The sequence below is a fragment of the Phyllostomus hastatus genome, unplaced genomic scaffold (assembly GCF_019186645.2).
Source record: "Phyllostomus hastatus isolate PE091 unplaced genomic scaffold, TTU_PhHast_1.1 phas_contig_1162, whole genome shotgun sequence".
Taxonomy (NCBI): domain Eukaryota; kingdom Metazoa; phylum Chordata; class Mammalia; order Chiroptera; family Phyllostomidae; genus Phyllostomus; species Phyllostomus hastatus.
The window spans coordinates 11,927,508-12,049,161 of NW_025333537.1; the positions used below are offsets into that span (position 1 = coordinate 11,927,508).

The 121,654-nt window shown below is 61.6% G+C and overlaps 3 protein-coding genes, 1 long non-coding RNA gene and 7 other non-coding genes across 15 annotated transcripts; 2 read left to right on the forward strand and 9 right to left on the reverse strand.

Moving 5' to 3' along the window:
- Positions 1-3,898: 3,898 nt before the first annotated feature.
- Positions 3,899-56,239, reverse strand: SCARB1 (scavenger receptor class B member 1). 2 transcript variants are annotated; one of them, XM_045843816.1, is made up of 13 exons: positions 55,855-56,238; positions 30,361-30,518; positions 29,890-30,031; positions 28,345-28,548; positions 25,534-25,629; positions 23,711-23,826; positions 23,009-23,175; positions 18,871-18,989; positions 15,785-15,858; positions 12,395-12,446; positions 11,421-11,567; positions 7,772-7,900; positions 4,664-4,800 (listed from the first exon to the last, which is right to left on the reverse strand). In XM_045843816.1, exons 1-12 carry the CDS (start codon positions 55,978-55,980, stop codon positions 7,772-7,774), a joined length of 1,530 nt encoding a protein of 509 aa, XP_045699772.1. In that variant the 5' UTR covers positions 55,981-56,238; the 3' UTR covers positions 4,664-4,800. The 2 variants fall into 2 exon arrangements, with proteins under 2 accessions (XP_045699765.1, XP_045699772.1); XM_045843809.1 differs by lacking the exon at positions 7,772-7,900 and having other exon boundaries at positions 3,899-4,800; positions 55,855-56,239.
- A 5,768-nt stretch (positions 56,240-62,007) lies between these two features.
- Positions 62,008-64,731, reverse strand: LOC123822261. Its single transcript, XR_006786244.1, has 3 exons — positions 64,667-64,731; positions 63,416-63,510; positions 62,008-62,541 (listed from the first exon to the last, which is right to left on the reverse strand). It is a non-coding gene; the product is annotated as an uncharacterized LOC123822261 (long non-coding RNA).
- Positions 64,732-81,401: 16,670 nt separating this feature from the next.
- Positions 81,402-81,506, reverse strand: LOC123823736. Its single transcript, XR_006786584.1, has one exon. It is a non-coding gene; the product is annotated as a U6 spliceosomal RNA (small nuclear RNA).
- A 1,997-nt stretch (positions 81,507-83,503) lies between these two features.
- On the reverse strand, positions 83,504-86,287 carry UBC (ubiquitin C). Its single transcript, XM_045842847.1, is given in 5 exon segments — positions 83,504-84,493; positions 84,495-84,551; positions 84,553-84,723; positions 84,725-85,177; positions 86,135-86,287. Coding segments are annotated over 4 exon segments (1,602 nt in total). The 5' UTR covers positions 85,175-85,177; positions 86,135-86,287; the 3' UTR covers positions 83,504-83,569.
- A 5,956-nt stretch (positions 86,288-92,243) lies between these two features.
- Positions 92,244-92,315, reverse strand: TRNAA-UGC. Its single transcript has one exon. It is a non-coding gene; the product is annotated as a tRNA-Ala (tRNA).
- Positions 92,316-95,846: 3,531 nt separating this feature from the next.
- TRNAD-GUC lies at positions 95,847-95,918 on the reverse strand. The gene has a single exon. It is a non-coding gene; the product is annotated as a tRNA-Asp (tRNA).
- Positions 95,919-96,142: 224 nt separating this feature from the next.
- TRNAA-UGC lies at positions 96,143-96,214 on the forward strand. The gene has a single exon. It is a non-coding gene; the product is annotated as a tRNA-Ala (tRNA).
- A 475-nt stretch (positions 96,215-96,689) lies between these two features.
- On the reverse strand, positions 96,690-96,762 carry TRNAF-GAA. The gene has a single exon. It is a non-coding gene; the product is annotated as a tRNA-Phe (tRNA).
- Positions 96,763-98,718: 1,956 nt separating this feature from the next.
- Positions 98,719-98,790, reverse strand: TRNAD-GUC. The gene has a single exon. It is a non-coding gene; the product is annotated as a tRNA-Asp (tRNA).
- A 225-nt stretch (positions 98,791-99,015) lies between these two features.
- On the forward strand, positions 99,016-99,087 carry TRNAA-UGC. Its single transcript has one exon. It is a non-coding gene; the product is annotated as a tRNA-Ala (tRNA).
- Positions 99,088-100,191: 1,104 nt separating this feature from the next.
- DHX37 (DEAH-box helicase 37) lies at positions 100,192-119,352 on the reverse strand. Of its 4 annotated transcripts, none has more exons than XM_045844772.1 (27): positions 119,154-119,352; positions 117,749-117,915; positions 116,942-117,054; positions 115,338-115,692; positions 114,840-114,988; positions 113,757-113,849; positions 113,021-113,117; positions 112,111-112,224; positions 111,274-111,375; positions 110,982-111,096; positions 110,077-110,172; positions 109,813-109,895; positions 109,050-109,194; positions 108,351-108,427; positions 107,893-108,125; positions 106,930-107,041; positions 105,772-105,878; positions 105,485-105,673; positions 104,565-104,689; positions 104,358-104,474; positions 103,465-103,637; positions 102,743-102,857; positions 102,462-102,599; positions 102,179-102,273; positions 102,013-102,086; positions 100,841-100,938; positions 100,192-100,682 (listed from the first exon to the last, which is right to left on the reverse strand). In XM_045844772.1, exons 1-27 carry the CDS (start codon positions 119,257-119,259, stop codon positions 100,597-100,599), a joined length of 3,474 nt encoding a protein of 1,157 aa, XP_045700728.1. In that variant the 5' UTR covers positions 119,260-119,352; the 3' UTR covers positions 100,192-100,596. The 4 variants fall into 4 exon arrangements, 2 of the variants coding, with proteins under 2 accessions (XP_045700728.1, XP_045700727.1); XM_045844771.1 differs by having other exon boundaries at positions 102,179-102,241; positions 102,696-102,857; XR_006786401.1 differs by lacking the exon at positions 100,192-100,682 and having other exon boundaries at positions 100,871-100,938; positions 102,179-102,241.
- Between the last annotated feature and the right edge of the window lie 2,302 nt (positions 119,353-121,654).

The following is a 121,654-nucleotide window of genomic DNA, read 5'->3' on the forward strand; positions in this document are numbered from 1 at the left end:
GGCGAGGAGAGGAAGACTCATTCATCTCATTACGAGATATGTTTCCATGCAAATAAAACTGCCACGGGATGCAACAAGTGACTACAAGTTTTAAGCACAGAACACCGAGGTGCCGGCGAGCACGTGGCACAGCTGAGCAATCAGACCCCGCGGGCGGGAGCCGGACCGGCTCCGCTGCAGGGAGGGTTGTCTGGCAGAGCCTGGGGAGGCTGGGCCCCGAGTCCCACCCCTCTCCCCCCCCAGACCTGGCCATCCTGTTCTCGGCCATCCTGTTCCCGGGGTTTTACTTAAGACAAAGGAAACTCTATGTTTCCACCAAAACCAGTACGGTCATGTTTAAACCAGCTTTATTTTTTTTTGTAATGAGCCAACACTGGAAACATTTTAAACTCCAGCTTGTGAAGAGCTGAAAACCTGGGGCACAGGCACACGGTGGAATTCTACTCAGCGATAAAGAGAAACCAAGTGTTGATAGTCTGTGACAACACGGATGAATCTCAAGTCATCATGGCGGGTGACGGACGCCAGTCTCAGAGGCCGTGCACTGTATGACTGCATCTCTGTGACGCTCTGGGGAAGGCGAAGCTATCTGGGTGCCGAGGGTTGGGTCTTCCTGGGGGCTTTTCCTAGAGAAGTGAAACAGAAGGAAGAGGGGGCGGCGAGACGGTTCCGGACCCGGACTGCGGTGGACTGCTTGTTTCTGCACGTGCGTTAAAGCTCCTAGACCCGGGCGCACACAGCACGTCCGCCTGGCCAGTTTTAAGACGCGTGTGAAAGGAAGATGCATTCCAGTGACGTTTGCTTCTTTTCCCAACACAGAACAAAATGTGGAATGCACCGGTATTGTTCTGAACGGTGGGATGCCTACAGTTGAATGACAATACGGATCAAAAAAAAAAAAAAAAAAAAACCCAACAACCCTTTATGGTCACAAGAAAGACAATTAAATGTCCGTTTCAGTCTGTACAGACGTCTCTGTTGCAGAGAAGTCACTGAAGGATTAATGAGACTTGAAGGCATACATTATATAACATTTAGTTAAAGTTCTAGGGGGAAGGAAGAAGGAAATACACACTCAAGGGGGAAAGCTACGATTTCTGGCTGCAAGAGTCTGCATCGTGTTTCAACGGCATACACTCTCAAATTTAGACCGCTCTGGGCCCACGAAGTGTTTGATCTAAAACATCCACGAGGACGGACACTGAGTGGGAAAGTTTACCCCCGTAACTATCTGAATTTAGGATGAAGACGTCCCCACGTGAACTTCAGTCGCGGAGTTGTCATGCAGGGCAGAGGGGCGGGCGCCGGCGAATTTGGGAGCCGCGAGCCCACATCCCAGGAGGTTCTGCGCCCAAACCCAGCGCCCGAGGACCTGCCCGGGGTCTGTGGCGTCATCACAGCGCCCCTTCAAGTAATCACAGTTCTCTGACGTCACCGCAGCGCCTCTTCCATCATCGTCACGCCCGATTTGTCAAGGCCTCTCCGTATTCTGGGGCGGCTTACGTCACCACAGCAAGGGAACATCATCAGCATCGCGACGCATGCGGCGTGTTGGACTATGTCACGTCATCACGTCAACGCTGCGTCACCACAGCTACCTAGTCACCAGGGGGCCGCTAAACCACTAGGGCTGGCGACGTCTACGTCACCACAGCATCGCCTACGTCATCGTGGCTGGCTATGCTACGTCATCACGTGAACACGTACACAAGGGGACGCTACGTCCCCACGGCGACGCCGCTCGCTTCCTGGCAGCCGGCACCAGCCCGGGGCAGGGCTGCACGGCGACCTCCTCCCTTAGCAGTGTTAAAGTTACCCTCCACGGCAGCGCTGGTGTGAGGGTGAATGCATTCAGTTTTTAAACACCTTTTCAGCCCTGGCTGGAGTAGCTCAGTGGATTGAGCGCGGGCTGCGAGCCAAAGCATCCCAGGTTCGATTCCCAGTTAGGGCACATGCCTGGGTTGCAGGCCACGACCCCCAGCAACCGCACATTGATGTTTCTCTCTCTCTCTCTTTCTCCCTCCCTTCCCTCTCTAAAAATAAATAAGTCTTAAAAAAAAACCAAAAACGTTTTTTCAGCATGAAAGTTAGGGGTCTGTCTTGTGTTTTTTAAACAAATGAAGATACTTTTGCGGGCCCCTGAACGACCCGCCGTGCCCTGCGGAGGAGGGGCCCCGCCCGGCTCAGGGTGCGGAGACGCGTCGACTGGCCACCAGGGGGAGCCCGTCCTGCCTGTGCAAGAGGCGAGCCAACGTGTAGAGAAGTTTGGGTCGGTTTGAGCCGAACTGACCATTGCCAGGAGCCATCTCAGGGACTCCAGAAAATGCCCCCGAGAAGGGCCGTTTTACAGCTTATTTTGTACATCAAAACCAGAGGGGAAGATGTAGGGGGGCATATGAAATCCTCGGGCGGTAGGTTAAGGGAGCCAGAGAAAGCACAGGAGGGGGGTGGGGGGCGGTCTGGGGTTGGGTAAAAGGAAAACGGGGAGACAGACCCTGCTGTTCCGCGGGTGGGCGCTGGGTGGTTCGTTAACGTTCACGGCGCACACGGAGGGCCTTCGCACCAGACACCGCTGCGGTGGGAGGTCGTGCCCGGGCAGGGTGGGGCGGTGTCTAGAAAAGATCACTCTGACATTTCTCAAAGGTATGTTTAGATGCAAAAACACAGCAGTCTCCCTGCGGGTAAAGATTGACCTTTGCCAGGGAAGGTTCCTGCCCAGGACGTGCCTGCCTGCCGTGACCTGCTTTCGGCCGGCAGCGCTGGTGTGCAGACCGTCCTGGGAGTTGACTGTCAAGGCCGCTGAGTCTGTGAGACCTGGCGTGCGGGCCTGCCCTGAGCTCGTCCGGGTTGGTCTGCGGCCCCTTTTTCGGTCCGCGCTGCCGACGCCAGCAGCGGCGTCAGGAGGTGGAGAGGGGGCCCTCGCCGCCGCAGGGTTGCAAATGGTGCCCCACCTCCACGTGACCCCGAGTCCTGAGAGAAACTGGTCCAACCGCGTCGAGGTCCCCGACACGCCCCCACTCCCGGCGCAGTGCCTAGCGTGGCGCAGCAGAGGAAGGAAGAAGAGAATGGCGTGTGTGCGCAATGGGGGAAAACGGGAGACCGCCGCCATGCCGTGGGGAGGGCGGGTGTGAGCGGCTGTGCCTGGGAGGCCGTGCAGCCGGCGCACAGGACCAGGTGACTGGTGGAGGAGCCAGGGGCCATGTCCAAGACAGGGACCGGCGAACAGTGTCCAACGTGCATGGAAAAAGACGAGGATGAGTAATCCTCAGAGATCTGAATAATGGTGGCAAGCTTGTATGGCCTCTCCCGTGCACCCACTCTAAGTCCCTGAGTGTGCTCGCACATGAGCTCCCCGAGTCTCACCGGACCCCGCTAAGAGGTGGGTGCGGTTACCTCCCCTTTGCAGGCGGAGGAACTGAGGCACCGAGCGGTCAGGCGAGTTTGCCTGAAATCACAGAACCAGGAAGAGGCAGAGCTTAGATTCAAGCCCAGGCCCGCGGGCTCCCACCCACTCTCTTAACCGGTGCTTTTCTGCCATTTGTGTGACAAAAGAAGGCAGGAGCCCAGAAGGACACCCCACAGGCCCCTCAGTTGGCATAGAAACACACGGAAAACAGGGCCCAGCGGGGTCTGCGCCACAGCGGCAAAATCCCTGAGTGGTGGTTGCAGTGGCCTCGGATCCCACGCTTTCTGCACTGGAGCCGCAATCACGCAGCACGGACGGACGGTGTGAAGCCAGGCTGCACTGACGCTGTGAAACCGAGAGGCCGGTCAGCCGCCCAGCCCGTGCGAGACGCGCGGCCGCTTCCAGAAAGGGGCCACTGACTCCAGAGAGCCCGACACGGGAAGCTGCCCCCCACCCGCCCCCCCAACAAAGAGGCTGCCCCAGACTCCACTGTTTGCTTTTAAAAAAGTTTATTACTTACATAGTGACTTATTTTTAAAAGATGATAAAACTCATGTTACTTCCAGTAGAAAAGAGACAGAGGCTTGCCCCGGAGACCGGACGCTCACACTGGACCAGACCTCCGGGCCGGCGGGGCCCAGAACTCCCCGCCTCTGGCCCGGCACTTCGGAGAGGGGGGCCCTGGTCAGGGGCTGCTCCGGGCAGAGCCTCCCGCCACCCCAGCCAGGGAGTGGCCGGCTCAGCAGACGGGCAGATGTCAGTTTGGCCGCAGGGAAGGGGTCCCAGAGTCCCGCAGGGGCTGGAGAGACCACCAGGGCGTCCCCTCCCTCACGCTGGTTTCTGGGGCCCGAGGAAGGGGCTGTGCCCCAGCCCGGGGGGCTGCAGAGAGGCCCAAGCTCTGGGTCCGGCCGGGCCCTGAACCTGCAGCCCCTGCCCACTGGCTCTGGCACGAGAAGCCTGTGCTCCTGGCTGGCCTTCGGCCTGGCCCGCCCTGCCAGGGGCCGCAGTGTCTCCAGACCGATGGCGTGGCCGCTGGGGAGGGGGGGTCCCAGGGCTGAACAGGCTCACCCCAGAGGGAGGACCCAAGGCCCACGGGCCTGTGGGTGCCTGGGACAGAAGGTTCCGGAACACAGTCCCGTTGGTGAGTCTCTTTCGTTGATTCCCCTCGGCAGCATCTCCATCCCTGAGTGTGTGTGTACACCTGCGCACGCGTGTGCTTACACGTGCCGGGGGCGTGTGCAGCGTGCGGACGCGCGTGTGAGGCAACCCAGAGGCTCAGGCGGTGGGGCAGGCGGGCTGCCCACTGGGGGGTCCTGAAGAAGCGGGGTGTAGGGGCTGGGGAGCCAGCTTGGCGGGGCAGCAGGGCTGGGCGGGATCTCGGCATCTTCCGGACCCTGTGGAGAAAGGGGCGCTGGGTGACCACGCCATGCTGCTGGGCCTCCCCGACCCCAGCCCCACGCTGCTCCCTGCCCCCGCGGCCTCCGGAAAGCCCCGGGCTCTCCGCGCCTGTCCGGCGCGAGGCAAGACGAGCCAGAGTGACCTCCAGACCCCGCAGGGCGGCTCCGGAGGGGCTCTGGAGGCCGCCCTGTGGGGTCTGCCTCTCACCAGCACCATCTCCCCCTGCCTTCATCTTATGTCAGAGACGGGGAGACTGGGGCCAAAGGGACCTGCCTGATCCCACGAGAGGGGCAGCGCCAGGCGCAGGCTTGGGCGCAATACCGCCAACGCAGCGCGGCCGGGACCCCCTGCGTGCCCTCAGCGGGAGGAAGCGTTTCTAAAACAGCCACAAGATGGTCCCCGGCCCAGACGGCTGTCCCAGACGGGACACTGCGGCGGGGGAGGCCAGCCGCAGGGTGACACCCGTGCGGCGACACCACTGAGACAGGCTAGCACGGGACACAAGACGAGCCTTCCCGTCACCGTTAGAAGTGTCGGCAGTGCTGCCGAGTCAGGTGAGGGGGACTCGGGGGCTGCAGTTTGCCTAGTTTCCATTTAAAAACATGTCTTTCTCGACTTAAAAAAAAATAAAGATAAGGATTGGGGACAACTCCTCATGCCCTAAGCCCACGGCCCTCCTTCCCTGGAAGAACGCAGAGGCCTCTGGGCCCAGCGGCTGTGCTGGAAGGAAACCCCTAAATGCCCCTCCCTGGTGCCTCCTCACAAGGGCCCCCGCACCCACCCCACCCCACCCTGCCCCCGCCCCCGCCGTGGGCAGGACAGAGGGGGGTCAGGACTCCCGGCCCCCTGCCTCTGGGACGCACCCCGGCTTCCCTGACTGCGCCACGTCCAGCCCGGGCAGGGCGGGGGGGCGTGGCGCACGCCGCCCCCCAGAGGCAGCACGGGACACCCGGGGGTGGCCAGCCCCTCAGTCCCGTGGGCCCGAGGAGCCAGGACTTGAGAAAGCCTCCCTCAGAAGTAGAAAGGGGGCCCTGTTCTCCCCAGCAGCCCACTGGCAAACCCTCAGGGAGCTGGGACCTGCGGCGGCCCCTCCGCTTGCCCCCTTCCGCTTGTGTTGGGGGGTGGGGACCAGGGCTGGGAACGGGACGGAGGCGAGGGGGCCGGCGAGCAGGGGGCAGGGGCCTGCGCCGAGGGCTGGCCCGAGCCGGAGGGGCCGCAGGCAGGCCGGGCTGCACTGTCTGCCCCCAGCCACCCCCCCGCCCGGAGCCGCTGCGTCCACCCAGACCAGCTGTCCTCTCATTCACGTGAAACGGCCCCACTGGGCTGGTGCAGGTGCACCTCCTGGCTTGTCCCAGGCACGGAAGCCGGGCAGACCACCCCCACGCCCGGGGGCGGGGCCTCCCCAGCGACCTGACCAGCCAGTACTCAAAGCCGCCCTGCAGAGACTACAGGTCCCCCAAAGCACTGGCCACTCCCAGGTGCCTGTCCCCCCAAACCAAAGCCCCCAAGCACACGTGACTGGGGGGACCGGGCACCATCTGCAGGGAGGCTGAGCCACCCTCCAGAAGGCAGGGCAGTGAAATCTCTGCAAGCCCAAACCTTCCCCAGGAACTTGAAAATGGGGTTCTGCCGGCCGAAGAAAGAGGAGACCCCGGTAGAGTTTTCACTTGGGAAGGGAGGGGCTGGCAGACAACCGGGCTCTGTCCAGGGGGGTGCAGCGTGAGGCTCTGGCCTCCTGGCCCCCAGCTCCACCTGCGGTCAAGTCAGCAGCCCCTCACCTCAGCCTGATGCCCCTGCCCCTGCGCCCCAAGAACTGTAAGCAAGTTTCTGCAAGTGGGAATTGTAGCAGGTGGGAAGGGGTCGGGGGTGCCACTGCAGCCACACTGCCCACACAAGGTGTCCCAGAGGACTCCTCGGGAGAGGGAGGAAGGGGGGCGTGTTGTGTCTCCGGCTGGGATGTGGCTGGGCCCCGCCCTCTCACTCCCAGATTGCAAGAGGAGCCCCCAGCAGGGGGGTGGGAGGGCACAGGCGTCCCCCGCCATCCCCCCTGTTCCCCTTGCTCCCCAGCCCCTTGCACGACCCGCAGCTCCTGCCCACACAAATGCCCCACGCCCACCACTTGGCATTTTCTGTCTCATTTCTTCCTCCAGCCCTGGCAGACCAGTGCCCTGGAGGCCGCCAGCGGGCCCCGAGGACCAGGGTGTCGCCTGGCCCCTGCTCCATGCTCCGCCCTCCTGAGACCTCAGACCCGGTGGCCCGTGGCCCAGGAAGAGGGCTCCCGCAGCGCAGGCTGCCGCTCCCCCGCCAGGGGGCCAGGTGAAACCGGGTTGCCCAGCTCGGTTTCATGTTCAGGTTCACGCTACGGAGCAGGCTCTCGGGGCGAGCGCATCTCGTCAACCACGCGGGACACACTTGTCCTAAAAACCACCACCGTTGACCGGAGATTCAGATGTAACTGGGCGACCTCTCGTGGCTGCGTCTTCATTTCTGTGTGCATATGTGACTATTTCGCTCAGTCCACCGGTCCTCCCTCAGGCTGAGTCCTGGCCATGCGCCGGCACTCAGGTGAGGCCCCCGGTCTCATGCGGACCCCTCTCACTCAGCCCCCCCCAGGGGTCCGTGGAAATGGAGGCCCCTGGGCCCCTTCTGGATTCTACACCAGGAGGTCTGGAAGGAGCTGCCCGATTAGCAAACATCCCCAGAGCTGGGAGCGGCAGCTGGCCTGCTCTGCCCGGCGACCCTACAGCCTTGCAGGTCCGACACCAGCCCCCAGGACCCCGGGCGTCCCGGGGGCGAAGACGCTGTCCTGGGAACCAAAGGCACAAACAAGCGTATCTCCGTCTTCGGTCCGTCTGTCGACGGTCCGGGGACGCTCAGGCTGCAGAAGCACGTGTGTTCCGGGCGGTCCGGGTTTTTTCTACTCGCTAGGGGAGGGTGGGGGGAGGGGCGGCGTTACCTGGTACCCACCTACAGCCTTGCTTCTTGCAGCACCGTGCCCTTGGCGGCGGGGGTCATCAGGGATTCAGAGTAGGCCTGCATGGCCTCCTTATCCTTGGGGCCCTTTTTATCACTACTCCAAAATAAATAGCATCTCTCCTAGAAGACAACCAAGCTAATTTGTAGTTGACGTTGCAGCCACACGGAAAATGTCGGACGCAGTTCTCGGATTTCCCAGAGCACCGGGGAGGGCGCGGGATCCTAGAGCCCGCCACCACTAACCACCGCGGGAGCGGGCTGCGAAGGGGGGGCTGAAGCTGCCCGTCACCAGAGACAGAAACGCCGGCGTCTTCAGGACACGCGCCTGGCCGGATGGGCAGGCCGGGCTGAAAGAAGTTCGCCCACTGGAAAATTTAGGCATGGAGGTGGGCGGATTGGCCAGGAATCAGAGGGTCCAGTGGGGGCTCATTTTAAATCAACCAGAAACAGATTTTTCTGTTAAAAAAACACAAAAAACAAAAAACTGCCCTGGCTGGCGTAGCTCAGTGGATTGAGCACGGGCTGCAAATCAAAGTGTCACAGGTTCGATTCCCAGCCAGGGTACATGCCTAGGTTGCAGGCCGTGACCCCCAGCAACCGCACATTGATGTTTCTCTCTCTCTCTCTATCACCCTCCCTTCCCTCTCTAAAAATAAATAAATAAAATCTGAAAAAAAAGAAAAGAAAAAAAAAAGACCAGTTCATTAAAAAAAAAAAAAAACGACAAAAACCTATTGATTCTTTGCAAAGCAGGACCTGAGAAGCAACACTTCTCGGAAGGGAAATTAAAATACGTGAGTTCTCCAGCATGAGACTTTCTTTTTTTTCCAATCAGGACAAACAGTGCCTGGAGTTTAAGGCCTCACCCCACCGAAGCGGAAACTTACAAAATGGGATACATTTCAATTAAGGGGCCGCCAGTGAAACCTGCAATGGGCGGGGCGGAGCCTCAGCTGGCTAGTCATTGGGAAAATAAGTAAGAACAACAGTTTCTGCGTGGGCTGGGGGGTGAGGCCGGGAAGGGGCCCAAGCCAGCATTTCACGCGGTGTCCTCGCTCTCCTCCTGGCCCCCTTATGATGGGCGATTAGGGGAGAGACAGAGGGACTGAGGGGACCGCAGGCGGAGGCTGCCTTGGCCTCCTCCCTGCACCCAGCCGCTCACCAGCCGGCAGCCCTTGTGGGTGGCCCTGTGCTGGCCGTGTGCGTCTTCACCAGTGGAAACCCACCCAGGAGGCAGCCGCCTCTGGTCCCTCCCACCCTCTCAGCGTGATTTAAGTCGAGAAACTGCAGGGAATTCCCTTCTGCTCTGCTAAGCCTGGCTGTCACCGGGGCGTGACAGAGCACAAACCGCCCCGCCCCCACCCCACCCCCGAAGTCTCATTACACCCATCGTTCATCGGGGCTGGGACACCAGAGGCCACGAGGACATGGCGAGGTCCGGCAGCCTGTCCCCCGGGGGAGGGGAGTTTGAAGGCCACCGGTCGGCGAAGGGCCTGAGGACTCAGGTGCAACGCCTGGGATGGGAAGGCTCCTCCCAGTGAGTGAGCAAGCGAGCGAGGGGCCCCCAGAGACGGAGGAAGAAAGGGCTGTTGCAAAGCCGAGGCAGAAAGCAGGCGTGGCAGAGGGCGGGGGTGTGGGGCAGCAGGGAGCCGGGGCTGAGTGGGCAGCATCCCACCCCCAAGGCCTCGGCCTGGGGCCCCAGGACAAGGTGGGGGCCACCGGGGTGGCTTCTGGTGCGTGGGTCCCTAATGGCTGCTCGGGACTCCCTGTGACTGAGCAGTGTCCCTGCAGCTCCCCCCGCACCTGCCGCTGCCATGTCCCCGGAGCCCCGCGGTCACGGGCCTGTTACCGTGTGACTGCGGGAACTGCTTCCCGTCGGCCTTGCCCGTGACCGTGGGGCTCCAGGTTCACGTTCTGGGCACTGCTGAACCCCCAGCCCGTGCACGGTGCCTGGGGGCCAGGGCAGCCGCTCAGCCCCAGCCGGTGTGGCTCCGTGGGTCGGTGCCCCCCGCAAAGGGGAGGATCTCGGGCTCGATTCCCAGTCGGGGCACAGGCCTGGGTTGCAGGTTCGGTCCCCGGTTGGGACGTGTCCGATAGACAACCGATCAGTGTTTCTCTCTCCCACTGATGTTTTTCTTCCTCTCTTTCTCCCTCCCTTCCCCTGTCTCCGAAAATAACATTTGAAACCGTCACGAAGGGGAGGATGCCCGGCATCAAGTCAAGACCGCCTACTGTCATTGCCTTTCTTCTTCCCGCCCCTAGCGGGCGGCTGCCCTCTTCTCCAGCTACGCTCCCTTCGAAAAACAAGCTGTGCCCACTGCTCCCAGCCGCCCCCCTCGCTCACCTGGGGCTCCTCGCTGGCCCCTGCTTCTGCCCCTCACACAGCAGCTGACCAGGCCTCCAGTAGCTTCCTGTCCCCCAGGAATCGGTTCCAAGCTGCTCGCCCTGTGTGACCTGCCCCGGCCCCTCCCCCGCCTCGGACGCCTCCCACTCCCGTCCAGCCACCCTGGCCCTGCGGGGTCACTTCTGAACACCCCACCGTCCCTGCCTCGGGGCGCTGGCCCTGGCCCTTCCTTCCTGTCGGGAATGTGTTCCGTGACCGTATGCCGAGGGCCTCCTCGGCCTCTGCGTTTAAGCTCAGATTCTGGCTTTGCCCACACTCTCTCCACGGTTGTCCCCAGCCCCCCGGACACTGTGCTGGCCGTCTGGGAGCCCCAGACGGCCATCGGGGGCCTTCGAAATGCAGCAAGCCCAAATCGGGACCCACGGCAGGAGTAAAATGATTTACTCGGTCAAAGACCGATTTCAAAGACTTGACACGGAAAAAAAGTTACAAAAATCAGTCATTCTATTTTTATAGTGATTGCACTTTAGAATGGTCATATTTGGGGTATGTTCAGGTGGAATAAAACATAATTAAAATGGATTTTTTTACTTAACGTGGCTGTTAAGAAAACTTAAATTCAGCCCTGGCTGCCGTAGCTCAGTGGATTGAACGTGGGCTGCAAACCAAAGCATCGCAGGTTCGATTCCCAGTCAGGGCACATGCCTGGGTTGCAGGCCACGGCCCCCAGCAACCACAGATTGATGTTTCTCTCTCTCTTTCTCCCTCCCTTTCCTCTCTAAAAATAAATAAATAAAATCTTAAAAAAAAGAAAACTTAAATTTACAGTCACGCACTGGATCAGGCTTGTTCCCACTGGACAGCCCCTCACGTTTTCTATCGTCAGTGACGCTGTTTTTTGTGTGTTTACCTGGTCTTCGTCTCCCCGCCTAGAACGCAAGCCCCGCCCCCTGCCGCTGGGTGCCCTGCCCGTGACAGAGCCCGGCACCCGCAGGTGCTAACTCCATGAACAAGCCACTCGAGCACCAGGTCTCATCACCGAAGCCCACCAGCAGCTCCTCTGGGGGAGGGTCCCCGGGCCTCCCAGGACAGGCAGAGATGTAGCCATGCAGGACGCAGGAGGAGCGAGGACCCAGCGACAGCTCCCCAGGTCCGGCAGAGACCCGGACGCTGCCCGAGGCGGGCTCCAGGCTGCGGGCGTCTGCCGGGACCGGGCCATCCCACCCAAGCCCCTCTCTCCCCCAGCAGGCAAGCAGTGGGCCGCCCGGCCTGGGCCACGCTGCGGCCACCACTTACTTGGCTCCGGATCTGGTAGATGACAGGCACCAGCAGCAGGACGCCCCCCAGGGCGAGAAGGACGTACTGGGCGTAGTGCAGCACCTTGGGCATCAGCACCAGCTGGGTGTAGAACGCCCGGAGCGTGTCGCCCTCCATGGCTCCTCTCTGGGGGGGAGAACGACAGGCACCTGGGCTGGGGCCACACACAGTGGCCCCCGCACCCTTCCCCACCCACAAGCCTGCAGGCGGTATCCATTTCCTCCAGGGCCACACCAAGAGACTACATTTCCCAGACTCCCTCGCGGCTGGCAGGGTCATGTGATCGCGTTCTGGCCAATGGGACGCAGGCACAGTGATACCACAACCTCCACACCTGGCTGGTAAAAACCTGCCGGTGAGATTCTCTCCACTGCTTCCCCCACCCACTGAACGGGAGTGGTTCTGAGGGTCTCCAGTGGGGCAGGCGCCCAGGGTGGAAGGAGCGGGGCGACCCCGAGTGGCTGCCTGAAGCAGAGCCCAGCCTCCCACCAGCCCAGACCAGACTGCGCGGAGCATTTGACTTTCCGAGGCTGCCTGCTCCGCGCCCCACCCCACGCACCCCCCCTCCCTTTAAAATGCGGAAGTAACCCTGCAAAGCCAGGAACAGAGAGAAATTTCACGGGAAAAGCTGACACCCAGAAAATCGACTTCCCTAGTCTTGGGAGAAGTGGTCACGCTACCATAAAAAAACTACCCCCCAGGGTGGCGCCGTCCCAGATCCAGGACCCACTGAATCCGGTCCTTCCCGCTAAGGGAGGGAGGGGAGTGGGTGACAACGTGGTTGCAGAGTGGAAAGCTCCCCCTGGATTGTTCCAGGTCGCACGGTCCGGCTCCCCGGCCCAGCCCCCGCCTCCAGGGAGGGCCCAGCCTCAGAGGCCGCAGCAGGCTCCCGGCGGAGGTACCGCAGGCCACGCCCAGGGGAGCTCAGTGCAGGGACAGCGAGGTGGCCTTACCTCCTCAAACCACATCAGTGGCAAGACCACTGGCGCAATCCTCCCGGTTTGCCTGGAAAAAAGGGAGACAAAGCCCGTGAGAGGTCTGGCCAGGGACTTCTCCCGCAGGCGGGCTTGGCCACACGGTCCCAGGCTCCAGGGGCAGGCGGGCTCTGACAGCAAGGGCGCCATCGGCCCAGGCTGGAGGGACGGGTATTTCCTGGCGGGGAACAAGAAGACAACCAGACGAGACCTTTTCCAGGTGAAGACTCCCCCCTCACCTGGGGGAGGGCTGCATGCGGGGGGGAGGGCTGCATGCGGCCTGGCTGACAGCCCCTCGTTCCTGTCGGAGGCGGAACAGCCGCGCACCCAGCTGATGAACAGCGTGGGTTAAGCTGACACCTGCTGTCCTTGGGGCGCTGGGGTTCAGGGGGGCCTGCCGGGCAGAGGGGGCCTAGGTGACGAGCCCCCGATAAACACCCTGGTGCTGAGTCTCTCGTGGGCTTCCCTGGGGACAGCACTTCACACGCGTTGTCTCAACGCGCTGCTGCGGGTGTGGTGGGGCCCGCGTGGCTCCCCGGGGGAGTCCGGGCCTGGTTCTCCCAGCCTCCCCACCCCAGGGGTCTCCTCCTGTGCCGATTTTGCTTTGGATCTGTTCACTGGAATGAATCACAGCAGGGAGCACGACCCCGTGCTGGGCCCTGTGACCTTCCCAGCCAGTCCTCGAGCCTGAGCTCGGTTTCAGGGACCAGACGGAGCCCCTCGCTAGCTCGCTGTGTGACCTCGGGCGGCTGCCTGCCCTCTCTGTGCCTCCTCCTCACAGGGCTCGAGCGAGGCCTGAACAACATGAACAACGTGCTGAGAGAAATGCCCAGCACGTGAACAGCGCCCCGAGTTCGTCACGGCCGTCGTCAGGAAATGCCGCAGTGGGCACGGCTGTTCCAAGCTTCCTCGCTCCGGACCTGCTGGCGGGCACCCCTGCCCAGAGAGGGGTGGCACTCGCCCGGGGGCCGGGGGCTGGGGGCCAGACACAGCGCGGAGAGCCAAATCCTCGCCACCACTCTCCGGCCACCCGCTAAGGAGAAGTTCGTGCTGTGCCGTGAACTCACGGGGCTGGTGTCAGCCACAGGGAGAGCTCTGGAAACAGACTTTGGCCTCTTTTATCCGCATTTGTAAAGCTGCTGGGAGTTCAATGCAAGTGGCGTCTTATTGCCAGGCAGAGCTCCTGGGAGCCAACAGCACAGAAGTTCCTGGCAACCTGGGACAGCCCTGCTTCTGGGCGGCTGGGTCCCCAGACCTTCCCCGCGCCTGTTCCTCATCTGCCCTCCAGGTGGCGACAAGCACTGCAGTGGAGGCCGGCTCCCTTGAAACCAGGGCTCTGGCCGGCTGCAGGGACAGTCCAGGACACAGAAGCCCAGGAAGGTCCTTGGAGCAGCCAGAGGCCCCCAACAGGCAGAATCCAGCTGCCCAGGGGTCCTGCTGTCCTGAGCAGCATTTGTCAAGAATTCGAATCCACTCCTGACGCGTGAAAACGGAAAGCACTCATGCTGAAAAATCCCAATTTTGGAAAATGCAGTTGAAACTGCACAGGATGGGACGCCACTGGGCCCCTTGCCCTGGTGCTGGGCAGGGCTGGTCCTCGGTCCCGTCCCCACCTGGGCCGCCCTCTGCTCTGTCACCTGGCCGCCCGGGCACACTGAGCTACCAGACAGGGCGACGGGCCGGTGGTTCCCTCCACAGCCCACACACCCCGCCAGCACCAACCCTCTGAGCAGCCTCTGGAGGCGCGGGAAGGGCCAGGCAGCGGGGAGGAGGTGGGTCCCTGCCATCCCCGCCTCCGCTGCTCTTGGGCCCCATGCTCTGCCCCCCCCACCCGCCCCCACGGCGGCCCGGAAGCCCGCATTGCTGCAGCCCAGGAATCTCTCCAGAGGATATCTTTTCAGCGAGACTGTTCCAAATACGCTGACTAGGACAGACGCTGACACGGCGATGACCCCGTGTGTGCTCCCACATTCGGCTCAGTCCAAACACAGTGTTCTCTCTAACCCACGGCGGCCAGGACATGGGGCTGGGACCTCCTCCGTGACCGAGGGGCCGCGCGGGAGAGAGCCTGGCTGGCAGGTCCTTGGCCGTTAAACTCGGGGTGGCCGTCTGATGCGGCAGTTCTGCTCCCGAGGGACCGACCCGGGGAAATGGGGACACGTGCCGCAGGGAAACCGATCTGTGAACAGTCGGTCGGAGCAGCATGCTTCACAGTGGCCAGAAACCAGACACAGCCCCAACGTCCGGGCCTCCCTGGCTGGCGTAGCTCAGTGGATTGAGCGCGGGCTGCGAACCAAAGTGTCACAGGTTCGATTCCCAGTCAGGGCACACGCCTGGGTTGCAGGCCACGGCCCCCAGCAACCGCACATTGATGTTTGTCTCTCTCTCTCTCTCTCTCTCTCCCTCCCTTCCCTCTCTAAAAATAAATAGATCTTTAAAAAAATGTGGTCTGCCCGGACCACAGAGTGTAACTCAGCCAGGAGACACAGGGCCCTGGTGCCAGCTGCGACGTGGATGGCCTTTGGGAACGGGACGCTGGGTGACAGGCACCAGACACAAAAGGCCACGTGTTGTCGGATTCCATTTGCAGGAAATGTGAGAAGAGACTATTCTATAGAGACAGGAAGCAGATGGGTGGTCGTCTGGGGCTGCAGGAAATGGACAGTGGCTGCTAATGTGTGTGTGTGGGGGGGGGGTTTGTGGGGTGGGGGAGGTTGATGAAAGTGTTCTAAGATCATGATGGGCCCTGGCTGGTGTGGCTCAGGGGACTGAGCTCCGGCCTGAGAACCACAAGGTCGCCAGTTCGATTCCCAGTCAGGGCACATGCCTGGGTTGCAGGCCAGGTCCCCAGTAGGGGGGTGTGAGAGGCAACCACACATTGATGTTTCTCTCCCTCTCTTTCTCCGCCCCCTTCTTCTCTTTCTAAAGGTAAATAAATAACACCTTTTAAAAAATAAATAAAATAAAATTGTGGCGATGGCTGTACAGTTCTGTGAATATACTATAGTTACTGAATTGTACACTCTTAAAGGGTGGGCTTTATAATACATGAATTAAAGCTTGATAAAGGTACTATCCCCCCCCCCAAATTTTTTTTAAATCAGTGCTTAAAAAAGACCTCCCATCACGTGAATCGTCTCAGTGAAGACGGCTGTCTGGTGAGTTTCCACTGTCAAACGCTTGTTTGGCCGGGGTTTAGTCGTTGCCACCCCGTTGAGTGGCAAGCAGCCCGGAGGGGCCGTTCTGCCTGACCCGGGGGACCCACGGCGAGAGAACAGGGGGTTTGGGGGGCAGCGCTGCCAGGACGCAGGTGGCGCTGAGACCCCCACCGCAGCCGGGAGGGCCGGCCCCCGCCCCGGCCCCACTCACCCGATGCCTTTGACGGCCTTGATGTAGAGGCTGAGCTGCAGCTTCACGGAGCAGTTCATGGGGATCCCCGTGACCTGCGGCGACACACACGGTGAGGGCCGGCCTCCCTGGTCCCGCCCCCCTGGGTGGGGGGGGCGCGTCCCAGCTCCAGCGCCTCCGCTCTCGGGGAGGCGGGGGCCCTCCCCTCACTCTGAACCCTGAAAGGTAAACGCATGCTTCCCAGCGGCCTCCAGGGGCCCTCCAGGGAGCAAGCCTCTGCCGGGACGGAAAACCCCGAATCCCTCCGCCTGCCCTCCAGGGCGCTCCTTCCCCGAACTCGGAAAGACATCCTCCCCCGCACCCCGCCCACCGCCCACCCCCCGCCCTCCCTGCGGAACAGAGGAGACCCGCGGGCGCAGGCAGCCCGGCCCCTCTGGACCCCACGCCCCCCCGTCCGCCGCGGCCCGGGCGCTCGGCTCCCTCGTGTTTATCTGTGCGGGGCGCCTCCTTGTTTGGGGAAGTTTTTAAATTCCTGATCGCGGCGGCGATAGGGCGCCGCCTTTGTGCAGAACCCATTTTGCTTCAATGGGAAGACGTGTTTTAAAAACAACAAGTAAGCGGTGACAACGCGTCCGTGGCACGCACGCACGCAGGGCCCCAGTCAGGGGAGGCTCCGGGAACGGCGCCGGGAAAGTGCGGTGGGAAGGACGCGGGGCTTGGGTCAGGGGTCGTGACTGGGCTTCTCAGCTCAGACTGCTGGGGGGAGACGCCCTGCCCACCGCCCGGGGGGTCTGCAAGAGCCACCCCGGGGCCTTGAATGTCTGTGTTATTGTCACCTGTCCCGGGGGGTTGGGGGGGCAAGCCCGGTGTTCTGACCACCGCCAGGGGCCCGGGTGGCGCAGAGGAGCAGGTCAAAGGTCGGGCTGCCCTGACCCAGGAGCGTTTGACCTTAAGAACCTGGTGGGACAGGAGGGGGACCACCCTGTGCGGAGGAGTCAGCTCAGCAGGCCGGGCTGCTCTCCCTGCAGGGGGCGCTGGCACGCCGGTCCAGGACCGGCGTCCTGGGCCTGGGTTTTGGGAGGGCTGCCGTCCCCTGTCCCCGTGGATAAGGGGGCCTGCCTGTGGGAGAGCGTTTAGGCTGGCACCTGCTGTCCTTTGGGGGAGCTGGAGTTTGGGGACCTGCGGGCAGAGGGGGCCTCGGTGACTGGGCTCCGTGTCTTCCTGCCGGACCCGAGTGCGGCCCTGACTCTGGCGGCTCGCCCAGTCCTGGGAGCCCTCCCAGCCCGTCGCTGAATGGGGGTGGCCTCGGGGGCCACCCTCCTGTGCCCACTCTCTACCACAGACTCTGCGTCCTGGGTGTCCGCTCAGGCCCTCCCTCCTGTCCTCGGCGGGGCCCTGCAGCTCCCGCACCGCAGGGGAGAGGAACTTGGACCGGCAGCCGGGTGCCGCCCGCCCCCATTCCCGACCCAGACTCAGGAGAAGCTTCCAGAAGCTCAGCAGAACCTTCCTTGTGGGAGTGCTAATGCCTAACAGGCAGTACACTGACCCCACAATACCCTCCCAAAGAGTCCCCGACAACAGAAGGGGAAAGGACACTTCCTCCCCACGCCTGCCCCTCTGACCTGCAGGGAGAGGAGAGGACAGCCGGGCGGCGGCTGCCGGCAGCTGTGAGCCTCTCAGGCCGCCCTCACTGCCGGTTTCCCAGCGTGGGAGGGGTGCGCGGAGAAGCCACACACTGAAGTGAAAGTCCCTGGTGAGGAAGGACGAGAGATCCGGCTCTCGCTGGAGCTCCCCAGGGGCAGCGCAGACCGGCTGCGCGGTAACGAGCCGAAGAGAGAGAAGGCGGGCAGCCCCTGTCGGCTCCTCGGAGCCGGTCCCAACTGGGGGCGGGGGCTGGGCGGAAGGGGGAGGGGTGGAGGAGTCCGAATGGCAGCTACAGAACAGTCCCGGGGGACATAGAGTCCGGCCTAGGGGACCTAGTCGATGATGCCGCACTAACCGCCAATGTCACCCCCAGGAACTAACAGTGACCGAGGCCACACGAGGCCAGAAGAACGCAGGACGCCGTGGTGGGGCGTTGGAAGAGCCGTGTTCGAATCGGCTCTGCCCCTCGCCGGCCCCCATCGGCACCAAAACCACGCTCCCCGAGGCCCCAGGGCTGCCCCCATGCTGACTGCGAGAGCTCTCCCGACGCACAGGAGCCCCCTCCCGAGCCCAGGACCCACCCACTGGTCCTACCGCTCGGCCTACCCGGAGGGCAGTCCCCGCCCCGCCCCCCGGGACTTGGGGGTGGCTGTGCGCGCCTCACGCGCCTCCCAGAGCGAGTTGATGCACGTGGGAGCATCCAGCCAGCCCCGGGGTCACAGCGGGCTGCAACACACACTGTGTGCCCAGTGAGCAGTGTCTGCAGCCACAGCTGACTTCACGAGCCTGGGCTTTGGCGAGAGAGACAGAGAGAGACGGGGAGAGGACTGCCAGGGGCCAGCGGGCCGAGTCAGGGGCCGAGACGCCCCAGGAAAATGGTGCGGAACAGCACCGGGCAGGAGAGCTTCAGAGAAGGCCTGTGGGGGTGACCGCAAGTCCACTTGGGAGACAGAGACCCCCCGAATTTTTACAGCAGACGCCTCCAGGTCCAGACGGGCACATTCCACCGGGGGCAGAGACGCTGAGAGGCGAGGCAGTGGCTCGGGACACAGCCACGGGAGGGCCACGGCGCAGGCCTGTCCCCTCCTGTCCCCACCCCTCCCCCTTTATCTGCAAGGCATTCCAGAATCTTCTTGGTGCCGCATGATCTTTATGGTAGGCTGGCGTAACCAGAAGGCCGCCCTAGGTAATTGGTGAGCTGATAACGCCTAATTAATTTACTGTCTCATGGTCCTTTTATGGACGCGAGTCCCTAATAAGGAGACAATAAACCCTTGAACTATGGAATCAGAGCAAAGGAGGGACCCGTGGTGGTCTGAGGTTCTAGAAGCTCTCAAAGCCCAAGAGAGCCAGGCCTCCCGCCACTCTCCCCCCATGATGGGCGGTGGGAGGGGGGAGCAGGGGCAGCCGTGTGCGCCGGCCGGAACGCCCCGCCGCCCCCCCGGGCTGACGGGCAGGCTCACCGGGTGGACGTCCAGGAACAAGGAGTGCTCTCTCTCGTCGGGGTGCAGGCCGGTCACCGCGTCGGCCAGGACCGGGTCGGCGTTGTAGAAGTGCGGGTGGGAGAGGAACAAGGGCGCATCTGCAAGGCAGAGGGCAGAGACGGGGACGGGGTCAGGCCAGTGGGGCGCACTGGCCCGTCCGGAGGCTTCAGGCCGGGCCCGGAGCCACACACGAGGGCGGGCGGGCGGACGGACGGACGGACGGTGAGACAGAGCCACCGCCTGCAGAGCACCCCCGGGCGACGGCGAGACGCAAGCGACAGGGAGGGTCTGTCCCTTCGTTCGGTCTGAAAAGCACCCAACAGGCACCGGGCATGGGAACCCACCCAGCAGGGGACAAGCTCTGTGCCGCGGGGATGGCCAGGCGGGAGCCGCTGGCTCTGGCAGGGGAAGGACGGGGGAAGGGAGAGGAGACAGCCTCTGGGTCCAGGCCAAGGTCAGGGCGCGTGGCATTCCAGGAGGAGGGGGCGGCAGAAGCGAACGCAGGGGGTGGGGGGTGCCTGCGGAGGGGACGGCGTGAGGAGGGCAGTCTGGGGAGTGGAGGACACACAGGCGGGTCAAGGCCGGACTGGAGCTCGGGCGGGAGAAGGAGAGCTTGACCCTCAAGCCAAGCAGCCCAGGCCGGCGTCCGCAGGCCCCGCAGCAGCCGCCCGACAGGCTCCGGCGTGCACGCCTGCAGCTGGGCCCCCCTGCCGTGCCCGGGAGGGGAGAAGACGCACCTGCCGCGCTCTCGCCTGCCAGCCGGTCTGAGGGACGGACGCCAGCGTGGGGGGCCGGGGACGGACGCGGGCCCCTGAGCGAGAAATCCGCACCCAGAAACCTGAGGCAGGGCCTCTCCACCAACCCACCGAGGGGGCAGACAGTGGCGCATCCTCAGTCAGGAGCTCCGGACACGGACAGCCGGCCGAGCCACAGCCAGTCGGCGAGGAGGGGGAGGGGCCTCTCGGACCCCCGGGGCCGGAACCCACACGCGGTAGACGGGGCGCAGAATGGGGGGCGGCCAGGGCCGCGGCCGGGAGAGGGCGGTGGCTGCTCCCCGGGACGGGTTCTCATTTTGGGGCGTTGAGAACGTTCTGGAACCAGACAGAGGCGGTGGCTGCACTAAATGCCACGGAACCGTACACTTCCCCGTGGTTAATTTGAGGTGACGTGAACGTCACCTCAATGAGAAAAAAGAATGCACTAGAGAAACAAACGCCCCCGAGGCCTCAATCCCGAGCACCCAGCTCGCTCGGAGGCTGCCGGGCCGGCGTCCAGTTTGGCGGCCTCACAGGCCTGGACTCCCCTCTGCTTTCCTTGGCAGAGCCGAGCGCCGGCGGGAAGCAAAAGCCGGGAACGTAGCGGTAGCTGACTTCGCTTTTCCCAGATCCTGCCACTTCTGTCGCCTGAGCGTTTCTCGGCGTTAATGACCCTTCCACGTGGCCATAAACTCCAGATAACCCCCCCCACACACACACACGCGCACACACACTTATGTAATTAGCTTCTTTGAAGCAACAGCCAGGGCCTGACTTAAACAGCTGCATTTTAAGGGGGGGGGGGCTTCACACCAGAGCCGTAACGGGCCAGCACCCCCCCCCCGCCATAGTTGGAGAGTCAACATGGGCATGAGGACGACGGAGGCCCATAGACACTGGACGTGCTAACCAGACACTGTGACCTGCAGGAGGCTCTGACCTTGGACCTGCTGTCTCTCTGTTGAAGAGACAGGCGAGGGTTGGAGAGGTATCTGAGCCCCCCTGGCCCCCCCCCCACAAGCACCAACCGAGGCTCCCTCCTGGAGGTCATCGGAAAGGCGGAAAGGGGACGGAAGATGGAAGTCCTCCCTCGCCATGGAGGTCACTGTCGTTTAAAGCCAGCTCCTCGCGCCTTTGCTGTCATCTCCAGTGCCCCGAGGGATGATGTCCCAAGATGCGGAAAAACCCCGTTTCCCATCTTCCCGTCCCCACCGAGAAAGAAGGCCGTCAGAGCCAACTCGAGGACCCGGTCACCACAGGTGGCGACACTCTGGGGTCCTCGGTTCGGGAGGCGCTCGCCCAGCCAGGCCCTTGAAGAGGGCGCACCCCCACCAGGGCCCGCGGCCACGCCCCCACGGCCAGGGGTCGGGGAGACAGGAGGGGCCGGACGGACCTGCCATCGCCTGCCCTGGCTCCAGACATTGAGTCCACATGGCTCTTTAGTAGCGTTTCTTCTTATCTGATTTCCAAACAGACCGGGAGGACCCCGCCCAGGTTAAAAGTGCTAATTAATTTATCGCTCTGTGGCATAATTAACCAGCTCCATATCGATCACGATTAAGAGGCAGTGTTGCGAAAGTCTCGAACCTCCCTGACCCAGCAGGAAGGTTCGAGGAGCGGGGGTTCTCTGGGCCCAAGACATTCTCAGGACCCGGGAGGGGAATCTGGGGGTGCTCCTCCAGAGAAAGCGCCACAGAGATGCAGAGCCGGCCGCACCAGAAGTCACACGCACACACACACACACACGAGTATTCCCAGCAGCACTGCGATCACGTTCAAAAAACTGGGAACTCGGATGCCGGGGGACAGCGAAAGGGGCAAGGACACGGAGGTGTGCCCCCAGGGTGGAACGCTCACTCCACGGCACCGAAGAGGCCGCCCACAGCACCCACGACGGCGGGGGTGGGCCGCACCCGCGTGGCCGTGGACGAAGGGGCGGGGGCCGCAGAGAAAGGGAGGACACGGGCTCTGGCTCCTGTCACAGAGAGGGCACCGGCGGCCGGGAGGGCACGCGGGGCGTCTGGGGCTGCGCCTGCTCTGCGTGTCGGCCAGGATGCTGTCTGGGATTTCAAGCTGCTCGTGCGGTGCGGGCACCTGTCCGTGCAGGTGTTTGTTCGAACACGACAGGGAAAAACTTCACGGGAAGGGCTTTAAATTCCGTCGTGCTTTCGAAGTCCCTTCGGCAGACGGGCTCAGGCGGGGTGGTGCGGGTCTGAGGGGCGGTCCGTGGGGGGTGGGGGCGGGTACGGGCGGGGAGGCCCCGGGAGCAGGGGCTTGGACGGCAACCCCGAGTCTGGACGGTCCCCCGGGCTGCCCCCAGGAACGGGGTCCCCCAGAGCTCCCCACGGCGGCGAAATGCTCCCTCTCTGAGCCCCCCGGCGAGGCCAGTGCGGCCCGGGAAATACGGCCCTTGCCGTTTTATTCTATTGAAGCCGGTTCCCGTGTAAGCAGCCACGCGAGGCCAGTGGTGACCGCACTGGACAGGCCGGAGGGCGGGTCGCACTCAGGAGGCTGCAGTAGAACAGGGAGGCCAACTGGACAGGCCGGGGCCAGGGCTCAGAGGCCACGGCGGCCCAGCCACGGGGGCGGGGGAGGGGGCAGCAGCGCCCACGGGGCTTGCTGGAACTGCCTGCGGGCGAGGAGAGGGGCGCGGGGCGGATGGCCAAGTGTCAAAGCGAGTGACAGGCCGGCGCCTCGGGGACCAGCGTGGGAAAGCACCGAGGAGGCCGGAGGACCATGTGGTGCCGGCTGGACGGTGGCGCCCGGCCTAGGAGGACCCGCTTCTCCTCCCGCCCAGCTGGGGTGGAGGGCCTTTGCCCCGCCGCGTGTACTCTGGCCACGTGCCGTGGTGCGGGGGGGGGGGGGGAGGCAGGAAAGTGCCCTTCCCGAAAGCGTCCGTGTCCTGTCCCTGGAGCCCGTGTGACTGTGCAAGGTGACACGCAGCCCAGAGCGACAGGGCTGCCCCTCGGCGGGGCTGCCCGCGGAGGGCGTGGCCCAGAGGGCCCGTGCATGCGGGCCCGGCGTGGCCTCCCCAGCCCTTGCGCCCCAGAGGGCCGGAGAAGGGGACGGGCGTGACCTCGGGGGCGGGGTCCCGGGCCTGATGTCAGACTCCTGAGCCACAGCGCTGTCTGGGGCCGTGGCGCTGGGTCTAGGCCCCTGTGTTTGGGAGGGTTTACTACTGATCCATGCAGCTTATCTTTCCGCACGTTATCTGTCCGCGGCCCTCGTTGTCCGAGGCCCGGCGGGGTCGCCCAGGATGAAGCTGGCAGCAGACGCGCCTGTGCCCAGTCCCCAGTCCCCAGTCCCACCCTCCTGTCCTCCCCCCACCCCCACCCCCGTCGCCGAGGCCGGGTGACACGCACTGAACCTGCAGGTGCTGACGTTCTGGATCCCCGACTGCAGGCACGGGCAGAAGCCCTCGTTGGGCGGGTAGACGGACCCGTTGGCGAACAGGGTGTCCGGGGCCTTGAAGCGGTAGATGGGGATGCCTGAGAACACCCCCGCCTCCTGGTAGACGAGCTTCATGGACCTGCGGGGGGCGGGCAGGGGGCGGGCTGGCACTCGGAACTCAGTGGCTGTCACCAGGTCCCGCCGAGGGCCACCCACATGGGGCCGCTCTCCCCCACGGGCACTGCCGCCCCTCGGGCCCCAGCAAACTCGGCCACCGCTGGCGTCCCATCTGTGTATGGTCCGGTGTCCTCGTGGTGGCCCACAGGCCCCTACAGGGTCCAGCCCCCGCCTGTCCTTTTCCTCGCCCCTCCGCCCCCTTGCGCTTCCTCCAGCGTGCTCCCTCCTGCCCCCGGGCCTCTGCACCTGCTGCCCCGGAACTCCTCCCCTCCAGCCCTCACACACCGGACGCCAGTTCCCGGGGTTCGGCCGTCACCCCCTCGGGGGACGGCAGCGGCGGGAGGCTAGCTCTTCGCCGTGGGACCAGAGAGCACTGTGGGGGCGCCGAGGGCTGGGGAGGACAGGAGGAGCCGAAGCTCCTCCCAAGTGACGGCAGAGCCACCAGTGTAGGCTGCGAAGCGGACCTCCGCGCCCAGGCCGCCCGGGGCGCCGCTTACCGGCAGGCCTCGGGGCTGTAGAACTCCAGCGAGGACTCGGGGGTCATGAACGGCGCCCACATCTGCCCGGACGTCCCGTTGATCATGTTGCACTGGTCCGAGTGCCAGAAATTGACCTGCGGGGTTGGGGGGGGTGCGTGCGGACGCGGCAATGAGGGCAGCCCGGCCACGGGAGCGGCGACGTCCCCGGCCGTGTGCCCTGGGGTACGCGGCACCCCTCAATTCCCGGTACCGTCCTTGGATAGAAGCCAGGCCCCTCGGAGAGACGGCCTGGCACGGCGGCAGGAGGGACCCTGGAAGGGGCAACTTGGCTGGGGCCTCAGTTACCTCGTCTGTAAAATGGGCCCATCACCCACACCCCCAAGGACACAGCGAGCGGGCGAGGTGGCAGGTGGGACACCGACACACCGTCTCAGAGAGGAAGCCGCCGGGCACTCCCTAAAACCGGAGCAGCTGAGCAGGTGGCACGCTAAGGGGACGTATTTAGACTCACAATGGCGGCCCCCCGGGGAGAGTCGCAAACAGTGGCGGCCCCCCTGGGCAGTGCAGCCTGCAGGAGGAACCCAGCCGACTCCCTTCCGGCCCCTCCGTGCCGGCGGAACGCGTGTGGTCCCATGTGCATGCGTGTTTCTAGGCCGGGCAAACAAGCCAGAGGGGACTTAAACATCACCCTCACTGAGAGCCACCGGCTAGGAGGGGCCTCCCACTGCTGGGGCTCAGGCAGGGGCGGAGTCGTCTGTCCCCGGCCCGCAGGTCTCGCCCCGGCGACCAAGTGAACGTTTGGCAGGTGGGAGTGACAGTCACATCTGTGCATGATGAGGAAAGCCACCCCGGGGTAAAAGGCGAGATGCCGCAGCACGTGCGCAGTATGATTTCACCGGTTCAAAGTGGGGGAGAAAGCCCGCCCATGTTCTACGAAAATGGACACAGAGCGGGAGGAGGAGGAGCACCCTCCGGCCGGGAACTGGGGGCTCGCTCTGTGCATGGGGGGGGGGGCGGCAGAAAGCGGGCGTTATAGCCTCCTCTAGCATTCCATTTTTAATGTCTTCTCGTGTTTCCCATGTAATTCTATTCATTTTTTTACTCAAAACCTCTTCCGATGCCATGGAGGGCTATAGCATCAGTGCAATCTTTTCAAAACGCTTTTGTGAATGAAGAACCACGGGAAACGGAGTGAGATCGTAACCATCTGCCCTCACAGGGGTGGGCCTAGACGGTCCCGCGCTGCGAGAGGGGAGCCAGATGGGGGAGCGCACACGCCGTGTGGTCTCGCTGGTGTGTGCGATCTAGGGAACAGAATGGGTGAGCGGCCCAGATGGACTCGGCGGCACAGAGGACAGACAGCTGGTGGCCAGGGGGCCGGGCCGGGGGCTGGGAGACTCGGGTGAAAGGGATGAGGTTCAAACTGCCCGTCCCAAAACAGTCACGGGGACGCACGGTCCGGCACAGGGAACAGAGGCGGTCACCGTGCCGTCACTACGTACGGGGCCAGGTGGGGATGGGAGCTATCGGGGGAGACACTTTGGAAAGTGTGTGGTCGGCTAAGCACCTTGAAACTAACACAAAATGATGTTGAATGGCAGCTGTCATCGAAAACAACCCCATAAGAAAGGACCTTGGTCCCTGGTATACACTTGGTGCTAAATACCTAGGGTTGCTCTGCCGCCCCCACCCGCCTGCCGGAACGCAGAGCTCTGAGCCACAACCCCAGGGGAGCTCCCCCTCGCAGATGCGGCCGCCCTCCAGGTTTTAGGAGGATGGTGTGGCAGGCGGTGGTCCAGGCGGCCCCGCCCCCCCCCCGCCACCCCCCACCGGGCTCTCACCTTGCTGAGCCCGTTCCACTTGTCCACGAGGTGGATGCGGCTGAAGTTGCGGATCCCCGTGAACACGGTGAAGAGCCCGGAATCGGAGTTGTTGAGCTGTGGGCGCGGCAGAGAGCAGCGTCTGTGAGCCTCAGGAGAGGGGGGTGGGGCAGAGGGGCCCTCGCGCCTGCCCCCTGTAGTTGCAGGCTGTCCCTGCATCCCCAGCGCCTGGGGATCAGGAGGAGGGGGACTCGGGGGCGTCTCTCAGAAAGGGACACTCCTGAGTACGGCGTCCCTCCTGGAAAGTGTCCGCCTCCCTTCTCTTCCCAGCTCAAGGAGGGTCTGGCTCTCCCTCGAGGGGAGTGGGAGGGTCACCTCCCCCCGATGCACACTGGAAACAAAGCACGGTCACATCACCTCCCCCAGCAACAGAGGAGAACCAAAGTGGCGTGTCACTCCCAGGGCGCAGCTTCACGGGCCGGTGCACGCGTGTTTTAGCCGCATTCCACGGTGGAAGTGTCAAGCTGCAACCTCCCCGCCGCCCCGGGACGGGCAGAGGGCGGAGACCCCGGGTCACCCAGGCCGGATACAAACAGGAAGTCAATCTTCACGGCGTGAAGCCCCTGAGACTCCGGGGCTGCTTGTTACGCAGCAGAGCTGGAGGACAGACGCGGGACCCGAGGCTGGTCAGGGAGCAACCTTTCTAGACAGGGAGCCCCGGCTCCGGAGCTCCGAGGGCGTTTTCTACAATCGGACTTCTAACTCAGCGCAGAGACACGCGAAGGGTGCAGGGAAAGGAGTGGCGGCCGGGTGACACCTCAAAGCACCGCTTCACCCCCGAGGAGGCCACAGAGTGCGGGGGGTATACAGCACGTGCCAGGGACCCAGCCAGGGTCGTGTGCTGGCGGCCGAAGGGCTACAGCGATGGCCGACGGGTTCGGCACACGGGCTCCACCCAGAGCGGGGCCGGTTCCAAGCCCCGCTCTGGCGTCCGAACCCCTGTATGTCCCGTCGGCTGACCGTTCAGAGCTCCCCGAGCTCCTGCTTCAGCCGTTAGGAGAGGAGGCTGAAGGAGACACTACAAAGAGGCATTGGGACTGTTAAAAACACAGTTTTAGCCCTGGCTGGCGTAGCTGAGTGGATTGAGCGCGGGCTGCGAACCAAAGCATCGCAGGTTTGATTCCCAGTCAGGGCACAGGCCTGGGTTGTGGGCCAGGTCCCCAGTGGGGGCCACATGAGAGGCAACCACACATTGATGTTTCTCTCTCTCTCTTTCTCCCTCCCTTCACCTCTCTAAAAATAAATAAATAAAATCTTAAAAACAAAACAAAACAAAACACAGTTTTAAGCCCTGGTTGGTGTGGCTCAGTGGATCGAGCACAGGCTTCGAACCAAAGGGACGTCAGTTTGATTCCCAGTCTGGGCACGTGCCTGGGTTGGGGGCCAGATCCCCAGTGGGGGCCACACGAGAGGCACCAGACCTATATTTCTCTCCCTCCCTTTCTCCTTTCTCTAAAAATAAAATCTTTTAAAAATACAGTTGTAATGTATAAAAACTGCTGAGCACAGTCCTGGGACATAGTAAGAGCTCAAAATGCCCTTGCCTTCATTATCAGTGTTATTACATTAACACATGCTAATGCAAAAAGATGGTTAACTAATAAGTATAACAGAGAAAGGGTGTCAGAGACCGCTAGTTACTACCCGAAGTCCATCCTCCCCTTTCTCCTTCATAACGAAACCCAAAGCTCACTTAGCATCGACTCACCCTCTAAAAGGCTACATTTCTTAGCTTCCCTTGCAGCTAGGTGTGGCCATGTGACTGAGTTCTGGCCCTAGAAAAGTAAGTGGAGATTGATTTTTCTCCCTCCCAAAGAGGGAGACAGCTGGGACGTGCTGTTTGGTCCTCAACTTCCCTACCTGCCCCCCACCGCCCATGCTTCCTGGGATGTGGACGAGATAGCTGGTGATCTGGCAGCCCTGTTGGACCGTGTTGTAAAATCTTGAGCATGGAAACCACGCCCTGAGAATGGCAGAGCACAGCAGTAGGACCCTGGATCGTTGAAGAGACAAAGCCACCACTCCAGCATGGAACTGGCTGTTATTTGGGGGTTTCCACGGCACACGGTCAAATAGAGATGATAGGCATGCTCGTGGCTTCGTAACAACTCCCACTTGTTTGCAAGTTTACGAGGTGCTTTCACGGAATCACGTCGCCCCACGCCGGCCAAGGCGCCCACACACCCAGAACCAGTCAAAACGTGTGGAGCACCTGCCACGCATCAGGGGCGGCGTCACGACGTCTCCCTCCCTCTCCCCCCAACGACGCATCAGCAGAGCACAGAGAGGAGGGCAAAGCTGGAGCAGCCCCAGGGGCTCACTAAAACCTGTTGCTGAGGGAGCCAAGGTCAGGGTCAGAGGTCAGGAGTCCGACTCCGCGACAGATCACGGCTCAGGAAACCGATCACTGACCCTACCAGGTTACCAGAGGTCAAGTTTAGGAAACAATCAGGCAGCTCGGAGCAAGGCGACAGTCAACATTGCCGACCTGCCTCCCCCGTGCCCACTCCCCCTTCTTCCAGCAGAGACGCCCGTCGTCCGAATCCAGCCCAACCACAGCGCATGAGCCTGGGTCAAACCGCACCTGAATGCATCCTTAGAGTGTTCAGTTGTATACTTAAGCCAGTATAGATGAGCTAGGTTTTCTGCCATTCACACCCGCAGCCCCCAGGGCTCCCAGCCAGCTCCGAAAGCCAGCCGGTAACTGGTGTCCAGGAGGTGCCGGCGGAGGATGGGACACAGGCCCTGAACTCCTCACTGGGCCACACTCACCTCAGCAAACAGCCCGAACTTGCCATTCACAGGCAGCATGCCTGGTAAGTACTTATTGATCAGGTTAATGAGGGGGTCGTCGTAGCCCCACATGATCTCGCCCACCGTGCGGTTCATGAAGGCGCGCTGGCCGAGGGTCGAGAACGCCAAGGTCATGAACAGCTTCAGGCTCATGTGCTTATGCTCCAGCATCATCGCGGCACTCTGCAGAGCGAGGGGACAGCACGGGTCAGGGGCTGGACATGGCTAGTGCGCCCCCCCGGACCTGAAGCCGGGCCTCCAGGCGAACAGCCCACCCAGGGACACGTTTGGGCGAAGGAAGGGCCCCCTATTGGCTTTGAACCTGGGAGGTACAAGGCGGTAGCCACCCAGATGAGCTGATCTTCCGGAGCATAACATCAGTTTCAGGTGTGGCTTGATCCAGGGTGCAGCACTGTTGCCCAGAAGTGTCAACCCCTGCCCTTTTTGCCCAGTTAACATGAGCCTACAAATTCCCTTTTTGGGTATGCAAGTTCAAAGTGCCTTTTACTGTCACCTTGTAAAAAAAATTCCTTAATGAAAACTACCCCACTCCCTTATCAGCTCTCTCCCGGGCAATAGGAGTCCCCAGTGTCTTCTCTCCCCCAATGTCCAGGTACTTAAAACACAGGCGATCTCCTCATTTTTGTTTCCCTCTGAAGACACCACCTTGGCGCTCGGTGTCTCTTCTTAACGGGACCCCACCCCAAAGCCAGTCTCCCTGCGGAGGAGTGAGCAGAGCCGGTCCCCCGAAACACGGGCTGTCTGCCGCGTCTGGTTCTCCGGGACCTCCCCAGGGTCTCCTTCACGCTGAACACTCGTTCACGGTCACAGACGCACCGTGGTTTCCACATCACCAAGGGACAGAACGAAATAGAAGGCCCTGGGTGCGGAGTCTGCAATGGGGGCTTCCCCGGTAGATGACGCGTCACCTGTGTTACCACGTGTGTCCACGGATTGTCACAGCTCACTGCTGGGGAGTGAGGCGTGTCCTGGGCAACTCGCCTAGGTGCTGGGCCGGGGGTCCAGCCCTGGGCCCGCCCCTTCCTGGGTCTCGCCGGGCACTGTACCCGCCCTCTGTAATGGGCTGCAGCCGTGAGCAGGACCTTAGGCTGAGCCCCGGGAGCCCCCTGGTCAGTCGGTGACCCTGGGGTGGTCTCGGGGGGTCCCAACACACAGGACAAGCAGTCAGCCCATGCAACTGTTGCTGTGACTGTCCCCTGCACAGAACGGAGGCCCTGCCCACACCCTCCCTCCAAGTGCCGCTGACGGTGATGTGGGCCGGGGGTGCCCCGTGCAGCCCCCCACGGGGACCTGCTTCTGGAGGTTGCGGATCTGCAGGTTGAAAAGGGCAGGACAATGACTCTGGCCAGTACCCTCGGACCAGAGACCGGTAGATGTGCCCGGGGACACTCATGGGGCTGAGAGCGTGGCCCATGAGCCGCCAGCTGCCTGGCCGAGGGGCCGCCCGGGGGGGGGGTGGGGGGCCCCGAGGATGGGGGGCGGGGCCAAGGACGGCAGCCTCACCAGAACCAGGATGTTGGGCATGACGATGTAGTCGCTCTCCAGGCCGCTGGACTTGTCGGGCTGGAACTTGAAGTTGCGGAACTCGAGGAAGGACACCGTGTCGTTGTCGTTGAAGGTGATATTGGTCTTGTGCCGGTACTCCCTGCGGACAGCAGGGCTGCGGTCAGCGCCCGCCGGGAGGTGCAGTGACCCCAGGCTTCCCCGGGGCCCTCGGTGTCTCTGTGCCTCTCCAGCGCCCCCGGCGCCACCGCCAAGCCCGGCCACGCCCCACACCTGTCCCACCGCCAGCTGCCCACCGCAGGACACGGCGCCAAAGCCTCCGCAAGGCTCACCAGCCACCCCCGGGAGCACTCCAGGGCCCAACATGTCCCCCCCTCCCCGCCTGGCCGAGCTGCCTCCATCAGGTCTCTGCTCACACGGCACCTTCTCAGAGACCCCCACCCCCGTGGCCGGGGCCACCGCCATCCTCACCTGTACACGTAGGGCCCGCGCTCCCGCACCTGCGGCTTCTGGCCCTTGAGGATGGCGCTGGGGTTGACGATGTCGAAGAAGTAGACGGACATGTAGAAGGGCACGGGGATGTCCTTCCACATGTTGAAGGACAGGCTGCTGGGGTCGATGCGCACGTTCTGGGGGGGGGGTGAGACAGGCACGCCGGTGAGGAGGGCGACCGGGGGCCCCACGCCCACTCGCCCGCCACTCGGCTCCAGAACAGCTGCCCAGCGCCGGCCCTCAATCCTGGCGCCCTCACCCCACCGCACGTCGGGAAGGCAGGTTTACACCATTAAAGTCAGTAGGTGATCTAGTCGTGCTGGTTTCTCGCGTGTTTTAACCACAACAGCCTGAGCAGGGGACCCCGGCAAACGGGGGCCCTGCGCCCCATGGAGAGGCGGTGGCCGCCGCTCTACGGCACCTGCGACCAGACGTGTCATTCACTCATCCCTTCGCTCCGCAAACACGCGCTGAGCGCCCGCCACCTGCCAGGCACTCGTCGGAGAGCTGGGGGCAGGAGAGTGAGCCGGACAGGCCCCGAGCCCCAGCTCCTCGGGCCCTCACTCCCCGGGGTGGGGAGGGTGGGGGCTGAACCGGCGCGGGTGTGGACAGAGCTGTGAGTGAGAGGCACGCACCAGACGGCCGGCCGGAGGCGGGGCAGGGCCCACGCGGCAGCAACAGCCAGTGCAAAGGCCCCGAGGCGGGCGGGGAGGTGCTGCGCCAGAGTGTCTGGGGACAGCGGGGGGACCTGTGTGGCTGCAGCACAGCCTATGTGTTGGGGGGGGGGCCGCAGGAGCGGGCAATGAGGGCTGGGTTCCTTGAAAAGCCAGACATACGGACATCTGTGAAAAAATGATCTGATGGATGGAGCGTGACAAACACTTGATTTTTCTAAAAGGCCAAAGAAAACGGGCCTGGAACCCACGCGGCAAGTTCCGCAGGCGGATCCACCAGCTTCTGGTCTCCGCTTCGCCCCCTCAGCTCTGCAGCCCCGTGCCCGGTGTCCCAGGAGGGTCCCCCCAGCCCCACCAGTGCCCCCCAGCAGGCGCGCGTCCCCTCCGAGCCCGAGCCAAGAGGAGCGAGCAGCCCCCACACACACGGCAGAGCCAGGCACCGGGGAGGCCAGGACCGCCCCTCCCGACTTCCCTTGAATGTGGCCTTCCAGGGCCAGGACAGCCGCCCCCGCTGTGCCCACACGGCCGGCCCCAACAGGCAGAGGCTCCGGGGGAGGCAGAGGCTGAAGCTGGCCACTCAGGCCCGGCCCCCTGGCCCCCTGGCCCCCACCAGCAAACTCCGGGGAGAAGCCAGAGACCAGGGCCCTTGGGGCAGGTCGGTCACCCGAGCCTCAGTTTCCCCCTCTGCACCGTGGGCCAGCGACTCTGCAGTCTCAGCCATGGCTGGTCCGGCCTACACGGCATTTCAACGGAGCGAAGTTGAAGTCCTGGCCAAGAATAAAAACCTTGGGTGGGGGTGGGGGGTTACTATAAAACAGAGCTTTCAGAGTCGTCTTGAAAATGTCAGACTCGCCTTCCGGAGTGATGACCACTGGTCGACATACGCCAGTCCCGACCGGCCGCGGCAGCTGGGGGAGCAAGGGTGGTGACCAACACCCGGATGGAGCGGAGCCTCGGAGCCAGCCTGGCTGCGGGCCGCCGCCACACCGGGCCTGTCCCCAGCTCGGCACCACACTGTCCCCTCCCTGCCGGGGCCACAAGCCCCCCAGGGGCCACTGCCAGCATTGTTTTTGTGCGTGTTTCCTTGTCACTTTTCTTGGGGACCTGAGTGAGCGAGCGGCCCCATCCCCGGGCAGGTCCTGCTTCGGTGGAGGGGGTGGGGCCGGGGTCTGCCCCTCGGGCGTGAGGCCGAGGCCACAGCGCTCAGGGGTGGGGGTGGGGGCAAGGTGGTCTGTATGCCGCCGTGGGGAGCAGAGGGCCTGTCCCCAGCTCCGTCCCGACGCAAAGGAGGACCAGGAGGACAACGCGGGCATGCACTGGGGACCCCTCCTGCCCTCTGCCCTGGCCCCTCGCTCTTGGAAAACACCTGCGCGAGGCCGGTAACCTGGGCCCCCGCCTGTCCTGGCCGCCCGGGGCCCTCTCTGCGGGGAGGCGGGGCGGGGAGGCAGCAAGCCCAGGCTCCTTCTTCCTGTGGATGTGCGTGTGCGTGTGCGTGTGGGGGGGAAATAAGAACACACCTGTCACATCCACCCTCTTATCAAGCGTCTGCACGCACATCCCGGGGCCGTGAACCACGGGCGCTCTGCTGCCCAGGGCGTCCCTGGGACCGACCCAAGACATGATCAAAACACGTGGCAATCGTAAACACAGAGTGAGAGCCACGCCAGCCGTAGCTCGGCTGCCTGGAGCTTTGCTCCGTAAACCCAAAGGTCTCGGGTTCGATCCCTGCTCAGGGCACGCGTCTGGGCTGCAGGTTGGTGCGTATGAGAGGCAACTGACCAGCATTTCTCTCCCTCTCCCTCCCTTCCTCTCTAAGCATGTCCTCGGGTGAGGATTAAAAATAAATAAAAATACACCCTGGCTGGTGTGGCTCAGTGGAGTGAGCGCAGGCTGCAAACCAAAGCATCGCAGGTTCGATTCCCAGTCAGGGCACATGCCTGGGTTGCAGGCCACAGCCCCCAGCAACTGCACATTGATGTTTCTCTCTCTCTGTCTCTCTCCCTCCCTTCCCTCTCTGAAAATAAATAAAATTCTTTAAAAAATGAAAAATGGATAGACAAAATCTTAATAAGTAAATAAAATAAATAAAAACACGATGGGTTTTCCCAATGAGGTTTAATGAGAAAATAGGGCGTGGAAGCGGGCATGAGTGGCGGGGGCGGGCGGGAGCCTTCGAAGGCTGCGGCGGACACAGGGCACCCGCGGCTCCTCTGCGGGCCGAGGTGTCGCCGTGACATGGGTTTGAGGAAACAGCTCCCGGTTCCCGGACACATTTCTTGGCAAAGGGAGTCGGGCCCGGAGAAGCCTCTGGAAGCCCGGAATCCTGTTGTTTTACTCGCCCGCTGGGCTGCTTTTTGGATGAACTGGTCAAACCAGTAAATCGCCAGATACAGCCCCGGGGTCTGGGTGTCTGTCTCTCTCTCCAACGAAAGGGAATTCGGGCTCCGGGGTCCCGGCCCCTCCCATGGCTCTCACCCACGGGGAGCGGCGGGCGGCCTTCGGGCCGGGTGATGGCGAACAGGTCGCCGATCCCCTGTGCACCTCAGTTTTCTTGTCCATGAAATGGGCGTGGCGGCAGCATCCGCCTCCTAGGGCCGGTGCGAGGTCTGAACGCGTTCACGACGGTCAGGTGCTGAGAGCAGAGCCGGCGGGACTCTGGACAGAGGGTCAGCCGGGCCGTCCCCAGGCACCGAGTGACCGGCCCCTCCCGCTCCCCTGCTGCTGCCCCACCCACCTCCAGTGGGGACTGGACTTGGCAATGCTTTTGATTTGCAGGCTGGCTTTCTTTCGGCCGCAGGAGAGCAGAGGCACCTGGACCAGGCAGCTGATCAGATCCCAGTGATTAGGAACACGATGGCCGGCCAGCTGGCCGGGATCCCAGCCTTTGGCCCAGGTATCTGATTCTGTCCCCACCCCCTCCCCAGAGGTTAGAGATCACAACCCAGAACGCACACCCTGGGGGAGAGGGACAAAGGGATCCCTTGTTGGGCGCCCCTCCCTCTTCTCCAGCCCGTTCCTAGAGAGTCAGGAGGCCTTCCTGGAAGAGGGGCCCTGGGAGCTGGGAGCAGAACAGAGGAGCGGCGCCTTGCCAGGAGGAGACGGCAGGAAGGGCGTGCTTGGCCGCGGACGCAGGCGGAGCAAAGGCTGGGAAGGAAGCCGGCAGGCGAGCGACTAGATGTCTGCCAGCGACAACGGTGTTTAAAAAACACTCCTCAAAATAGCCCGAGCCTCCTCCGGCGAGCGGCGAGCGGCCACGCCCCCCAGCGATGGAACCCCACGCCGGAGGGGGAGGGCGCTGAGCGCCGACAGGCGCCACCGCCGCACGCTGCACCTCGGCAGCTCGCGGGGAAGGCTTTTACGGGGCCGGGCGGCAGCGACGGCGTGCTCCACGGCTTCGCTTGCACGACTTTCCGGAAAGGGGACAACCGCGGGGGGCAGGCACCGGGCAGACACCACCCCCGAGTTCCGAAACAAAACCCCGCCCCCCCCCCCCCCCGGCCCCGCCCCCGAGGATCTGCTCGCTGCCGCTCTGGATTGGCCTTTTTCAGACACACAGGAACACGCGCGTCTTCAGACGTGTCCACAACACTGTGCTTCTCGGAAACAAGCGGGGATGCTCAGGCTCTCAAGGTCAATGCCACGCCTCCACGCTGCGCGCAGGGCGCAGTACACCTGCCCGATCGGCCGGAGAACCCAAACCAGCAGATGCGGCGCCTTCATTGCGCCTGTCGGAAGGGACATGCAGGAGCCCGCCCGTGTTTACCGTGGGTCTGTTCCGGGCAGCCCAGCGGTGGAGGCGGCCCACGTGTCCGTCAGCGGGGGAGCGATCACGCTCCGGCACCCGAGTTCAGTGCTGTCGGAGGCGGGCCTGGACCGCAGCAGCCCCTGGCACCGGCAGTGACTTGGGTCGGCCCTGAAACCACGCGGCCCAGGGGCCGGACACCGGAGGACAAAGGCTGCGTGGCTCCTCTTGGGCCAGGGGCCCAGGACAGGCTGGTCTGGGGACGGGAAGTGGGCGGGTGGTTGCCGGGGAGCGTGGGGAGCCGCTGGTGAGTGGGCCCCGGCTTCCTCCTGGGGCGACGGAGACACTACTGGGTCACCTGGCATTGGCGACGGTGGCGCCGCCCTCGTCTCCGCACTAAATGCCACTGACCTGTACACTTGTAAGTGGTTTAAATGGACGGTTTTATGGTAAGTAAATCTACCCCAAGTTTAAAAAGACGATTAACTGCAACTCAAAGTGAGATGTCTCCCAAGAGATGGACACACACTGAGTCTCCCGGGGAAACCTCGGGCGGCCAAGTCCTGGGGAACTGGACACCCGGGCGGCGGCAGTCAGCACCCTGGAGAGCGGCGGGCGCGGCCACAGGGGTCACGGCCAAGGTAACTAACGCCGAGGTCCCCAGCTCTCAGCACCGGGCACAGACGCTGCCCGCTCCCCCCCTCCCTGGGGGACTGTGACCCGCACAGCTGGGGTGACTGACACGGGAGCTTCCCAGGAGCCGGTTCCCCTTCCCAGCGTGACGCCACGGACACTCGGACGCCACGAGTCGCCACTCTGACATCCCGTCCTGTCCCATCCTGGTTCTCGGACGCGGGCGCCGCCCGCCCCGGTCACCCTCACAGCCCACTGTGGGATCCGCACCCCACAGCCCGAGGCGCTGCCCAGGGAAATACCCACGTGCAAGGGAAACCTGTGTGATCCTGTCGACCCGGGTCACCCCAGTACACCGAATTAAAAAACATTTTTTTCTAATTGTCTGAGCTTGAAAAACAACCACCGCAGAGGGTCCTGAGCAGGGAAGGCGGGGCTCCCGCACTGGCCCCGGCGGGCGGCGGGAGGGCGGCCGGGCCGGGCCTGCCCCGGTGAGTCTCAAGGGCGGAATCGGCAGGGACAGAGGCAGGCTCGGAAAGACACCGCCGGCGCAGGCCGCTGGGCCTGGATTCTTCAGACACGCACGGCCACGGGCCACCTTTTACCCCGTGAGAGCGAACCCAAGAGCTGCCGCCTCCACACCGGCCCGCAAGCTCCCTGTCTGGTCGCGTCACCGTCCTTGTCGGCCAGCCTGCTCCCGGCTGCAGGTGCAGGTGCAGGTGCAGGCACGCTCCCGCCCCAGGGCCCTTGCACAGGCTGCCCCTGCGGCCTCCCCTGCTCTCCCCGGGGCAGCCACCTGGTCGACGCCCTCTCCCCTTCCAGTCTTTGCTCACGTGTCCCCTGCTCGGGGAGGCCCGCCCTGTCCGCCCGCAAGTTCCTGGACCCCCGCAGCCGCCGGCTGCTCATCCCACGGTCCTCGTCGCCTTCCAGCATACGCTGTGATTGATCGTGTCCCTTGTTGTTCCTCTTCTGTCTTCCCTGCTGGATTATAACGCCCCAGGGACAGGATGGTCACCTGCTTCGAGCTTTGGTGCAGCTGCGGGGCCCAGAGCAGCGCCGGGAGCCCCATGGGCGCCCGGCAAACGCCCGCCGAGGGAAGGAGCAAATGCCGTCACCCGGGGAGCAGCGGGGGGGTGCTGCTCCTCGCTCCCGGACTCGAGTTTGCACAGCTCCTGTTTGTGTAAATCTTTAAAAAGCACAAAGAGTGCATGGCCTGTTTGGGGCCTGCCTTGGGCCCGGGTGGCAGCCCAGGGAACGGGTGATGGGGAAGAATGAACGTTTCACACACATTCCTTTTTAGCTTTTTGCCTATTTTTCAGCGACGTCGATCCCAGCCATCACCGTTCTCATAACGTGTTCTGGCCCTGTCGGCCGCGCCCCACCAGGCCAGGCCTCAGCCTCGGGCCACCGTCCAGTCTGTCCGAGGGCTCACAACGGGCCCCTGCACCCCGTTTCCTCCGCAGGCCAGGGGGTGCCGGAGGTGCGGCGGAGAGCAGCAGGGGTGGGGGTGAGGCAGGGGCGTCCCAGGGAGGACACCGAAGCCGGTGCAGAGGGACACGCGGGTCAGGGCGGGGGCGGCCAAAGACGCCTCTCCGAGGAGGTGACTTCCGAGCTGAGACCGGAGAAGCCAGTCTCCGGAAGTGACCGGCTCAGAAAAACACCCGATTTTACAGGCCCGGCTTTCTCCAGCTGTTCGAGCTGTGCACGCCGCTGTCCGTGGTGGGGTCTTCCTCATTTTCTCCCTCCGCCCGCACCCCCGTGCCCCTTCCTCTGTCGAAAGAAGCCCAGGGTGGGCATGTGCAACACGGGACACCTGGGCGACCCAGAAGTGATCCTGGTCACAGGCGGGGTCATGAGGAAGGAGTGACCACACTTTCGCCCGTAATTCCCCTTTTCGTCGTGGCCACGAGAGCTTTTCCCATGCTCGTGTGACCCGCGGTCAGGTCAGCACTGGGGTCGGCGCTGGGGCCGACAGATGGGACCCAGCCCTCCACCCTCGCTCCCTAGCTGGGCGGCCTCAAGCCAGAGGCTTCCTGCCCGGTGCCTCAGTTTCCTCATCTGTTAAGCGGGAGTGGCGAGAGTCCCTCCTTGGCAGGTCTGTGGGTGAGGCTTAGAGGCAGTGCTGAGCAAGTGTGCACAGTAGGTGCTTAATATGAGGCAGCTGCCGTTATCGCCCGGCCCCCGGCCGCCTTCAGGTACGAGCTCCTGTCCTCGGCATTCGAGGCCTCGCCTCGGTTCTACCACACGCATGCCTTGCATTCTGCAACGCGAGTCTGCCCCGGGAAGGCCACCCCCTCCCCCACACGCCTCCCACACATCCAAAACCCCACTCGTCCGGTGCCACCTCCTCCATGAAGCCCTCAGGAACTCCCTACAGTGAGCCTGCTCTGATCTAACCAAGATCCCAGTTCCTTCTCTGCTCAATCAATCACCCACCCCGTGACAGAGGCCACGCTTGGGATTTAAAGACGCAGAGGTGAACAAGATGGCACCCCCCGCCCCCAAGGAGCTGGGGGAGACTCGGGGGGCAGGAGACGTACATCCACCGACTGGATAGTGGAGAAGCCCTCCTGCCCACTTCGCCGCGGTAAATGCTCAAAGGCTCATTTTGCAGACACGGCTCCTGAGGCTTCGAGTTCCAATGTCTCCCCGAGGTCACAGGCGCAGGCAGGGACCTAGCCTTGGGCCCCGGGGCCACACGCAGGCCTGTGACCTCACGCTTCTCTGCCAGGCCGTCCCACCCGGCTCCCAGCCCAGGGCACCCGTCAATCATTAACCTGGCCCGGCTGTTGAATTGCAAAACCTGATTCATCCCCCGGCGATAACAGAAAACCGGCTCTGGAGGGAACACATCTCGGCCCCCCGACCAGAGGGGCCGAGGGGTGACCCACCCGGACCAGGCCCAGGTCTGGGACAGGACCAGACCTTGCCGGCTGCAGACTGGCCAGCAAGCACCCACAGCCCCAACCCCGAGGGCCCCAGAGGCGTCCGCAGCCCCGCGGGGCCCGCGAACCCTGGGAGGGGCGCGGCCTGGGCGTAGTCAGCCCCGGCCTGGGACCACACCCTTGACTGATGTGCCAACTCCTTTAGATTTCAAGGTGCCAACAATAAGAGGAAAGCTTTTTGTAGGAGCCTGAGCACCTTGCTAAGACAGCAGGATGGGCTGCTTAAGCTGCGGAGCTGAGTCATCCTAGCCTCCTCCCTCTGCCCCTCTGCCTCCCCGGCCGCGCGGCCGGCTGGGACCACGGAAACCGCCCACTGCTCTCCAGCACCCCGGCGCCCGAGTCGCTCGCGTGGACGGGCACAGCCGCCGCCTCCTGCCTGGTTTCCCGCTCCTGCTCCTGCCCCGGTCGGTTCCCTCCTCAGGGGTCGGGTCATCCTGCTGCTCCGACACCTCCCGTCATTCCCTCCGTGTCTCGGGATAACATTCAAACCCGTACCAAGAGCCCACGAAGTCTCACCCCTGAGATTGGGCGCCTTCCCGCGTGGGTGCTCAATTTCAATTTTTAAAACAGAAAAAAATAATAAAGCAAAACGTCTTGGTGCTTTTAAGATGCTTAGCACAACCCCCAAGGGGAGCCTTGGCCCGTAACGGCCCAACCAGGCGCCCCGTTGATCCGGCTTCTGAAACCCCCGCCTGCCCCCAGGGCACCAGTGAGCAGACTCCCGGGGGACCCAGGAGAGAGATGAGAGGCCCAGGCCCCGCCCTGCCAGCCAGGGGGCCCGGCCCAGGGCCAGGGTGCTGGGGCCACCCCACGCCTTCTCTGCGCGCCTCCTACACTACGACCTCCAACACGACCCAGGGCAGCGCGCACTCTGGGTGGCTTCCGACAGGCTGCGTGGTGGGGCCTTTGCTCCTGCGCCAGGACCCTGCACAGCCAGCCCCTCCCAGGCCTCCTCCGGACTTCTGAGACCCACGGAGAGCCTGGCCCGGCCTCTGGGGCCTGGCGGGGGGGGGCAGCAGGGGCGTGGCCGGCCTCCCCCCAACACCCGGGAGGGCTCCCACGGGACTGATGGGGGCGAGCAAAGGCCAGGGGTCGCAGGGCTCCGGGAAGCTTCCCAGCTGGGCAGGGACCCAGGAACCACTGAGGCCCACTCCCTCAGCCCCTGGATGGGGCGAAAGCAAGGGGCAGGGGCCCAGTGGTCTCCAAAACGTGGCTCCAGAGCCAGCAGCCCCAGGGGCGCCTGGGAACTGGATGTAAGGCAGGGTCTCGGGTGCCGTTTCAGACCCACGAACTCGGAAGCTCAGGGGATGGGGCCCCGCCCTCTGGGTGTGAACAAGCCCCCGGGGGTCTGCGCTCAGTCCGGTCAGAGACCCACTGCGCTGCTGCCGCCACAGATGGACGCGCGCCACTTGGGACCTGGGGACGGGTGGGCGCTGGTCCAGAAGAAACTGGGAGGCACGTGACCCGACATCAGTGGCAGCAGGTGAGGGCACCTGTTACACTGTTCTCTCGCTTTCCCTGCACGTTTGAAGTTCTTCGTGACAGCCGCGATGCGTGGCCGGCAGAGCTGGCTGGCGGGGGAGGGAGGAAGGACGGGCTGGGGCGGGGTCCCGCTGAGAGCTGAGATGCCCTTTAGCTGCGGGGGAGGGGCCTCCCTTGGGCCCTCCTCCTGGCCTCGGACCCCACCTGAACCACCCTCGCGCCTCCGCAGCGCCTCTGGGCTCTCACAGCTGTGCTCTGGCCGAGCGGCAGCAGGGGGGCCGGGAGGGGCCCAGGGGCCTGCGTCCAGAGGACAGGGGCGTCCGCAGAGGGCCCCTAGCCCCCGGCGGGGAGTGACGCGAGTCCTCAGTGGCTCCTGCCTCAGACACTGCCAAGGCCTGGGTGTCAGGACAGTCCCCACGCACAGCGGGGACCGAGCCTGCCTGGTGGGGCATCGGCAGGTGGTGGGGTGAGAAGGCGGGGCCCTGGGCCCCTGCGTGGTCGGGAGGCAGCTCATTCCTCCAGCGCAGGTTCCCGAAGCACCGACCGTGGGCGGGGCCTTGTGCCGGGCCTGGGGGCTGCCGTCGCTGGCCCAGCAGCCTGCCCCTCGGCCCCTGGGTCGGCCGCATGGAGACACGCCCCCTCCACTGAGGCAGCGGCGCCCAGAGAAGGAAGAGACCCGGCCGGCTGCTGGGAGGGTGGCAGCGGGCATCGATGGGCCAGGAGGGCGCGGTTGCTCAATGAGCCGCCCTCGGCCCGGCTCACCCGTGCCCCGGCCTGAGGACAGGCACGCAGCGAAGCACACCAAGGTCGTGCGCACTGGGCGGCTGCGGTTCAAGCCTGCGGGCGCCAGGAGCCCCGGGCGGCCTCCCCCAGCTCTTCATCCGGCCGTTCCACCCTGCTCCGTATCCCCGCACACGTCAACTAATTCCCTACGATTCTGCAGCACCCCAAACTAATAAATTATTATTTTTTGCCGATCAGACAGAAAATAGCTAAAGTTTGATTCCTGCCCAGCAGACAGCTCCTGTTGTGTTGGCTGTTGTCATTGTTTTTTTTTTTTAGTTGACACTCCCAGGGAAAAGAGGTCAGTGTCCCTGAGTCAGCAGCCAGATACTGTATGTTTTAGAAAGTCTTGCGGCACACCGGGCGAACACCGCCAGCCTGGGCTTTTGCAAGAGGCTTGGCGTGTTGTAATTTCCCCGGGGCTGTGGGTCTGGCCGCCCCGGGCTCCGGTCCCGCAGATCCAGTCCGGGCCCCCGGCAGGCCGGTGCCGACGCCCCCGTGGGCCCAACCCCTTCACAAACGTGGCCAAAGGCTCATCACGTAGACAGACCCTTTTGAATGAAGTGCACGGTGCCGTGGCATTAAGCACGCTCACACGGTTGTGCAACTGTCACACCCTCGGTCTCCGGGACTCGCTCGTCTGCCCCAGCTGAGACTCTGCCCGTGCTAAAACGCTGGCTCTTCCCCCCCCGCCCCCCCCACTTTTGGAAGCCACCACCCTCGGCAGAGTGGCCTCCGTGTTGGTCCACGGGGCAGCCTGTGCCAGAGGTTCCTTCCTTTTTTTACGGCTGAACCGCACTCCTTTGTCATGGGTGGGCCACCCTGGGGTCATCTGTTTGTCTGTCCGCAGACCCTCCCCTCGGCTGCTGTGGACACGGGGGTGCAGATGCCCCCCGAGACCGCTCTCACCTCCTTTGAGGGCGGGCCTGGACACGGGGCTGCCGGCTCTCGAGCACCTCGGGGCGCTGTGGGGGTGAGGGTCGGCCCTCGGGGGGCCAAACAGGGGCCCCCAGAATTCACGCTGACCTGGAACCTCGGCTCATGACCTCATTTGGGAGGAGCCTCTTTGCAGACGGGTTAGCTAAGGATCTCAAGATGCAGTCACGTGGGATTAGTGGGGGCCCTGCACCCGATGACAGATGTCCTTCTAAGAAGCCAGAGGACGCAGAGCCACACAGCGGGGCCGGCCCTGTGGGGACAGGGCCCCAGCAGGGTGCTGCACACGCACCTGGGTGCACCCCACGGCGGGTGCACCCTCAGCAGGCAGTTGGCCCCTTCTCGCCCCATCCCAGCGAGTGCCGACCGTGGCAGGAAAGAACCTCGGGTCCCCCGTTCTCTGACGCTGGTCGTGGGGCCAGAGGTTTCTGATTGGACCAAGCCCCAGGCCTGGGGTCTCGCCCTGGTTTGCTGAGCCTCGGATACCCACCCCGCCCCGACCGCTGACTCACAACCTGGAGAAGGCTCCGGTTCACCACTCAGAGCTGCAAGTCAGAACCCGCCCCAGACACGCCCCCGGCACAGCTGCAGCTGTTCCAGAAGGCCCCACGGTCTCAGGGGCTGGAGCGGGTGCGGGAGCGTGCGTCAGCAGCCCGCCGGAAGGCCGATGGAGGGAGCCCGACCCCTCCCCTCCCCACCCCCCCGCACCCCACCCCGGCGCTGTGAGACCCCGCAATTCCGCCCCCGGCACATCCCGAGGGAAGCCTCGAGAACGCTCAGGTGGAAGGCTCCAGAACCTTTGCTGTTTGTGGGGGTGGGCGTGGAGGGGGGCGGCGCCGGGCGCCCATCACGGATGGAGTCAATGGAACACGAGGAATGTCCACCTGGAAATGCAGGCAGCAGCAAGGAGCCGGGAGCCGGGTACACGCACGAGGCCGGAGACCAGCCCGCCGCAGGGCGGGAGTCAGGCCCCGAGCGGAGGGATCCCTCGCCCCGGGCCGGCCGGCCAATGAGCGCTGCCGGCCACACCCAGGCCGCACCCGGCCACCTGCTCCTCACCTGCGGGTCCCCCCCCCCCCCGCAGCCCTATGGGAGGGTGTGGTTTATCCCATTTTGCAAGACCCGCAAGAAAGGCAGGAGACTCCAGGAACTTACCCAAGCTCAGAGAGCGGGCGGGCCCCCAGCACTGCACGCCCACCCGCCCAGGGGACCAGTGCCCGGGCAAGCCGGGTGAGGCTCGGGCGTGACACGGGGAAGAAGGGGAGGTAAAAGGAGACAGAGGGGAGCCACAGGTGCAGACAGCCCGGTGTGCATGCGTGTGCACAGCAGCACCCTCCACGGTCACCCCAAGGGGCAAGCAGCCCCTGTCCCTCGGGTGACGCACGGGCAAACAGCATGCGGCCCGTCCCCGCCGTGGACCAGGACGCAGGCATGAAAAGGAGTGACGCTCTGACACGCTCTACAAAGCAGAAGAGCCCCCAAAACACATGAAAACACGTGGTGAGGGACAGCGCCAGACACAGAAGGCCACACGGGGTGTGATCCCATTGATACAGAGTAGCAGGCCCAGCAAGACGGAAGGAACAGGTGGCTGGGGGAGGGGGGCGGGCGGGACTGCCGAGGGGCGGGGTTTTGCTTTGGAGCCCGGGAACCACCTTCCTGGAGGCTGGCGCTGGGCACTGTGAAGCGCCTGGGCCGCTGAGTGACAGCTGTGAGCTGGTCGATTTCAGGGTGCGTGAATTTCACCTCCGTTTCACCTCCCTGTCAAACCGACAGGCCGTGCAGGGAAACCATGTCTCCGCCCTCTAATAAAACTATGGGCCTCAAGCCCTGGCTGGTGTAGCTCAGTGGGTTGAGCGCGGGCTGCGAACCAAAGTGTCGCAGGTTTGGTTCCCAGCCAGGGTACATGCCTGGGTTGCAGGCCACGGCCCCCAGCAACCGCACATGGATGTTTCTCTCTCTCTCTCCCTCCCTCCCTTCCCTCTCTAAAAATAAATAAATAAAAATCTTTTTTAAAAAGTGTCTTTAAAAAAAAAACAACTATGGGTCTCTATTCTCCACCCAGCCCCCTCCCTTTCGTGCTGACACCTGTGTGATCAGCCCCTCCTCTCTCAGGTGACAAAAGGGATTTGGTTTTCAAACAAATCGCTTCTCAGTTTTCCGGAATGAATTAACTTGAAGAACCGAGGTTCCATTGTGCTTGTTAGAAACGAGATAAAAAGCAAGCGATGGGACTGAAAATCGCGACGGCTCGGGGGCACACGGCCTGCCCAGCACCACAGCCCCGCTCACGGCCCGGAGGGAGCCAGCCGCGTGCCCGGTGTCACAGGGCTACGGGAGGAGAGAAAAGAGCAGAATGCGGGTCTCGGCCTGCGCAGGCGGCCCGCGCCAACAAAGCGCCGCACGGCGGGTCATAGACAACCGCCGTTCGCTTCTCGCAGCACCGGAAGTCGGGGAGCAGGACGAGGTGGTCGGGGTGGGGGGCCTCTGCCTGGCCTCGGACTTCTCAGTGTGTGCTCCACGGCTGAAGGGGCGGGGGGTGGGGGGCTCAGGGGGGCCCTTTGCTCAGGGCACCAGCCCGTGCGTGACACCAAATGTCTCCCCACTCATGACGACACCACCGCCCAAAGGCCCCACCCCCTGGGAACACCGTCCCCTCGGAGATGAGGGTTTCCACCCATGAACTTGGGGGGGCCTCACATTCAGGCCACGGCAGTAAGACCCCACTCAGGTCACGTGGAGAGTCAGACGGAGCTGAGTCAGCGTTTAGGGGTGCCGATGGGCGGCGGGGACAGGGGCAGGTGACGCCACAGAAGCCAAAGCAGGCCGGGACCCAGTGTCCTTTCCTTTGCAGGGATTCCAGGAACCAATGAGGCTCTGCTTCTGGGTCTGGGGGCGACCACACGGGTGTTCGTTTCAGGGGTTTATCCAACCACACGGGTCTCGAGGGCGTCCCTGGAAGTGCCCCCAAGGAAGTGCCCCCGATGGTGGACGTTTCACAGTGAAAAGAAACCGAAGACTCCGAGTGGGAACTGCGAGGCGGGGGGAATGCGGGGTGGGGGGGCGGGGGCCTGGGAACAGCCAGCCCCGGGAGGGAGAGGCCTTGCAGAGGTGCCGAGGGGTTCTGGGGGCGGTCAGCTCAGGCGGGAGAGCCGGCGCGGCCCCCACCCCCAGGTGCGGCCAGGGGGGTGCGCACGGGAACTCCTGCAGGGCTCTGAGGCATGGGTGTGGGGCGGCGAGAAGCCCCACATGTGCCACCCAGCAGACAGGCCCCGGGGGCCCGGCAGCTGTCCAGCCCCGAGGATGCGGTGAGCGTCGGCCGGCCCACAGCCCGTCCGGCGTCCTTGGCACTGGGTCAGCCCCAGACGGGAGGGCTGGATGGTGGATCTGAGGGATGCAGGCAGGACCCGCAGGCCTGAGGCAGGGGGGTGGGGGAGGGAGGCCGGGGGACAGGAATCCGAGGGTGACGTGAGGAAGCAGGTGGAGAAATGGCTGCGGGAGGTGAGGCCAGAGGGGTCTCTGGCTCCTTCCAGCCTGGGGGGCAGTGGGAGGGCAGCTCAAACTGGCCCTGTGGTCTTGGCCCGCTGTGTAGGGGGGGTGGCCAAGTCCAGAAGTCCACCCCACCTCAGCCAGGAGAGCTCTCTCCCGTCTGACTCACTCGAGGAGCCTTCTGGGCGGGAATGCGTCCTTAGAAAACGAGCCCTAGCCCTGGCTGGCGTAGCTCAGTGGATGGAGCGTGGGCTGGGAACCAAAGTGTCGCAGGTTCGATTCCCAGTCAGGGCACATGCCTGGGTTGCAGGCCATGACCCCCAGCAACCGCACATTGATGTTTCTCTCTCTCTTTCTTTCTCCCTCCCTTCCTTCTCTAAAAATAAATAAATACATAAAAAAAAAAGAAAAAAAAGACAACGTGCCCTCATGAGGAAGCCTCGAGACAACCCAAGGCGAGGGACACCCGCCCTGACCTCGGCCTGGCCCCTCACCCACGTCTGCCTCGGGAGAGACCCCGGAACAGGAGGGGGCTGGGGAGGGGCGGGGGCCGAGAGCCAGGGCGGCCGGACGCAGGCAGCGTCCTGGGTTTGCAAACACACACTGCAGAAAGGGTGCTGCCGGGACAGGGGGGGACGGGAGCGGGGACCCACTGTGACACCGTCTGTGCCTCCTGGAGCGTCGTGGCCGCGGTCTGTGGGCACGGAGACACCCCGCCTGTGGGACACACCTGGGGCAGCGGGGTCTGGGCCGAGACGGCACGGTGTCGGCACACAGCTCTCACGTGGCTCAGTGCTGAGAGACAGACAGAGAGACAGAGACAGAGAGACAGGGAGACAGACAGAGAGACAGAGACAGATGTGGAGAGCGGCAGAGACCAGCGGAGACCGGGGGTCTGAAGACGCAGCCCCACCGGGAGGACGACAGGCGGAGCCGCCTCCAGGGACCCGCCCCCGTCCTGCTCCCGAGTCCCACGCGGCCCCACGGTGCTCACCCAGGCGCCCCCGCCAGCACCCCGCGCACCCCCGGCTCACACACGGGTGCTCCCAGGGGCCGGGCCGCCCAAGGGAACCTCCCCCACCGTGCTCCACACTGTCTAGGTACACCAGGGCGCACCCCAGGGCTCGGGGCCGGAGGCCGGCAGCCATCCCGTCAGGACGGTTGGTGGTGACAGCTGCACTGGGTCACATGACTGAGGGTGCCTGCCGGCCACGATTCCAGGTCAGCTCCCTCGCACCCGGGCCTGGGCAGGCGCCGGTGACAGCCGCCGAGTCTCGGGCCCCCGCACCCACGCGGAGCCTCCCACCTGGGGTGGACGAAGCGGGAACTTCGGCACGCCCCGCCCCGCCGCCCCGTTTATAACAGCAGGCTGCCTCCTCCTCCCGCTCCTGCCCCGGGCTCCTGCCCCAGCCTGTGGGTGCCGCCGTGGGGCCCGCCGACTCGCTCCCCGAGGAGTGCAGGTCACGACTTGCCTCCGTAAACTCGGCCTCTCCCAAGCCCTGCTCCCGGGGCCCGTCTGGCAACTGCGCGGCGTCCCAGCTCCCTGCTCCGCGGCAGGCCCTGCTGCCCCCGAGGTTAATTTTCTCATCGGTCTTATGTAAATCGGGCTCCTCCTGGGCTTGGGTTTCCCCGCAGGGAAAATGAAAGATGGCACCCGAGCGCAACCTGGGTGGCAGATCTTATCGTCTAAGAGTTGATGAGAACGTCCCTGAGGAAACACTGAGCCGTCAAGCTAGCGTCTCTTTAAGAGGTCTTGGGTAGAGACAAACAAAATGCTCTCTAACAGCGCAGGAGCAGGAGTCCCGGAGAGGCCATGTGAGAACCTGCCGTGTGGACACTGCGTGGGGGCCAGGGGCCCATCAGCCATGCCTGCGGCCTGTCGCCCTTTCCTGCTTCTGCTCGCTCGGGACAGGACCAGGCCTCAGAGCAGGGGGCGCCTTCCAGGGGGGGAGGGTGGGGCGCCTTCCCGGGGGGGAGGGGCAGCCTGCGCAGAGGCCGGAGGCAGGAAAGCACGTGGTGCGATGGAGGAAAAGGCCGTCGGGCGCGCAGAGGCCTGCGGAGGAGGTGCTCCCAGGCCTGGGGACACACGGCTTCACACACCACGTGCGAGGGCTTAACGGGGTCCTGGAAGGCCCCCGTCCGCATCCGTGAAAGAGGTTCCAGCTGCAGCGGGGGCAGCTGCCGGCCCAGAGGCCCGGCGGGCAGAGGTGGGCGGGGTGGGGTCTGAAGCGGGGCGAGGTCTGGAGCGGGGCCCACGCTCAGGGAGGGAAGCAGGCCCCGCGTCCCCACACAGGACTGCAGCCTCCCACCCGTCACCAGCCTCCCCGTGGAATGAGCCTGGTCTTCTGGACTCCCAGTCACTATCGGAGAACCTGCGATTGTGTGTCAGGCGCAGAACCAGGTGCTGGGGGCACGGCAACAAACAAAACCGAGGTCCCTGCCCTGGTTGGTGTGGCTCAGTGGGTTGGGTGTTGTCCCGTGCATGGAGAGGTTGCTGGTTCGATTCCCGGTCAGGGCATGTGCCGGGGTAGCAGGCCAGGTCCCCGGCTGGAGGTGTGTAGGAGGCAACTGATCAATGTTTCTCTCCCTCTCTTTCTCCCCCTCTTCCTCTCTCTCTAAAAATAAATAAAATCTTTAAAAATAACCCCAGGGTCCCTCATGGGGAGACATGGACAATAAACATGAGGCCAGGCAGACGCTCTGTCCGCTGCGACAAGGCCACAGAAAAACAGCAAGGCAGGGCCAGGACACAGGGGCACCGGGAGGGCATCGGGTGGGCTTTGGAGGGCAAGCGAGGCTTGAAGAAAGGCTAAAGGAGGCGGGTGAGGGGACAGATCGGGGGACAGGGGTGGGCAGAGGGGGGCAGCTCAGGCGCAGTGCATGCCGGTGCGTCTGAGGAATGGCCGGCGAGCACGGGGCAGGGGCAGGGGCCGGGCGGAGGGCGTGGGCCCCGCCGTGGGGCTTGGAACTGAGCGGGTCAGAGATCTGGCTGCGGTCAGCACGGGGTCCCCTCGGCTGCTGGGCTGAGAAAACCTCACCAGGAGCGGGGTGGGAGGGGCGGGCAGGCGGCCTGCAGGGACCCAGCCAAGAGCTGGCGGCCCTCTGGCCCACGGCGGTGGCCACGGCAGGGCGGCCAGAAGCAGCTGGACCCTGGGAACGTCTCCAAGGGGAAGCCTTAAAGCCCCCCATGGTTCAGCGCGGGAGGCCGAGCGCACAGCCCAGACCGAGCCCGAGACATCTGGCCCGGGGGAGCCGGAGGACACGGGAGCCAGGACAGCGGCGGGATGGCGGCCAGAGGGACGGGGCCGCGGGGATGGCCAGGAGTCAGGCGGGGTGGCCTTTGACCCCCACGCTGAGATACGGAGCCGGCTGTTGAAATTCAGGGGAAAGGTATGGGCCCAGGATGCCAAGGTGGGAGTGGCGGGGACAAAGATGGCGTTCCCGGGAGAACACCCGGCGAGCCGCCCGGGCAGCATGTGAGCGCACGGGGCGTCGGAGCCCAGGGACGTCCTGGGTGGGGAGGCCAGGGCCACGGGCCCGCGACTGAGAGCGGCCCACCGGCCGGCGTCTCAAGGGTCTCAGGAGTCCCAGACGCTCCAGGAAAGGTGGGAGGAGCCTCACCCAGAATGCCAGGAAGCGAACAAGGGTCAGGCCACTCCTGTTCCTTCCCCCCCACGGCCCCAGCAGGGGCCCTCGGTGGACAGGAAGATGCGGCGGGGAGAAGGGAGCGAGGCCAAGACAGCGTGCCCGGGGCCGCGGGCCGGGGGCCGGGGTCAGTGGGGGGCTCCTCGCACACCACCCGCAGGCCGTGCCACCCCAGCGCCCAGCCGGGCCCCCCCAGCACCCAGCCGGGCCCCCCCAGCGCCCGGGCCCTCTGAGGCTCGGAAGGCCTACACGAGCGTCTCTGTGCTACTTTGTTTCTCTCTGCACTTCCGCTCCTGACGGGCACTCCCGGGGCGAGCGGAGGCCAAGGCCACCTTCCAACGAGGAGGAGGGGGACGAGCCACGTAAACACTCGTGTCCCGTCGTCTTGGGCTGGTTTGTTCTGTCTGCCTGCCACGCGGTGCGGCCGAAGTCTCTGCATAGTGCACGTGGCTGCGGGGCCGAGCACTCCCGACCCGAATCCTCGGGTGCCGAGGTTTGAACAAGAAAAGTCCGTCCCTGGCTGGCGTAGCTCAGTGGATTGAGCGCGGGCTGTGAACCAAAGTGTCGCAGGTTCGATTCCCAGCCAGGGTACATGCCTGGGTTGCAGGCTATGACCCCCAGCAACCGCACATTGATGTTTCTCTCTCTCTCTCTCTCTCTCTCCCTCCCTTCCCTCTCTAAAAAATAAAATAAAATCTTAAAAAAAAAACAGTCTACTTCAAAGTAGGTGGCTGTAGGACTTTAAAAAACAAAGAAAAGTCTGTCAGCGTCAGCCGTGTGGCCGAAGCCCACCTCGAGGGTTGGCTTATGACCCCTGGGGCCCCTCTTCTACCGACCAAGGGCGTGGGAACCCCCTTCTGGGCACCAACATCCACCAGCAGGACCCACAGACGTGGCCGTGCCCGAGGGAAGCCCCTCACTGAGCTGGTCCACGGCAGCAGCTGGCGCCCGGCTGGCCTGCAGGAGGCCGGGGCCCGGGCGCAGCGGTGCCAGGCGGAGGCAGCTTCTGCCAGGACTTCTCCCGGACTGAGCAGCGCCAGACCCGGGGAGGCCGGAGCACAGTGGGGCGCACCCCCACGGTGTGCACCCCCAGAGACACATGCCAGTAGACGTACATGTGTGCCCACGTGTGTGGCCAAGCGCACCAACACGGGCCAGTGTTCATGTGTGTGCACACGAGTGGCCACAGATTTAAACATGGCCACATGTGTGGCACATGGATGCACACATGCCCGAACCCGCAAACACACATGGGCTGTTTGTGACGTGTCGCCACAGGTGTGCGCACATTGACGTGTGTGTGCCTGTACTTTACACACCCGCAAGTGCATCACGTGACATATGTCAGTACATGTGCCCCCTGCATCAGCACATGGCCACTCCTAGACATGCATGTGCCCATGCACCCACATGGGTTCATGGGTCAGCGGCCATGCATACAGGTTGCCATGCATGTGTGCAAACACTCATGTGTGCACAGTTTGCACACAGGTACATGCATCAACACGCATGTGCACGTGCGCACACACTCGTGAAGCCAGAGAAGAGCGAATCCACCAGGAGCGAAGCTGGAAACAAAGGCACACTAGACTCGGGGACACTAGAGCAGGCCCTGCTGTCCCGCTGTGGCCCTGGAGCCCGGCGCAGCGGCCCCGCCCTGCCCTGGAGGAACAGATGGGAAAGAGGAAGAAAAAGCCAGCCTGCCTGGGGGCACACCGGTGAGCACACAGACCTGGGCCTCCCCCGGAAGGGAGTTCCCCCCAAGGGCACAGACCAGCCCCACGGCTCTGCCCCACACGGCCAGGTGCGGGGCCTGCGGGAAGCACCCCGCTGTTTGGGGTGCAGGAGCGCTTTCTGGGGCCCGGACGCACAGAGCTGGGGTGGCCGGGCCCGCAGGCTCCCCTGGCGTCTGTGGATCTAGAACACACCCCGGGAGGGAGATGTGGGGAGGCCCCCGGTCCCCGTGGTTCGGGAGGAGACTCTCAGGAGTGAACCCCACTGGCCATACGCCGCGTGGGGACAGGAAGAGGGGAGGTGGACCCAGGCAGAGGCCATGGGGGCCCCTGCCCGGCCCCCAAACACCAAGCCGAGCTGCTCAGAAACACAGAGGAGGGCAGGCAGGGTGGACCCAGGCTCTCGGCGTGAAGCCGCGGCTCGGCCACTGGGGCCGTGTGGCTGGGACAAGTGACTGTTGCCTGCCTTCCCCCAGCAAAACGCAGGAAGCAGCACAGTGGCTGTTTGTACGCCGGAGGGGACCAGTGGAACACCCAGCGTCTGACCTGGTGGCACCCATTAGCGTTATCTGCCATCAGCCCTCGCCCTGTAACCGGTGGGCAGGGTGCTGCCAAAGGGCACGGAGCCGCGGAGGCAGGCGTGGTGGGGCGGAGGCAGGATGCAGCCCGCGCTGGGCCGGGAGTGGGGAGAAGGTACGAAAACAACCCGATTTCAAAGGGCTGGCTGTCCGCTCCGCCGTCCCACCGGGAGCCCCCGCCCAGCCCTCGGGGACCCCACAGGGATGGCAGCAGCATGGCCCCTGCGCCAGCAGGCTCCCAGCTCACGGGGGAGAGAGAGAACCCATACATCAATGCATAACATGATAGGGTTGACTTTTAGGGAAATTTGGGGGATGAGCCTCCCGGCCAGAGGGGCAAGCAAGCCAGAGGCTCTGAGGTGGGGCAGGCTTGGCGGGCTCAGGGACCACCCGGGAAGTGAACACGGAGAGTGAACAGGCAGGCGCCAGGGCGCCAGACTGTGGGCGCGCCTCCGGGCCACTGAAGGGACTTTTGTGTTTACCCGGAGGGAGAAGGACAGCCTGTGAGCGGAGGGGTTAGGTGTGTGTGTGGAGACCCCGGGACAAACAAGACCGCTGCCCCGCGCAGGCGGCAGCTGGGGCGGCGGGAGAGCTGGAGCTGGGGGGGAGGGGCAGAGTCCATGTTGGCCCTGAAGGTGAGGCCCATGGGATTTGCCGGCGGACCTGACGCATGGGGGTGGGAACTAGGTGTTCAGTGCGGCTGACACTTGACGCCAGGCCTTCGCCTCTGCACCTGGAGGAACCAACCCAGGTGTCGCTCTGAGACGGGGAACGCGGGGGGCGAGGGGAGCCCTCCGCAGCTGGAAAAAGCAGTGGACTAAGCGCCCGAGGCTGCTTCCCAAGCAGGACTCCAAGTTAAAGACGGCAGAGGGGACACGGCTTCCCTCCTGGACACGAGACTCAGTCCTGAGGCTTCTCACTGCGCACAGGGGCCAGGCGGACGAGCCCCCCGCCCCCTGGGGCCCAGCTGCAGCAGGGCCTTCCCTGGCGGCCCAGGGACACACAGTGACTCCAACATGTGCCCTGGGCTGGGCTTCCGTCATCGGTTCAAATCCGGTGGTGGCAGAGCGGTGCACTCGGTTCCGGGAGGTGGACGCAGAGGGGCCGGGGCCTGTCCTCCCTGGTCTGCCTCCGGGATACTTTCTCTCCCGCGCACAGGCGCACGCACACGGACGTGGGCATGGCAGCAAGGTCACCCGAGGCAAATGGCTATCTTTAGCTGTTTCCCAAATGTCAGTGGTGGTGAGACACTGGCCCCAGAATTCCCCCGGGACTCACGGAGACGGTATTCACGGAGAGTTCCCGAACACTGCCGGGCGCCCAGAGACACGGGGTTACGCTCCTTGGGCCACACAGTCTGAACACCTCTCTCCCAGTCCTGGGCGCTGGGGGAAAGGAGAAACGAGTCTCACTTCTTCCAGAAGCTTCTCCTGGAGACCTCAGGACACAAGGTCCTGTGTTTGGGGCTAATCCATTTGGCCGTTTGTGGGGGGAAAGCTATGGATGCACTACTAAGCTTTAATTAAACACATAACACATGAAAGCATTCTCTTTGTTTAAAAGGATAAAGTAGGGGCATTACAGATACAGTGTAAGTTTGCTTGGGCCACGCCTCCGGCCCCTTCCCTTCCTCCCCTGAGAGTCGCCGGTTTCGTCAGTCTGGTGCGCACCCTTCCACACCTTTTTCTGAGCTGTAACATGCGCTAATATTAACCCATTGAAAACACAGAGTACTGTTTTGTGGAGTTATTAAAAAAAAAAAAAAATAGCACCAAACTTTGTCAGCACTGCGTTTCTGAGACCTATCCTTGCTACAACGTAGCTATCTCGTTCCTGCTTTCTGCCTTGTGCTGAGAGGCCCATGCACCTAGGAGCTCCCCTTTATGGCCTCTGATCCAGCTGTGGTGGATTAGGGTTCGTGTCCGACACGGCCACAGCCGTGTCAGCCCTGGCAGGTCGCTGGCCTTTGCCCTGCGTCAGTGTCCTCATCTTCAGGAAGGAATAATAATAACACCGCTACCTGCGCCGATTTCACAAGGCTGTGGTCAGAACCAAATGAGAAACCAGGCGCATCCAGGACATTTCCACACGTGTGTAGCTGCCTTTGTACTTGATCACCTGGCCAGGAGGCAAACCTGACCCGACCCTGTCCCACAAGCAGGCAGCCCGAGGTCCCCCATGGGGACTCGGCCCAGCTAGGGGTGCGGCCCGGGGTCCCGGAAACTGCCCCGGGCGGCAAAGCGAGACAGCCCTACTCAACCCCGTCCGCAACCTCAGAAACGCACCTCAGCCCCACCGGAGGGGACCAGAAGGACCACGGTGACAAAGGGGCCCTCTCCGGTGGCGTGGGGGAGGTGGCTACCTCCACACGGCGGGCGGAAGTATCAACCCAAACTGTGCGACAAAGCAGAGCAGCAGCCAGCAGGGAAACAGGGAAATAACCGAGTGTGTGTGTGGCCTTTCGAACGAACACCAAGAAGCAGCGAAAAGAAACCGGGATAGACGTGTACGTTCGGACAGAGGAAGAAAAAGCTTCAGGCTCCGCCGGTGACCTGAAATCCAGCTGCAGGACATCTGTGCACAGTGCGGTTCAACGTGTACACAAAGCCCAGGTGTGAATGTGTATGGATACCTGCCCGTGACATAGCCACGGCAAAGGACGTGCGGGCGACCCCGGCGCTGCCTGAGGACCAAAACGGGGGAAACTTCCTTTTTTCCCCCCTCCATCTGAATTTTCTTTTAAAGTAGCCAAGAAACATGAAAACACAGAACTCCAAGCACAGACCTCCCATTCACGCTGCGCGGGGGCACGTGCTGCCAAAGAAAACACCAGCGGGCGGCCCCTCCCTCCGCGGGCTCCCCACCCACGCGGCCCCCCGAACGCTGGTGGCCTTCCCCCTCCGGAAGGCGCTTGGCTGGCACTCAGGGGGGCCGTCCGATGGGCTGGGCTTGCCGCCCTGCCTTCACGCCACTCGGCCCCGAACCAATCACCCTCGAGACGGTCACGCAGGATGCCGGAGGGCACTCACTGGACTGTAAGCCCAGGAACCCCGGCTCCAGGACAGCCGAGGACGGCGGCACTGTCCTCTGGAAAAGCCCAGAGCAGGAGTGGGAAATTAGGCGGCGTGTGCGTTTGCACGTGTACACACGTGTGCATGCACACACACACACACACACACACACGGGGAGCTGACATCTGGAACCTGCCCCATGACCATAGAAAGAACCCCTGAAATACGGCCAGGAGTGGCCGAGCTGACGAGCACCTTGGGGAGCTGTCAGTCCCGCCCACCCCACGCCTCCGCTGCCAGAGGCGCCCCGGCTGCGCCGCCGCCACCTGAGCGCCCACGGGCGCCGAACCCGAGGGCCCGGCGGGCACTCACGGGCGGCTCTCCCCAAGGGAAAGCCCTGACGGCTGCTTTGAAAAGCGCAACAGACAGACACAGGCCTCCTTAGCCTCCGTGGGAGAGAGAGAGAAGCAATGCTAAGTTCTGAGGTTTCACCCCACAAGTTTTCCTGCCATTCCCAGGAGGACAAAAAAAACAAAACAAAACAAAAAAAAACAGCCCGAAGAGGAACTCAGCCCCTGCTCATCAGAAGGCTCTCCACGCAGTCAGATCACAGGACTTAGCAGGACAGGATTTGAAAGCCCAATTTGCCAGTAAGAAAAGACGCCCCCGGCAAGATGACTCACTCGGACGACGCTGCCCCCCACAGCCCCCAGGAACGCCTGCTCCCGCCCGGCCCCTCCTCACAGCCGGCTGCGTCCCCAGGAGGGTCAGCCAGGTCGAGGCAGGCGGAGCCACCCACTCGCTCAGTCACTCACTCACTCACTCATTCATTCGGTTCCCAAGCCTCCCGCGCTGGGCCTGGGGCACAGCCCCAGGAAACTCACCTGAAGAAGCAGGATGGGGGCGGGGGAGGGGGAGAGGTCAGCCAGCAAGTGACAGCATCCACTCTGCCACAGCCCTGTGTCTGGCCGGGTCCTGGGCAAAGGTGAGCCCCGGTGTCCCCTCCCGCGGTGCAGGTGCTGGCTCTGCCTGCAGAGCTCCAGACTGCCTGTAGCGCAAGTGTGGGCTACGACCGCCCCAACTTCTCGATCACCCCGACTTCCCGGTCGCCCCGACTTCCCGACCGCCCCTCCTGCAGTAACTCCAGGTGCATTCAAACAGGGCCCCCAGACCCCCAGGGTGGTAGAATCAAACCGTCTGAAGGCCTCAGACACCTTAACTGGTCCCTCTGGCTAAAAGGACGGCATTGTGTGAGTAAGGTGAGGTCAGGGCAGAGCCCTCGGGCTGTGGGCTCTCTCTCCCAGGACCCTACTCACTGAACCTTGGACCTGTGCCCGCCTCTGCCGGAATCTGGGGAGAAAATCGGCTTATCCCTTCCAGCCGGAGTGCGGAGGGCGGTGCAGGGGGAAACACAGAACAGCTCTACCAAGCACCTACTAGGCCGGGGCACCCGTGGGAGTTCTCGGGAGCACATGAATGTCGGGTTTCTGCCCCCCTGGGCTCACAGGAAGCAGGCAAAGAGTGGTCCTAGAACTAGCAGACCCCCCCCCCCCACCCCAGGCGTGTGAGGCGCCGCCCCAGGGCAGGCTGGGAGGCAGAACCCTGCGCTCAGGGTCCGACCCCGGAGGGCGAGGTCAGGGTCCGGGATGGTCCGTCACTCAGGCCTCGGAAACGCTAGCCCTCAGCAAGGCCCCTAGGTGCCGCCCTTGGCTCCCAACCTCAGCCCGGTTGGCGTGGGACTGGGGAGGCGGCAGCGGCCCCTCCGGCGCGCCGCTCGCTCGGCGCCCAGGCCCTCCGGCTCCCGGCGGGCCCCCGCACTCACCTTATAGACCTGCTGCTTTATGATTGAAGGCACCGCCAGGATCATGACGGCACCCAGCACAGCGCACAGCAGCCCCGCGCAGCCCAGCGCCACGACCGCCCAGCACGCTTTGGCGCTTCTGCTCATGTCTGTGCACCCGGGTGCCCACGCGGTGCGCTCGGGGCTCCGCGCCTAAACCGGACGGGGCTGGCGACAGAGGCGGCGGCGACTCCGGGAACGCGGGCCGCAGGGCACGGCGGGCCTCGGACGGCGACAGACGGACGGCGGCACACGGCACACGGAGGAACAGCCCGGCAGGTGACCAGAGATTTTATGCGCCATCGAGGGGCCGCCGGACCGCCCCTGGGGCACCGGGCACCAGGATTCGGGCGGGAGGGGCGGGGGCGGGACCTAACGGCCAGGGCGGGGTCAGAGGCGGGGCTAGGATGGTCCGAGGGGCGGTGCAATCAGGCCCTCTCTTCCGTTTTGCGAGGGTGGTGGGGAAGCGGTGGAGGCCCGGCGTCCGGCGTCCGCGTGCCGGGGTATCAGCTGGGCCCGGGCCCCGATCCCTCCCATCCCGCCTGCCCTCCTCGCTGCCGCTTGCTTCCCGCTCGCCCCTTCCCTCCCACCTTCCTCCGTCGTCTCCCGTGGCCCCTCGCCTCCTTCCCGCTCCCGCGCGCCCTCGCCCCCCCCACTTCCCCCGCTGTGACCGGCATCGTGTTCACTCTGACTAGGAGTTTCCCAACCTGGGTCCCCCCGGGCCCTCTGCAACCTCCTCCCTCCACCACCGCCACCACCGCCACCACACACAGTCTACCGCAGCCTCCCTGTCCCTGGCACACGCCAGGGCCCCCGCGCCAGAATCTGGCGCAGCCTGGACTTGGAATCCTGTCCCCCCAGATATCTGCCCGGCCGCTTCCTTCAGGATGGCCGGGCCGCCTTATCAGCAAGGCCTCCCTGCCACCCTGCGGGAAGTCAAAGAGCGCCAGCTGCTCCCACCCGCCCCTCGGCCTTATCGCCCGCTCCACATGGGTCCCCGACTGGGATGCTGCGGGCGGCAGCTGGCCCCATGCCCTGTCCTCGCAGCTAGAACGCGGCATGGAAGGGGAGCTGGCCCACCGCGAACGGAGCCGACCAACCAGGGGCGGCCGGCGCACAGGGCCCGGGGCGATGCGCCTTGCGCACAACACCCCGCATGGCAGATAAGGGAGCGGGGAACGGGCAGAGACGTCGTCAACAAGTCTCGGTCTGTGCTCTCACAGAGAGGCCGGAGTGACGCAGGAGCCGTCTCAGAGAGTGAGCGCTCCCAGGAATGAGAAAGCAAGTGGGCGCGCGCTCCCCTGCCGACTGCCGACTTCCGCGCGGCCCGCGGCCTCCTCGGCCTGCAGCCCCCACCGGCGCGGAGTTCTGGACCCCGGATGTAGACGCATCCGCTCATTCTGTGGGTGCGGCCACTAAGGGGGCATGGGGCTCCCGCGTTACCGGGGGCTGAGCTGGCAGTGTCCCCAATCCCCGGGCAGGCAGGCCAGTCGTCCCTGCGGGCTCAGAGCAAGGCCTTCTGAAACTCTTGCTCAACCCTGGGAGGAAGCAGCTTTCACCCGGGCCTACCCTGGACGGGCGTGTGCCGGCCTGAGGCGCTGTTAGGGAGCACCTGCTGCAGGCCGGCCAGCGCCCCTGCCTGGGACTGCCTTCCCCCCGGAGCCCCAGCCTTGTCCAGGGCACCGGGAGCAGGGCCCGGCCCTGACCTAGATCCGCGCAGCCAGGCCAGCGTGGTGCGGGTCGGGGACACCGGCCAAGAAGTCCGTACTCTGGCGGCTCCCGCCCCGGGGCACGATAAGGCCTCTCCTCCCCGGGCTGCTGCTGCTGCGAGCGCCACCAGAGGGGACGGAAACTGAGAGCATGAGGACAGCTCGACTGTCACCGCTCCACACAGACGCGAAGCCATCGCTTAGCTAATTCATTCGGTAATTAATCACAGAACTCATCGATGAATGAATATCCTTCACTGAATTCCTTAAGGCGCTCAAGAGTCATCAGCTACAGGGGCTGTTTCATTGATTTATTGTTTTTTTTTTTGGGGGGGGTGACTTTTGCAGTTCTTGGGAGTTAAGTGCATCTGGGCTCTGCGCTGGCCCTGACTCCCCCCGCTTCCTGGACACCCGGGCCTCCGTCAGCAAGGGTCCACTCGCCTTGACCGCCTCGCCCAATCGAGCTCTGATTTATCACGGAGTTTTCAAGGCCCTCGTGTGCGCGGTGCTTACCCAGGACGGCCACAAGGCCACGGCAGGAGCGTCGTCACATCACGCCACGCTGTCGCCTGACGGGGGAGAGAGGCGGGGAGGGAAGGATGCGGGAGGCACGTGACCACCCGTGACCTCCAGGGGAGGAGGCGCTCCCCCGGGGCGGGGGGGCAGGGGGGCAGCCTCGGAAGGGGAAGACCTCCCCGTGTTTCTCGGAGAGCGCGGCCTTGCTGGGGGGAGGGGGAGAGGATGGGGAAGAGGAACAGAGACCGGCGACAGTAAAACACTCTGGGTGCTAGTGTCAGAGGGTGACACTCGTCCTCAGCTGCAGAGAGCGAGTGCTGGCGAAGGCGTGGGGGGCGGGGCAGGGGAGCTGGGACCCTCCCACACTGCTGGTGGGGTACGAGGTGGTTGTGGCCTCGGGGGGCGGGGGAGACCCAGCCTGCAAAACAGCCCCTCAAAAGGCAGGGCCCGGAGTTCCCAGAGGACCGGCGGGCCCGCTCCCGGGTCGGTGCAAGAGACACAGAAACTTTGTCCACACAAAAAGGGGCACATGCGTGTTCACGGCGGCAGTGGCCTGGAGGTGGCAACGACCCAAACGTCCATCCGCGGATGAACAGACAAGCAGAATAGGGAGCCTCACACAGTGGAATGCGGCCGCTCGGGCGGGGGGGGGGGGGAGAACGGGGCACTGGCCCACGCTGCCCCCCAGCGGGCCGTGAGACCATGCGGCAGGGACCCCGGACACTAAAGGCCGTTTATAGGAAACATCCCGAACAGGCGAAGCCACAGAGACGGAAAGGACACCAGCGGTTGCCGGGGGTGGGGGTGGGGGCGGGGTCAGGAGTGGTGGCTAAGGGGGCAGGGCGTCTTTGGGAGGTGATAAAAATGTTCTAAAATCGATCATGGGGCGGGGCACAACCCTGGGCAAGCACTAAGATCCACTAAATCATATGCTTTCAATGAGTGAGTTGTATGCTATATTAATTTCATGTCAACAAGGATACTATTTACAAAAAAAAACAAACCCCAAACAAACCCAATGCTTTCCTATGGCTCCTCCCTTAGAATAAAAACCAAAGCTCTAGCCCTGGCTGGAGTAGCTCAGCGGATTGAGCGCGGGCTGTGAACCAAAGTGTCGCAGGTTCGATTCCCTGCCACATACCTGGGTTGCAGGCCACAGCCCCCAGCAACCGCACATTGATGTTTCTCTCTCTTTCTGCCTCCCTTCCCTTTCTAAAAATAAATAAATAAAATCTTAAAAAAAAAAAAACAACAAAGCTCTCATCACAGCCCACAAGGCCCACCCGCACCTCCCAGACCTCAGGTGCCCCTCTGCCCCACCCCTCTGCGGGTGCTCCCCAAACCTGCACCTGTGCTCCTGCCTCAGGACCCCTGCCCCCGCTGGCCCCTCTGCCCGCCCAGCAAGGCCCAACCCCCACGCACCCACTTCCTTGAAGTCCGCACTCCAGTGTCATCTTCTCTGCAAGGACTTCCTTCCCGTGCACCCCTCCCAGTGGCGGCCACACCCACGGCACACTCCGTTTCCCTGGGCTGCCTTATTCTTCCCCGCGGCATTCACCACGACCCCACAGGCTGCAGGGGGCACGTGTGTGTGTGTGTGTGTGTGTGTGTGTGTGTGTTCCATTGTCTCCCTTCCCCTCCAGAACGGACAAACTTCCCGAGCCCAGAAATCTGTGTCCACTGCTGTGCCCCCAGCTCCCAGGACAGCGGCGGGCACAGCGTGGGTCCTTAGGCTGTAGGTGTGGCTGCCCAAGAGCTACCAGAGCCCGGGGTGAAGGGCCTGCATCTGCGGCCGGGCCCCAGGGCAGCCTTGGGTGAGCTGCGGGATCGCCCGGAGCCCCAGCACCCTCGCCCGTCCAAGGGATACTCGGCGTGTGCCTCCTGGGGATGTCCCGGGGATTGGACGGGATGACCCTGGTCACACACTCTGCAGGGTGCTGACATCCGCCGTGCGGTCTGTCCCACCCCGTCCCAGAGGGAACCAGCAGCAGCCCCGCAGGCAGCAGACGAGTTGTCGTGCCTGGAAGCGAGATGACCTGATTCAACAGTCACAGCTGGTGATTGGCGGAGGGGACATGAACCGAAGTCGGGTGGCTCCGGAGCTGGATGCAAATCACCACCCTCTCCGCGGAGGAGAAGGAACTGGGGGAGAGCCGGGGGAGAGGGGGTGAGGAGAGGGGGTAAGGTGGGGGAGAGGGGAGGCGGAGAGGAGAGGGCGGGGGAGAGGAAGGCCAACCAGGGAGAGGAAACCACCACCTCTGACCACGTCGGCCACCCGGGCCCCAGCTCGGGCGAGGGCAGACCCAGAGGCCACACTCGCTGGTTTGATTGATTCCGCTGATGCCGACTGAGCACCTACTGTGTGCGGCACCCCACACGGAGCTCTCCCAGCGGTGCGCACGGCGGAGCTCCCTGGTCGGCCGGTCTCCATGCCGGCAGACGAGCACGGACAGTCAATGGCGAACACAACCACTGGGGACTTTTATCGGTCGCACGGCAGAGCCATGCTGTGCCACCCAGCAGCCACCCGCCGGGTGTGCCTGCTGGGTGCCCACCGCAGGCGACAGGTGCTGTGTCGTGCATGCGCCTGGTTCCAAAGACTGTGTGTGAAAGGAAGGACGTGAAACATCTCAACATGTTGTGCTGATCACATGTTGACACAGGACGTGTCCGGTCAAATAAAATGCCCTACTAAAATGAACCCCGCCGGCTTCCTTTTTACTTTGTAAAACTAAAGGTTCTAAAACTAAAACTAAAGGCTACTAAAGGTTCTTCTGATGGCATCGGTGGCCCCACCGCACTCCGTCCGACAGCACCGTCGGAGGTGACGCTGGCGTCCGAGGGGGAAGTCAGAGGGCAGAGAGGGTGCCCCTGCCGGGGAGGGGGACCCCATTTAGGTGGGTGGCAGGGGGGGGCCCTCTGTGGGAAGACGGCGCCTGAGGACAGACCCCGAGGGCGGACGGGAAGGAGCCGTGCAGAGGCCGGGGAGGACGGCCGCGGGCAGGGGTGCAGCCTGTGCGAAGGCCCTGGGGCAGCAGTGTGCCCCGAGCGACCTGAGTTAAGGCCCGATGCTCGCGGGAACCCAAACGACTTCTTGCCGCTGCTGCCCTTCGGCGGGCGGGGATGCCTCCTACGGCGCCGTGACTCCCCACGGAGGTCTCCGGAGCCGCCCAGCCCACGCGGGGACTCGACCTGGCCCTTGCCAATCACGACTCCTGGACGACCGTCCCCGCCTCGTGCGTCTCCGGCCCCTTTCCTTCCCTCGGAGCCGGCAGCCGGGGGTCGCTTTTGCCCCCAGCCCCCAGGCCTTGGGCCGTCCCCTCCCCGGGAGAGCTGAGCCCCCGACCCGGCACCACGTGAGTCCGGGAGGAAGGTGCCGGGGCGTGGGAGATCTCGGCCCAGGGCTGCTTGCGAGGGAGTCACCGCTCCTTTCTGCCAAGTTGCCAGACGGCGGAGGCTTCATCTGTCCCCACAGCCCCCGGCAGCGGCAGGGGGCATGCGCCCGGGGCCCCGAGGGCACCCCGAGCTCTCCCGGCCCTGCCGCGCCTCCCCAGGGAAGAGACGGGATGCCCACTCGTGCAGCGTAACCTGCTGAGCACACACTCTGGGCCCGGCCGACTGCGTCCCCGGGGCTGGGGACAGCGTGGCCAGCCAGACAGGCAGCTGCCCTCCAGGTCGGGGGGAGACTTAGAAACAAACCAGGCAAACACAGAATCAAATAGTTCAGGACTTTAACTGGTGCTAGGTGCAGAGGAGAGGGACCCATGGAGTCAGCCTCAGAAAACCAAGAGGCGGGGGCCAGGGGGAACCTGGAGGATCAGGGCAGAGGGCAGGGGGTGGGGGGGGTGATCTGGAGGATCAGGGCAGAGGGCAGGGGGCGGGGGGCGGGGGGAGTGCGCCTCCGGCCGAATAACCGGTCCATGTAGAGGCCGGGCCCTGTGGGAAGGAGACCTGCCCGGTGCTCCAGGAGCAGATAAGCAGAGACAGCCCCCGCCCCGGGGGACCGGCCGCTCCCTCTGAGAGCATGACTGCCCCCACCTTTGAACCTCTGGCCCCCACAATGTCCTTAACGGCGCCCCTTCTGCTCTCACAGCCGGTGTCATAAGTCCTCAAGTCCCCTCTCTCTCAGGCCACGGCAGGGACTTCGGACGCCAGTCGCGTGGACGTGCAGCTGAGGAGGGACCTGGCCTGACCTGGGTTTCAAAGCAGCTTCCAGACGTTGCTGCTTCTGGAGGGCTGCCCAGCCTCGTGCCGGGCGGGACGCAGTGTCCAGACGTCCCTGCAGGGCACACCGGCGGATGCGGGCCAGCAAGGCCTCCGCGTCCGAGGCCGGCTTCGCAGTGCGCCACCGAAGTGAAGGGGTGGCCGTGGCAACCGGGGCGAATACCGGGATGACTGGAGAATCTGAAACACAGGCACATGGGGGCTTCTGGGCCTCCTTTCTCTAATGAAAAAAAAAAAAAGTATTGATTAACTGATTGATTTTTAGAGAGAGGAAGGGAGAGAGACGGCAACACCGGTTTGTTGTCCCGCTGACTCACGTGCTCACCGGTTGCCCCTTGCACGTGCCCTGACTGGGGATCGAACCGCACCCTCGACCTGTCGGGACGACACCCTAACCAACCGAGCTGCCCAGCCGGGGCCTACTTTCTCTGTTTTTGTGTCTGTTTCCACTATAGACCGAACGTCTGTGCCTGCCCCCAAATTCCTGACCCCCCCAGTGTGAGGGTGTCCGGGCCTGTGGAAGGTGACGAGGTCGTGAGGGTGGAGCCCTCCCGAGTGAGCGCGGTGCCGGTATAAAGGCACCCCAGGGAGCTCCCTTGCCCGTCCTTCCACGTGAGGCCACGGGGCCAGGAACATGCAGGAACCGGGAGTGCACTTTCACCCAACGACACGGGACCCGCCAGCACCTTGATCCCGGACTTCCAGCCGCCAGCGCTGCCAGGACTGAGCGCCGGCTGTTTACAGGCTGCCGGCAACATCTGTGACAGGATGGACGCACGGAGGCAATTAATCCCACAATGGTGTGGTTTTTTACAGTTTCCTTTTGTTGTTGTTGTTCGGATAAAAATACATCTCCTGGCCATTGTGCGGGGCTTGACAGTAAAAAGCCTGGCTCAGGTGTGAGGAGGTGTGGTTGTCGGGGAGGCCTGGGGGGTGGGGACCTGGGTGGGAGGAGCCCGGGAGAGCTGTACGTGGGGTGCAGAATCCACAGCCCCACGGATGGCTCACGGGTGAGGGGCCCAGGGGGCAAGAAGTCCCGGGTGGGCCCTATCAGGAAGGGCTGACTCCTCCAAACAAGCGTCCTAGGCTCGTACCCTGTGCCGGGCCCAGTGCTGGGCCTGGGGATCCGACGGTGGGCGGAGCAGCCGGGGTCCCGGTCTGCGCAGAGCTCATGGTCTCGAAGGAGGGGCTGACAATAAATAATCACAGAGGTCTATAATTACACACTGCATGATGTTTCAAATGAGTCCTAGGAGAGCTTGGGGGGGCAGGCACCATAGCAGGACACTCTCGTCTCCCCCTGCCTCCCCGGGCTCCTGTCGGCCCCAAGCAGGTGAGCTGGGTCGGCAGGGGGCTGCCCTCCGGCCTCCAGCGGGCTCCGGCCCAGCGCAAAGGGAGCCGGGAAAGGGGAGCCGGGAAAGGGGAGCAGGGGTAGTCGGGCCCAACCCCCAGCTTGCTGCCTTGACCCTTCCTCCGACTCCAGAAGGCTGCTAATCCTCCTCCGCTCTCCCGCCTGTGAGAACCTACTTCCCCTCCCCCGCACCGGACTGACGGCGTGACCCATTTCAGCCAACAGAGCACAGCTGAAATGACACTCTGTGGCACACGTGAGGGGGGCCGCTGGGACGTGCCGGGCGTCCTGGCATCTCAGAACCGCCCAGCGCACCCACGAAAGTGTGCGAGCCACTCCGTGTGCGGGGCGTGTCCTGCAGCCACAGGCAGTGTTCGCCCTTTCCAAGGCAGCCCCCCTCTCCGCCCCGCAGGGTCCCCTCCTGGCCCCTCCCCCCGCCGGCCTGGGGCAGCCCGGGGCTGAGACCAGCTCCAGCACCGGTTCTTCCCCACACCTTTGTAAACGGATTACCTTTGTAAACCGATCCTCCCTCCCCAGCCCTCCGCAAAGCCCCCTGCTCTGAGCCGGTCACTGCCTTGCGCCCAGCGCCTGATGCGCACGGCTGCTCGGCTGCTCGGTCTGGGTCTGGCCAGGGAGGAGACGCTCGCAGGAGAGGAAGCGGGGCCCCCTAGCAGGGTCCGGGGTGCAGCACGCAGCTGGGCAAGAGCCTTGAGGTAAGGATGCGAAGTACAGGGGTCCCCCCTTATCCGCGGCCGTGCGTCCCTAGACCCCCAGGGGATGCCCGGAACCGCGGAGAGCGCTGTGCCCTGTGCAGACTGTTTTGCACACACACACACACACACACACACACACACACACAGACCCACGGTCGAGTTTGCTGTACCAGCCAGGCACAAGGAGAGGTTAACAACAGCGCCTAATAAAAGGGAGCGACGACGACGTGCTGCAGTAAAAGTCATTGATCGTGGCCTCTGTCACACTGTGCTGAACTCACCTTTCTCCTAAAGGAAGCCCCTCTGGCGTCTCTTCGGCGCCCCCCCACCCCACTGTGCTGTGGGGGCCACCGTGAAGGACAACCAGGGCGACCTGGACCGGGTGTCGCCATGCCTCGGCGGTGCGCCTGACAACCGGCGTGGCTCTGCGGGACGGGCGGCGGGACCGCCCACAGCGCGGGGACGTGGACAAAGGGGGGGGTCCCATCCCCCGTGGGCTGAGAGGATCATGCCAGATTTCATCCCACTGCTCAGAATGGCCCCTGACTAAACACTTCTGAATCGTCGACTTCTGGAACTTTCCAGTCAATATTGTTGGACCAAGGGTGACCGCTGGTCACGGAAACCACAGAAAGTGGAAACCACAGGTATCGGGGACGACTGTGGTTAAAAACAGCACGTCTGGAGCGAGAGGACCCAGGTTCAAAGCTCCGTTCCTCCCCGTGCATGATCAGTCCCTCACGGGGCGGCCTCCGACGCCCGAGAGGTCATGGGCTGAGAACACCCCCGCACAGGGGTGTGGTGCCGCGTCAGTGCGTCTGCATCCGTGAGGCCCTCCGACTCCTGTGCCCCGCCCCCCCCGAGCCAGACGGACTGGGAGACCCCCTGGGGGAAGGAGGACTGGGGACAGCGAGGTCTGAGGCCTGGGACGGGACGGGGCGGGAGCTCCCGGAGCAGACGGGGCAGCGGGGACCAGCGATCGGCCGGGATCGCCCCGGGCACTCCCCAAAGCCCTCATCCTGAGCTCCTGGGCCCGTCTCTCTCATCCCATCCACCCCTGGACTGTTACGACAGGAATAACAATTTTTTTTAAAACTGTTACTATTCGTTGAGCACTGCGTGCCCGCGCCACCCTAGGGGGCTTCGGGTGTGTGCTCCAGCGACCCCCAGGCGGCGCTGGGAGCTGTGCGCTGGCGCCCTGCCCCCACTGCACGGGCGGGGAGACCGAGGCCCTGAAGCTGCGGCCACTTCCCGGGTGCCCTGAGACCGGGCCCTCGGCAGAGCGGGGAGTCCGGGGGGCAGGCCTTTAAAGGCCAAGCCCTCACGCCGCCGCCCACCACGGAAACACAGATCAAAGCCACGGGAGGCACCGCCTTGCTCCCGTTCGGATGGCTACTGGCAAGAAACGTAAAAAGAAGTATCGATGTGGACGCGGGGCCAATGGAGCCCCCGTGCTTGCTGGGGGGATGGAAGGTGGTGCCGTTGCTGTGGGAGACGGTAGGGGGCGCTCTCAAAAGGCGACCTCGAGCTCCCCTCGGACCCAGCAGCCCCACTTCTGGGTGTTTATCCAAAAGAACTGAACGCAGGCGCACAAACAGGCGTTCGCACGCCGCGCTCTCAGCGGCACCACGCGCGCCGCAGCCAAAACGTCCGTGGGAGAGGGCGGTGAGCGGGTGCACCGACTGTGACACCCACGTGTGTGTGCAAACGCAGTCACACCCATGGAATATTTTCATGAACACCTTTACAGCAGAAACCAAATGTCTTCTTTTTGTTTTAAAGTTGTAGAATCAAGACAAGAATGATTCTTCCCGAAAGTAATTATTTAAAGGGGGGGGGGAATGATCCTTCAGGGGTAAATGGCAGGTAGCCCGCTGGCAGGGGTGGTTCCGGGAGAGTGAAATTAAAGTTGAACCCGAGCGACCACCGACACCACCGGTCGGTCGGTCGGTCGCCTCCGCTCCCACCGCCTCTGTCCCGACCGCCGCATGTTTACCTCCCTCCGAGTCTTGGGAATACCAGGCCCCGCGCTATGATTGGCTTAGGGGCGGACATGTGACCAGGTTCCGGCCAATGAGACGTGGGGGTGGCGTGCTGGGGGACTTCTGCCGAGAAGGGGTTCCGAGGAAGAGCTGCTTCCCGCACGTCGTCTGTTGGACGTGGTCCCAGCTGGACCAGCTCCCTGGGTTGAAGTTGGCCTTCGTCCCTGCAGGAAGGGCCCGAGCGGAGAGGTGACAGGGTGGGGGCCGGGTCCTCAAGGATGTCCTTGGCCCCTGAGCCGAAGCCGCCCCCATCCTCCACCCCCCCACCCCCCACACCGGGGTGGCTTCACTGTTCGCCCCGCAGCGGGCGCTTTGCAGCACCGTGGGCCAGCAGCATCTCCGTGAGCGCAGATGTGCGGGCCTCCGGCGGCCAGCCAGCACTGGCCGTCAGCCGCTGGGGCGACTCGCTCACCAGTGCACGTGGACGGGCTGCCGTCTCTGTGTCTAGAGAATTCTGGGCGCTGGAGGTCCCGAGAGCCGTCCCCTCTGGCGCCAGGGCTTGGAGGCGAGCAGAAAGGAGCACACGGAGTGATTTCAGATCGTGTGCAGTGCCGAGACAGCAGTGAAGGAGAGTGGCTGGAGGAAGAGCAGGTGACCCCACACTCGGCGGACCCTCAGAGTCCAGAGGGCTGTGCAGCATGCCAGCCTTGTGCTGCATCCTCGGGGGTTCTCGGAGGTTCTCGGGGTCTGGGGTACAGGGGCTGGTGTGGTTTTGTAGCTCTGTGATCCTCACGTGCACGCAGGGCTGAGCGCCTCTCGTCTCCGGCTGGGCACCTCCGCGTGCTCCTCGGAGTGGCAGCGGGGCCCCTGGGGCCGTGGGAGGATACAAGCCCTGCATGGGGGGGGGGGGCGCTGCTGGTGGGGTGGGAGGGCTCCCACCAGGGCTGGAGGGCCTCCTGGCTCCTCCTCCCTGGGACTGCCTGAGGAGAGCTGGCACCCTGGAGCCCATGTCTGCGCTCAAGTGTCACCTGGCCCGGAGCAGTCGTCAGCGATGCGCGGGGACGTGTGGGGAGACAGGCCTCCTCTCCCCTTTCCCGTCCCGGCCCTGCCCCCCCACGCTGGGAAGGGAGGAAGGCCGTCAGGTGGGAAGGAGTCTATTTCAGCAAGTGTTTACTGGTCCCCAGAGACTTGGCTTGAGCTCCTGAAACAGGATCCTGCGGCACTGCCGCGGAGAGGGCCACCAGCCCGTGTCCCTTTGTGATTTACGTAACAGCAGGGCACTCAGCCACCGTGCTGCCTGTCCCCCCACTGGGCTCCCCCTCCCCGGTCATCTCATCACCAGGGTTCCTCTGGCCCCCATGTTCCTGAATCCGTTCCCGCCGCCCCCTCCCATCTGCAGCCCTGCAGCCAGCGGAACAGGGCCCCCTGCAAAGATGCGTCCCGCCCGAAGCCCCCCGCACCCGGGAGTGTGACCTGATTCTGAAACGGGGTCTTTGCAGGTGTGACCGGGGGAGGGGAGGCCAGGCTGGAGTGGGCTGGGCCCTGCATTCGGTGAGACTGGCGTCCTTCTGAGAGGAGGGGACACACAGAGACACCCAGAGGGGGGGAGGCCACGTGAGGTCGCAGGCGGGGACCGCAAGGGCGCAGCTCCGAGCCTGGGCCGCCTGGGGCCACCCGCAGCCCCGAGAGGCCCCAGACGGAGCCTGGCCCTGCGACACTTGCTTTCCTGCTGCCGGCCTCCGGGACTCTGAGAACCCAAGGTCTGCGTGAAGCCGTGTGGTTTGCGGTGTTTTGCCACAGCGGCCCCAGAAGAGGAAGCACCGCTTTCACCGTCCTACCATCGACCGGTGGTTCTCCTGGGCCGCACCTGGGAACGGCCGCACTGGGCCCCGGCCCCAGGGCACCCGACTTTACATTTCTGCCCGGTCCCCATGACACGCTGGTGCTGCTGCTCCGGGGACCACACTTTGGGAACCGCTGAAACACCCTCGTCGTGCCTTGGAGGGCAGTCCCAACCCCCTCGGGGCCTTTCACGGTCACTTCCCGCTCCCGCCCCCATCCGGGCCCCGGCAGCCCCTCCCCGCCTCCGCAGGTCTCCCTGTTCTGGGTGTCCCGTGCAGGAGGAAGCCCAGAGCTCCGACAGAGAAGCAGCCCACGTGCGCACCGCACCGCGAGGCTGCGGTGGGGCCACGGGTTCAGGCTCCTCCGGCGCTGCGCCCCAGGGGCCCATGGGAAACACCAGATCCTTGTGGGGGAAGTTCCGACAACTGAATCGGCCCACGCGGGGGCAGCCTGATTTCTGGCTTCTGGTTCTGCAGGCGAACAGAGGTCTCTGCTGTAGAGTCACTGTGGGTTGGGGTTTTTACTGACCTGCCACCAAAAGCACCTTGACTGACATCACCCCCGCACCTTCACACACACACACACACACACACACACACACACACCCCTGTGGCCACGTCTCCTCTAGCCAAGAGCCTTCACACATGCTGTTCCCTGTGCCTGGAAAGACTCCCCTCTGGATTCCTTCTCCTCGTGACTAGTTCCTACTCACCATGGCGTCTCCGTGTAAAAGTCTCATCCTGGGGCTCGTGGGAGGTCCCTCCTCCACCGTGCTGGGGGGTCCCGTGGGTGCTCACAAATGACCCCTGCACTGGAGAGAACAGAGGGTTGTGCTGGGGGGAGGAGCGGGGGTGCTGGCCGGGCCGCCCCCACACGGACTGCGTTCTGTGGGGTGCAGTCCCCCCTGTGCGCCTGCTGGACCCAGAGGGTGCTTTTCCAACATGCTCTCCAGAACAGGCCACGACATCAGTTCTCGCGATAACAGTGCAGCGAGTGCCTTTCTCTGGTCCTCTGCAGCTGGGCTTGGGGTCAATTTGTAGAAAAACAATTTTATTGCAACCTAATCCTTTTTTATATTTTTAAAAGGTTTTACTTATTTATTTTTAGAGAGGGAAGGGAGGGAGAAAGAGAGAGAGACAAACATCAATGTGCGGTTGCTGGGGGCCGTGGCCTGCAACCCAGGCATGTGCCCTGACTGGGAATCGAACCTGCGACACTTTGGTTCACAGCCCGCGCTCAATCCACTGAGCTACACCAGCCAGGGCTCAACCTAATCCTTTTAAAGGACCCATTTACACGTTGACCTAGTGCAAAATAGAGAGCTGCAATTTAAATATACAAACTAAGCCAATAAAGCCATTACGAATGATGGGTTTGGAGTCCAGTTTTTATAGTTGCATGAAAGTTTCCTGACGTTTTGTGTTTTCTCAAGATTTTCTAGAATATGAAAGTTTACTCCCACACAAGTGTTTTAAAAAAGAGGGAAAGGTTTTATCCTCCTACAAAGCAGGATGAGGGCAAAGAGGAAGCTTTTTCATGTAAAGTGCACCTTAGAAACCTGTGGATTTTAAGAGCCCCCTTGGGCTTTGACTGTATGTGGGTACCCAACGGCTTTCCCGGAGACTCACGAAAGCGGCCGCCACCTGTTACAGACGCCTCACAGCCACCAGAACCGTCACCCCGTCTCTGTCCCTCTGGGAGTGTGATTCTCTCTTTTTTTAAGTGGATTTATTGGGGTGACAGTAGCTAATACATGATATAGGCTTCAAGCTCAATCTCTTCATTTTTGCAAAGCGGATATGTTGCTTGTTGCTTTGCTTCGCGCTTCTCCTCGCCGTCCGGGGGGCTGACCGGGTTTCACAGACTGGGGGCCAGCTGCATTTTCCTCCCGCGAGCGTCTCGCCGGCCGCCCCGGCCGCCCCCCCGCTGCCCGCACTCCACCCGCGCAGGACGGCGTGCTTTGCCGGGCAGGGCAGCGGCAAACGTGCATTTTTTCCGAATGTGTTTTGCTTTTGGTATTTTGTAAAAGGTGAACTTTGATTTTTCTTCTGGCCAGACTTCCTTTGTCTTCGACTACGAAGTATTGCGTTATGTTCAGAAAAACCTCCCAGACTAAGACGTTTTTCCCATTCTCTTCTAGTATTTTGTAGGTGTTTTTTATTTTTTGGTCTCTACTTGGAATAAGTCGTTTTCGGCTGTGGAATATGAAAGGAACCCAGTTACCCCGACCCAACGCACCCCCAGTGCTTGCCCCACTGCATGAAGTGACTGGTTTTCACGGCCCAGCTTCTCCCCGTACTTTGGTGTCTTTCTGGGTTTTTCTCCTCTGCCCATTCCTTCTCTGGGGCCAACTGTATCTTATGCACCAACTTTATAATTCATTATAAAGCCAGTCTTCACTCACTTTTCTTTTTTTTTCATCCTCATGTGAGGACATACTTTCCCCGTTGCTTTTAGAGAGAGAAGAAGGCAGAGAGAAACATGGACTGGTTGCCTCCCGCACGCGCCCGGGCCGGGGGTCAGACCCTCACCCCTCGGTTGCAGGGTGACGCCCCAAGCAGCTGGGACACGCCGGCCAGGGCGTCCCTCAGTGTCCTTCTGTCCTTCAGAACTTTCCTGTCAATGTTCACGTATCCTTTTTTTTTTTTCATGTACTTCATCCGCATTTTCCCAAATTCCCCCAAATTTCCCGTGGGCTATTTCACTGGGGTCTCATTGGTTCCTGCCTCACTCGAGGGAGCGCTGGCGTCTCGCCCGAACTGATCTGTCCTCTCTGAAAACAAAGACGGTGCTGTCGCCCCCCAAACCTCCCTGTCCACGCAGTCGGATGTCAACACGTGCACATCGCCCTTCTCCCCGTTCCCTGGGAAGCTGCAGCTAAACACTCGCCGTTACTGTCGCTGGTGTACACTGAGACTCTTCCCCCGTTACATGTAACGTGGAATGTGCGTGGCCAGGGCCGAAGACCGACGGGGTGGGTTTGGGCGGAGACCCCGGAACTCTGCATCACTAACCCGCGTGTGGCCCATCCCCGCGCCCACGGGGGGCCGAGGACCATTCTCACTCGACCGCTCCTGCCCGGCAGGCACTGGAATATGAAGGTGAGTTCGGGCCCATAATTGTTTTTTCTTGCAGAATTCCTATGTCAGTTAAACACACACACACACACACACACACACACACACACACTGTTTGAGGGCATACAGAGATAACTGGCGATGCAAGAACTATGTAATGTTATCAATCAGTGTTACCCCAATAAATTCATTAGAAACAAAAACAAGAAAGAACTCTGTTAAAAAAGTACAAGTTAAAAAGGAGAAGGGTTTAAGTTAAGCTGCTATAACAAAGAAACCCCAAACTATAGTGACTCTAACAAATTATAAATATACTTCCCTTCCCTTTTAAGGGAAATCAGGGTATTTAAAATTTTTACTTTCCTGGACCTAACAGTCCGGAGGTGGCTGGTGGCCCAGGACAGACAGACAGCCATCCAGGGACCCAGCCCCTGCTGTCTGGACAGTCTGTCACCCCAGCCACCCTCCCAGGTGGGACGATCTGGCTCACAACCCCTGTCCACATTCCAGCGCAAAGAATGCAGGACGACCAGCTCCCTTGTCGACACTGCCGCCAGATGCAGGCCCTCCCCCCCCCTCCACGCTGTGGGCGGGAACCTTGCCTGGAGGGCCGCCCACTCCACTGAGCCTGGTGACGTCATCCCCAGCGGGGCGGGCGGCCGTGTGCCTGCGGGCGCTGGGGGGAGGGGGGCTCCAAACTAAAGGGAAGAGGGATCCAATAGGCCTCGGGGAGCACTCGAAACCTCCCCGCAGTGCCGCCCCTCGGGCCTCACTCCCGCCATGGCCGCCGGCCTGCGGACGCGGGCTGGAGGCTGAAGAGGAATCTTGGGCGCAGGCAGCCGTTTGGTTATTGTCCTGTCGCCACCTTCCACGTTATTTGTAATTTTTGAAAAATAAAGAACAGAAATTGGAGTTTCGCCGCCACAGGTCTGACAAGAGGAACTGGATCAACTCTCTACAGTCCCCCAGGGTAGCGACTCAGGCCCAGTCCAGGGCACACGGTTTCTCCTTTAAGGTCACCTTTCAGGGCAAGACCAGGCGACCGTGAACCTGCGCGGGCATTTAACCAGCTTTAGTTTTGCAAGACGCGACAGTTCCGGAGAGCCGGCGGGCAGACCACAAGGGCATCTGCCTAATGCCGCTGGCCCGCGCACGCCCGAGTGGCTCAGCGAGTACATCGGGTGTTACGTGTTGTCCACCGCTTCTTAAAAAAGCAAAAAGCAAAACAGAAATGTGGAACCAAATCCTCTTCCCTTTGAATGTGGGTGGCTGTCTCCTTTCCCATGGCCTCCTGCTGCCCCTGCCACTCCTGCCGCCCCCACCGCCCCGCCCCGCCCCGCCCCAGGTTTCATCAGCTGGTTCACCATCCACATTTGGGAGCAAGGGAAGAGGAAAAAAGAGAGTGGAGGACAGCCAGGTTCTTTTTTTAACAACGTGACCTTGAAGTTGCACCCTGTGGCTGTACTGGCTTCTAAGGCACAGAATGAAATGTGCAGAACAGGTAAGTCCACGGAAGGGACACGGCATCCACTGGGCTCTGGCGGCCCGCTCGCCCTGGGAACCCAGCCGCCCCGTGAGGAGGACTCCCTGCCCACAGGAAGGTGCTGTGCACGGTGTTCCGGCAACAGACCCCTCGAGGGGGGGACCCAGCCAAAGCCGGCTCCAGAGGACCCAAGTGGGAGCAGGGCTGCCTTCCTGATGCCACCAGCCCTATCTGCCCCCAAACCCATAAATGACCCAAAACCGCCTTGCTGAGCCCCGCTGCTCCCAAACCGTGCGAGGTGACCATCACAGGCTGTGCTGTCATCCACAAAGAAGTACGGAATGACTCAGGACGCAGCAACAGAAAACCAAACACTGCCGTTCCATTTTCACAATCATACACACACACACACACACACACACACACACACACACACACGTTGGGTAGGCTGCAGGTAGTCAAGGCCTCTTTGCTGCTTTTAAAGTCTTTCCAAGATTTACATGAACGCTAAAAACAGTTCCAGATCACAGCTGTTTGCCCACGTGTCCCAGGGAGCTGCATTCAGAATGTGTTCCCGATCGAGGGACACCTCAAGTGTTCACGCAGCAACAGGGAGCAGTAACAGCGGCGCCGAGACCGGGTGTCCAGCTCTCACGGACCTTGTCACAGTGACACATTCACTTCTGCTTGCTTCCTCTTTGTGCTAAATTAAAAAAAAAAAGTTGTGGTGGAATAGAAAACATAAGGAGAGTCACCATCTTAACCAGCTGGGAGTGTGCAGCCTGGGGACGTCGCACACACCCACACGGTTGTGCGACAGGAGTTCTGCACCGGCGGCCCTGCGGCAGCGAGACCACCAGGTTGAACAGCGACTCCCGGGCCCCGCCCCCAGGCCTGGCGCCCAGCGTCCTCGCTGTGTCCCTGGGCATCCAGCCACTCTAGACGCCTCACGTAAGTGGGATCGTCCAGGATGTGTGTTTTGGTGACGGGTGTGTTTCTTTTTCCAAACGGAGGTGAAATGACATAAACCTAACTGAAACTGAGTCAGCGGCATTCGGTTCCCTCACAATGTTATGCAATCGCCGTTTCTGGTTCTAAAACACTTTTTTAAAAAGATGTATTTGTTTATTTATTCATTTTTAGACAGAGGAGAAGGGAAACATCAGTGTGTGGTTGCCTCCCGCATGCCCCCTACTGGGGACCTGGCCCACAACCCAGGCTGTGCTGTGACTGGGAATCGAACCAGCGACCCTTTGGTTTGGAGGCTGGCACTTAACCCACTGAGCCATACCAGGCAGGGCCCAAAACATTATCGCCCCAAAATGAAACCCGGTCCCCATGAAACAGTTACTGCCTGTTCCGCTCCCAGCCCCTGGCGTCCACCAATCTGCTTCCTGTCTCTATAGATCTGACGATTCTGGACACTTCGTAGAGACGGAATTATGCAATACGTGGCCTGTTGTGTCTCTGGTTGTTTTTAAGAAATGAAGTATTACAGAGACACCTGAAGACTGAGCCACACCCCTACCCGATCCATTCCTTTCTACGCCCAGAAATAATGATTTTTTTGAAATAAAGAAGGATGTGTCAGGAAAGTAAGAAGACTCAACATTGCCAAAGAACTGTCTCCCTGAGATACAAAAAAGTTCTTCCTCTTCATTTTTTCCTTATTTCACAAATGTTTATTGAGCGCCTGCTACCGTCCAGGCTTGCTGTAGGCACGAGGCGACGGCGCTGAAAAGCCAGATTCCTCCTTTGGAAGAACTAGGGGCAGGGAGGGGGACAGGCAGACAATGAGTGAACACCAGTGGGTAAACAGCAAAAGTGTGAAATATTGATAACACGGGGTGGGGGGGTCAGGACCGACCTGATGGCCACTTTAGGTTAGGAGGCCAGGCCGGGCCCGCCTGCCAGTCAGCCTGGACCTGGGAGGGCGGGGGGCCTGCGGCTCAAAGCGCAGGCAAAGCCTCGCGGGCGGAGGATACACCGCACGCCAACGTCAGACGCTGGGAGGTCGGAGCGACCTTGAGATTAGAGGAACAGCGATGAGATACATGTGGTGACGAAACGGCGTGAGGGTCACGGGGAAGATGGCAGAGGTCCCAGGAGCCTCTCCGAGCAAACATCTCTGACGCAGAGCTGACCGGCGCGGCGGGGGGCATGGGAGACGAGGCGGGAAGGACCGCGGGACGTGACCTTCTGGGTCCTCGCGGGCTGCCGGGGAGGCTGAATTTTATCTGTGTGCTGGGAAGAGGCCTTTGGGGGCTGGATGCAGGGAGGGGCAGGAATCCGGGGAATGTTCTAAAGGAATCCCTGGTGGCTTTGCGGAGCCTCAGATGTGAGCTGAGAGCCTTTTAAAACGAGGTTTGCGCGTCAGAAACACAAAGCGGGGGAGACAGCCTGGCGGGCGCTCGGGCGCTCGGCAGGGCACAGGCAGGGCTGGCAGCCCACCCGCGGTCCAGCTCCCACACGGGCGCCCGCCCGGGGGCAGTGCGGGCCGGTGCCCCCGCAGGCGCGTGCCCACTCCCGACAGCCCTGCTCGCTGCGGTAAACGCGCACGCAGCGCACGGCCCCGTGTCTGGGGAACAGCCCAAGTGTCCACCAGCAGAGGACGGGGCAAACAAAACACGGTCCGTCCCCGCGGGGGGCTGTGGCTCGGCCGCGGGAAGGGACGAAGCTCTGGCACCGGCCACAGCGTGGCCGGACCCTGAGGACACGATGCCGGGCGGGAGACGCCAGACCCCCAAGGCCCCCCGGGTCGTGCGGCCCTGTTAGTAGGGACGGGAGTGCCACAGTGGGTCAGTCCCCAGAGACGGGAGGCAGGCCAGTGGCTGCCGCGAGGTGGGAGACACGGGCACTGGGAGGTGACCGATGGATGGGCCTGGGGTCTCCTTGGGGCCAGCGCGGACACGGAAAATCTCTGCACCTGCCCCTCCATTTTCCTGTGAACCAAAAACGGCTCTAAAAAGTAAAGTCTATATTTTAAAAACAAAACAAAAAAAGGAGGGAAGGATGAAAGGGAGGGAGGGAGGGGCAGAGGGGAGGGAGGAAGGAAGGAGAGGGAGGCGGTCCCTGCGCCCTCTCGGTGCGCGGCTCAGCCAGCTCCTCGCGCCCCCTTGTGGCTGCTGAGCTCTTGGGGCAGCCTTGGAGAGAACTGGGGTGCCGAGTCTATCCTGCGTACAGCCAGCAGACAACACGGGGTTCGAGTCATGGAGTCTGCACTTGGACTGTCTAGCTGTTACCCAGGGTCCTCGTCCCCTCCCCCGCATGCACCCTCACACCCTGGAGCTCGGAGAGAAACCCCGGTGCCGGGCGGGCCCCCAGCGGAGGGCCCATCCTGCAGACACTGCCAACCCCCCCCCCCCACCAGGGGGGCTCTCCGGCCGTCTTCTGTTTATCCTCCCGCTTCCCACACGCTTGCCACGCCTCGCCACCCTGCACGCAATGTTTTAACCACTTTCCAAGCGCACAGCTCCGCGGCGTTAAGCACACTCTTGTCCAGCCATCACCACCACCCGCCTCCGGAACTTCCGCACCTCCCCACGCCGAGACCCTGTCCCCCTTTACACTGACTCCCCCGCCCCGCCCCCGCCCTCCCACGTGCTGTCTCCGTGGTTTTGACTCCTCTGCAAACTTCACGTAAGCGGGGTCATGTGGCATCTGTTCTCCGGTGACTGGCTTATTGCACTCAGCATGACATCCATGGCGTCGCCTGGGTCAGAGCTGCCTCGTCGCCCGCTGCAGGGACAGGCAGACCGCACTTTGCTCAGCCGCCCATCTGTCGATGGGCCGTTCCCTCCTCCAGGCTGCTGGACGGTGCCCCTACGAACGGGGGGTGCTACACGCGTTTCTCACACGTCAGCTGAGGCCACAGATGGCCCCGTGTGCCTGCCTCTGCACGTGTCCTGGGTTCCAGAGCGAATCGTGACCCCGCCGCTGACGAGGAGGGCCGGGCGACAGCCCCTCACTCGTCTCGGCAGACCAACAAGCTACGCCCGGTACCCGAGTGTCCCGAGAGACGCGTGGCACTTCTGTCTCCTAAAACAGCGGCACGCTCTCACCGCCTGTCACGGCCGTGGGCCCCGCGTGTCTGACGCTGCCTTCCCCTCGCACCCGCCATAGCTAATCATTGGCAGCGCACAGCTCCACACAAGTGACGGTCGGGACGGGACGAGGCAATCAGCACCGACATCAACCGGAGACGCCCTCCTGGAGGCCGAAGCCCCCCCCTGCGTGAGACAGAAGGCTCCGGGAGACGTTCCGTCACACGGAAAGTGGTTTTGTCAAATGAAGCCACGCACGGGACCCCTGCTGTGCTAGGGGAGACTCCGAACGACCTTTAAAGTGTAACTGCTGCAGCGGCCCTGTCCCCGGAGCCGAGGAGCGGGGACAGGGCTGGGGAAGCCGGCGTGCCGGCGAGGGCGCAGGGAGACGGCACTGCCGGCTCCCGCTGGGCAGAGTGTGAATCTGGGTAACCTCTTCGGACGCGAACTTGGCAAAGCCCGCCTCGACTGACAATGCCTGTGCCCTTTGACCCAGCACGTTCCCTTTGAGAAGTTCATCTTCCAGATGCCCCTGGACACACGGGCAAAGACCCGGGGGCGTAAACCATCTCGCCCTGGCCAGGTAGCTCAGTTGGTTAGAGCACCATCCTGATACACCAGGGCGGTGGGTTCGATCCCCGGTCAGAGCACATAAAAGAAGGAACCAATGAATAATAAGTGGAACAAGAAATTGATGTTTTCCCTCTCTTTCCCTTCCTCTCTCTCTCGAAAATCCATTTTAAAAACCTTATGAATGGTTGATTCCTGGAATTCAGTGTTTTGGGGCCACAGCCGGCTGCTGTCAGTGAATCCACAGAGAACAGAGCTGCAGAGGACCGGGGACAACTGCACCCCTGAGGTGACTCCAGGGCTCCCCCACCTCCTGGTATTCACGTTGTCCCCTCCCCAGTGAGCAGGATTGGCCGGTGCGACCGGTAGGATATCGTGGGACTGGGGGCGTGTTACCCCCGAGGCCGGCCCCTGGAAGACACTGTGCCTCCCACCCTGTGCTTGCTCTGTCACTCAGGCTGGACGAGGCGGCTGTCACGCCGGGAGGTCGCTGAAGCAGCCCCACGGGAAGGACAGCACCGTCGTGCCTTACGTAACTGCTGCGCTGGGCACTTACCGTCAACGGTCAGTGGGCATGCAGGTGTCGGAGGCAGGCGGCCGCTCCTGGCCTGTCCTCCGTCCTTCCAGAGCCTCGGTGTCCCCAGGAGAAGGTCCCGGCTGGGCTCAGTCGGTGGTCACCGCCCCGTTCTCTGTGCAGGCACATGGCTAAGGAACAACCATGTGCTTCACGTCTGGAAACCCGAGGAAAGCTGTTATTTTAAAACACTATTTCCCTGATTCACTATTTTCTCACACTTGGCCCCAGAGCGAGTGGGCTCTGACTCTGAATCTGGGAGTCGTAGCCCAAAATTCTCCCACGGGGCCAAAGGAGGGTGTCAGGCCAGGGCCAAGAGGAAACGGCCCAGCAGAGTCCTGCGGGACAGCGGTTGCGGGGAGGCCAACCCTGCAGCCTTAATGGCCACAGCACACAGTCATGACTTCTTCTCCACTTTGCAATTTCCTCTGTCCCCTGTACGTCCGCAGAAGGCACCAGCAACCCCAAGAAGCCGACAGCGGTCACTGGAAGAATCTCTCAGGGCCATGAGCTGGCTGCGTGACAAGTGACTACCAGCACAGAGTTGTGGAAAGCGTAAGTCACATGAAATACAGAAACATACTGCTGTCATGCGGGCTTCCAAGGAAATGCTGGCCCTTCCCCGCTGGCCCCACGCCCCCCAGCTCCCTCCTGCCCACATGAGAGCTGGTCACTCCGCCCACAGGGTCCATCCTGCTGGGGTTCACCCTGCGCTCCTGGAGTTAGGGTTTTCAACACATTTTAAGATTCACTTGAGGTTTTTCTTTAAAAAAAAACTTTCTTTCTAGAGAGAAGAAAAGGGAGGGAGTTGAGAGAGAGAGACACACTGATGTGTGGTTGCCTCTCACACACCCACACTGGGGACCTGGCCCGCAACCCAGGCATGTGCCCCGGCTGGGAATCGAACCCACGACCTTTGGTTCGCAGCCCTCACTCAACCTACTGAGCTACACCAGAGGGCTCATTTGAGGGGTTCTAAGTATGCTCTGTTTTAGTATAACCATCTCTGAGAAAGAGACAAATGTGTCCTAATCATCGTTTCCTGTCAAAACTTGTGTTACGACCAACAGAGGAGCGAGGGAAGCAATAGGGAAAAGTTTTAAAAATATTTTAAATAGATTCTGCAGTTTCAACAGCAATAAAATGAACATACAGGTAGCCCAGTTTCGGCCAACAGGGCGAGCTGGCTGAGGGCACCTCTGGGAGAGATTTTCTGGCTCCTACCGAGAGTCACAGGGAAGAGGTGTTCCCCTTGCTCCCTCCGCACATTTCTGGGCCCGACAACGTCCGGGAGTGCCCAGTCACATCGCCGGCACCCTGAGGGAAAGGACCACACAGCGGAGGCCAGAGCCCGCGCCCTCGGTGTCCTGATACGAAGGTAACGCACGTCCCCCAGGAGTTGGGCCAGTGGGCTGGGTTTCCTGTTCCCCGGAGCAGCCTGACGGGGCAGGGGCTCCACAGAGCTTTGACCAAATGGATGCCTACCTTTGCTACAAATGAGGTCACAAGGGGTAACCGGTATAACTTCTTATTTTTTAAAATATACTTGAACTCACTCTTCTTCAGTATAATTCTTTGGCACTGGTTTGGTTAAAAACTATTTCACCTGTTTAGTGACAGTGACAGTTTGAGACAGTGGCTCCCGGCCCTGGCTGGGGAGCACTGAAAAATGCCCCAACGCCTGGGCCCCTCCAGACCAGCCACGGAACCCCCGCAAAAGCCCTGCAGCCCCACGGGCCCAGGCTGGTCCCACCCTGTTTCTCAAACACTCCCAGCTCTCTGCCAGTCCCGGGGCTCCTGCACCCCTCTACTGCCCCCGCCCCCGCCCCATCTGGCAAGGCTGCATCCGCTCGGTTCTCCTGCCCATCTGATCGCAGCGGGACCCCGACCCCTCTCACTCGTCTGACCGTCTCGGCTGCTGTGTGTGCGCAATTGTTGTTTATCACCACACAGAGGGACAGAGCCTGGGGCCATGAACACACAATACAATATACAGATGATGTACTATAGAACTGTACCCCCGAAAGCTATATAATTGTATTGCCCAATATCACCCCAATGAATTCAAATAGGTAGTAATTTTAAAAATAACCAAAAAAGAAAAAAAAGGAACAGAGCTATCCCATTTGAATACAGAGCTTCCGTAAAATAGCAAGGGCTGTGCGATTTCAGGGAGACAGATAATTTCCAGGAAGCACAGTCAAGGGAGGTTTTGTGGACTCTCTAAATTAGGTCTTGACATCGGGTGGAATCTGATTTGCTGAGGTGGGCGTGGCGGTACTTGAGGAAGCAGAAGCACCGTGAGGGAGGGGAGGACGTGCGAAACGTGCGGGAACACCCGGGAAAAGTGAGGGGCCGGCAGACGAGGGCGGCCGGGAGGGGGCCTCCCCGGAGGGTTAGATCCGATGGGAGAAGGTAAGAAAGAGAGGGTCTGTGTTGAGTGACAGCTCCATTACGTGTCAGGGAGTAACTCCAGCTGGGGTGGGAACGGAGGTGGCTACAGAACTGGGGGAAGGGAGGAAGTAAAACGCATCTCACCGGTGAGTACACAGGCCTAAGGAAAGGTACGTAAAAAACATAATTACCTGATCAACCACCACCACTTGGGGGCGCTGCAGGCTTCCCGACCAAACCGGTCCGTCCCGTCCCAGCTCCTCCCTCTTCTGGCAGAAGAGAACTCTGCAGACTCAAATGCCATCCTTTCATCCGAAGGCCCTTGCCACTGTGAACAATACTTCTTTGAAAGCCCTATTTATAACTTGATGAGGACTTTGTTGTACTTTCAGAGAAGACGTAAAAAGGAACACTGAATCTACAAGGCACACATTTTTTCCCAGTACATTCAAGGCTCACACAGTTGCATCCACACAAATGAATCCTCACCTGACGTGAAACAAAACCCTGGGGGTGTTTGCAGGCTCACCGGCCATTCAGTAAAACCCATCGAGTCCAGCATCTCCCCAGACAGAGGAGGGTTCCTTGATGGCGGGAACTTGCCATCAACCACTCTCACTGGAACTCCGGACATGCTAGGATTTGTTGGGGAGTGTCGTAAATGTCCACTAGGGGTTGTGTGGCCCTGGTGGCTTTTTTTGTTGTTGAGAAAATTACATAAAAGGTACTTTTCCTTTACTTAAAATGAAAGGATGTTAGAACTGTCAAAGCTATAGAAGACACAAAGTAAAAAAAGCTAGGTGCAGGATGCTACCTTCTGTGTGAGGGAGAATTCACTGTCGTCCGCACACGCACAGAGGAACTGCGAAGGGCACACTGGGTGGGTGGGTGGGATACAGGGTGGAAGTCTTTTCCCTAGGTGCTCTTTAAGCTTTTTCCGTGTCTGAAACGCATGAACGTATTGCCTATTAACAGAATTAAAAGACAGGGAATAACAAATACAGTAGTCACGAATCAGGTTACAAAAATAAGTTCTAATGCTTTCTTCTGAAAAAGTGTGTAATGCTTCACAAACTTGCATGTTGTCCTTGCTCAGAACCCACACTAGTTCTCTGTACCGTTCCCATTTTAATAAATGTGCTACCGGAGGGATCACTAAGGTGGATGATTTTTAATCTTGCCCAGCAACCTTATTAAGTATGTGTCTTGTATTTAAACTATCCTTTCAAAATAAGGATGTGTACCTGGCAGCAGCACAGCAGCAGCAAACACCTGGAAATGAATGCAGGCATACAGATTAAACAAATCATACCGCATCCACACAGTGGAGTGCTAGCAAGAGTATTAACAAGGCAGAACGTGTATAAGGGATCCATGGACAAAGCCAAAGGGGAGGGACTGAGTGGGAGGTGGCGGTGAGAGGTAAAGTGGTGACAGGAAAATGGAGATGACTGTACCTGGATAAAAAAAAAAGCTGATGGAAACAGACTCAAATCCTTGTGGTCTTATATGGCTGCAGACTTTGGTGACGTGTAAGTTAACGTGTAAAGCAAGCTTTTATTGTGTATACATGTATGCAAATAATACGGCAGAGGTATTACACAGTCCCCCAAGATAGGATATTAATTAAAAGTTGTCATCACCCTGGAGTTGGGTGGAGCATTGGGCCAATACACCAAGGATGTAGTTTGATCCCAAATCAGAGTACATCCAAGAATCAACCAATGAATATACAAGTGGAACAAGTCAATGTTCCTCTCTCCCCAAAACCAATTAAAAAAGAAAGTTATCACAGGGAAGTAAAAATGGGTAATTAGGAGTTTAGGTGGATATCTTTTATTAAACACACAACGTATGTACACACTATAACCTATGAGAGAAGTTTATGCTTTTTTCCTGGGAATAAGCTTGTATGGAACTTTCTACATCTTCTGGAGGGGAAGGTAGAGAAACAGATCGTTTGCCTCTCAGGCCTCTGGGCCTGCAACCCAGGCATGTGTTCTGACCAGCAATCAAACCAGCGCCTTTTTGCTCTGGTTTTCTGTGTGTTTGTAGTTATTTGTGACTACCAATTTTCACAGTTGACAGCAGCATGATAGTTCAAGCAGCCAAAGGTCCAGTGCTCTTTGGAGCTCCCCCACCCCTGCAACACCCAGGCTTTGACTAATTTTCTGGTGCGCCCATTCCAGGACCCTTCCAGCTCTGGGCAATGCTGGCAGGCTCTCCATTTGCCTCCATCTCGTCTCAAGACATGAGGTGTAATGAGATGACCCACCCCCCCTTTCAACTAACTACTGAACTTACAGTTGAACATTGATGGACTCATCACTTCAGAAATCCGCAGTAATTCTGGTCCTCCAGCGGTCAACCTGCTGACTTCAAATATTTTAGGACTAGTGGAAACAATTTTCGTCTACATGATTTTACAAAGGGATACCCTAAAACTTGAGTGGAAGGAAGCAGTGAAAGGGCTGGTGCAACCTCAAGTCCTCTAACAGGACTGGTTTCTTTCTGGGTGCCTACTCCTTATTAAGCCAGCTTCCCTGCAAATTTCCTTTGGCTCTCTTTATCAAATACAGTATTCCTTACCAGCATGATTGTGCAAAAACAAATTGAGAATTCTTGACACTTTACCAAATGTTATCAGCTTTCATTTCCTAAATAACCACTAAATAATGCCCAACTAGACTTAAATACGAATCACCTGTTAAGTCTGGCCAGGTCACATGGTTTTCTACGCACCTGTAACTTTGAGCTGTTATTCAAGTTGATTCCGTATCTGTTCCCTACAACCACCTCCACCCTTTAAAAAAAAAACACACACACAAAACTTTCTGGTATCCCAGGAAACTTTCCCACTGAGCTACCTCACAACACCCCCAAACTCAGTATTTTTAAAGTTAGTAGTTTACTAATAAATCTACATTTACCTGAACACAGGAAAACTTCTAACTACAGCCTCCAATTTGCTGGGTGTTTGTTTGTTTTCCTTACCCACCAATTGCAGTTCTAAATTTAGGCCACCTCCCACTAGCATTTTTAACCAGTTACCACAGAATGTTATTTAAAACCTTCACCCCTCAAACCCAATCCTAAAAATAGAAAGACCCTAAAACACTGGTGAAGGGCGATTAAAAAAAAAGTTACACAACATTGGAATGCAACAACTTTATTGAAACAAAGTGCAATTAAACGTGTTGAAAGCTTCAAAGGGGAAACTTAGAAACCCCCCCTCAAGCGCAGGACCAGGTGCAGGGTGGACTCCTTCTGGATGTTGTAGTCGGACAGGGTGCGCCCGTCTTCCAGCTGCTTGCCAGCGAAGATCAGCCGCTGCTGGTCTGGGGGGATACCCTCCTTGTCTTGGATCTTGGCCTTGACGTTCTCGATGGTGTCACTGGGCTCGACCTCCAGGGTGATGGTCTTGCCGGTCAAGGTCTTCACGAAGATCTGCATCCCCCCTCGGAGGCGCAGGACCAGGTGCAGGGTGGACTCCTTCTGGATGTTGTAGTCGGACAGGGTGCGCCCATCTTCCAGCTGCTTGCCGGCGAAGATCAGCCGCTGCTGGTCAGGGGGGATGCCCTCCTTGTCCTGGATCTTGGCCTTGACGTTCTCGATGGTGTCACTGGGCTCAACCTCAAGAGTGATGGTCTTACCGGTCAAGGTCTTCACGAAGATCTGCATCCCCCCTCGGAGGCGCAGGACCAGGTGCAGGGTGGACTCCTTCTGGATGTTGTAGTCGGACAGGGTGCGCCCATCTTCCAGCTGCTTGCCAGCGAAGATCAGCCGCTGCTGGTCTGGGGGGATGCCCTCCTTGTCCTGGATCTTGGCCTTGACGTTCTCGATGGTGTCACTGGGCTCGACCTCAAGAGTGATGGTCTTACCGGTCAAGGTCTTCACGAAGATCTGCATCCCCCCTCGGAGGCGCAGGACCAGGTGCAGGGTGGACTCCTTCTGGATGTTGTAGTCGGACAGGGTGCGCCCGTCTTCCAGCTGCTTGCCGGCGAAGATCAGCCGCTGCTGGTCTGGGGGGATGCCCTCCTTGTCCTGGATCTTGGCCTTGACGTTCTCGATGGTGTCACTGGGCTCGACCTCAAGAGTGATGGTCTTACCGGTCAAGGTCTTCACGAAGATCTGCATCCCCCCCTCGGAGGCGCAGGACCAGGTGCAGGGTGGACTCCTTCTGGATGTTGTAGTCGGACAAGGGTGCGCCCGTCTTCCAGCTGCTTGCCGGCGAAGATCAGCCGCTGCTGGTCAGGGGGGATGCCCTCCTTGTCCTGGATCTTGGCCTTGACGTTCTCGATGGTGTCACTGGGCTCGACCTCAAGAGTGATGGTCTTACCGGTCAAGGTCTTCACGAAGATCTGCATCCCCCCCTCGGAGGCGCAGGACCAGGTGCAGGGTGGACTCCTTCTGGATGTTGTAGTCGGACAGGGTGCGCCCGTCTTCCAGCTGCTTGCCGGCGAAGATCAGCCGCTGCTGGTCAGGGGGGATGCCCTCCTTGTCCTGGATCTTGGCCTTGACATTCTCGATGGTGTCACTGGGCTCGACCTCAAGGGTGATGGTCTTGCCGGTCAAGGTCTTCACGAAGATCTGCATCCCCCCTCGGAGGCGCAGGACCAGGTGCAGGGTGGACTCCTTCTGGATGTTGTAGTCGGACAGGGTGCGCCCGTCTTCCAGCTGCTTGCCGGCGAAGATCAGCCGCTGCTGGTCAGGGGGGATGCCCTCCTTGTCCTGGATCTTGGCCTTGACGTTCTCGATGGTGTCACTGGGCTCGACCTCAAGAGTGATGGTCTTACCGGTCAAGGTCTTCACGAAGATCTGCATTGTCTGTTAGAAGGAAAAAATGAAACAAACAAAAACCCCGACAGTTTAGCAGAGAAGTCACATCTCAACACATTCCTAAGGCTAGAAATGTCCTTGGGCACCGCCGAGTAGCCAACACAAGACGCTCCCCTAAGCCTGTGCAGCTTCCACGCCACGCACTGTAAAAACCGACCTTGAAACCTGTGCCCTTACTAACCGAGCTCACCCAAGACGCCAAGTAAAAAACGGTCGCGCCTCAGGAAGTGAGCCAAAGCCACCGGGACGGAAGTCAAAACCCCGAGCTTCGGTCCTCACACCGGAAAAGCTGCGGGACCGGACCGGACCGGGTGCACTGCGGGCCTCACGCACCGCACGGACCCCACACCCCGCCTGCTGTCCCGCGAACGCGGCCGGTGGGAGCCAGGCCCGCGCCCTGCGCCGCCTCGCGGCCGGCGCCGACCTGCCCCGCCACCCCCGCCCCCGCCGGCAGGGGCCCCGCCCGCCACTGTGAGCCCACACCGGGGTGACGTCACGCGGCCGCGGGCCCCGCCGCGGGGCAGGGCCGCTCGAGGGGCACCGACCTGGCTAGAGCCCCCCTCGCGGCGGCGGCGTCCAAAAACCGAGGTTCCCGACCCGTGAGGCTGCGCGACAGGCTTCACGCTCAACCCTCCGACACCGCCCGGCCCGGCCCTAACCCTGCGCTGTCCCGCGGCTCCGGAGCCCAAACCTTCCCCGTTCCTTCTGCCTCCTCAGCCCCCTCGTGTTCTCGCCGCCCCCACAGCCCGCTTCACGGGCCGGCGGCGCGGCGGCGGCCGCCGCCATTTTACGCCGTTCCTCCCCCTCAGGGCCGCCCGTCCGGCTCCCGCGCCCCGAGCGACTGGAAGCCCCGGCTGCCCTCCGCCCCCTGGCCCCCCGTTCCCCCCGCCCTGCAACCGCCGGGCAACCGCGAGCCCCCCGGCCAGCGTAGCGGCCGCTCCTCACCAAGTGACGGCGGCAGCAACACACAGAGGACTACGGAAACAGAACTCTGGATCTGCACGGAACTGCCTGCGCCACGCCCGGCGCCTCTTTATATAGCAACCGGCGGGGCCGCGCCAGGTAGATCCCTCCGCAGAAACGCCGAGAAGGAACTACTTTTCTCAGCCGGTCTGCTGTCTGGGGAGACAGCCAGTTCCTCGGCGTCATAGAAATCCGTTCCTAAAATGTTCTCCTGGGAAGTCTGGAATTTTCTGCTGAACCCGGTGGTTAGTGGGCCGCTCTCTTCAGTGTCACAGTGTCTCCACACGTGGCGGAGGGATCAACGCGTTCACTGCGCGCTACGTTCGCGGACGTGGCGGGCGCTCGACTTGATTGGCGGGTGGCCGCCAGCGAGGGCGGGGGCCGCGAAAACCCGGCATGGAACCTTCGGGCTCCCGGAGCGGGTGGGCGCCCCGCGTCGCCTCGTCAGGGCCCGACGCCCCCTCTCCTCAGCCCTAACGGTCCCCGCCGTTCTGGGGTCCCACCGTTGGCGGGCAAGGGTCAGGCCCAGAACCTCGCGCAGAGTCGGGGTCCGGCTCCCTTCCGGGGCGCCCCGCCCGCCCCTCCCCCCCCGAAACAGAGGGGGTCTTTATTTTGGGGTCACGTTTAACATAATGACATGTTTCTGTCCCCCTAAACTCCCCTCCACTCCGAGGCCGGTGGCGAGGGCCACCCAGCCCCCCAGCCTCAGGCGTCCCCGCAGCGGGCGGCGGCCGCGCCCATCCCCCCGCGGCGCGGGCGCCGGGACAAGGCCAATGACTCGGCAAATCTCCGCTCGGGGCCTGGACGCCTGGGCGAGGCCTCCGTCCCGGGGCGGGGGAGGGGGGGACCCCGCGGGACTTTCTCGGAACGAACGATCGGGGGGGGGATGCTGGGGGTGGGTCTGTATCGCATTTTGGAAAGAAAGGTGAAACGTCCACCGCTCTGTAAGAGCAGTGGAGCTGGACCCCCGAAAGCCGACGCGGACAGAAGTTTCTAGACTGGTTTCCCCTCCCCGCTGGGCCTGCGCGCAGCCTGGGGGGCACTCGGTGCCCGGGCTCGGGGCGCAGCCCCTGCCGTGTCCCCGAACTCAGAAATCGGACCTGCTGAAGCCCGAGGTTGTCCAAGACGCCCATTGACTCTCAGCTCTGTGTGTTTGGGGAGGGGAAAAATGGGTTTAATATCCCAAACAGGGAATCTAATTCTGCCAGCAAACTCCATTGGGGGTCAAAGAGGAGAAGAAAAGATCACCAGCCAGATGTTTTTGCTCTGTGTCATATAATACATATGTAATATTATATATGTATTATATTATACAGGTATATAATATATATTGTTTTAAAAATACTTGAACATGGTGAAAAGCTTTTTAAAAAGTTTTTTAAAGTTTCCAGGGAAAAGCTTTGCTCGTGCCCTTCATTGGGTAGTCACTTCCTGCTGGACTCTTCTAGAAAAACTCCCTGTCTCTAAAAATTGGTAATGGAGGGGATATTTTAATTTCTACCCTGTTACGACCTTTAAGAACGAAAAAAGAAATCCGAAGAGGTTACCAGAAGCATGACTAACCCTCGGCCCGTTTCCCTGGGTCTGTTCCCGAAGTCACTAAAAAAAATCCGTGCCATTAGGAAAAGATTACATTCCCGGTTTGAATTGGGAGCATTACATTATTTAAACATTATACCTTAAACTGTGAGTCCAACCGAAACAAAAGTATTTATTTATTTATTTATTTTTTGGGCAACCAACGGATGTCTGCGTTCTGAAAAACGCCTTGAGCCGAGCAAAGTAGACTTCACCCTCTGCTGTTTTTCAGCATCTTTCCAAGAGAATAAATGCATCACTGGGGAAAATAAACGAGAGAAAACGTCTTTTTCCGCGTTCGCAGGAGACCCCAGGGGCTGCCCGTACAGGCAGATGTCCGCCAAGATGATTTCCTCCCCAATCCCTGCGAAGAGGGGGGTTACAGGAACAAAACTTGGAGGCTCCTCGCGGGGCTCTTTGTCCCTGAGCCTCAGGGAGACATTTTTTAGGGCCCCCAGACGCGGCGGTTCTTGCGCGGGGACCGGGCGCCGCTCGCAGCCACGCCCTGTTTGCTTCGGGCCGCGGCAGCCTCGTGACCCGCGTCGTTTCAAGGCTGAGTCACGGGCTTGGAGACGCAGCTCTTTTGGGTCCAAAGGTGCGGAGGAAAAACAGCCCTGGGGTCAGAGGGCGGAGGGGAGGGAAGACCCAGGCTGGGAGGGTGGGGAGTCGGCCCAGGGTCACCGTGGGAGAGAAAACAATATTCTTATGAGCCGGGGAGCTCATAAGAATATGGAGCTGCCTCCTTAGCGGGGAACACGACTACCCGAAGTACCCCTGCCCTCCCCGGAACCGAAGTCCCGCTTTGGGTTTTGGCCCCGTCGATAGACGTAAACATGTGCCCGAGGACAGTGAGGTGAGACGAGAAACACGACCTGCCCAGAGAGAGGCGGTTCCAAGAGATCTGGGGTTCTCGCCCCCGGATGGAAAAGAATTTAGGCCAGGGGCACAGATCCGAGCAAAGGCAGATCATACTGAGGCTCCGCTGAGGGCAAAAACGGGGAGATAGGGCCTCAGGGTCTGCACCCCAAGTGTGAGGCCTAGGCGTGTTTATTCCTCGGGGACTTGGAAGGGGCTGGGGTTAGCCAGTCACGGTGAAGGCTGGCTGGCTCTTTCCTCGTTGGGAACGCTGGGGTCCTGGGGAGCATCGGTAAAGCAAGGCATTCTGGGATTGTGCGAGACTTATTATGGGATGCAGGGAGGGACTTTCCCAACCGGGTATTTTGAGTTTGTCTCTAGGGTTTGCGGCTTGGCTTTAGATATGAAAAAAAAAAAAAAAAAAAAAAACCGTAAAAGAAGTCAGGGTAGTTTCCTGGACCATTGATTTCATAGCAACGTGCTCGTACTGCCAAAATTCGGGCAGGGCTTGCGACAGAGTGATTTGGGGGGACCATTTTACTCTGCCCATTTCAAGGTGGCCGGTGTTTCTCTAGAACCGTGGGTCTCACCCGGGACTGAGCTGGTCCCCCAGTGGACATCCGGCAGTGTCTGCAGATACTGTTTTGGTTCTCACAACTGGGTGGGGGGCGGAGGAGTGCCGTATCCCGGTATGGCACTACTAGCGGCTGGCAGTAGAGGCCAGGGGTGCTGCTCAGCACCCTAAAATGGGACAGTCTCCCACAACTCAGTCACCTGGCCCCAAGGGTCAGTAACGCTGAGGTTCAGAAACCCTGGTCTACAGAGGTTGCTGCTGCTTCTTGTTGTGGCAACTGCTTTTCTGTTTGCCGAGGAGGGCTCCCAACGTGTCCCACTGGGTCTCGGGAATCAGGTGTCAGGTCACGCTCCTAACCCTAAAATCCCTTGACCTGGAATGCAATGTGCTAGAAGGTGCCAGAAGCAGGATGAGTCACTGGATCCGTTTCCAGGCCCTTCCTCCCAGACCCGTCCTTGGCAGGCGCCCCAGAAGAAACTGCTTCGGAGCCGCCACCAATGAGAGGGGGACGGAAGCCCAGCAACACGGCTGGATTGGCGGGCAGGCGGGGCACGTGACGCGCGGAGCTCACAAAGGGCCCGGGTGTTGGGCTGGGGGCGGGGAGGCGGGGAGGCCGGGGCTGGACCGGCACCGGTTTGTCTGCTTTTCTTCCTTCCCCGCAAAGACTCCAGTTCCCCTGAAGGGCACGAGCTCATATGGGGCTTAACTCAGCACCGTGGGAATGTTCCAGAACACAAAGACTGGCAGACCTTTCCCCCTGGAGAGCTGGAAGGGAAAGGTTTGCCTTGCTTTGTCATCGGTTATATAACCATAAAAGGTAGTCAAGGGCATCCGCAGCTTCAGAGGGAAAAAACACCGCAGCGGGCCGCGGGACTCGGTCCCTTTTCCTGTTGACGTTGGTGCATTTGCCTCACGAGGCAGAACACGAACCGCCTCGGCTTAAAAATAACCAATCTCTTCCTCTAGCCTGTTCGGGCTTTTAAAAAAATTGTGGCCAAGGACGCAAAACGAAGTTTACCAGCTCAACTATTTTCAGCTCAGTAGTGCTAAGAGAATTGTCAGGGAGGAAAAATAATTTGCTTTTCTGGCTCCTTAGAGACCCCCGTGATGGCAGATAATAAGAGGAAGAAAACCCAGAAGTTCCCTAACAGGCTTTACTTCCCCTGCACTTGGGAGATGCCCTGGGGAAATGAGTAACTCAAGGGCTTGCTTTGGATTTGGGGCTTAAACACCACAGGGAAAAGGGGAGAGGGATCCAGGCCTCTTAGGACAGAGCGAGCAATCTTTAGGGAAGACAAATGGGAGAACAGAGTGGTTGGGGTATGTGACAGTTCGTGACGGAGTTGGGTGTCCACTCCCAGTCCCCCTCCTGTGACGAGACCCAGTCCTCCCGGTCCGTGAGACCCGGGAGGACCCGTGACCACTCAGGTCCTTGTGGAGGATCTGTCCCGAGGTGGATAAAAGGATTTGGTGAGTGGCTGTCCCTGCATTTGCTGGTTTTCCAGTGCCTTCAGCTCAAAATAATATCAAAGCGGACTATTTTGGGGAGGCATAGTCGGCTGCCCTTCACCACTCGCGTTGCCATGCAACCGTCACTGCCCTCCCTCTCCAGAACCGTTTTCATCTTGCAAAACTGAAACTCTGTACCCACTGATTAAACAACTCTCCGTTGCCCCATCTTCCCAGCCCAGGGCAGCCACCGTTCTACTCCCTGTCTCTGCAAATGTGGCTCTTCTAGGTCGCTCAGATAATGGGCTTTGTTGTGTTTTGTTTTGTTTTTAATGTAAAATAAAATGTCCTTGCTAAAATATTTTTTTTCAAAGATTCACAACAACTTTTCTAGGAAGCTCCATTTTCCAACACAAGCCTCATGTTGTTATTTTCCTTAAGGTATTTCTTCCTTGTCATTGTGTTCGTAGAAATGTTTAATTATATTCCTAGTTGGTGTGGCTCCGTGGACTGAGTGCCAGCCTGCAAGCCAAAGGGTCACCGCTTCCGTCCTGGTCAAGGCACATGCCTGGGTTGTAGGCCAGGTCCCCAGTGGGGGGCGCGTGAGGGGCAACCACACATGGATGTTTCTCTCCCCCTCTCTCTAAAAATAAAATCTTGTAAAAAAGAAACATTTAACTGTAAGACACAAAATAAAACAGCAGCATATCATTAGTTTTGTGTTGGGCCTCGTGGTTTAAAAAATAACTTCAGTTTTGTTTTTCCTCCTAAAGCCTTGCTGGGGTTGAGGGAGAAGTAACCTTCACAGCAGCTCGGCTCGTGACAAACAGCAGCTGTCACCGGTATTCCACCCCCACTGGTGAGTCGCTCCAGGAAGTTCAGTTCCATCTCAGGAATCCAGGCTTTGCCAAGAGTCTCTCCGGATCCGAGATGAGATGTTTTTATGATTTAAAACGTGGAGTCAAAGGAGACAAGATCGATGGATGAGGATCCATCATCACGGCAGACAAAGAACTGAACCCACAGGATGCCACAGGACCCCTCTTTTCAATAAAATACAGCATTTATTTTTAGTGATAAAATGCAGAGTACAAATATAAGCAGCATGTGCACTTTATTCTTCTTCCCTCCCTCCCTCCCTCCCTCCCTCCCTTCTTCCCCTCCACCCCCACCCCCTCCCTTTCCCAATCTGTTGCTGATGAAGCAGGGAAGAGTCACCAGCTGGGAATGCTGGTTTTGTTTTGGGTTCCTCCCTCTGAAATGGATCCTTCTGGCAGCAGGAAGGGCAGGCTGGACCTTTGACTCACACACACACCCTCTGACCCCAGGAATGCATCGCGGGCCCTCCAGGCCTCTCACTGAAGTCACAGTCCCCGGAAACAGGTAGTCACCACCCCCGCCCCTCCCCCCAGTGTGATCCTTCTGCTCGGCTTGCTGCGGTTTCAGTCCTCCTGCGTTTTTCTGCGAACTTCTGTTTGCCTCTTCCAGCAAACAAAGTGCACTTGGAATGTTCAAGGCTCCAGAAGGGGCCGATCACGACTGCTGAGAGCATCACACCTCTGAGTAGTGACTGGAGGGGCTACACGTGTTAGAATCGCATTCACAGCTCTTTAACGATGAAGAGCAAAAGGACAGTGGAGATGCCGGGGATCGAACCCGGGGCCTCATACATGCAAAGCATGCGCTCTACCACTGAGCTACATCCCCCACCCTAGGTTATTTATTTCCTGAAATTCTCTGCTAGATTCTAATCTTAAATTGTTTTCTTTCTAAATAAACTTCGTATATTCAAATGAGTGTTAAGGTTTATAAAAAGCAAACCAAAATAAATCTTTTGTTTCTCCCAAATAGGGCTGTTTTTTAAATAAACTTACAGCTAAAATTCTAGCACTGGAACCAAGGAACAAAAGGGAACTAAAATTATTCTTTCCTTGTTGTTTGTTTTTGGTGGAGGTGCTGGGAATGAATCTTTTTAAAATTAAATTTGCGTGAGGTAATGTTACAGTACAAAAGGTGGGAGGCAAGGGCAGCTGAGGCAATATACTGTTACCCAAAGGGAACCCCCCAGGTTCGTTATGTCCACCGCCAGAGGAAAGACTTCTCTCAATGCCAGAGATCAGTGAAAAGGAGAGGAATTTATTATTCATTTGAAATAACACAGACTAAAGTTCCCCACAAATGCACACAGTCCTCCCAGCACCCTCCACGTGGCAAAAGGGAGCACTTCCAAAGCCTCGTGGTCCTGACTCTCCCCAAGCCGCATGGTCCCAACCAAGACACCAAAGCCGCGTGGTCCTAAACAGACACGTGGTCCCAAAAAGAGAGACCCCCGATGGCTGCCGTGCCTCCGTGTAAATCCCAGCGCCAATCTTCCTCTGCAGCCCCATTTCCGGCTCCTCCCACAATCGGCCACAGCCGCCCGCATTCTGGGCAGGTGTGCCCTGTGGTGTGGGGCCAATCATCTCCAAGCTCTTCTGGACCCTGTTACAGATCCCTGTTTGGGGCTCCCCTCTTGGCTGCACCCTGTGACAGTAACACTGGTTGATGACATTGTGTAAATTTCACGTGTACAGCTTCATATTACCCCCCAGCATACCCTACTGCGCGCTCGCCACCGCCACAGGTCTAGTCTCCTTCCGGCACCGCACATTCGACCCCCTTTCCCCTCTTCATCCTCGCCACCCTCCTGCCTCTGTGACAGCCACTGGAACTGTTGGAAACGGGAACAAACCTATTCTTTTTTAATATTTTATTTTTAAAAGAGGGGAAGGTGGGGAGAATGAGAGGGAGAGAAACATCATTGTATGGTTACCTCACATGTGTCCTCTATTGGGTACTTGGCCTGCAACCCAGGCATGTGCTCTGACTGGGAATCGAACCAGTGATCCTTTGGTTCACAGTCTGGTGCTCAATCCACTGAGCCACACCAGCCAAACCTCTTTTTTTTTTTCTTTCTTCTTTTCTCTTCTTTTTCTTCTCTTTTCCTTTCCTTCCTTTCCTTTCCTTTCCTTTCCTTTCTCTTTTCTTTTCTTTTCTTTTCTTTTCTGAAACAGACCTATTCTTGAATGTGGCTTCTCACAAACAGATAAAAAGGGAAGGACAATGAAAGAATTTCTTTCCGGTAAAGAAGGGTGTTGCTTGATTGCACCTCTACCCCAAATCTCTGGTTTCCTCTTTTAAAAACATTTCAACCTCCAGTGACTTTAAGGTCTGCACATCTGCCTGAAGATTTTCTTTCCTCCCAAAAGAACTTTTCTGAATGTAAAAATAAGCAAACTAAAAAGAAACAGATCCCACCCCCAGAATCATGGCTTAAACTCAGGAGAAGTGATCTCCTCACAGTCGTGCACTAAAAAGAGCCATCGTTAACGGTCTTGAGCCTGTATCTCCTCCGGAGAGCTTGGGCAGCACCCCAGGGGACAGAAGTCACAATGTGTAGTGTCTTTCTGGTCATCAGGGTGCCACTGAGTGGCGAAGGAACGGGAGGGGGCGAGGAGGGGGCAAAAAACCGAGGCTACACCTCCTCTCAGGAGTGCCGCAGACTCCCAGGCAGGAAACAGAATCACTCACTGTGCTGGGGGGAACACCCCCTACATATCCAGCCTCCACGGTCCCCAGTCAGGTCCCTCACAGCCTGCTGATGCCTGAGATTTCAGCGCGAAAGGCCTCGGTGAGCTGGCACACAGGACGCTGGATTCTGCCACAATAATTTTATTTCCGAACCTCTGGGGCCGCCTCCATGAAGTGGAGGGTTTACTAGTACCTGCTCCAGGGTGGGGGTGACACTGAACAGTGACACGTGGGAGGGTTGGAACAATTGGTGTCGTTGTGTGAGCTCCAGTGAAGGGCTGAGGCCCCCACAACCCCCCGGGAGCGGGCTGACGCTGTGCTGACACTGTCGAGGTGCAAGGGGTGAACAAGGGCGCGGGGTCAGGTGCAGCATGGGGCTGCTGCACAAGCCCTCCCCGGCCTTCGCTCGAGGGGGTGGCCGAGAGAGAGAGCTCGGCCAGAACAGAAGGACGGTGCCCTAGGCGGCCCTATTCTGGACGTGGTTTGGGAGGAACCAAGGGGACTGTATTCAGCTCGGCAGGTACCCCTGCTCGCTCTCTTGCCAGATTACTGTGCTCAAAACAAACTTGATTTTTTTGCCTCTCGCATTAAACTCTTAGTCTGGCCTTTAAGGCCGCCCGGGATCTGGCCTCTGTTGATCCTGCTCATGTCCTCCCTTCCTCCTCTCCTTCCTCCTCAGGGCACCCCAGCCGCACCCGCTTCCTTGCTGTTCCTCAGGCGCATCAGCTTCCTCACCACCTCGGGGCCTTTGCACGTGCCACTCCCTCTGTCTCGAAGCCACCCCCCAGGTCTTCTCACAGCTTGCTTTCCCTCGCTGTCCAGGTCCTCGGAAAGGCCCTCCTGGCATGTCTCCCAAGGGGCCGGAGCCTCCCACGCACAGCCTGTCCCACCCTCTGATGTGTTTTGCTTTTCTTCTGCCTCGGTCGCACTCAAAGCCGCCTTTGTACTGTTTGTCTGTGTCCCTCGCTCGCCGGTCAACTCAGGAGGACAAGGTCTTGTCTGTCTTGTGTCCTGCTCTGTCCCCAGTGCCTACAACAGCACCTGGCACAGAAGCACTCAGTACATATGTGTCGGGTGAGTGTGACAAAATAAACAAACGGATACACAAACGGAAGAACAGGCCACGAGAAGGGGGAGGCCCGTGCTCAGGAAGCTGAGCCTGCAGCTCAGGGGAGAGCAGCAAACCGCTGAGTCGAGCGTCCCCCCACGGCCTGTCTCACACCCACCAACGCTCTCCGAGGGCATCCGTCGGCGTCGCCCCGACGCCTGCAGCCTCTGAGCCAGAGCGGACACGCGGCCTGTCTGGAGCAGAGGAGGCCATTTTTTGGCCTGAGAGGTGGACAGCTTTGTTCTGGGAAGCCAGTGCATAACCAAACACTGCACGGCAGCGCTGTGGGCGTGCAGGAGATGGAAACTAACGGGTCCGTGGGAGAAAGTGCTTTTTCCTTGTAACCTTGTGGCACTCACTGGCAGCTGGGGCGCGGGGGCGACCAAGCAGCCCATAGACTTGGGCTGGACGGTTCCCTCTTCCAGAGGAAAGAAATGCCTGTGGGAGTCCAAGAACTCGGTGTGTACAAAATAAAACTGAAAGAAGAAAAAATAAATTCGATCCGTTTAAAATAAATGAAAAAAAAAAATACGGAGAAGCGACAAAAAGAAACAGGAAGCCTCCCCGTCGGGGAATCGAACCCCGGTCTCCCGCGTGACAGGCGGGGATACTCACCACTATACTAACGAGGACGAGCCCTGCCAGTACTCTTCCGGATTCGTCCATATGGAGACAGCGCTCTCCAGGCTGGGGCGGGGGTCGCCTCGCGGGGCCTCCGCCGGCGCGCGGGGCCGGGCTTCGCTGGGGCGCGGAGAGCCCTGCTGGAATCTGTGCAGACTCCGAGCCCCGCGAAAGGAAGAAACGAGCTATTGAGGGGAAAGGCGCGACTTCCTGCGTCCGCAGGCCCCCTGGGGCGGGGGATGTAGCTCAGTGGTAGAGCGCATGCTTTGCATGTATGAGGCCCCGGGTTCGATCCCCGGCATCTCCACTTCTCGGGTTTGTACAACTCCTTTTTTTGAAAGCCCCTCCTTTAAGGTGTATTAGCTAGTAGCAGACCCCGAGGATTTACCCGAGTTATCTTTTCCTACAGCAGTAAAGAACGAGAAGTTCCACTTAATTCCATCTTGAAGAGGCCGTTTCCTGCGCGGTTCTTTGACTCAGTTGTGGGCGTTCAGGGCGCAGACATTAATAAACAGAAAGCGATAATTAACGAACAACCAACCCACATAGAACAGATTAATCAAATACAAGAAACAGAGTCAAGGAGACGCCTGCCCCTGTGGATTTCCGCAGATGGGGAGCCGCGAGGAAGACCTCATCCCTTTGGGGTCCCGGTGGATACGGCTCTGAGCTGTTTTAAACAAAGAAAGTAAAACCCTTTTACTAGTTGGACAAAAGAAAATCATTTACTTATTTCTACCCCCTCGTCCTGGGGAGGGGGGGAAAAAGCAAAAGGCGAGAGCTGCCGAAACCCGGGATCGAACCAGGGACCTTTAGATCTTCAGTCTAACGCTCTCCCAACTGAGCTATTTCGGCGGCTGTAGCGGGCGTGTTCTCCTTTACTCCTACTTTGCTTAACAGCCCTGAATCATCCGCCAGGGGACCGATGCCAAGAGACTAAAATCAGCCGGAATCCATTCCTGCTAGGCTCGGCCCGCAACTGTGTGCAGTGCTTCCTCGCGTCTTTCAAGGCCACCGCCCCCAAGAAGCTTTCCCTGATCACGCCTTCCAACACGACCCCAGCCCCTTAATATTTATTGTTAGGTTAGGTATTGTCTTGTTCCCTTGTCCATGCTCTGTCTCCCCAGCTGGAATGACAAACCCAGAGGAAGCCATCTGTCTGCATCACTGCTGTATCCCTCAGGGCCCAGGACAGTGCTTAATACACATTTATTGAATTAATAAACGAACGAATGAATGGATGAATCGTATCTGGCTGAGTCCGGTTTCTCAGGCTCTCGTCTCTGTGCAAAAAAACAAGGTCGCCCTTGGGTGCAGCTCCCCAAACAGCCCCAGCGGGGCAGGGATGCTGTCCATTCCAAGGCCCGTGGGATGACGCACAGGCCTGAATGTGGCGTTCCTTGGGGCAGTGAGTGCCTCACGTCCGGCCTCCAAACACGGTCACCCCACCTGTGGCACCTGCTCAGCCTCAAGACATGAGGGAGTCAACAAATCGGCATCCAGGTGCGGAGCTCTCTGCCTCCCTTCCCTTTGGGAAATGGGGCCGGGGGGGCGGGTATCCTCCCTGGTGTGAAGTCATTTCATAAGTGTTTGTGAGCACCTGGCTCATTCACAAATAAACCGTAGTGATGGGATCGAATATGGGGGGTGCGGCAGTAAGAGAAGTGGGAGCTGGGAAATGGAAGACCGGGGGAATGAAAGGCTCTCAGACAGAAGGGACAGCCTGTGCAAAGCCCTGAGGCTGGGACGAGGTCGGCGACGAAGGAACAAGAGTCAGCGCGGAAGAGGTGGGGAGGGGGGAAGGGCACCGGGTGCGCGGCCAGGACAAAGACGCAGGCAGAGGCCAGCTCTCGCCAGCCTCCGAGGTGAAGGGCTTGGATCTTCTTCTGATTGCATGTGGGAAGTATGACCGTTTGCGACCGAGTTCGTCCGGGTGTACAGTCCACTTCTGGTCTCCTGTCCTGTGACAAGTCCGTCATCCCTGGGGAGGGGCTGTGTGACAGCTGAGTTCCTTTCAAGGATCTGTCATCGGGCGGATAAAGGAGACTTCACCGACAGCCTCTCCCTGCATCTGCTGTTTGTCAAGGGCCTACAGGTCAAAATAATCTAAACGCTGAAGCAGCGTATTCTGAACTCTTTCGGCAGCGGAGCAAGTCGGGGGGCTGCAGGGGACTCCTACTGCTGCTCTTCACTAACGCACAGAAGTTCTTTAACAGCTGTTAAGTGTATCATTCTGATGAAAATAGAATAAGGAAGGAAGGAAGGAAACCAAGGGAAGGGAGGATGGCAAGGAAATGGAGAAAGAAAGCGAGGAAAAGGAAGGAGGGAGGGAGAAAGAAAAATAAAATCAAACGGCCTGGAAAGATAAGAATGGAAAGTCAAGGAGTCCCTCCCACCTTCTCCCCTTCCTTGCTCCCAGAGGTGGCCGGCGTCTAGAGTAGATTGCGATTTAGGTGACCTTGAGCAAGTGACGTCATCTGTCCAATGTGACAGAGCAGCTCCTACCGGTGAGGTTGTTATAAAGCGCTGGCGAATACTGCCCGACCCGTGATAAAAGCGCTGTAATCACTAGCTATTGATCAGGAATGTAAATGCGAAAATACTGAGGCCTATGGAATATCACGTACCTAATGGGTAATCATCGGGCCCACTGGCGAGCACCCGGCTTATTTACTCAGTGTGTCTTGGGGGTAGGGATATCCTGCGGAAGCGTGCTAATTTTTACGTTTGCAGACGCAACTGCGGGTACACGTCCCCGCGCGTCTATTTTCGTGTATGTCTATCACAGAGCATTTAAAAGTTTTGTAAGGCCTCCCCGTCGGGGAATCGAACCCCGGTCTCCCGCGTGACAGGCGGGGATACTCACCACTATACTAACGAGGACGAGCTCTGGTTGGCCTCCTCCTCGTTGGTCTATATAGGTGGTGTTCTCTTCCTACCGCTCCCACGCAGCGTAGGCCGGGCCTTTGTAAGCGCAGTGGGTCGGTGGGTTCGGGGGCGTCACAGAGAGCCCTGCGTGAATCAGTGAAGACCCTGAGCGTTTAGAAAGGCGTTTCTGCGAGCGAGAAAGGCTGTGGATTTCTATACTATCACAACTGCTAAAAATGAGGGGATGTAGCTCAGTGGTAGAGCGCATGCTTTGCATGTATGAGGCCCCGGGTTCAATCCCCGGCATCTCCACTTTTTACCCGGGGACCCAGACGCCCCTCATCGACAGACCTGAGAAGGAAGTTTCCTTGTACACCCCAAACGATAAACGGCCCTGGGTCCCGATGGCACAGACCCGGATCCCTCCGCCGGAGAGTCGAATTTGGGTAGTTTGGGGGGGTACAATCTGCACGTTTAAGCTAACACTAGATATTCGTGTCATCAAGCGGGAAAACTGGTCATTCAGTGACTCTTCTGTGCCTAATGCCACGTAACGTGCACGCATGGAGCACCTACTGCGTGCACAGGCAGAGGTCAAGTACCCTGGCACCCTGAGTAAGACAGGCCCAGGCTGCTCAGCCCCCCTGGGTGTGATCCTCCAGTTTGGAGCCTAACAGCAAGCAGGTAGTGACAGGTTTCATGGAGACCAAGGAGGATGAGAGGGAGGCGGAAGGCAGGTCGCGTGGGGGCGCTGCTGGAGACACCGTGTCGCAGCGCGTCTGCAGAAACAGAGGAAGCGGCAGGCGCCAAGGCCCGGAGGCTGGGGGGTGGAGTGTGATGTACCGCAGAGACAGAAAGGAGACCCTGTGCCTGGAGTTACAAGCTTAAGGAAGCAGGAGTTTCAATCTTCAGAGACACTGGGGAGCCTGCTGCACCGGAACACGACCAGATTTTGGTGTAAGGGCGCCCTTCGGCGGCTGCACGGAGAAAACACCACGTGCCCACAGCAGGGACACCAGATTGGCCAGGAAGTCCGACATTGGTCCAGGCAGGAGGTGAGGGCCAGCATCGGGGGTGGGGGAGAGCCAAGGGGAGATCCAGTTGGGGGGCACACCGAGGTTGGCTACCAGGCCGGGGAAGTGCATAGTTACGGAATTTTAAACGCGTCATCTTTGCTTTGCCTTCCTTATGTACTTGCATTATTAAGCTTCAGCATTTAGATTGTGACATTCGCACAAACTGCTTTAGGGAAAACACCCAAATGGAAGCGAGGAACCGAGCCACCCCAGCAGCTCCCAGTGCCGGGTGGCCAGCACCGACAGGCGGGTGCGCGGCCATCGGGGAGCTCCAATACATGTGTGTGAGGGGGGGCACCCCTGACCACCCCGCACTCCAGTTCACTAGGACTCACAAGGCTTCTACACCAAGATTTATTATACCAAGGGGGGCCGACCTCGGGGGAGACGCCCCTCCTCATGCCCCCTCTGCAGGAGAGGGTGGGCAGCCTGGGCCCTGCGTGCTGCAGGGGGTGCTGTCCGCGGCTCTGCCCTCCAGCCCTGCCGCCGCGCACAGGACTAATGTAGTCCACGGGGCACATTTAGAAAGGGCACCGGCTCGTGAGGTAAACTGTCATCTGTCCCGTAACAAAGCCGCTAAAAAAGCCGCCTCTGGGACAGACTGCCCAGGGGGCCGCAAGCTGTGTCTGGAACCGGGCCAAGATGAGCAAGGGTTTCCAGGGAGGCCAGGGTGACTGCCAGGAACAGGCTGCTGGCACCCACTTCGGTCCCCAGGCCAGTCCTCAGAGCTGCGGCTGGCATTGGGTCAGAGGTCGGAGGTCGGTGGCCAGGCTTTCTCGACGTTGGCGTGCATGGCCTGCGGGAGCCACTCGCAGAACTCAGCCAGCAGGTCTGCGGGAGGGGAGGACAGACGGTGTCAGAGTGGCTCTGTGCCCGGCCACCCGCTGCAGGGCACAGCCTCCTAACGCGCCTGGGTTGCCCCGGCCAGCCCCATCCCACCCACTCCCCACCCCTCGGCCCGGGGGGGCGCCTGCCGTGATCAAACCCACATTTGGGGTTTTTCTTCCAAGCAGTCAGCAGGGCGTCTCGGCAGCTGGCTCTCTCGGCAACAAGGGCTCTCAGGAGACTCTCCGTCCGGGGCTGCAGCCTGCGGGCGGGGATGTGGGGTGTGGGTCACCGTGCCACCCACAGGCTGGCCACGCCAGGCCAGCCCTACCCGGGAGGGTGAAGGGTCCCTCCCCCTCCACCCTGCTGGGGACGTGGGCTGGACTGGAGGGTCCAGACCCGTCGTCACCTCTCTGACCCCACCTCCCACCACTCGCGCCTCCGCTGCCTCTGACTGGCCTGGCCTTTCCTATTCCAGGAGCACCTGCCTACCCAGGCTGCTTCTACGCACGCTGCTCGTGGCATCCAGAACCTTCCTCCAGATTTCTGCCTGGCTTGCAGCCCCACCTCCCCCAATCTGCCCATGCAGTCTCCTGACCGACCCCTCCCGGCGACCCTGAATCGCCACCCCTGCGGCCATCCGTGCCTGCCACGCAGTTTGCTGTCCGTCTCCCTGCACCACAAACCTCCCTGTGGGGAGGGGGCTGCGCCTGCTTCCCAGCAGAACCAGCCCAGCCCTGAGAGGGCGCTCAAGCCATCTGCTGGCAGGGCACCGGGCCCGTGCCCCAGCCAGGCAGGGAGCCCGCAGGGCTCAGGCACACAGGGCGCCCCCTGCTGGCGCCCAGCAGCTCCACGCTGGGACGACCAGTGTCTCCACAAAAGCCCATTCCCTCCAGAACCTCAGAGCATGACCTTATCTGGAAAGAGGGTCTTTGGAGGTGTAACGGATTAAGATGAGGTCATGCAGGATTGGAGTGGGGCCCTGAACCCAATGACGGTGTGCTTATGAGAGACCAGAGCGGACCAGAGAGAGACCACGTGAGGACAAAGGCAGAGATCCGAGTGATCTGGTCACCAGCCAGGGAGCCCCTGGAGCCCCCAGGAGCTGGGACAGGCAGGAGGACACCCCCACCCCCCGCCCGGAGCCTTTGGGAGAAGCACAGCCCCACTGCGAGCTTGATTTCGAACTTCTGGCCTGCGAAGCTACAAGAGATCATATTTCTGTTGTTTTATGCCTCTTAGTTGATGGCAATGGGTCTCAGTGGCCCAGGACACCACCAGCAGCTTCTGCCGCCACCTGCCCCCCCCGCGTCGGGACACCCAGGAAAGGCTGTACCTGGCCCACGTTTTCAGCATGGTGCTGGGGCTGGACAGCAGGCAGCCCTGGTAGGAGGCCAGCTTGGGGAAGACCTGGGGAGAGAGCACAGGCCAGGGAGGGTCCCAGATCCGCCTCCCGCCCGTGACACCAAGGCGGGGGTGAGGGGAGCCCCCCGGCCACCTACCTGCCCTTCCAGCAGAAAGCGAGCGAAGTGCTTGTAGCAGTCAAGACCTTCCGGAAACTCTACCTGGACGGCAGGGAGTGGCCAGCCAACTCGGTCTGGAGGCGGGAGCCCATGAGGGGCCGTGATGGAGCCCATAGCCTCCCCGGTCCCCTACCGAGCCCTGGCCCCCCCCCGCCAAGAGGGACAGGCAGTGTGGGGTGACACCACCTGAGACACACATGTCTCCTAGGGCAGGGCCCCGGAGCACGTGTGAGCCAAAGCCACCAGGAGGTCCCCGACTCACAGAACTGGCTGGCCCGGTGACACAGCACCCGGCCCCTCTCGGGGCAGTAGGCGGGGGGCGGCTCCTCCAGGGGCCGGTCGAACTGGCAGTAGGACGGCAGCAGGGCCGGGACCCACTGGACCTCCACGGTCGAGACACCTGGGCCCGGGGGCAAGGGTGGGGGTCAGAGCGGGCGCTGCCGCCTGGGAAGGGCTCGGGCACTCTCCCTGCCACGGTCCCGGTGACACAGCTCACCAGGGCCACGGTGGGTCGCGCCAGGGGCCGGCCCCCAGCTCTGCTACCTTTCATGTACATCTTGGTGGTCTCCACAATTTCCTGGTAGACCACAAAGTCGGGGAGCTCCCTGAAGAGGACGGAACTGGGGTGGATGAAGACGGGGTCTTCGAGCAGAGGGGTCTGCAGAGAGAGGGTGAGTGGGCCTCAGTCCAGGAGACGCGAGCGCCCGGTGAGGGGAGCCCACACGAACCCCGGTGCACGCCCGGCCGGGACAGCGGAGGGGCGGCCCGTGCACGGCGCACCGCCCAGGGAGCACGGTCCAGCCTCGTGGGCGCGTGGACGGGAGCCAAGGCAGAGAAGCCAGACAGGAAAGGCCGTGCATTGCCCGGTCCGGTCTGCAGGGGGCACGCAGGACCCGGCCCCGCAGGGCGGGGAGGCGTGGAGAGGGTGGGGCGGCGACAGGGTCCTGAGACCGACTGTGCTGCGCAGTGCGTGACGTGGGTCTCGGTGAAGCGGACATGCAAGTAAACCTGGGGCAAAGCTCGTGCTCAAGGAAGCTGCGGCCGCCCTGCGCACACCCCTCTGTTCCACGGTGGGGACCACGGCTGAGGACAGGCCCACCTGGACCCCAGGTTCCCCCCACCTGCCACCTGCTGTCCCCCCAGCTGTGCTCACCACGCCCACAGCTGGCACCAGGCCGGCAGGGTGCGGGACAGAGGGCAGGGAGGAGTGGGAGCCCCGGGGGCGGCGACCGCCCCGCTGCCCGGACCCTGAGCCAGCACCCAACCTTGTAGGCGTTCCGCCACTTGTCATCCAGCAGGTCCTCGCTCTGCACCCTGCGGGCCAGGTGGTCCCCCAGGCCAGCCATCACGATCTGCCGCAGGTAGGTCACCTGGCTCTCGGACGGCGGCTGCATCTTGGGGTCCACGAAGAGCCCGGCTTCGGGGCACACGGCGTTCACTGCAGGGGGTGCCAGGGGTGAGGACGTGGGGGCCTGGGGCTGGCTACCGCCTGACCTCCCAGAAGGCCCCACACCCTCCGCACGGAGGCCGCCGGGACACCAGCCTTGCAGGGCCGGGCCAGCTGCTCACCCCACAACCACGGCCTCCCGCTCAGGACAAACCCCAAATCCTCTGGGTTTCGCTGGCCGAGTCCTGCCCCTTCCACCTGCCTGTACAGTGGATGTGACTGAAGCTCTAACTGCTAGCTCCACTCACGAGGTGGCGGTAAGGACGCCACATGCCACCGGTGGTAGGACAGTAGCCCAGAGACACGTGGACCCTGAGGACCTCGTGAGCCAAGGCCGGGCCCTACTCAGGAGTGCGGGAGCCCAGGATGGGGCGGGCCCAGAGCAGCTGGTCTGGACCAGAGCCAGGGACAGAGGGTGACCAGAGGGATGTCACCAGGAGGAGGATGAGACTGAGACAGGCTGATGGAAGAGCGTGTGTCCTCCCGGGACCCCCAAGGCACCAAGCACCGGTCTGGGGTCACGGGCACATTTCAGCGGGCAGGGGGATCTGCAAATGCAGAGCCGGCGAGCAACTGGGCAGCAGCTGTTTGTGGACCACGTCGCTGGGAACAACTTCAAACATCGAAAGGGCCACGTTCTCTGCTGGGGCTGCCCGTGGACGGGGAGCCTGGGGAGCCTGGGGGGCCCGGGGGCCGGCACTGGGGCCGCACCTGCAGTGGTCAGCTGGCCCCGCAGGCGCCGGATCTCCGCCATGGCCTTGTACCGCAGCCCGTTGGCCTCGCAGAACTGGGGCGAGCAGCCCGCGTACTCGCAGGCTCCCACGGCGCCTGGGGGAGAGGGAGGGGCGCACTCACTCGCTGCCCGCCCCCCTCCATGCTGCCCCCCACTGGCCCTCCCCCTCTGCGCCCGACACGCACCCAGCAGCACCATGAGGTCTCCGAGTTTCAGGGAAGCCCCTTGCCCGGCCCAGACCCTCTTCATCTGGGCCACCCGGGCCCGCTTGCTCTTCAGCCTGGCCAGCTCCTCGTCGCTGGCGGCCGGCCTGCAACACAACACACCCCGGCTACCGCCCTGGCCGAGGGCCGCAGGGGCAGCACGCACCTCTGTTCATCAGGGCGGGCTGGGAGGCTCAGGGACAGAGACACTGCCCGCTGGGGCCACCAACGTGACTGAGGCCTTAGGCTCCGGCTCAAAACCCACGCCCAAGTTCACCGCTGGAGCCGACAGGACCATCACCGGCGCGTGTCCCACCGGCGGCCGCACGCGGAGAGCAGCGCAAAGAAACGGCCCGACCGAGGACGACGTCGGGCGTCCCTGCGCTGCTCATAGATCGCGGTGAGGAGTCCCCGGGTGTGGGCTGGACGAGGAGTCACCGCCGCGGTCCCCACACCCGAAAACAGCCGCTGACGCTCGGGGGGGGGGGCAGGGGGGAGTCAGGCGCGGCCTGAAGTCCGCTGCTCGGGTGAACTAATCCCACTCACACATCAGCTCCAGTGTCATTAGCACCTCAACCCCCCGCCACGCCCCGTCCAGGTGGGGAAGGGGAGCACATGGGGCGGGGAAGTCACCTTTCCAGGGTCACACAGCGCGGAAGCGGCACAAGGAGGTTTGAACCCTGGCAGTCTGGCCCAGACTCGGGGTTCCCAGCCCCCCAGTGCTACCCCGCTCTGACGTCAGCGTTATCTGAATAACTAACAGAATTTGCAGCGATCGGAACACCGGCGGGTGCAGAGAGAACGGGGTCCTGCTCGAGGCCACCCAACGAGCCAGTTGTCCTCCCGCAGGCCGGGCTCCAGGCCCTGCTCGGCCCGGCCGTGGCCCCAGGGCCCAGCCCCACCTGTCCAGCTCCTCGAACAGCTCCCGGACGGTCATGGCGGCCACGAGGGTGATGGCGTAGGGCAGGCAGCCGTGCTGCCGGCTCAGCGCCAGCATCTTGGCGTAGCGGGGCGCCACGGGGAACGTGGCCATGGTCCTGCCCAGGGCGGTGACGGGGCAGCTCAGCCGGGACCTCTGCAGCTGCTTCACCCTGCGGCGCGGGGGAGGCCGGGCAGGTGGGTCGGCTGGGGAGGGGGAGGGGCCGAGGACGCGGTGGGCGCTGGGCTCTCCATCCCCACCCCCAGCTACCTGTCTGTTTTCGGGGGCGCCTGCAGGGCCCCCAGCGCGATCAGCAGCTCCTCAGCAGCCATGAGGGCCTCCACAGAGGGCGGGGTCGGGAAGGGGAAGTTGACCACCTGGACGCAGGGACAGGGTAGTAGACAGGGGTGAATGCCGAGACGTGAGCATGGTGGCCCGAGAGGGGGCGAGGTCAGGCTGTCCTCTGTGCACCGTGCACGCCAACCGGACGCAGGGGCCGGACACTCAAGGGGCCCGGGCTTCCTCAATCCTTGGGCCAGGGGAGCGCTGCAGGCCCCCGTCCTGCACTTGATCACACCCTGCACGCACCTGAGGGCACTGCCCGGGCGCTGAGTGGCGGCAGGGGCCGCTGCTCTGGGCAGCAGAGACGCGGGAAAGCAAGACGGGGCTCCGCCGCCCGGGCTCTCGCTCAGCCAGACAGGGCTGCAGACGTGAGCCAGGTCCCCGGGCACGAGATCGGCAAGGGAGCTGGGGTGGCGCCTCCTCCGAAGGAACGGCCGCCTCAAAGCAGGGTCCTTGTGGACCCCTGGCCTCCCCTGCTCACAGCAGCTCCAGCCACAGCGGCCCGGCCAGCCGGGGAGCAGAGCCGAGAGAGCGGTCCCTGCACACGCTGGAGCGTGACAAGGCCGAGACCGGGGCCGAGGCAGTGACCCGCACCGGGGCCCGGGGACGCTGGAACAGGAGGCCAGGCAGGAGCCCAGGCCCAGGAGGACGAGCCCGGGGCAACTCCACTGACGCGCAGTGTCTGGGACAGAGGGACTCGGAGCCAGAAAGCAGGCCCGCGGGAACGCAGGGCTGGGGGGAACGAACGGGGAGTGCGTCCTCACGGGTGTGGGGTGTCCCGTGGGCGCAGGGCGCCTCTCCTGGACGGCACCTTGGGGGGGGGCAGGTGGTCCTGTCCCCCACACCGAGGACTCCGAGGACAGAACACTTGGTGACACCGGGGCAGGGACGCAGGGACTGGGCCCGTCTGCCCGCCAGCCCCAGGCATCTGGGCTCAACCACCGGGCTCGGCTCCCAGGACCCCCGGGCCACCAAGAAGGGGAGCCGGCCCAGGAGGGGCCGGGGCGCCCTAGCCCAGCACACCCACGACTGGGGTGCCGCAGCATGGTGTGGTGATGGCAGGGCCAGGGCCGGGGCCGCGCTGACCTTCTCGATGTCCAGAGCCTTCATCTGCAGGACCAGGTCCTCCACGGGCCTCCGGGTGATCTCGGGCGGCGGGAAGGGCTCGAAGTCCCCAAACACGGCGGATGAGTAGAGCCTGAGGAGGACAGGGCCCGGCAGCTCAGAACCCTGAGTGAGTGGGGGACGGAGATGCTCGGCCACGCTGCCGGACACGGAGCCGTGACCCAGCCGGAGGTGCTCAGCCCGCCCTGCCCGCCCGTGGAACCTCGCCCGGGACCCCGGCTGAACCAGCGGCCGCCGCGTACGGCTGAGCAGGGCTCACACAGGGCCCGGTGCACGGCGCTCGGTGACCAGTCATTCCGCACCGGCGTTCTGTGTGTGGCTTCTCAAGCTTCCTTTCTTTGTGATTTATAACAACGTTGGAAAAAAAAAACCCAGATGGGGAGGGGTGGGGGAGGACTAGATTGGGAGTAAAAAGGAGAAAACTGTATTTGAACAATGATTAAAATAAAGAAATAAAAATAAAATAAAATAAAAAAAAGAAAAGAAAAGAAAAACAAAAACCCCAGCAACAGAGCTGTTAAAGAGTACCGGCGCTCAGAGTGGGGGAAACCCTGCCGACGTCGACGCCGGCGAGGACGCAACACCCGCGCGGCACGAGGAGCTCTCACAGCTCGGCAATGAAAGCCGAAGAGCCGCCCTGGCTGGCGTGGCCCGAGCGCCAGCCGGCCTGAGAACCGAGAGGTCGCCAGTTCGATTCCCCGTCAGGACATGGGCCAGGTCCCAAGGTGGGGGCATGCGAGAGGCAACCGATCGATGTTTCTCTCCCAGTTTCTCTCCCTCTCCCTTCCTCTGAAACTAAATAAAATCTTAAAACAAACAGAAGCAAAGGGCCACAGTGCGGCACCAGCAGCAGAGAGTGGCCTGGAGGCCAGAGAGAGAGGCTTATGGAGCACCCTGAAGACAGTCTCCATGGGGACGCCTCACCTGTAGCAGTGTCCGGGCTCCGTCCGGCCCGCGCGGCCGGCCCGCTGGTCCGCCGAGGCCTGGGAGATCCAGGAGACGCGGAAGGAGGACACGCCGGTCACGCGGTCGTAGTGCCGCTTCTTCACCTTCCCGCAGTCCACCACGTACCGGACGCCCGGGATGGTAAGGGACGTCTCGGCCACGTTGGTGGCCACCACACACAGGCGAGTCCCCTCCGGGGGAGGCTGGAAGACCTAGGACGGCGGCAGAGGCCGCGCAAACCCCACCGGGATCAGGGACGGGTGTGTGTGGGGACGGAGCAGCCGTCCCTCCCATCAGGGAGGCCGGCCAGGCTGCCTGTGCACGGCCGGGAGGCGACCGGGTGCACAGGGCCCAGCCACGATGCTCCCAAGCTACATGCTGACCACCCAGGTGACCAGTTGGATGGCCCAGTGCCTGTCCTCGCCCCGGCCCGTTACCTGGGCTTGCTTCTCCGGGGCCAGCAGAGAGTAGAGCGGAAGCACATGCAGGGGGAGCGAGGCATCCGGCTGCTCACCTGCAGGGGAGGCGGAGGACGCTGCTACCCCCCGCACCCACGGCAGGAGCCAGCCTCAGCCCGTCCTCGCCCCGGCCTGCTCCGCCGGAGACGCCCCTGGGCCAGCCACGCTGCCAGGGGCTCAGCCCCCCACCCCAGCGAGGCAGACAGGGAGGCCCAGCCTGGGTGGGCGGAGGGCGGAGGGGCCCCCGGGGCTCTCCCGGCCCCACTGCTCCACCAGACGGGGAGTGCCTGGCCCCCTGTGGAACCCCTTCCTCGTAGAGGGCCCTGGAGGGGGCTCGGGATGCCCTCGGGCTGCCCCGTGCTGGACAAGGAAGGGCTGGACAGGCACGGCCCTGGGGCTGTGCCCACACAGAAGCACCTCCTGGAGATGGACACTCCGCCCGGGCGGCACGGAGGCATGCGCTCCCCCTGCGACACTGAGCCTGCAGGTGGCCCCGCGCCACAGCCCACACGAGACGTCCTCGGGGCCTGTCGGCTGCCAGGAAGCAGGGGGCTCAGGGCTGGTGCTGGGGGCAGAAGCTCGAGGCCACACCCCAGGACCCGCAGCCCCCGGGGGAGGGCCAGGGAGTCGGGGGCTCGGCGGGCGCCTGCGCGGAGGGCACGCATGCGGGGGCGGCACCTCCGTCCGCTGCGTCGTCGCCCAGGTCCAGGTCCAGGTCGGAGCCCAGGGCCGCCTCCTCGTCGTCCATTTCCGCCTCCCTGTCCTCGTCACCTTCGCCCGCTGGCAGCACCGAGTAACTGTCCAAGCTGATCTGGGGCAGCGCCTACGGGAGACAGCGCGTCAGGACCACGGGCTGCAGGGGCCCCCCGCGGGCACTTCCGTCACGGGCAGCGAGAACAGGGACCAAGGCCCTGCCACCGTGAGCCACACGCCCACGGCAGGCCACACAAACTCTCCCTGCCCGAGTTCCCCCATCTGACAGTTGGGGATAATCGTGGGATGATTTGCTAACGTGTGGAGAGAAGGCAGGGCCCCGCCTGGCAGGCTGCCGTGCACAGGTGAGTTAGTGGCAAGTAATGAATGATGCCACGGCTCAGGTGCCTGGGGCCCGGCCTCCGGAAGCTTCCTCTGGGACCACAGGGCAGGGAGTCTTGATGTCCCACGTCTCAGCTGGTCCCCACGGCCCCTGGGGCAGCACCTCCCACAGAAGCCCCTCCACGGCAGGGAGGGGCTGGGCCCGTGGTGGCCCACGTGGTCCCCGGCATCCGCAGGCAGCCCCTGGGCACCAGGATGAGTCTAATGACTGCGGAGGGGGGCCTTAATTCTGTTTCTCTTCGACCACATTTCCACAGGCACGGCCAGCCCCAAGGGGGCCAGGGAGGGGGTGGCGGCCACCCCACAGGCCAGGCGGCTGCAGAACCCCCAGCTGCCCTCCACCTACCGCCGCCTGGGCCTTCCTGGCCCTCGCCCGGGACTTCTTAAACTTCCTCGTTTCTTCTACGGAGTCCTTCTGGTCGTCCTTTTCTGGAAAGGGGAGCTGGTCAGGGAGGGAGACGCCCTGTGGCCCGGGCCGGGCGCTCAGGACTCCGCCCTTCCCTGTGCAGAGCGGGGTCACCGCGCCGGTGGCCTTTATGGGGGGGGGGGGCGGGCAGACAAGGAGCAGCTCTCACACAGGGACGCGGGGGGGCCCCGGGCCCCCGGGTACCTGGTGGCCGGGGCCTGGAGCGCGGGAAGGCCCTCCGGAGCCTGCGACACAGCGCATGCACCTCCGCCTGCCCCGTCAGGAACACCAGGATGCCGCCTGCGGGGAGAGCGAGGCCCCGTTAGCCGCTCCCCACGTAGCAGACACCGACGTAGCCGCGACTGCCTGCCCAGCCGTGCACTGAGACGGCTGCGAGGATGACCTGTCCAACCAGGAGACACGGACGGGCACCAGCAGCCACCTTCCGGATTGAGTGCAGCGGGATGGGGAGGCCACAGCTACCGTCTGGCCCGGCCCTGCGACTCCACGCCCCGGAGGTTGGGAAGGGGAGGCGCAGCCAGAACCCGCCGCGGCAGCTCCCGGCCTGGCAGCCAGAGGGGGGGGGGAGGGGGGCGGCCCAGCGCCCCTCAGAAGGTGGTCCTTCCGTGAAAAGGACTAACGCTCTGTCCCCGGCTACAGCGTGCATGAACCTTAAGAACGGACACCAAGAGAGATGCCACCCACCAAAGGCCACACGGCACGGTCCCACTGAGTCCGTGAAACACGCAGAACAGGTGTGTCTGCGGGACGGGGGAGGGGGAGCCAGCTGTAGGAGCACCGTCAGGTAGATGCCGTGACTGAGCCAGTGCTGGGGACCCGGGGCTCAGGAGTGCGTTCACGCCCGTTCGCCTGTCCCAGGGCTGTGGGCACCCGTGCCAGCCGACCCCTGCCTGGGCCCTGTGCAGCGCCCTGCTGCCCGGGTGCGGGCAGGCGCCGCCCCGGTGCTCACTGAAGCCTCACAAAGCTTTGGGTGGAGCTCGGCAGGGCAGGCGCCGTAAACTCTGGAACCAGGGAGGAAACTGAGCCACTCGGGGGAGGGCAGGCACCACACCGCCCGCCCCCGGGGGTCTGGAAGGGGCGGGCCTCACCTGCAGGCAGCATGCGGTGGATCTTGCACACCTTCCGGAAGCACTCGCCGCTGTAGTCGTCCTGCGGCGTCCGCTTGTTGAAGTGCACCGTCACCGGGAACTGCCGGGACTCCACCTGCCACGGACGCCCCCGGGATGAGCGCTGGCCCGGGCTCGGCCCCTCCCGCTTCCCGGGCTCTCTGACCACGGGGTCTCCCTCCTCCACTGCCCCCCCTCACGACCGGTGTCCTTGCTGTCAGGGCTGACAGGGTCCCGCCCACCCTGCTGCCCGAGAGCCTGGCCCCAGGGTCACCTTGACAACGGGGGGCGGCTCCGAGAAGAGCCGCTGGTTCTGGGTGAAGTCCTCCACCCGCAGCGTGGCCGACATGATGAGCAGCTTCAGCGGCTGGAGCCTCTGCAGGACAGAAGACAGGCCCCATGACCCACGGCTGCCCAGGGGGACAGAAGACAGGCCCTGTGACCCGCGGGCACCCAGAGCCACCCCCGGCCCCATCCTCGTTGCCAGAGGCCCCAGAAAAAGCAGGGGAAGTGAGCCGAGAGCAGGGTCCTCCTCTCCCAGGGCGATGGCTCCTTCGAGGGCGTCCTTAACGTCCCCAAAGTTAAGCTGCAACGGTGGCATGAACCTGGCGCCCCCCACTGCCACCCCCCAGCCTCACCCCCGTCTCCTCACCACCACCTCCTCCAGCCCCACCCCCGCCCTGCCTCCTGCGGCGCCAGCCCACGGCGCCTCTTCAGATGAAGCCTGGGGGGCCGGTCCGGCCCATCGCACACACAACTGCCGTCTGTCTGACGAGTGTTCTGCGTTTGCGACGCAGACAGAGCAGTGTGTCCACTTCCCGGCAGGACTGGGAGGCCACCCCCCGGGCTGGTGTCCCCTGACGCAGCGGGCCCCCGGGGGTGGGGGTGGCAGGGGAGATCCTGGGCTGGGCTCTGGGCCCCCCAGGCGTGGCCGGCGGCCCCGTCTCGGGATCCCCGCGGGGCCTGGCCGAGCACACGACTCCTCGCTGGAGCCTCTGACGCTGGACGGAGGGAAGGGCGACGGTCTCCGAGGCCGGACCCGGGACTCCCGCCTGGGCTGCTACACCGAGACCCGCAGCCTGGCCCTCCCGCCTCCCGCCTCCCGCCCGACCTTCTCCCGGAGAGACACGACGCGGGACAGCAGGCCGATGAGGATGTCCGTGTGCACGCTGCGCTCGTGGGCCTCGTCGATGATCACCACCGTGTACTTCAGCAGCAGGAAGTCCTGGGGGCGGAGGCCGGGGCGTGAGGCCGGCCAGCCCAGGCCTGAGCCTCCCCGGCGTCACTCCTCACCCCCGAACTCCCACTCGGGGGCCCCCTCTGACACTAGGCGCGGGTCCCGGGGTGCGCCGCCTGAGGTCCTGGCCGGTGACGCCCCTGCCCCAGGACTCAGTGCCTTCACCCGCACAGCGGGGTCACCAGCGCCGGCCTCATGGGGTCCCGGGCCGAGAAAGGGCAGCTACTACTTATCAGATTGGAGCTCCCAAGAGCAGATGTCCATGGGCCGCAGAGGGCGGAAGTGGACGTGAGACGTGTGGTGGGGGCCAAGGGCAACTAGCTGGACAGCCACTCGCCGCACGGGAAGGGGCCATCAGACCCCAAACCCAGCTCACAGCCGCCTCCCTGAGCCTCCCAGGCCGGCCGAGAGGCCGAGGGAGGAGTCACCTCCGCCTCCTGACCCTGTGCAGGGGGAGGTCACGCAGCCATGAGGAGCGTGTGCACGTGGCTACTGCGTGCACGCCTGCGAACCCAACCACGGTACAAACTCGAGCTCACGTTTAACAAGCACCTGCTAGGCGCTGTGCTAAGGAGCTCTCACGCACTACATGACTTCTGCACAACAATTACACGAGGGAGGCACCTGCTTGCAGATCAAGATGCTAAGGCCCAGAGAGGTTAAGTGACTGGCCCAAGGTCACACAGCCATTGGCACAGCAGCTGCTTACAGGTGCGGTGACGTCCCAGCTCCAGGCCGCCTACACGCACCGGCCCTGACCTCCGAGACTGGACGAGCGACCCACCTTCTGGATTTCCTTGAGCAGCACACCGTCCGTCATGAACTTGATTCTGGTCTCCTCGGTCACATTCCCTTCGTATCGGATCTGATAGGAGACGACCCTGCAGGCATAGGGCAGGTGGTCCCCCAGAGGCCTCACTGGTCGGGGCTGCAACCTCGTGGACAGTGCAAGGTGGGCAGCAGAGGCGGCCTGGTGCCCGTGGGCGGGCGGCTGGCCGAGGGCCGAGGCCCGCCACCTGCGCCAGCAACACGCCCCGAGTTCTCCGGCGAGGGCGGCACCCGCTCCGCTCCAACCGCTCTCCGAGGCAAGTCCTATGGCCCCAGCGCCAGGAGGGGGCCTGCATCTCAGAAGGGTTTTCAGCGGATGCGGCGATGCTGAGACCCAACCGCTGCCCGCCGGCGTGCGCCCACTGCTGCTCTGCCCTGCCCTCGGGCCCCGCTAGGGCCAGTCGGCCCGCTCAGCACACCGCGTGTGATGTGACGTGAGCCCGAGGCCCGGCCGGCCTGTCCCAGCTCTGTGCCCCCTGCCTGGGAGGGCCCCGCTGTCCAACACGCAGAGAACCTTCTCAGGAGAGGAGACCCCTGTCCCAGGTACGGAGTGGCAGAAGTGACGGTCCCTCCCAGTGCCCTCGGCAGGGACGAGGGCCCACGATGCCCCTTAGATCCTCAGAGACAGCTGACCCTGCGCAGGGCCAGAGGACCACCCCTCCCCCGTGCACCCCTAGAGGCCGAACCCTCACCGCTGCGACAGGTTCATCTCCTTGGCCACGCGCTGGGACATGGCTATGGCGGCCACGCGGCGGGGCTCCGTGACGCCGATGATGCTGCCGTCGCTGGGGGCCAGAGAACGCAGTGCGTCAGCAGTGCCGCGCCCCCCCACCCCCACTGCCTGTCCCCAAGTCACACACAGTTCCCAGGCAGGACTCGCTGCGCAGGGGTGGCCCTCACCGGGGCCCAGGGACATGCACGCCAGGCAGGGCACCTCAGCATCGCGTAGCAGTAAACGTGGAAGGGCCACCCACACAGGGGACGGACCCACGGGCCCCGTGCGACGGAAACCGGGCCTGGAGCCCACCACCAAGGGGACGGACTGGTTTGGGCTGTGCAGAGGTCAGCTCAGCAGGCCGGACCGGCCCCCCTGCAGGGGGCGCTGTGCCCAGGACCTGGATTCTGGGAGGGCTCCCATGCACCCCCCACCCCTGCCCTTTCCCTGAAGGATAAGACCTGCTGTCCTTTGGGGAGGGTGCCTGGGGTTTGGGGACCTGCGGGCAGAGGGGACTGAGGTGACCAGCCCCCCAATAGCACCCTGCACGCTGAGTCTCTCATGGGCTTCCCGGATAGATGGCACGTCACAGGTGTCCTCTCAGCTCGCAGCTGGAGGTGTGACCAGGGTGACTCCGCCGGGAGCCTGTGTCCCCCAGACACCACCCCGGGGCCTGTCCCTCTGCGACTGGGCTCCGTGTCCTCTGCTGGACCCGAGCGTGACCCTGACTCCGATGACTCGCTGAGTCCCAGGAGCCCTCCCAGCCCATTGCTGAACGGGGGTGGCCTCGGGGACCCGGCCACATGGGTCCAAGGTGCCCACAGAAGGTGACACCCTGCTCCACATGCCCGGGACTGGCTTCACACAAGCTGGGTCACCTCACGGACACACCCGCCCTGACTGGGGAGTAGGTGCAAAGACACCCTCCCCGCCCCCCCGTTCTGGGAGCGAGGCCCAGAGATGGGAAGCAGCCGCGGAGCCAGGGCCCGGCAGCGCGGGAGACCATGCCTGTAAGGACCTTTGTGGGGGACAGCACCTCCACGGCCACCTCGGCCCCCACCTGCTGTAGCCCGCTTCGTAGAGAAACTGGGGCACCTGCGTGGTCTTCCCGCTGCCCGTCTCGCCGCACACGATGACGATGGGGTGCTCGGCCACCGCCTCCATTATCACTTGCTCTTCGGAGAGGATCGGGAGCTTCAGGCGCTCTTGCTGCAGGGGGAGGAAGTCAGTGCTGGGGCTGGGGTGGCGGTGGGGGCGGGGCCCCGGCAGAGTGGCCTCCACAAAGGTGGCAGCTGGCACACGGCCAGCACCCAGACTCAGGGGACCAAGCATGTCCACTGGTGAGCGGAAGCCTTGAGCCTTGGGGGCGGGGACAGAGCCGCGAGCAGGGCCCTTCAAAAGGCGAGAACCCCCGTCCTCAGGGACCGCTTGGCTCCCGAGACACAGGAGCTCAGCTGTTGCTGGTGGGGTCGACACGTGTGTGCGGGCGACGCCCCCTCCGCCCCCTCGGGCCCTCGCCACGCGGCCTACGTTCTCACCAGACGCCGGAGCCTCGCACCTGCATTTCCGGGGAGCGGTTCACGGGGACGAAGACGGCGGGCTTCACGGGGGGCCTGGCCAGGGAGGAGGCCTCGGCTGCAGGGGCCGAAGGCACTGCAGGGGTCCCGGCAGGAGGGGGCGGACCACTGGGCACCAGGCCCTCCCCCGTGCCCCCCGGCAGAGCTGGCGGCAGACACGGCGCTGTCGTCCCCGCTCCGGCCTCCACCTGCTCGGCGGCCGGGGCCTCGTCGGGTTCAGACTCCACGGAGGAGGACTCTGACTCTTCCTCCTCTGCCTCCTGCAGACGGCGCTTCCGGTGGGCCCCGCTGAGGCTGCTGATCGCCCGACCCTGGGCCGTGACCTCGTCGGCTCTCCTACGGGAGGGCCAGAGTCTGAGGCAAAGGCCCCAGGACCCAAGCAGGCAGCTCTGCGCTCCGGCTGCAGTCGGAGGCCACACCCCTGCCCGCCCCAGGGCCTTGGCACATGCTGTTTCCACTGCCACCCTCGCCTCACTCCAATGTCACCTCTCGGGGGCTTCTCCCGAACCGCCCCACCCTTTCCCCAGCCTTCACTTCTGCTTAGTGTTCACCGGCGCCAGGCAGAGGTGCACTCATGTGATTGCTGCCCTCCCCGCCGCCCCCACCATGAAGGGAAGCTTGTTCAGCATTTTGCTTGGTGCACTGCTCTCAGCCCGGGGCCAAGGACAGCCTGGGACACAGCCGTCCCATGCACAGCAAGATGAACAGAGCTGGCCGGTGGGAGACCGCAGCGAGTGGGGATCTCGGGGAGGGCCCCAGGGGCTCCGCCTAAGGCCAGGGTCCTGCAGAAATGCCAGTGGTGTGCTGAAATCGTCCAACAGCTCAAGACCAGGGGGAATCTGGGTTTTAATGGGAAATCTCTTTGTTCATTTTTAAAAAGAGATTTAATTTACTTTTAGTGAGAGGGAGAGGGAGGGAAAAAAAACAGGGAGAGAAACATTGATCGGTTGCCTCCTGCACGCCCCACATTACGCACCTGGCCTGTAACCCAGGCACATGCCCTGACTGGGAATCGAGCTGGCGAACTCTCTCTTTGTGGGATGACGCCCAACCCACGGAGCCACCCTGATCAGGGCTCTCCCAATTCTTAACTGTTGGCTACATTGGGGTGAATGGTGTCTCCCCACAATCCAGGCTCCTGGAGACTCAGAACATGACCTCATTCAGAACCAGGGTCTCGGCAGGTATGATTAGGATGGGGCCACACTGGACTGGGGTGGGCCCTACACACCAGGGACTGATGTCCTCACAAGGAGAAAACAGGGGGACCCAGAGACGCTGGGAGGACGCCATATGACAACAGGGGTGGAGACTGGAGAGGGTGTCTAAAAGCCGGCCATCGGCGCGGACTGCCGGCCAGTACCAGGAGCCAGCAGAGGGGCGTGGGACGGACGCGCCAGCCTCCAGAAGGGACCGCCCGGCCGACACCAGCGTCTGGCGCCTCGTAGGGTGTTCAGCAGCTCCTGGGGCCTCTACCCACTGGGAGCGTCACAGGCCCCTGCAAACGCGTTTCCTCCTGACACTCAGCCCCAGGGGGACGCCGTCGCCCACGAGGGGCAGGCTGCAGAGGGGCCGGCCGACTCACTCTCTGGCGTGGTACATGCGGTCGCCGGTGCCCAGCTTGGACGTGGTGTAGTAGAGCCTCAGCTCCGCCTCCGACACCTGGACCTCGCTCAGCTTCTGCAGCATCTGTGCACGCTGGGGGAGGGCACGGGCGCGTCAGACGCCCGGCGGCGTCACGACCCTCTCTTCGGAGGGAAGCGAGACGCTACACAACACTCAGCATGGCTGACGCCACCCGCCTTCTGAAACCGACGGTCGGATCCCAATCACTGGCACGTGGCGTTCTCACACCAGCGGATGCACCACAGGAGGCGGGAGCTGGGGCAGCTACATGCCCCCTTGTGGGGGCCCGGGCTGGTAAACGGGCTCTCTCCGCCTCCCTCCGTCACCGCACGCTGTCTCGAGCAAAAAGCCGCCTGTGGGGACGTGACCCTGAGCTTCTTTCCCCTGGTGAGCACCTCGTGAGTTTTTACTGTATTTTACGTTATACGTATTTGATACGTGCTTCTACATGTATATTTCACAATCACTAAAAGAAAACAAGGTTTGGGGGACAGTGGGGGGGAGTGCTGCACCGGGTTTTAGAAAGACACATGGAAGAGTGAGTGCTCTGGGGGATGGGCGTCGGACTGTCCCCTGCTGGAGTCACAGAGCCCTGCACAGGGACCCTGGCAGAGCATCAGATGTGACTTGGCAAAGCCTAGAGATCGGGGTCTCTCAGTCTCCCCACTGCCGGCACTTTGGGGCTCAGCCCCGCCCACCCCCACCCCGTCTGTCTCTGTCCAGCCCGGAGAGCCGCATGCAGACCCCGGCGGGGCAGCAGGTGTACCTGGCTCTTCTTCTCCTTCTGTTCTAAGATCTTCTGCAGCACCTTCCGCTCTTTCTTGGTCAGAGGCTTCTTCTTCTTCGACGGCGGAGGGGCCTTGGTCTTCTTTTTTTTCTTCCCCGGCAGGACGAGGGCGTTGCTGGCATCGACTCCTTTCAACGTGCCCCTGTCTAGAAGGGCAGGCTTGTCTGACCCGCAGCCCCAGGGGCCAGGAGATGCTGGCAGTGCTCAGGGCTCCCCTTAATGCTGGTCTCCTCTGGGGCCCCTCCAGCCCTTCATGGGAGCCCCCTGAGGGCCCACACAGGAATGGGGGTGCAGACCCAGCCCACTGTGCCTTCACTCGACCCATCCACCCGGCACTTGCCACGGGTCAGGCTCTGCTGTGAGCCAGGGCACCCCTGTCCCAGTGTGGGGGGAGAGAGAAGGGGGTGCACACTATAACGAGGTGTTCCTCGGCGTGGGGGACTACTCTTGGCGGGTCTGGGAGATGCAAGCTATTCTCACAATAATGCTACAACGTACCGAGTCTGTGTCACACCTATTTTCAAATATCACCTTCTGAAAGTATGCCACGCAGACCAGCACTCAGCTACCACGTCCCTCTTCAAGTCAACCTACTGCAGCAGCTTGGGGAGTGACCCCTTGTGCCTGACATCTGACACGGGGGTGCCCTCTGCAGTGGCCCAGATGGGCAGTGTCTGATCCTGTTATCAACTGCTCAGGCTCCTTACGTGCTCAAATAAACAGCAAGAGAGGTTGTGACCATCATTAAGAACCAGACAATTTTAAGCAACGCCGCTATCTCCCACAGCCACGGTCCTCACCTGGTGACCCCGCCCCCGTTTTCAAATTTCACCTCCCCTCAGCCATTCTGGCCGCCTTCAGGTCTTGCCTCAAACGACACCTCCTCCGTGAAGCCCTCCCCACGCACCCTATGCAACATCACAACTCGCCCAATCACCCCTTCTGTTCATCTCCCCAGTACTGACAACCCCGCAACGGTCTGTATAGTTTCCGTGTTCCCAGGAGCGGCTAAGCTCCGTACGGCGGGGATTTGCTCCCCATAAATCTCCTTTTCTGTCACGTTTCCAGCGCCTAGCACTTTGCAGGCGCTCCTACTGACGGGAGTGTCAGCAGCCTGCAGTTGAGCAGGCAGGGGTGGGCTCAAAATACTTTAGGACAAGAAATTTATAATGGGAGCCATCAGGATGGATAAAGTGAACTTATTTTCTTGCCCAAATGCGCTACGTTGGGCTGGCCTCTAAGCGAGAGAAAGCCCGGCTAGTGTTCCAAATTCGGGTAAAATTAGACTGTCACTGTCCGGGAGACCTTCAGCCCCCACCCGCCGGCCCTGGAGGCGAGACCCCCGGTGGCCCTCCTCCCGAAATCCAGCCCCCGGACGCCTTACCCTCTAGTTCCAGCAGCACAGGGGGCGGCTCTGGGGGGCCTTGCGAGGGGCCGGGGGCCGCCTGCTGGCGCCCCTTGACGTTGTACCGCCGGCGCAGCTTCCCCATGGTGCCCCGTTCCTGCTCAGGTACGGCTGGGATGCCCAGCGGCGCACCCCGGGGGCCCGGCCCACGTGGGTTTGCAGACCGCCGCTCAAGCAAGAAAACTTCCGGGCTGAGCTCTCGCGAGAGCTGGGACTAACCCGCGCGCCGGGGGTGGTGCCGGAGGCGGGGCCCTGTGGAAAGGCGGGGCCGGGCTGGAAGTGGGGCGGGGCCAATTCAAACAGGAGGCTGTTTTCACCTGGTGTAGCCTGAGTCTCTGAATTTGAATTATTTACTACTATTGATTTGGCTCCTTAGGAGTGAGAGTGTTTTGTCACCTTTAAACACATCACCCTGCCCCTAATTACAAGTGTCTTCACTGCTTTTTGTTTCTCATTTGCATTTTCTGATATTCTTGCAACATACATTAGTCGTGTAGTAAAAAGCCACTAAATATTTCCATTGCAGGGACGGAAGAATAGGAGGAGAAGGTATCTATTAGCTTTAAAAACTCTCACTACACATCGCACTGTGTGCAGCGCACTCAGAAATAACACATCTTCTGAATCCTGTAATTATCTTGCAGACAGAACGGTTATACAGTGTCGCCTTCTTTCCCTGTTAAAAGCGTTAACTTGTTAGGGGCAAATATTTGATATCGCACCAAAAGGTGGGGGCTCTAGGCGTTATTTCAGGATTCTGGAAAGGATGGAGTTGTTTTTAAAAACTCCCGGGAAACACACCTGAAGACTGGAGAATGAGATCTGGCCGCAGGGCAGGTGTGCAGTGCGCAGCTGCCCAACGTAAGAACGAGCGGATGAGTGAACGGAGAGTGTGACTGAGTTTGGATGAACTCCCCTCCTGCCCCAAAACAGAAACAGACCCCTACAAAATCACAGGCGATGCATAAGGATTTGGGTGGCATGCATAGGAACACGTTTAAAGGTTATGTAGTAATTGTAATGGGTTTTCATCATTTTTTAATTGCTTAGGATGACACAGTCCAGTATCTTTAAATATGTTTATTTCATTAAATAAAAAGTGTGCCCATCTTTAAATTATTAAGTAGGTCATAGAGCACTCCCCTATATTTTCTTCTAAGATAATGTAAACCAAAAGATTATCTCCAGGAGAATGTAGAGCATTCTAGACCCGGCCGGTGTGGCGCAGTGGGTTGTGTGTTCTACTGCGAAGTGAAAAACTGCCGGTTCCATTCCCGGTCAGGGCACACCGATGTGCTTCCCCCTTTCTCCCTCCATTACCAAGAAGGAAGGAAGGAAGGAAGGAAGGGAGGGAGGGAGGGAGGAAGGAAGGAAAGAAAGTTAGTTATATACTGCAAGAAAAAAAAGATATACACACAACAACATGTATCTCATAATGTTCAGCAAAAGGAGCCAATCAGAACTTGCGATCCCATTTACATAAAGTTCATACTCAGGCAAGACGGATCCCCTAAATTTTGGAGGGGGTCGCAGTGAATGGGAAGGGACAGAAGGACCCTTTCTGGGAAGGTGCCAATGTCCGTTTCTCCAAATGCGTGCTGGTGACGGTGTGTAGTTTAAATTCACGGAGAGACATCTTATGATTGGAGTATTTCTTTCTAGAGGTTATACTTCAATGAAAAAGTTTACTTTAAAAAAAGAAGATAAAATACATGGCGAAGAAATATATGAAAACGTCACCAGGAATCCAGAAAAAAATGTAAGTTCAGAAACATGGTATGGTTTTTCACACATTGGGTTGGCAAAAATTTTCATTTTCAGGGTTGTCTCAAAAAATGCCTGGTTCGACAGGGTTGGTTTGGTTTCAGGTGCAAACAGGCCCTTGCACTGCATTTGGTTGCCATGGCTCTCAGCTCTTTAAACATCAATAATCCCCCCTGCCCCGCCCCTTTGTGTGCCATCTACATATGGAATAACCTGGTCCCTGGTCCTGTAGAGAGCTCCCCATTCCGGATTTGGCGGGTCGCTTCTGCTTTTCTAAATTTTCTCTTCCATTCCCCGTATTTCCTGTAAACTGTTGCTTCTGTGTAGAGGCCAGATCAGGTTATGGCTCCAAGTACTTTGGCAGGAACCCATTACAGGCGGCGCTGACACTTCCTGCTACTAAGATCGGAGGGCCCAGGTCAGGACAACGTGAGCCCCTTCATTTTCCAGTTCGCCACCAACGTCTTGGTTTTCATCTCTGGATGACGGTCTCCTGGATCTGTCCTTTCACTGACAGCTGTCGAATGACTTTCTAGTTCTCATACTCCTTCCTCATTTCCTAGCTTGATTTTTCTAAAAAAAACTTTCGGCTGTTTTGCAACTCTGAAATAGAGTTCGTTCAGGAAGGACAAGAGGAATGGATGCTAGACGCTTTCCCTTTGTTTAAACATTTCAGAATGAATGAACGAGCTGGGGCCCTTGCCAACGGCAACCGT

Excerpts from the sequence above, each read along its gene's own strand:
- SCARB1 (XM_045843809.1), bottom strand. The coding sequence starts at position 55,980 with ATGAGCAGAAGCGCCAAAGCGTGCTGGGCGGTCGTGGCGCTGGGCTGC. Across the intron at positions 23,176-23,710 it reads TACAGCCCCGAGGCCTGCCG|GTCCATGAAGCTCGTCTACC; the intron begins GTAAGCGGCGCC and ends CGCCCCCCGCAG. Across the intron at positions 4,801-11,420 it reads TCTACCAGATCCGGAGCCAA|GGTCCGGAAGATGCCGAGAT; the intron begins GTAAGTGGTGGC and ends CTTTCTCCACAG.
- DHX37 (XM_045844771.1), bottom strand. The coding sequence starts at position 119,259 with ATGGGGAAGCTGCGCCGGCGGTACAACGTCAAGGGGCGCCAGCAGGCG. Across the intron at positions 108,428-109,049 it reads CGACGACGCAGCGGACGGAG|GTGAGCAGCCGGATGCCTCG; the intron begins GTGCCGCCCCCG and ends CCTCCCCTGCAG. Across the intron at positions 102,087-102,178 it reads GCTTTCTGCTGGAAGGGCAG|GTCTTCCCCAAGCTGGCCTC; the intron begins GTAGGTGGCCGG and ends CTCTCTCCCCAG.